At 42.6% G+C, this 125,000-nt stretch overlaps 9 protein-coding genes across 10 annotated transcripts in view; 3 read left to right on the top strand and 6 right to left on the bottom strand.

Annotated features, from left to right (window-relative positions):
• Positions 1-22,569: 22,569 nt before the first annotated feature.
• LOC139931077 (DENN domain-containing protein 2A-like) lies at positions 22,570-35,083 on the bottom strand. The gene is made up of 19 exons (XM_071924479.2): positions 35,025-35,083; positions 33,094-34,224; positions 32,515-32,570; positions 31,738-31,832; positions 31,327-31,536; positions 30,436-30,529; positions 30,255-30,305; positions 29,862-30,085; positions 29,358-29,467; positions 28,609-28,678; positions 27,894-27,971; positions 27,630-27,770; positions 26,716-26,864; positions 24,903-25,080; positions 24,377-24,418; positions 24,095-24,203; positions 23,561-23,830; positions 23,391-23,477; positions 22,570-23,262 (listed from the first exon to the last, which is right to left on the bottom strand). Exons 1-19 carry the CDS (start codon positions 35,081-35,083, stop codon positions 23,231-23,233), a joined length of 3,186 nt encoding a protein of 1,061 aa, XP_071780580.2. The 3' UTR covers positions 22,570-23,230.
• A 3,783-nt stretch (positions 35,084-38,866) lies between these two features.
• Positions 38,867-52,294, top strand: slc37a3 (solute carrier family 37 member 3). Its single transcript, XM_071924465.2, has 14 exons — positions 38,867-38,931; positions 40,233-40,481; positions 42,521-42,635; positions 43,919-44,011; positions 44,480-44,563; positions 44,684-44,829; positions 45,466-45,562; positions 45,662-45,746; positions 46,103-46,302; positions 46,948-47,089; positions 47,828-47,929; positions 48,141-48,340; positions 49,039-49,104; positions 49,688-52,294. Exons 2-14 carry the CDS (start codon positions 40,405-40,407, stop codon positions 49,778-49,780), a joined length of 1,500 nt encoding a protein of 499 aa, XP_071780566.1. The 5' UTR covers positions 38,867-38,931; positions 40,233-40,404; the 3' UTR covers positions 49,781-52,294.
• Positions 52,295-53,634: 1,340 nt separating this feature from the next.
• On the bottom strand, positions 53,635-59,853 carry cdkn1d (cyclin-dependent kinase inhibitor 1D). 2 transcript variants are annotated; one of them, XM_071924463.2, is made up of 3 exons: positions 59,784-59,853; positions 56,348-56,853; positions 53,635-56,111 (listed from the first exon to the last, which is right to left on the bottom strand). In XM_071924463.2, the coding sequence occupies exons 2-3, from the start codon at positions 56,847-56,849 to the stop codon at positions 56,053-56,055; spliced, it is 561 nt and encodes a 186-aa protein (XP_071780564.1). In that variant the 5' UTR covers positions 56,850-56,853; positions 59,784-59,853; the 3' UTR covers positions 53,635-56,052. The 2 variants fall into 2 exon arrangements, with proteins under 2 accessions (XP_071780564.1, XP_071780563.1); XM_071924462.2 differs by lacking the exon at positions 59,784-59,853 and adding an exon at positions 59,283-59,481.
• Positions 59,854-71,192: 11,339 nt separating this feature from the next.
• Positions 71,193-75,551, top strand: LOC139931081 (suppressor APC domain-containing protein 1). The gene is made up of 4 exons (XM_071924481.2): positions 71,193-71,528; positions 73,355-73,525; positions 74,650-74,799; positions 75,313-75,551. Exons 1-4 carry the CDS (start codon positions 71,433-71,435, stop codon positions 75,400-75,402), a joined length of 507 nt encoding a protein of 168 aa, XP_071780582.2. The 5' UTR covers positions 71,193-71,432; the 3' UTR covers positions 75,403-75,551.
• Positions 75,552-79,017: 3,466 nt separating this feature from the next.
• Positions 79,018-80,836, bottom strand: LOC139931083 (achaete-scute homolog 4-like). Its single transcript, XM_071924485.2, has 2 exons — positions 80,696-80,836; positions 79,018-80,604 (listed from the first exon to the last, which is right to left on the bottom strand). The coding sequence occupies exon 2, from the start codon at positions 80,598-80,600 to the stop codon at positions 80,055-80,057; it is 546 nt and encodes a 181-aa protein (XP_071780586.1). The 5' UTR covers positions 80,601-80,604; positions 80,696-80,836; the 3' UTR covers positions 79,018-80,054.
• Positions 80,837-82,635: 1,799 nt separating this feature from the next.
• Positions 82,636-83,122, bottom strand: smkr1 (small lysine rich protein 1). Its single transcript, XM_078282115.1, has 2 exons — positions 83,080-83,122; positions 82,636-82,910 (listed from the first exon to the last, which is right to left on the bottom strand). Exons 1-2 carry the CDS (start codon positions 83,080-83,082, stop codon positions 82,650-82,652), a joined length of 264 nt encoding a protein of 87 aa, XP_078138241.1. The 5' UTR covers positions 83,083-83,122; the 3' UTR covers positions 82,636-82,649.
• Positions 83,123-83,660: 538 nt separating this feature from the next.
• On the bottom strand, positions 83,661-97,700 carry dhx57 (DEAH (Asp-Glu-Ala-Asp/His) box polypeptide 57). The gene is made up of 22 exons (XM_071924453.2): positions 97,517-97,700; positions 97,082-97,300; positions 95,883-96,808; positions 95,506-95,696; positions 95,260-95,381; positions 94,712-94,907; positions 94,330-94,454; positions 93,680-93,813; positions 93,527-93,581; positions 93,156-93,370; positions 92,643-92,759; positions 92,248-92,344; positions 90,322-90,495; positions 89,706-89,906; positions 89,066-89,342; positions 88,653-88,748; positions 88,422-88,505; positions 87,854-87,991; positions 86,663-86,737; positions 86,389-86,523; positions 86,099-86,299; positions 83,661-85,427 (listed from the first exon to the last, which is right to left on the bottom strand). Exons 1-22 carry the CDS (start codon positions 97,621-97,623, stop codon positions 85,284-85,286), a joined length of 4,029 nt encoding a protein of 1,342 aa, XP_071780554.1. The 5' UTR covers positions 97,624-97,700; the 3' UTR covers positions 83,661-85,283.
• Positions 97,701-99,512: 1,812 nt separating this feature from the next.
• morn2 (MORN repeat containing 2) lies at positions 99,513-100,868 on the top strand. The gene is made up of 5 exons (XM_071924435.2): positions 99,513-99,550; positions 99,716-99,778; positions 99,901-100,007; positions 100,246-100,382; positions 100,766-100,868. Exons 1-5 carry the CDS (start codon positions 99,544-99,546, stop codon positions 100,866-100,868), a joined length of 417 nt encoding a protein of 138 aa, XP_071780536.1. The 5' UTR covers positions 99,513-99,543.
• Positions 100,869-104,570: 3,702 nt separating this feature from the next.
• Positions 104,571-125,000, bottom strand: part of strip2 (striatin interacting protein 2) — a 32,451-nt gene continuing 12,021 nt past the window's right edge. Inside the window, exons 5-22 of the mRNA XM_071924464.2 lie at positions 124,722-124,842; positions 122,566-122,634; positions 120,811-120,917; positions 119,958-120,085; positions 119,338-119,526; positions 118,294-118,344; positions 114,843-115,075; positions 113,287-113,352; positions 113,022-113,085; positions 112,255-112,326; positions 111,950-112,024; positions 111,391-111,488; positions 110,181-110,307; positions 108,406-108,506; positions 107,652-107,718; positions 107,399-107,503; positions 106,648-106,852; positions 104,571-104,821 (exon numbers count right to left, since the gene is read on the bottom strand). Of these exons, the coding sequence (XP_071780565.1) occupies positions 104,571-104,821; positions 106,648-106,852; positions 107,399-107,503; positions 107,652-107,718; positions 108,406-108,506; positions 110,181-110,307; positions 111,391-111,488; positions 111,950-112,024; positions 112,255-112,326; positions 113,022-113,085; positions 113,287-113,352; positions 114,843-115,075; positions 118,294-118,344; positions 119,338-119,526; positions 119,958-120,085; positions 120,811-120,917; positions 122,566-122,634; positions 124,722-124,842 (2,129 nt within the window). The remainder of the gene's footprint in view (positions 104,822-106,647; positions 106,853-107,398; positions 107,504-107,651; positions 107,719-108,405; positions 108,507-110,180; positions 110,308-111,390; positions 111,489-111,949; positions 112,025-112,254; positions 112,327-113,021; positions 113,086-113,286; positions 113,353-114,842; positions 115,076-118,293; positions 118,345-119,337; positions 119,527-119,957; positions 120,086-120,810; positions 120,918-122,565; positions 122,635-124,721; positions 124,843-125,000) is intronic.

The following is a 125,000-nucleotide window of genomic DNA, read 5'->3' as shown; positions in this document are numbered from 1 at the left end:
ACCGCTGCCATCACAGCAAAGCTCAACCACAACTAGAAGTACAGACTCTCTCTCTCTCTTTCTCTCTCTCTAACTCTCCCTCTCTTCTTCCTCTCTTCCAATCTTTGATCAAAATATCAAAACAATATACAAACCAGTTTCAGCTGAAACTTTGATCCCCACACTAGTTTTATATTATGCAAAATATATATGCAATTATGCACATACACATTTGCAATTATTTAAATAGTATGCAAAAAAACCCGATCCATTATACACTTCCAAGGTCTGCTTTACCCGTGTGGGTTTACTGTACCCTAACCCATTAAACCCACAAAACGGTCCGAGTTCAGGTAAGCTCTCCCAGCACCCTCGGGTGATCGGGAGCCCAGCTCCCCTTGAATCACAAGAAATACTGAAAAAATGAATGTGACTAATGGTCCTGGGAGCTGCGTGGTCTTTGGCAAACCCTCCACCCTCCTCCCTCTCCCCATGAAACCACTTCCCCCGCTTGAATAAGAGTGAGTTTATTATTATGCATCTCTTTTTAGAGATGTTGTCAGGATTGGCAGGCAGAGGAGTGATGTGCTTCTCCGTTCTGACAGGTTTATAGACTCAAGGGCACTGAGGATCGTTGGATAACAAGCACCACCCAGCCCCATCAAAACAACACGCAGCCCCACTGAGCACATACACAGCCACTTTTTGTCTAGGGAGGAAAAGCAAGAAAACAAGGATCTTCTACCGCTGTCTCGCGCCCAGTAATTTTCCTTCAGGGCACCCGTGGGAGCCATACATTTTCGCATATGGCAAGCTGAGTCTGACTTTTATGAGGTGAATTGTTTTGGGATTCTGTGAGAAGAGAATGAGTAAAATTTTCAGATGTCTGTGGCGAGAGAGAGAAGAAGAAGAAAGAGAGGGAGAGAGAGAAAGAGATGTTTTGATCCTACAGCTTTTCTGCTGTGACATGAAAAATGGTTCCAAGCTCAAAGTGACGGCGAGTCTATTTTATCTATTTTATACACATTGAGATATTTGCTTGTGAGAGTGGGGACTGAAGACTTTGCTGTTGATGCGAGTTTCCTGGAGATTCTCAGAGTGATTCTACCTTTTGCAGAGAGCATATTAACCAAACATAACACCACCTCTGCACACACACACACACACATACACACATAAGGTTAAGCTCAGGTCAGGGCTGCTGTTTGCAGAGGCAATGACACAATGTCTCTTCATTACTGAGACTCCAGCTGAAGAATTTGATTCCAAAATTATAAAATTAAAATTAAAAAAGACAAAAATAGTTGATCAATAGTCCAAGGATATATATGAGTCCAACCTTAACATTTTTAATATTGGACAAGCAAAAGTCCTAAATTGACAGATAACATTTTTCCTGAATGAGTTTTCTTTTCTTGGAGGTAGTACGTTTCTGAGAGTAGGTGTCACTTCATTTCTCCTTAACTAGTTAGTTCAAGGCTTTAGAAATGTGGCTTTAGCAACTTAGCTGTGAGACAAGCAGACAGGCTTGAACGCACTGCCCCCTGCTGGACCTTCAAACAGAGGCTAAACCATTTGTCTGAGATCTCTACAAATGTTAGAAATATCTTAATTGCTCACACTTTCTCCTATTAGCTCATTCTCAATGTGCATTTGAAGAAAAATATTTTCCTTTTTTTTTGCGTGTTGAGAAAGACATCTACAACATATCATGGTGGAATATCGATAAAGTTGACACTGGAAGATTGGAAATGTCCATTTGTGTGTATTCATCTTTGGTAATCAATAACTGCAGAGTAAACACCACATCCAAGCACACACACTTTCATGCACAAAAATGATCTCTCTCTCTCTCTCTCTCACACACACACACACACACACACACACAGAGAGAGAGAGAGAGAGAGAGAGAGAGAGAGAGAGAGAGAGAAAGAGGTTATGTAAGTTTGTTTGTCTTCACCTAGTATGACCTCACCTACTTTAGGTGATGAAACCCTACATGCATACTGTAGGGCAATTTGGGTAATGGCATATTCAAAGTGTGTGTGTGTGTGTGTGTGTGTGTGTGAGAGAGAGAGAGAGAGAGAGAGAGAGAGAGAGAGAGAGAGAGAGAGAGAGAGAGAGAGAGGAATCTCACCTCTTACTAAACCATAAGAGGCATGAAGAAATAGAGTGACTTACTTTAGTAAACAATCTCCCAGCCTTGGTGCCCAAAAAGTTCCCTATTTCTGTGGCAGGAAGAGTCAATATTCAATTTTAGCTACAAATTCTTGATGTCACACATAATGACTCTGCAGATAGCTAATCTGTTCTCAATGTGGTTGTTATTGTTTTATGGTGAATGTTAAGTCATGTCACCTTCTGCTTTGGCAATGGGATGTGACCCCATGTCAAGCCAATAAAGCACCAGCTGACTTGAACTGAATCGAATTGAGTGTGTGTGTGTGTGTGTGTGTGTGTGTGTGTGTGTGTGTGTGAGAGAGAGAGAGAGAGAGAGAGAGAGAGAGAGAGAGGAATGGGCGTAGACCTTTCTTCCCATGGCGGTCATTTTGAGCTTATGTTGCACTTGGGGTGGGAAACTCTACCGGGAAAAGCAAGTCCAGCCCAGCTAAACAATTGGTATTGGTATTATTTCATAGATTCCCCACTGAAAAACATATTAGAAAGGAATGGATCTGAAGAACCTTGAGGGATATAGTTTCACATTTGAAGGTAATATATTTGATTCACTATAGCTAGCTGAACTAGAATAAAGTCAATAGGCTCCATAGGTCATGCAGGTCATTAAAGGGGCATTACGTAATGTATGACCTTATTCGACCTCTCTTGGTGAACGGTAGGAATTTCAACATAATATTGTCATTTGCTTTTTTGGCTTGAGAATGAGGCTTTTTAGTCCTTGTAGCTGAAATGTCTTGCGAGGACAGTCGTTCACCGTCCTCCACTGTTGAGCAATTGAAAATGCGAGTAGCTGGGCTGGGCTGGGATTGGGGGAGACAACTGAAGTGGAGCTTTTGTTCCCGAACGGGCTGGAGAGTGTTGAAAGCCATAAATCTCAGCACTTGGCGAGGTAATCGTTAAGTCATTGGTACTGATCAACAACCTTATCAACAGCAGGTCATATTCTGGTCATTTTGTGCTATGGGGCAGTAAAAATCTTACTCAGTGGCCCTTTAAAGTTCCTCCAGGGTAAAGTACTATGAAGTGTGTCATTCTTCTCCAATAAAAATCCACCCGAGTCTGGGAGGAAAAGACACCCCCCCCCCCCCACACACACACACACACACACACACACACACACACAGTTGCCCATCTCTGTCTCTGCCCCTTCCTTCAGCTGTATTTTTGCTTAGGCACATTGTTATAGGCTGTTTGTCTGCAACTTTTATGTTCGTCTTTAACTGCACTCTTTTCTCATGTGCATTGTTGTGTGTCTACAGCTTTCATGTTTGTTTTTAGGCTGTTTTCTTAGCCAGGTCTCTTGAAAAGGAGACTCCTAATCTCAGCGGCACCCGGTGAAATGAAGGTTAAATAATATAAAATTCCTCTCCCTCCTTCCTTCCATCCCTACCTCCTTCCCCTCCGCCCTAAACAACCTGTAAACCTCTGATTTATTGTTATTACAGCTGAGTTGAATCACAAAGTGGCAGGGGCAGAGGCAGGAAAGGCGGTGAGGAGGGAGGGACGCGGCCCGGGGCGACGGACCGTAGACACTACAAGTGCTTTTTAATGGGAAAGGTTGATGTGTCGCTTTAACGCGTCTGTCGCACTGACCCCCGCTTCCTGGCGTAAGCCTGTTGTCGCCTGGTAGGAAATCAAAGTCATTTCAGAGGTTCGAGGACCAAGCTTGGTGTGAGCTGTGATAGGGATCACTCCATGGGTTTGATGAAGAAAAAATACGAGTAATGACTAGAAAATAATTCCTGTGCCGGAATCATTTGAGGAAGAACTATCATGTTTGTATCCAAAGTACATTCTTGACCCATGATAGACCTCTGGACTTGCCCCCCCTTTTTTTTCAAAGCTCCTCTTATATTTTCAATTTCAGTCCACCTGTCTCCAACCTTCTGCCTCCCTGCCTTGCTCTGCTTCTTGTCTGCCTCAGTCAAAAAATACCAGAAAGCTTCAACATTTTGGACAATTTATGATTGGTTTTGTCAGAAAGTCAAGAGTACTGAAGCCAAGACAAAAGCATCTTGAACTTATTACATATTCATGAGCATTATGTGCATATAACCATGCATTTTTGTCAATGCCAGCTTGCTGGAACCTTGGAGTAAGACAAGTCAGATGGCACAGTGGTGTAGTTCAAAAGCCTGCAGCAATAATTGTCCAGATGTTTCATAGTTTCCCCCTCCTTTCAACATGATACAGCCATACACAGCCTTGCTGATTGACTGACTAATTCACTTAACAAAAACCTGCTGACAATATGTTTGCAATCAAAATGCAAAATCTCTTCAATATGGTTAATAGCACTTCTCAGTTCTCGGTTCAGTGGTGTTCTGGCTATCCGGGAAATTTGTATTTTGTTCGCTGATGTGAAAGTCCATCAGTCAAGAGCCGTTAAGAATTTACGGAGTCCATGTGCGAAAGGCTCATGTTTTAGTCTCAGTGTGTGTGTGTGTGTGTGTGTGTGTGTTTGCACATGCCTTTTACAAAAAGCATATAATATATACATATTCAATGCATTTATGACATTATCTGATGGGTTTTGAAAGGGTTTCATAAGGCCAAGAGGTCAGAGAATTTTCTCAACCCATAGAGGGCCTGAAGGAATTGAAGTGAAAATATAAGAACCACCAAAATTTGAGTTATAAGGTTTTCACACGACAACAGCAATATAAAAGCATCTATGGCAAATATCATGATGCCATTCTGTAGCGAACATCTTCATCCGATTTCCGTAAGAATGGTGTTTGCCCCAGCATCCATCTGCTTGCCCCAGCAGTGCCACTCACAGGGGGGCAGGGTGGAGGCGCTTCTTTGGGGCCAAATTTCAGCAGAGTGGGGAAACACATAGCAATGCAAATCTCATGCCAGTAAAAGCACAAATGAATGAATCACCTCAGTTTATTTTGAAAATTCAGTTATTACATGTAGATTTGATCCTATTTGAGGTTTTCCGTTTCCATTTCATAGCTTCAATTAAATAATGCAATTGTTAAACATCATGCAGTGGCCCATAATTCACGGCTGTTCCACCATCTTGGACTGAGCCAGCTGAGCCATGCAGGATTGACCCTGTTGTTAATATAATACTTCTGGAGCTGACTACAGGCTCTTGGCTCACAAAACCAATATGGCTCAGGCTTATTCCTGAGCCACAACACAATGCCCGTTCCAAAAAAAAAGGAAGGGAGATTTTAACAGGTGAAAACCTCTATTTCACATGTGGAACAGGGACTGGTTGGGATTGGAATGGGGAAGTTGATGAATTGTCTGATGAAAACTCTGCATCTCTCTAAGAAGTACGCTTTTGATGCACTGAGAAAGTTAGAATTTTTTCATCTGACATTTGCATTTTGGACATTACAGCCTGTGTTTTAAATGGATTTCAAGAGTTATAACATTTACTCAGCACACAGAGGACCGTGTAATCTTTCAATTCAAATGAGAGAATGAAAATCAGAGCAAACAGAGTCGTGAGGTTTTCTTCAACATCATGCCGGCTATAACCAGAACACATGGTTAGTGAGCGTAACACTGTTGCACTGTGTCCCCTCGACCTGCTGTTTCCTGCTCTCCTAACGCCCGGAGTTTCACACGCTACGTTCCCACCATCCGCCCCTCCATCTCCTTTACTACTTTTCCTCTCCTCCATGCAACTGTCTCCTCTTGCCCTATCCACTTACTGCCTCCTTACACACCTAAATCCCTCCTTTCCGTCTCACCACCTCAACCTATCCCCCCTCTCGCTTCCTCAGCTCTCTGCCCCGTCCATCATTCCTGCCTTTACCTCTCCTTCCCTCCTCTCCGCTTCCTTTCCCCCCTTCCTTCCTTCCTCTCGCCTCTCTCCCTTCCTCAGGCGTTTCCCACCATGCATACTGTACACCAGATTCCCCTCCATGACTTCTCCCCTCTCTCCCACCATATCTACCTTCCGCCCTCCTCCTCAACCGTGAAATCCAAGTCCAGCTGAGTCCTGCTTAAAGCCAGAGCTACCAGATGGCACCAGGCGGGACCCGAACATCTGCGGCGACACGCTCGACCCAAAACGGGCTCCGAAGGATACGCAGCTGTACAAACAGCTTGTGTGTAAAAATGCAAGCTATGCAGCCGAGCACAAGGGTCCTCGCCGGTCGCTATGAAAAGAAATATTATTAATAATGATAATAATAACAAAGTGAATACCTTAGCTGGATACGTGATTGTGTGGCTGTGTGTTTGTGTGGCTGTGTGACAGTAGGGCCTGGGAAAAGATGACAGTGCCCTTGGGCTAAGATTATAGAGTTATACTGCATTGGAAGCATGCACGTACACATACGCACACACACACACACACACACACACACACACACAAACAACCACGCTAGTGTGCAGGGTTGGGTAGGTTACATTAAAAATGTATTCCATTACAGTTACTTTTTAACATAATCCCAACTCAGTGATATACTAGTTACTTTCAGACTACTTTGCCATATTTCAGGTATAAAGGTATAGCTAAGTGAAAAAGTTCAGGAAATTTAATTCACATTTTCTTATGTGCCACATTTTATAAAGATGTAGAACATGTGCTACTATTTAAATAGCATTCTGAGTGTCTTGCTTTCACTTCACACTTGGTCCATTTCAGCCTCTCAATTGGACTCAGTCCAATGACTCAGCAATTTTTTGTGCATATGTGAACTCGCCAAATGAACTCAGACCCCTCTAAAACAAATCAAACTCAGACCACCCCAGGAGGTGGTCTGAGTTCAGTTCGGTTGTGGTCCGTTTTGTGGTCCGATTAATTCGTGCAATGTGAAAACAAAGCGGCCCCGGGTCCGCTTTGAGGAAGAAAACTACCCATAATGCAATGTTACACAGGTGGGGTCTAAGTTCTAAAGGAGTTGTGGTGTGAAGAAAAAGTGGTCTGAGATCTCATCAATGCTTGTGGACCAGAAAAGAGAGCTGAGTCCTTTTGTAAGTCCACTTACAAAAGAGTTCATATGCAGCTGGTTCACTTTTTGGTTCAAACAAAAAGGTAAACTATATGTGAAAACACCCTTTAAGTATTCCCACAAGTAATCCTGTAATAAGATAAGATAAGATAAGATAAGATAAGATATAGACAGTTAGATTTTTTTGTATTTAGAATACATAACTCTGTTGCAAGCATCTTTTACTATTACTACTCAACCCATCTAATATGTATAACTATGTATGAGTACTGACCAACACAGATAAGGATCCATACAGTCAACGTGCACAAACACAAACATTCACACAGACACACACAAACACACCAAGACCCCAAAAAGTCCCTTCGGGTCAAACTCATAGAGCACACAAATTCCAGGATATAGCGCAACAATGGGACGGCATATAGTACAACAATGACTAAACTAAGCTTGGCTAAGCTCAGGCTAAACTAGGATTTAGTTACATGTAGACCGTAACATAGTAAACTATTGACATATGCCCTATCAAAATTCAATAAACGCCCCATCAGTCTTGTGACCGTCCAGTCTGAGTTTTAACTTTTGAGGACAAGCAGCTTCAGCGTTTGTGTGTGTTGAGTGGATTATAATAGCTTATCTCACAGGGAGCCATTGGCCTATTCTCTCTCGCTTCAGACTCCAAAACAACACTCAGGCCCACTTGAGAGTACTCCGGTCTTGGACGAGCTCTGCCTTTGGCACGGAGTCACCGGCACAAGAACCTGGCCGCCTTCCAAAGACAATATTTGTCAGAGTAGCCTCGTTTCAAACCTTTACTGTTTATTAGATTCTGCAGCCCCCTTTCTTTGTTTTTTGTTTTTTTTTTAATCGGTGATGGGGTTTCAGATTCAAACTCAAGATTCCAGTGAAAAGCCCTTTCATGTTTTTAATCACTCTAAAACGTTCAAAGGGTAAGTGTTTTTAATCAGTCTGCGCAGCTGCAGAGAGACTGAAAAAATCTATTAATTTTTCATTCGCATCATATGGTTCAAATCATTTTCATTCGGTGCTGCTCATAGCTTTGAAACCTTGACTTGAAGACTTACCCCTTCGCATGACAGCCCAGCGGAGAGTAAAGATGTAAGTAATCTGGACTTCAGTGCAATTATGGCTCACGCTGCAAAAAAAAAAATGAGCATCTCAGCCAGTCAGTAAATGTCATTTTGAGTCTTGCGTTCTTATTTTTCTACAAAATCTGCCAGCTGGATGGGAGAATTTCACTCGATTCCAATGCAACTCAATTTATCTCAATCAGTTTCTAAAGTGATATTATCTTGAAACAATTGGAGCAATCTAGCTTATTTTAAGTTATTGCCACTTGCTTTTATCAAGAAAATTCTTGAGGCAAGTGAAACTGCACTGGCAAGCGGAATTAGACTATAAGGTAGACTATATTAACGACTAAGATCTGTTGAGAAGAAGTTAGACATTTTTTGTTGTGCAGCCATGGTCATTTTGGCCTGCAAAAATCAAAAGGAAACGGTCTAAACGCTCTGACCCTTGCCTCTGTTTTGCTACAGAGAGAGCAGGCTTTCAAGTGGAAACCCCAGAGACATTTGGCTGGTGGAAGTAGTTGGCTCCCGTTCAATAGAATGCTTAACTGAATGCTCAAAAACATCACAGACAATGCAACAGGCCTTTTAAGTCAACACATTGGGTTGAGTATCAAAAAGCAGCATGTGAGTAGCGTTTAGCGCTGTCAGTTTCCTGCACCTGCAGGCTCAGCTGCATGGCAGAAGTCTGGACCTCCCATGATATCTAGGTCACAATACTGCACCAACCAAGCTCACTCACTCCCCCCAAAATCTGTATGTGCATGTGTGTGTGTGTGTGTGTGTATTTGCGTGTACGTGCATGTGTGTGTGTGTGTGTGTGTGTGTGTGTGTGTAGGTGTGTGTGTGTGTGTCCTCAGAAGTCATGTTCTCTGGTTAGACTTATTCATTTCACTGCTCTTTGAGCTGCACTCATGAAACCACTTGACTGGAATCAACACGTCATCTCAAGAATCTCACCGCAAATTTCAAGAGAAATTTCAGCAAAATGGTTCACCTACTGTATATAGTAGCACCATGCTACTAAGATGCCAAAGCTCCTCTTGAAAATAAACCTTAGTGAATGAACACTATTTTTTCCCCCATGTTTTTTTTGTGCTTTTTTAGCCTTCTTCGCTATATGGAAGTCGACTCACTGGCATTGTCCCTAATGGATAAAACACACCACAGGACCAGATTATTGTGTCTTTTCAGCAAAAACATCAAACTGCTTTGAAGATCAAAGCGGTGTGCGTGCCTTCGCGTCTGACTGTGTGCCCGCACATTCATGCGTTTCGTGTTGTTCCAGGTCCTTCCTCATGACTGTGTGCCTATACACTGTGGATGGCAGGCGGCCACGGCTCAGGTGCTCGATCATAAAGCAACGGAAACCCCTCTGTCCATTGTTTGAAAGCATTCCCGATGGCACGCCGACCGCAGCTCTCAACAGCGCGGCCTCGCAAATGTTCTGTGTAACGTTAATAGAAAACGAGTGCCGAGTTCTCCCTTGAATGACTTTCCAGCACATTAGCGCCAGGAAGCCGTTCATTTTAATGTCAGAGGTGTATTAGCGCTGCTATATAGTGTTTTGACTGTAACTATCCCAGCATTTACTCTAAATATACACACGGCATTCTTCTTCTGCGGAGCGTATCTTTAAGGCATAGTTAAGTAATTACTGCAGATCTTAAAATAAACACATCCGGTGCACAGACCCGGTTCTGTTAACAGGACGACGGTTACTAGCCTTTCATGGTGTAGATCCAGCACTGTATAACACTTGAGTCCGTGCCCAGAGATGGTGCAGCGGTCGGGACCCCGGAGGTGCATCAGCGCTCGCCAGTTTTGAGGTGGTTTCTTTCCTGCATCTCAGCTATATAGCATATCCTTCATAATTCCTACTGTCTCAGTTAAAGAACTTTTCATTTTTATTGTCCTGGTGACTCTGGCATGCATGCTACACGTGTGCTCGCAATGTTGCGGGTTCAAATGCGGCCCATGTCACCCTCCTTGCACTGTCTGTCTCTATGCATGGTAAAACAGAAATGTCTTAAAAATAATCCTTAAAGAAGATGAGCAGAGATGACTACCCAAATATAATGAAAAACAGGCCATAGAGTCAGAAAAGGCCAATGCATGGGAAGTCTTTGTAAATCTGTATTAAGATCCAGATCCAGTCAAAACCAGTAGTTCCCAGCAAAAAAGACTGTCCAAGGCACTCTGTCTCTTTGAAAAATGAAAACATCTTTATTTCACATGACATGAATAGGTCAGAAACATTGCACCAATGCAGCCTAGTCTGGTCTTCATCAGGGACAATGCATAGCAAAGGACAAAGGCATATAGGCCTATAGGAAGCACTATAGGAGTCAGACCTGCTGTCAGGTCACATGGCCTTTTTTTTTTATTGCTGGGAACTACTGGATCTTAATGCATATTTACAAAGACTTCCCATGCATTGTCCTATTCTGACAAAGAAAAAAATGATTGACCCCCAGTTAAGAAAAGTTTACCTAATTAAAGTTGAATTACAGTTAGTCCTAACAGTATGAGTTGGTGGATACCCTCCATTGAGAAACAACTTTTTAAGGCCTCATTGGTATCTGTTAAAAGCACTGCCTCCTCAGTCAGCATCATCTGTAAATTCATTGTCTTGGTATTCGGCCTGGCATCCACCACACACAGCTATCACAGACCGATCCCCCCAGCTTGGCACCAGTCAAAGGTATTAACATCCTGTCCTTTTTTCACAAGGAATGCTTGTTTTGGCATGACATTGGCTGTGCTCTCTGTAAGAACATATTAGAGGCTTTAACACAATCAGTCATTGTACTATCTGCCCTCATTAATGACTGTCAAAACAAGGGAGGAGAGTTACACTGCCAGATATAGAGCAACATACTTGCCATCCCTTCTCAGCTTCCCTTGCTTGAAGCGCCCAACAGAAGTAGACAAACAGGAGTACTTACACACACACACACACACAGACACATATACTGTAGACACACACACGCACTCGTTGATCCACAAGTGTTGCTGTCCCCCACGATGAAATGAGGGACTATGGATCAGCCTCCGTCCATCTGTCACAAACAATATCTTGGACACCACTGATCGGATTTTGATGAAACTTAAGGGAATGACGTGTCTCATTACTCCGTTCTGGCATTTTCAAAATTACACTGATGCATAATATCTTGGACGGCAATGAATGGCTCCTCCTTTTCCCCTTTCCCTACTGCATACAATCAAGAAACATGAGGGAACATATTTTCTACTTATTGCACCACTGGGGACGACGTTTACTGTTTACTTGTTATTATTGTTTAGTAGTTACAAACCAATACGAAAAGGTGATGCGTTTTCTGAAGTCCCTGTTCTTACAGAATTACCTTAATAGACTGGAGGGCCAGGGAGTGTAATTATTGCCTAGAAGTGGTGAAGTACCATGATTAAAAGACTCAAGGAAATGTGAGGACTAGACCTCCCAGGCATTTCCTCTCAAGCACCTGCGTTTGAAAACAGTTCTTTATCGGGTCAGGTTAATTTGACCCGACACCCCCCGCACATGTGGTGCAGGTCCCACCAGCTCCCCTAACTGCCTGTGACGGCGGAGGGGTGGAGCACGCCATTAGCTCGGAAGTGGGGCGGTGGGGGGGTGTGGGGTGGGCCAACCACTAATTCTGCTGGTAATAGGTAGCCTATAGGTCCATAAATCATGCATGGGGCCGTACTTAAATGTGGCTTCTCTTTAATTATTGTCCTTTGTTCTTTGATTGCAGATTTCATTCCTACTTTTCTCTCAAAAGACGCTTTTAGACTGAAATTTTCCAATCGGAAAATGAATAACCCTTATATAATGATGAAATAAGGATCTTCAACTGCGATGTGCTCACATGTAATTATTTAGCTATTTTGTCATTCAGTGCTCTCATACCACGCCCTAAGACTGTAGCACCCTATGGCAGATTCTACCATAAAACTGCATTATAAGTTTCAATTTTTTAGCTAAAACCTTGGCTTCCCACTGCAAAGCTCACAAGAGATTCTTAAAAGAAAATCCGTGAAGCTCATTGTTTTAAGACATAAACTACCAGATAATATTGATTCAAGATACACCACATTTGTGCAATTCATTCTCTCAGCTCTGTTTTCTATTGCCATTATAATGAGCTGGTCCAGGGCCCAAACCCTTGGGAGCGGTATAATCAATGTTTAATGAGCTGTATCAGGACCAGCGCTAAGAGCTGGGGGACTTGGAGAGTTCCTTATGAGGCTGCAGGCCTTACCTGTTACCCCAAATGCTCCCTTAACCAACATCTGGATTTAATGGCAATAAAACAGAGTTTGTGTGACTGTTACTTAAGCCTGTATTACCTTTGGCCAAGTCAGCTCCTATTTATCAGCAAATTGATTCCAAAATAAAAAGGACCACAGTGTTCAATTGCTTAATTTACTTAACGATGAGTGTATATTACCAGAGTTTTGTTTCTAGTTGAGTCATACTATATTGAAAGAGTTTTGTTTAAAAAATATGACATCTTCTCTGGCAAAATGATCGCTAGCATTCAAGTAAAACTATTCATTATCACTCAAATCATTACCTATCTTGAGCCAGGAGCAATGAAAAACAGGTGGCATTTTTATTTCTAAACTAGATATATAGTATTTTGGAATGAAACCCTTAATTTTTACCCTCTAAAAGGATACACAGTTCACCTGAATTCACATTAAATTCTCTCCAGGTCTTTGTGCATCTCTCTCTCTGTTACGTACACAGAGTCTGAAATGGGTCAGGATGTTATATGGTTCCTCCTGACTGGAAACTGACTGGAAGGAGACCCTTCCCTGGAGGCAACTCTCCGAGAGACGGACGGCCGAGACGTATTTAAAGGACAGTCTGTGTTTGTACAAGTGTTTCACATAGGGCCTGTCCCAGACATATTTCTGAATGAGTGTAAGTGACGGACGGTTTTCGGAATCGCCACTTTTTCCTCCCTCAGGGTTCCAGGCTCCGGTCAGATTCCAAGGTCTAGAAACGCCTGCCTCACTTCCCAGGAATTCCCCTGCAGGCCCTGCTGTGCTACACCTGTTTCTTTGCAATACAGCTACTTTCTGTGTTTACATTTGAGGCATTTATTTGATGCTCTTATCCTCGCAAAGAGTGAGCAGGTAGGGTTCAGTATCAGGCTCAAGGACACTTTGACAGGACACATGTCTGCTGATGGACACATATAGAGGGCTTCAGGTGAGGAAATACACTCTCTGGCGGCCATATTGGAGATCCTCAACTCTTGGGCAACAGTAGCTAAGAACAGCTAAACTTTCATCTTGGCCGACTCAACAGACTTCGATATACCTCCGCCAACAAAATTGCAAGGAGAGTATCGTTTTTTTTTCCTGTCAGTTTCTCTGTTGCTTAGCAAGATATCTGAAAACGTTACTAACGGATTTGGCTGAAATTTGGATGAGAGATAACCCTCGGCCCAAGGATTAGTTCGATTTTGGTAGTGATCTGGATCTGAGATTGCTGTCATTAAACATTTTTTGTTTTGTAGCCTTTATGCTTGTCGGTGGTGGGAAAGTCCCACATCTGGGACTTCCAAGTTGGCTGCTAAACAGCATTGCATTCAGGTGCTATCTTGTCAAATCAAACCCAGAAGACATACGGAAGAAACATAAACCGCTATGGAGCCTGCAGCTTAGCAAGTTGGATATTTGTTTAGCGTTGGTGGAGGTTTGCGATCTAACGAGTGCCTTCGACTTTCTGTGCCGGTTTTGACTGGAGACTGATCATTTCGCCACTGATACACATCTTGTCAATGTTGTGTTTAGATAATCTCAGCTTGTTAGCTAGTTAACCACTAGCAAACACCTGTAGTAGAAGTTAGTGTAGTAGTTTATGGTATTGCTTTGCTAAATTAGCCTGCTGGCTAGTTAGGTAGCTGACAAAGCAAAAAAAACAACTGTTTGTTTAGTTTAACTGAGCTGATGCTTGTCAAGCTACATCTTGTAGTGCTTTGAACTAATGACTATAGGACCAATTGGGGAAATGGCTAAAGACAAGACAGTTTACTTTGTCACAATAACCTAAATTTGGAAACATCTACCTCAGACTATTCACTTTTCTGAATACACCCACACCACAATTTTTTTTTTCCAGTATCTCTCTTTTTCAGGCCTGGTTGTTATGTATTTAGACATTATTTATGCACAGCTAATTCACCAATGGACCTCCATGTGCCAACCATGGTTGCTAGGAGATTTATGACGCAACCGCTCCAACCACTAGGCCACCCACTCACAGGTCTACATCGCAAACTGCGATAGCTAATTGATTATAAAAGTTGTTGACATGTAAACTACATTTTTGCAGGTCCATTCTGTTGTTTACTACTGTTGCTCTCTGTTCACATGTCTTTGGGTTTCACTTGTCATGGAAGAGAGAAGACAGGACGGAGCAGAAGGGAGAGAAAAATGATGAGCAGTCGGCTCCACCACATTGCAGATCTATACTAATTGATAGCATGTGTATGAGAGGTAACTTGATACCAGGCTAGCTTATGACCCAAACACAGGCCACCTGCTGCGGTTTTGGAGAGAGCACAGCGTATCTCCCGCCACAGCGGAGGCCTATCTGAGTCAGAGGGTTCACATGAGGACACGCTGGCAAGAGTCCATGAGTCAATCAATCAGTTGGTTCAGTCTAGAGTCCGAAATTGAAGGGGTTCGGCCAGAGTTGGAATGCTGCCTTCCCAGCAATAGAAAATGCAGAGTACACTTCCAAAATGCTATGTATTTATTTTCGGGGAAAAAAGGCCTTTTGGGAAAGTCATCACTCAATATTTCTAAAATATAGAGGATCTGTAAAAGTGTTTTGTCAACCAAAGATTTAAGTGCATTCCAACTATCCTTTAAAAAGTACCATTATTTGTTTTAATTGTGTGCTGTCAACCATTTGGTAAGATGAGGTTTCACCTTTTTAATGATGGATATTTCATTTTGGAATATAACTCCTCAAATGCTCGAGGGTCAGTGCAGCCAAGTTGACCCATACATCACCATAATTATTTCATTAAATGCCTCTGGCCTCTAGTCATTAAATGTCTCTGGTTTGCTCTCTGGCCAAATATGATCTTATGAGCAAAATTAAATTACGCTACAGCATTTTTTTCTCTCTCCGGCCAGTTTTGTACACATCAACACGTAGCGCAGTGGAACATCCTGGGGAGAATTAGCTAAGACCTCTGTGCTGTCTCTCAGACTCCCTGTTTCGCACTGAGAGTCGGGCCTGAGAGCGCTGCCAGCTACCACACACACAACTGTTCTTGTCACTCCCAGGACATAGCACAGTCGGTGGCTTGGACGGTACACAGATAAGATAAAACAGAGCCCAGCCACTTCCCCTTTTCCCACATTTATCAAAACGACGTCCAGCTACCTCATGTGAACCGTGCATACATCTTCCATGATGTCTGTCATAGGACAAAAATGATGGTGTCTTTTTTTTTCTTTTTCTTTTTTTGAAGAGTTTCATGCCAAAATTAGATTAGAGCCACCATTTGAAATGCAGTTTGTGACAGCAACTATTGTAAAATCATAGCAAAAAGTTAAAGCAATTTCTGAAACTTTTTGCATGGTAGGAAACTTGAGTCGACAAAATCCTAACAATTTTAGACACTGGATTCTCTCTATTTTAAAGATATTGAATGATGATCGTCCAAAATGGATATATAACACTTTGGAAGGGAACTCTTCATTTCCAAGTGGTGACCCTTTCCTCCGCTGTCCATCATCTCTTGTGGTCTGGCAGAACACAGCTAGCTGGAGAGCACACAGACAAACTGCCAGATGCTTGTTATTCTATATATGAAGTGGATAGTCTACTTTTTCCACCGCATAAGATTATGTTCCAAAAATGTTTTACAACAGGAAAGAAAACAAATATGTCCTCTACAATGGTATTTGTTCCAGGCCCACTGCGCCTGTTAAAGTCTTATTGCTGCAGCTGAGTTTTATGAAAGCTTGCTAACATTTTTTGCACTTTCAGACGGATCCTGATGCTGCGTAGTGTCTCCCTTCTCTGGAATAACTTGAATTTTTCCATTCACGCCGAGACTAAAACCTTGGAATTTGGACATGCAAAATCAAGTATAAACTCAATTCCTTTATGGAAGTTGTTTGAATCTCATTACAATAAGGACTCAAATATGTTCAAATATCTGTGATGGTATTATTGGTTGTAATTTTCAATGTGCACCTAGTGGTACACCATGAAGTAACCACTAAAAATACAGCTTTCCAGGAAGTAAAAGTAATGTGATTTTGATATAAAAACACAAGAAAGTAAAAATTGCCATTATTTTTTGGCATGTATTGTTAAATAGGTGTACGTTTTGATATTGAGAATTAACTAATGAGGTGAAATTCTACTGCTGCACAAATTGTAAGTCGCTCTGGATAAGAGTTTCAGCTAAATGCCTAAAATGTAACATGAATGGGTGTCATGGGGAGGCAGAGGGGCAGCAGGGTGGGGAGTGGAGAGCAGGAAGGATGGCAGGTTTAACAAGTGACTGATGTCTGCCAGGATTTTATTGTATAACGCTTAACTGAGCACAGACAGTACTGTCAGCACATCCACTATGGGTGTGTGTGTGTGTGTGTGTGTGTGTCGTCGTATGATTATGTCTACTACAACAAACTCAAAAGTTCACCAGTAGATGAAACCTGATATTTTAGCAGAACTGCACTCAGAAGGGGTCCAATTACAATCCTCTCTCTCCACAGACACACACACACACACACACACACACACCTCCCCTTTATTACTGTACTCTGAAATCTATTTGCCATGTGCTCAGGAACCCTCCGTGCCAAAGTTTTACTGTTCCTCCCTCTCTCTTTCTCTAACTTGTCAAATCATATAAGTGAAAACACGTCGCATATATTTAAGTCCTTCGTTTTTACAATAATGGATTTTCAATGCTTAAAGCATTGGTCCGAATGACATCACGGTGGGGTATTAAAAATCTATTCTTTCACCAGATCCAACAGACAATAACTGATTCAATACCATTCATAATCTGCACCGGTGGAAAATGTTCCCCCATAACTTCTCCAGAACTTTCCAGACGTGTGCTGGTTAAAAACATATAGGAGCACAAATCACTGCTGAGATGGAAAATGAAGAGGACCAGAATATAGCAGAACCATGCTTTTTTTTTTTTTTTTTTTTTTTGGAGCAGCATGTTTTCAATTACTGTCATCTTAAGTGGAGAGCAACAAGAGCCAAAGTATTACAGTAAAGATACAATGTTTGGAGCAAAGCAATATACTGCATATCTTCAGTGGTTTGATAGTATCTTGGCAGGATGTGCAAGGAAACCTGTGGAAAGTCTCAAGGTCCCTTGGACAAAATGTACAGGAGTTATCTCAAATTCATTTTCTGAGTTTGTGCTATTGTTCTACATAGGCTGTTTACTTTTGGGATTGTCAGGTTTGCCCAAAAAATGCAAGTCAAATACAGTACAAAAGGAGCCTTTTTACACGTCTCTCATTTATACAATCTGAAATCAGAGAAGAAGACAGATGTTGAAAGCTGAGTTTCGTTGAGACAGAGGACCAGTGCAGGCTAATGATGGAAATCCTCCACCTAAGTAGAAGTGTAGATCACCCTGTATGCACACAGAGACGGGGGCTAAAAGCCCTCATGTGACAGCTCTAGAGGAAAATAAACACGGCCACTAAGAGATAAGCATTTCTAATGCCGGGGAATAAATACGCAGGGTGATGAATGACTGAGTGACAGCTTAAAGACAGAGCGTATTTGTATGGGCGTACTTCCTCACGGCAACATTACTCACACACAGCGTACAGTTGTCAGGCAATTTTCTCTCTCTCTCTGCAAATAGCGCTACTCTCTCAACACGCTCAGTACGCTCTGCATGCCCGCACGCCGGTCATGCTTTTTAAAACGCCCTCAATTACTGCAGTTGACATCAGCTCAAAAGCTCAAGTTACACTCAGTGTAAAAGTGGTGAAAATGAATGAATGGCATCATATTTATTCGATGCCCAGCAATGGCTGAAGATATAGTCTGCCAATTTAGGGTGCAATACTACAAGTAGCAATCTAATCACCACTTTCCCCTGTCGCATACACATGTACACACACACAGACACACATAAACACACACACTCAAACATATGCCTGATGCTAATGTGAAAACCACATGTTTCTGTATATTCTCCGTCTTTATAGCGAGAAGTAATTGTCAGTCAAGCTGTTTTATGTCACACTGGCCACTGTAAAACTAGCAGAGCGCTGCAGTGAGCACCTTCACAGGTATGAGAAGATTGGGTTTCATATCAATATCATCTTAGCAGATGGTAGACTTTACAGGAAATGGTATTATGATTGCTGTGGATCCTGATTGGCAGCCACTGTGTTGATACTGGCAAGTGTGCAGAATGCTGAGAGTAAAGGTGAAAGGTGAAAAAGGGAGAGTGCTCACAATGAAACTTGCACAACCATGTAGGCACGTGAACATGCCTGTGTGCACGCATGCATTCACATACAGTATGCATGCACACATGCAGGCACCTACAAATGTTAATATGTATGCCAGTTTTTTGTAATTTTTTCAAGAGTTGCTCCGACAAAACATCAGGTCCCATCCTAGTAATAAACTTTTGAATGTGCTCGCTTCCTTCAAAGTGGATAATAATAGTAGGATGATACATTAGTAGGACACACACAGACTTGCTTATGTCCACAGACCCCCCAACACACACACACACACACACACACAAACCACACGGAGAGATATGAGTGTACATGCTGACACTTACAGACCAGACCACCCTGGAACTATTCTGACAAAGAATCCCCTGCGACTGGCGTATAAGTGCAGGTCTGTGTGTGTGTGTGTGTGTGTGTGTGTGTGTGTGTGTGTGTGTGTGTGTGTGCGTCCATTCCTCAGGCTCCAGACAGACTCCTACCCTCCTCACCCTCCACACAGACAAAAAGTGAGACAAAGTAAGGTGAGACAGGAAAATGTTGAAAATTGGGGGTATGACCCTTTAAAAGGCCCTTTGAGCCGAGAGAGAGAGAGAGAGAGAGAGAGAGAAACAAAGAGAGACACAGAGAGAGAAAGAGAGAGAGAGAGAGGGATTTGAACCCTTGTCATCAAGTCCCATGACTAATGCTGGTATAATAGTGGTGTGGATAAACTTGGACACATACAGTAGACCACATACAGACAGAGGCCTGACTGACGCACCCTCAGGCCTGGAAATCTATGTGTGTGGCCTGATCTTCTCTCTCTTTCTGCCCCTCACCCCCTCTCCCTCTCTCTCTCTCTCTCTCTCTCTCTCTCTCTCTCCCGCCCTTTCTCTCCCTCTCAAACTATGTGACTAAAAGGCAGAGAACACAGGAACACAGGCAGTACAGTAAGGGTTAAACTCACGAGCCACAGTGGTTTTGCTCTCCTCAAACCACCCTCACTTTGCATTCGCAACACCCGCCTCTGTCCCCCTCTCTCCCTCTCTCCCTCCCTCTCTCTCTCTCTTTCCCCTCCCTCCCCCCTCTCCCCGTCTCTTTCCCGCCCTCCCTCCTTCTTTTTCCTCCACGCTTCTGGTCTGTGTCTGCCTTTTTTCAGGCTTTCCGTAACACGGTTTGGCAGCGGGGGAGATGGGAAGCCTGCAGATTTAAAAAAAAAAAAAAAGAAAAAAGTAAACCCCTTCCTCCTCCCTTTTTTTTCCCTCCTCTCCCTTCCCACCCCTCCGTCGCCCCCCTCTCCTGTCCTTCTCACCCCTCTGCTCCTCGTCCGTCCCCTGTTCACCTCTCTCCTCCCCTCTTATCTAACCCCCCCACCCTCCACCCGTCCCCTCTTCTCCCCTTCTCCACCGCTCTCCTCTCCCACCCCCTCCTGCATAGCTGTTATGTTCTCCATATGCTTTGATGGCTCCTCCACTGAAAGGGGGAAATGATTCAGGCCGCTGGCATGCATGGCAGGGTTGCAGCTGGACACTGCACCTGCAGCTCCCAAAAACAAGCTGACGGGTGCATGTCAGGGAACGTTTGTGTGTGTGTGTGTGTGTGTGTGTGTGTGTGTGTGTCTCTATGTATGTGCATGCATGTTTGCGTGTGCACAGACAAGCATTCATCGCCCAACCGCACACCCCTCCCCCCCCCACCCACCCACCCACCCACCACCCCAGCGCTTTTTTCTCACCATCCGTCCAGCTCCCTCCCTTTCTGGCACTCTTCCTCTCCATTTCCCTCCCTCTTCCAACTCCTTTTCTACTTCTCTTTCCTTTGTTAGTCCCACACTCTTTTCTTTACCGCTCTCAGAAGGGGAGCGCCGGCCTAATTGATTTCTGTAGACGGTTCTGAGACTGTATATAGGAAATCAAGCTCACAGCAGCCAGGCGGAGAAGGTCTCTACGGGAGCCTTTAGGGACCGTACTCTTTATATGTGTATGTGTGTGTGTGTGTGATGGGAAAAGTACCCAAGGCACACAACAATAAGTTATATGAAATCACATAGGGCACCCGGGAGCCGTAAACTCCATGACCCCAAAGCTTGTTAGCAGATTCAAATCAGTCTAGAACCTGACACCTTTGACGGAGGGATGTGAGAGAGAAGGTGAGAAAGTCATAAAGACATTACACTTTTCATTTTGATTGATGGCGGTTGCTGCTCAGCTGCCGCACCTCCCTGCCTCCATAAATTACTCCATAAATCATGTAATTAGCAGCAGCATCCCCCAGAGAGTTTCGAATGCGGTTCGCACGACTTGAAATTGGGTCAGTAAATCTCTGGCGAGATATTCAGATAATTAAATTGGTGTTTTATTTTAATGGGCTGTGATGTTGGTATGATTTTACTTCTACACAGGATACCAAGTGGAACTGTATGCATACGTTGGACTCTTTAAATTCACTATATAGTGTCTCTAAAGGTGGTTCCAATCAGCCAATAGACCTTTGAAGGGGACTTTGCAGGGAAGATTAGAGTTTAAACAAGCTATTGTTGTCTCTAAGTGGCAGATAAGTACTGTATGCTCTCTGTCTGACTGAAAACACTGACATTTGTGTTCCCAGAGAGATGTTCCATCAGCAGGTTTTCCATGAAAATACACCCATGCAGGATGCAAGGCATTAGGGTCAACCCTGCTGACTGGAATTTATCAAAACCACACTGTAATTAGCTCCACACTAACAAGCCAGTTGTGTTGAGCTGCAGCCAGGATTATTTAGGAGGAAATAGTATGTGACAATTTGGGTTTGGTGTACAACCATCTACGCACACATATACACACACACACACACACACAGCACCAAGAAGCTGAGTAAGTAAGTAAACATTTCAGCAGCCGTCAGTGCTCTTCTCTCACCACATCCATTCATCTTCCTGGGACGCCTCCTGTCCCGCAGCACAGCAGCTCTCCCACCTTGGGAGCGAGACAAGAAGCTGAGGTGGAATTTTCACATTTGTTACCCTTTTGACAGCTTTACTGTGCATGTGTGTTTGCGTGTGTGTATGTGTATACATGTTAATCTATATCTGTTTATGTATATATGTGTACAAACTGAATATGTATGTGTGCATGCATGTAGTATATATGCATGTGTGTATGTGCGTGCATATGTGTCTACTATGTGCTGTGTGTGTGTATGTGCAGCCACATCTGTGTTGGCGTGCATGTGGGTGTGTGAACTTGCCACTAACTGGGTGACAGGTTGGGTGCTGCGTGACGCCCTGGGGCCCTCAGGCTTGCTCAGCAGGCACAAGCCGAACACACTATTCCTAACACAATACACTACTATGCTCTGCTCTGCACCTGTGTTATGTTTTCATGCTGACAAAGATGTGCTTTCCTTTTTCGGGGTGAAGATCTGTGTTTTGTTTCCGTGACTCAGAGACTAAAATAGTAAGCTCTAAACCAACGTTCTTTGTAGTGAAGAGGGCAAATAACTTATGACACACAAACACAGTGGTGCATGGTTAGCAAATGGGTGGAATGGGTATTACTCACATGATGAGGATGCTTAATTCCCGTTCATTCCCATTTGATTTGCCAATAAAAACACAGGCTTTCAAAGAAGTGAATCTCTAGTGTGTAATAAAAACCACACTGTAAAATATACACCGCATTACTGGACAGTGTGATACGAATTATGTGTTCTCAACAATCATAATCTGCAGTGTAATTATGTGTAATTTCACAAAACAAAGTGTTAAGAAAATTTAAATTAAATAAAGTTTAAGGTGGAATCCAAAGATTATATGAGACCAGAGATACACAAGATAAGGCCGTTCTCTCCCATGAACACTACACAAGATAATAACACTCAGTCACAAAACAGAGAGAGAATATTTATTTATTCATTCAACACTCAAAGCACTCGTGACATTCTGACTGTTATGAGTAAAATACAGTTGAAGCGTGGAAAACAGTCCTATATCAGTTTTGGTCAATCATTGTCAGTACCAGGATTGTCCAACCTGTTAAAATATACTACTGCCCTCTAGTGGATTGAGGAATTACTACAACCAAGAGGTTTTGAGGTCACTTGTACTCAGAACTGCTGGTTAGAAAAAAAAATAGAATTGATTTGTAATACTACTACTTACGCACAACAAAATACCTAAGATCATCATCAGCTGGTGTTGTTGTACTTGTGACCAGTGTTCTCTGTAGAATATTGTTTGAAGAGCAATGCTGCAACCAGCATCTCAGTCTCTTGAACATTTCCTACATGAATTAAGTCTGATGTGTCTCCACAGTCCCAAGGCTCTTTTGAGATGTGGGATACAGTAACATCTCTCTCTGGTAGGGACACTAAGTGGTTAGAGAACTTAACTCTCATAACTGAAAGATCGCAAGTTTGACCCCCACAACAGCCACAAGTCCTCGCAAAGTGTCCTTGAGCAAGACATTGCTCATTGTCAGTCGCTCTGGATAAGAGTGTCAGCAAAATGCCTAAAATGTTGATATTCTTTAGTCCTATTTCTTCAGTCCCTGGAGTCTTATTCCTTTTCTTGTCTCTTCTTGTGCTGTTGTAGTGACATCACTTCTTCGAGAGAAATTTCATTTTGTTTCCTAGAGATAATGGAAAAGGAACAAAAGTGGCTTAACGTGAGACTGAGCCTAGGCCATCTGCAGAAAGCTTGTCTCACGAAAATGAAGATATTCTGATAGAGAACAGTTGAGAAACAGCAGTTCCTTACCCAAGCCTTTGAGGAACCTGTTGACCCTCCGGTGTTCATTGTCGTGGATGGAGTCTAGATACTCCTGCACCCTCACTTCAAAGAGTCCTGGGGAGAGAGAAAGAATCATGAACCATCGAATCAACTCCCTCCCAACAGCTCACCCTCGGCTTACTGCTGCACCTCTGTACCTCGCAGAGCCTGCCTGTGGAGCTCTCGTTCCTGGATGAACCAGCCAAACATCTGGGTCTCCATGAACACCTCCAGGAAGCGACGCACGCTCTTCGACGGGACCGCTTTACGGAAACCCTCCCGCTGGAAGGAGCAGGGGACCGGGGAGGAGGATGAGGAGGAGTAGCCGTCCTCCCGTTCGCTGCTGATGAAGAGCGGATAGTGGCCTACCAGCTCCACGAAGAAACGAACAAAGGCCTCGGACACAACGGTGCTGAGATGGCCAGAGTCTGGAGAGAAGTTGGACGGACATTGTAACATACAGTATGTACAACAAAACACTATTCCAATGTACTACTGATCAAATGGCTCAATTGCATGACTAAATGCATGTTACTACCAATTTTCACAGAGCATTTCAAAGAGCTGAAATGAGAGTCCTAGATCTTTGTGGCTCTAAAAAATGTGGATGGTTTAGACTTCTGTTCTTGATAGGAACATTTTCCTCTCATCCCCCATAGTATACTATTGTCAAACACCTTGTCATGTCTCACCATTAGCTGTGTCTCCTCCTCTCTCGCTAGCTAGCTCTCTTCTCCTCTCCAGAACATTCTCCAGGGCTGATTGGAGCTTAGAGGGCAGGATGGAGTCCTCATCATCCAACTGCAAGGGACGGGACAGGAGAGAATAAGCCTATATAAATTATGTACATGTGTGTGTTGAAATAAATCCTTGCACACCTGCACATGTGCGCATGTGTGTGGTTACACATGCAGAAGGACACACACAAACAAACATAGAAAAGATACACACACACACATCTATGAAGGGCCCACCTGTCTGAGGAAACGACTGTTTCCAAGATCCACAACCAGAACCTGTGTAAGGGAAAATTAAGGTAAGTTACTGTGATGTACATTGTTTTTGGATTTATGTTCTTTGATCTCTGTGAAGCACTTTGTGATGAAGCCCACTGAGCATTTGTACGTTGGTTAGCTAAATGGTTATAGATGTCTAGGCTAAAAATAGGCTATATGGGTAAGTAAAAGTTTAACATACGTCTATGTCTTAGACTACGTCTTCTGGGGTATATGACAAAAAAATAAAGCATTATGTTGTGCATAATGTATTAAAGTAACTGGTCTAAAACTGGGCTATAACCAAAAAGATCCATGGCTATATGAGAGGTAAAGCATAGACACAACATTGAAATCACATCTAGTGGGATCTGTTAAAAGCACTTTATGAGTAAATCTGCACTGACTTGACCTAACTGTAGGTAGGTAAAGCAAGTCGCTGGATCCAGTTACACCCCAACACTAAGTATTAGCGTCTAACCCCCCTGTCTATGTCCTGCCTGACCTCCTCCAGGGGCAGCTCAGTGAGCTGGGGCAGGGAGCTGGACAGCAGGCCGACGATGAAGGGGGTCGGGGTGCAGACGATGTCCAGCATGGCCGAGGGCAGCACAGGGATGTAGGTGTGCTGCCATACAAACGGGTAGAGCAACGCCACCACCGCATGGCAGCACTGGGACAGGGTGCTGCAAGGAGGGACGCAGGGAGAGTGATGTAATGAGAGGAGGAAATAGAAGGAGTGGTGAATAAAGGAGTGGTGAAAGACTAGTCATTGGTTACACAGGAGTCAGATGTGTTTTTATGATGAACAAACAAGCACAAAGTGTGTATGTTTTGTACACGGAATGAAATAGGGAGAGACAGAGATGGAAAGAAAGGAGAAGAGAGAGATGGAAAGAAAATAAAAGAGACAGAGATTGAAAGAAGGAGAGAGAGAGACAGAAGGGAAGAAAGAAGAAGAGACAGACATGGAAAGAAAGAGTGAGAGACATGGAAAGAAATAGAAAGAGACAGAGATGGAAAGAAGGAGAGAGAGACAGAAGGAAACAAAGAAGAAGAGACAGACATAGAAAGAAAGAGGGAGAGACAGATATGGAAAGAAATAGAAAGAGACAGAGATGGAAAGAAGGAGAGAGAGACAGGTGGAAATACAGAAGAGACAGAGATGGAAAGAAAGGACAAGAGAAATGGAAAGAAAGAGAAAGAGATGGAAAGAAAAGAGACAGAGATGGGGAAAAAAGAGAAAGATACAGATATGGGAAAAAAGAGGGAGACAGAGATGGAAAGAAAGAGAAAGAGACAGAGATGGAAAAGAGAGAAAGAGATAGATGGAAAGAAAGGGGAAGAGACAGAGATGGAACGAAGGAGAGAAAGAGACAGATTGAAAGAAAGTGGAAGAGACAGAGATGGAAAGGAGAGAAAGAGACAGATTGAAAGAAAGTACAAGAGACAGAGATGGAAAGAAGGAGAGAAAGACAGATGGAAAGAAAGAGGAACAGATGGAAAAATGAGAAAGAGAGAGAGATGGAAAGAAAGCCGAAAAGACAGAGATGGAAAGAAAGAGGAAGAGACAGAGATGGGAAGAAAGGGGAAAAGACAGAGATGGGAAGAAAGAAGAAGGCAGTCCAACAAAGGTGTATCAACTGTGCTGCAAAATAACCAACCGGCAATATAATACGACAATATAGGAATTGTTCTATGACACTATATTTGAAAATGAAGATCGGCTTGGCTTATTAGTAGTCTAATTTGATTGATGAGAATATCCAATGGGGACAAAAGCTTCAACACAACCAATTGCTTATCCTCACCACATGAGGGCGCTACGGTCTCAAATATGTGTTAATACCATGGTTAATACACGGCGGGTGACTAATTCCCCACAGTACCAATATTTCCCAGAGAGGAACACAGCGCTACATAATTCCTTCACACACGTCACTCGACTTTGCATTCCGGTCCTCTACTACTGCGACCTCTCTATCTGGCTCCCACTGGCTTTTCCCTGAAGAAAAAACAAACTGGCCTCTCAGCACAACAGCTCAACAGCAGGCCGCCCTCAAAATATCTCTCAGGCATGTTCCCTGCTTGGACAAAACTGGGACGGCCTTCAAGTCTATTTCAGCAAGTAGATAAAAGAATGCACCCGCGTCTGGACCACCCACATTCATAATAACTTCATAATAAAAACATTCCTGACATTTTCATCTAACATCTGATTTCTCCATATCTAAATAGACAGGAAAAAAAAGTGTTTTCCGATTTATTTTTTCCAATTTTTTTTAGTGCAATTTCACATTTTAAGAGCAATGACCGCCGACCTGAGTTTGTCGGCGGTGAAGATGACCCTGCGCTCCAGCAGCAGAGATCCGAGCACCCTAAGGAGCAGCCGCAGGCTCAGACAGGAGAACAGACACTCAAAGTCCACATGCTCCAGGCGCGAGTCAGAGGGCCGGCAGAGCTCCATCACCTGGGAACGGAGAGGGCAGACAGAGGGAAAATATGTTAAAAATCTATGACCTTAAAGGGGCATTAAGTAATCTATGATCTTTATCGACCTCTATTGGCGACTAGTAGGAATTGCAGCAACCTCAATAGAACTCATCTCCTCCTACACAAGTCTCTGGCACAGCCCCAACCCCTCTCATCCCCTTATAGCTGCCTGTAATTGACACAAACAATAAAGTCACATTTTCACAATAGAGACGAGTAAGCTAGCTAATTAGAGCACAGATCCAACAGAAATGTCTCGTGATGAGGTGATATATCACGATGCAAAATACTGTAATAATAATATTTCTTTGTTATTTGCTATTTTTGGTTTGAGATTGAAGCTTTTGTGAATGGGTGAAGAGACTTTTTTCCAAAACAGAGTACAGGCCAGTAAGTGAGTTTTGAAAGCCAGAAATCTCAGCACCTGCGGAAGTAATCGTTGAGTCATTGCTATTGATCAACAACCGATATATAATGATATATAATGACAGATATATAATGATAATCTAAATAAGTAAATAAGCAGAAAAAGATCATACTTATTGCCCCTTAAAATGTATTTTGATAGAGCAGGCAGAAGTTCACAAATCAGTCAAAAATTAATTGCAGCTGTGGAACAAAAAATATTTTTCTCCTTCCAGTAATGTTTTTGTTTTTAACATTTTTTAAAAACTGGTCACAATTTCGTTCAGATCATGGTCTCCATCACCATAAACTACAGATCGCCTCCAGTGTCACTCACTTCGGTGCCTGAACCAGGGAGGAAGGTTTTGATGGTGATGGTTCTGCCTGGAGCTGGAAACTGGGCCTCCATGATGGCTCTCATAAAGGGCTGGACCAGGGCTGGAGACAGAGCCCTCCGCCTCTCCACCTCGTCCAGCACCTACAGTACACACACACACACACATTAAGTGAATGGGTGTATGTGTCTGGCTCCGTCTGGCATCCCTATGGATTTGCTTTCATGTGAATAACATGTATCATCAAGAAGAAGAGAGTGGTTTACCTTGGAGAACAGGTTGAAACAGCCAAGGTGACTAACGATGCAGTAGACTTCTGGGAGATGTTTGCCTTTTCCACTAGGCTGAGAAGAAAAGGAGGAGGAGGAGGTTTATACATCACTCCTTTTGGGGTAAAAACCTTGTATCTCCAAATCGTCAACTTTTCAGAAACTACGAAAATCAGCTTTGGTTTTAGCTTGTCGGCCATAAATGTTTTTGAGTTTATGTAATCGGTTTCGAAAGGATTTCATAAGTCTGAGGGCTGTTGAATGTTTGTGCAGTCTTTCAGTGAAAAACGTGAAAATGCCCAAAATTGGAGTTACAAAGTTTTCACATGGCAGCAGCAATATACAGTAATTCTTTGCTCAACAAAATAGGTCTTGCCGTGTGAAACTTTGAAATATGAGACTATGAAACATTCATCTACACACCAACAGAATTAAACACACACACAGAAACACATACTACATAGAAACACATGCAGACACACACACACACACACACACACACACACACACACACACACACACTTTCTCAGTCTCACACACTTCCTCCCAGACTCTGAGATTGACTGTTTTCCCACAGGCACGCTGACTATTTTGGCACAGTTATTTACTCAGCTGACATCATGGTATTTAGCCACTTCCTGTTCAGTAGCTCTACCGAATGTCACTAAATAAATGTACAGCACATGTATTTATTCTGCTGGTTTCTATTTACCAGTAAACGCCGGCAGTATCCAAACCTCCTGCTGCCATCCTCGCCAGTCAAAACAAAGGAGAACATCTCACTGTGAGGGATGAGCCAAAACAAACACACAAATAAACATCTGATGGGCAGATTGTCATACTGTTATTAATTATTATGAACTATTATGGACTGTACATAATACATATGAACAGTGAGACCCTCATGGATATTTATACCCATACACACATTCACACACCTATAATACTCATGATATTTATTTTTATTCAACTGTCCAGCCCACATGGATTTACAAGATGCATCTATACATCACACTGCAGTCATGTATAACATAAACAGGGCAAAATTTCCAGTGTTAATGAGTTGAATTTTGATATTGATATTTGATTTGGATATTGCGGCTGTTATAAACACTAATGTTGATTTTTACATTCTTAGAGTTAAATTAGTACTGACTATTATGCTGTGAAGATACACTGAATGTACAAAATATTGTCTCAAAGTTTAAAAATCCTTCTTTAACTCGTCTGCTTCTCTTAATCTACATCTCCTCCTTTGTGATTGGTATAGATTTAATAAGGGAAATCAATAAGGGATAATGGCTTTTACCTGGATTCACCTCATCAGAGTAGCCTACTTCATGAAAAGAGTAAGTGTCACTAATATTTTGTACATTCAGTGTATTTTGAAACATGTAGTCACACATATTCAAACACACACACCTTCACACAGTGGATCCTAGTGTGTGATGTGGGTCTCACCTTGGGTAGTTCTCTACTGGCTCCCAGTCTTTAGCATCAGGGAAACAGAACTGAGGAATGATCCTCAGCTGATCCTCCGTCTCCCTCATGAACTTGAAGCTCCGCTCCAGCTGCACCACAGGTAAAGCAGGGACACTAGCTTACCAACCTCTAAAACCTTTGCCTCTTACATGCGTTCTCATTAACTTTGTTTTTATTCCAGTTATTAATCGATGTTTAGCAAATAAAATCTTAATTAGCTGGCAGAAGTTTGCACATCAATAAGTCTGTTTATGAATAAATATTATCAGGTTGCAGTTATGAATTAGGTAGAGTTAAATTCCTGCTGCATAGAGCCAAAATCAGATTTCCCTGGTTTAAAGCATCTCCCTTGCTATTTCAGCTCCTTGGACAGGATATTGTATGGAACAGACTTGGGATCAGTTGCTAAATTACATTCTTTGAATTGTTTTGAATGTTTACTTTTGTCTGCCTGGGGTTTTTAACTGCTCCTCTGCTCCTTACCTTGGGAGGGAACTGCTGTGTGACCTCCGGCAGATAGGCGGCGCCGGCCTTGGCCTTCTGCAGTGACACAACTAGGAAGTACTCAAACAGCTGGCGCTGGTGCAGCTCCTGCCTCGCTCCCTGGTCCAGAGAGCTGGTTCTGGTGTTGGTACCGTTGTAGTGGACCTGAGTCTGGCTTGGCTGGCTCAGTATGGACTGGACCGACACGAGGCGCTGACGGTGAGCTGGGAGAGAAGAAGAAAGATGCAATGCTGGTAGAAATTGGAGGTGCTCAGTTAAAAAGCTAAAGAAAGACAAAGTGAGGGGCACACAGATCAAGAACTTGCAAAAACTAGAAGAATATCCAGCACTCTCAAAATTTAGTAAGGCCATTGTTCCATTGTGATACTCTACCTTTGGCTCTGTCTTCAACTTCACTTTCCGAGTCACTGTTTTCATCTGTAACTGCAGACAGAAGTAGGGTTTATTAAGTCAAAAGATCCACCAAAGGTTTATTTAGATAGTTTGCATGATGAAGTGTTCTACAGCAGAATAAGCTTTCCTTATAAGATCACCAACATCACAGCAACCTCACCTCTCCCTGAGCTGGTCTCAGCATAATGATAGACCCTTCTCAGGTGTTTCTTCCCAATCCGAGCCTCAAAGATGCTGTTGATCTTCAGTACAACCTGTTGATAAAACGTAATGCATGTGACTCATCAACTCATGATGAATATCTGTTCTGATTTGTGCATATCTGTTGTTTTGAATTGGAATATCACTGTTTATACACACACACACAAACTAATATACAAAGCCTGGGTACAGAAATACTACAACCTGATATTTTTCCCTTCAGGTGAAACAAAACTCCCAATAATGATGTTTTGGTCGCTACAGTGGAACTCGGCAGCCATAATGGATTCAGGTTAAAGTTGAATGAGACTGAATAAATGTTCCCTCTGCAAGTGATTAAATAATCATTAAACAATGTTTTGGCAGTCATAAAGCGATGTGGCAGGCATTGTGGGTGTAGGATGAAATCCAGCATGACTCAATTGTTTGCAAATACACCAAAAAACCATGACTATATAAAGTACCAGTTCTTCTGTAATTGAGGCCTGTTAACATACACAACTGCACGCAAACACACTACAGCTGCACAATATCAACAAATAAATCAGACCCTCCCTAAAAAACTTATTTTTTCTGAATATTGCAATTGCGATACAACACAGCTTTGTTTTTGTTTTGTTTTTTACACTATTTCTCTTTTAGAAATTCAGTTTGAATAAAATTAAAGATTTTCTCCAACATGCAACATGATGTCTTGGACAGGGATTCTGCACAACACCAGAAAACACCTTTCCTTCTAAAAAAAAAAAAGAAAGAAATTGCAGCCTCCTTGCAATTTTGATATGTTGTTGGATTAAATATCCAGCCCTAACACATACACATGCACATGCACAGTCACACACACACACACCGTTGGTATCCTGCGGCAGGCGCGGCTGTAGGGATCCCCAGGCAGCCAGGCGGTCTGTTCGGGCCCGGTGGGGGTGGAGGGAGGGCTCAGCTGGGGTGGAGATGAAACCCCCCCGCTGCCGGTGCTGTGGGTCTGCTGGTTGGATCTCCGCAGGTCCAGCAGCTTAAAACTCCTGGCTGAATTCTGCCTGAAGAAGCCCGGCCTCGACGCCTATTAGTGAACATCCAAAAAACATCCAGATCTCAAGCAGGATGGAAGTGTGCCACACAGAATCCACATTTCTGAAATAGCACAAGCCTTTCATAGTCTTCTAAAGTAACAGAAATAGAAGTGTTTTCACTATAAAGCACACATCTCAGAGCAGGATAATACAGTGGTGATTGCATTATGTGTAGCATGTACTGCAGGAACCTTGGTGGTGTCTGCACCAGGAGAGGAGGGCAGAGACTGCTGGGAACACTGACTGTCCACCTCAATGTCCTCATATGGGTTCTCCTTTGACGAGTCTGCAGGAAGAACAAAGATGGCAACATTCAACTCATGGTTATTAGTGTTTTTCCAATTACTGTTTTTATGCATTAAAAAGTATATAGTAGGGTTCAACCGAAATGGGTTTGCGAAGGCCGATACTTCCACCATTTCTTTTGCTTTTTTGCATTAGCCTTTAGATCATGTGACACTACACTGAATGTACAAAATATTGGGGACATCTTCCTGATATGGAGTTGTACAATCCACATCTCAGTTGTCTCAAAGCTTAAAAATCCTTCTCTAACTCGTCTGCTTCTCTTTATCTACAGCTCCTCCTTTGTGATTGCTATAGTTTTAATAAGGGAAATCAATAAGGGGTAATGGCTTTAACCTGGATTCACCTCATTAGTGTACTTCATGAAGAGAGTAAGTGTCCCTAATATTTTGTACTTAGTGTAAAAGTCTCCTTTGAAACCCATGCTATTGAAATTCTAACCCAACCCACCTATTCAATGCTAGGGGACGCTCTGGAATAGATTACTATGTTTAAGTGAAAAATGAATTTACAATGGTAAAAAGTTAGAAAACTCCTTAGAAAAAAATCCCTGTTTATTAGAGATATGGGCACATGAGTAGAATAGAATACAATACAATAGAATAGAATAGAATACAATAGAATACAATAGAATACAATAGAATAGAATAGAGGTTTCTAACCCAGGATGTCTTCATAGTGATGTTCCTGAGACAGCGTGCGAGAGAAGAGGGAACTAGTCGACTGACTGTGAGACTCTCTGTAGAAAAGTACAAGTTAATATGTACAGTATAATTAATTTGTATACATATAGAGTTGTATACATATAACCATAATACAAAAAAAAAATACAATATTTTTGCTACATTTGCTATTATTAGAGTTCGACTGATAAAGGATTTTGAAGGACAATACTGATATCAATGTTTTTGTATTGAATCTGCCTCTATTCAATATCTTTATATTTTGCCATTTTCATGACAAAAAGAGAGTCAAGTATTCAGTGTTTTCGTTTTGATATTCGTTTAGGGTTAGCAGCTATTTAAGGCAGGGTGACTGACCTCCCATATGCAATGGTAGGGGAAACTGGGATACCTTACTACCCATCAAGGAAGAACTTATTCACAAAAAACATTATTGGCCAATTAAATGAACAAATAAAATGTCCTTGAAGGTTTTTATGTGGCAGTAGTCAAGGAGGAATCATCATATCCATCATATCGCCAGTGGATCACATGACAGGCCAATATCCGATATTTAATAAAAGGCCAGTATCGGCAAATGGATATCCATACCTGTTGATGTTGTCTCGGAGCCTGTCACCCCTGGGTCTCCTGTAGGTGCCGGGGGTCAGCTGAGGGGAGGCGGAGGGCAGCGGGGGGAGGTTCCTGCGCCCTCTCCCCTGCCTCTGGCTCTTCCCTGCGGGGGCGGTGTTGGTTGGGTGCTGGAAGGTGCGCTGGGGCTTGGGGACTGGGTTGATGGGTGGCGCCCCCGGCTCTGTGTACACGTTCTCTTGGGGTTCTTTCCCTTCTCCGGTCCCAAAGGACTTGGCAGCACCCATCACCGCGTCGGACTCCACCTGCCTGTCCTTGCTGGGCGGGCTGAAGTAGTTTCCGAGCTCTGCGGGGGTTTTAACGTGGTTTTCTCCCATCGCCTGCTCCAGCTTTCGAAACAGAGTGAATACGGCTCTCTTTTCCTGCGTAGTTTGTTCCGCTGTTTTCCTGTCTTTGCTTTTCCTCAGCGTCCCTACCTGCTGCTTCACAGCCTCCATGGGTGAACAAGGCCTTGAATCCCCAAGCTCTCCTGCATTCTCCTTCCCATTGCTCTGCTTCTCCTTGTGGGCTGCTCTCCTACACTCCTCCCCTCTTTGGATCTCACTTTTACCATCACTGCTCTTGAGTGTCCCTCTTTGCTGTTTCGCAGGCTCAACCGGTGAACAAGGCCTCGAATCCCCAAGCTTTCCTACATTCTCTTTCCCAAGGTCCTGCTTCTCCTTGTGGGCTGCTCTCCTGCAACCCTCCACGTTCTGCTCATCAGTAGGTTTACCGTTGTTTTTAGTTAGGGATTCTGTCCTTTTTACACCGGCGCATGGGCCTGGAGAGGAGGAGGTCGGCGGCGTCTGAGTGGACTCCTTCCCCTCCCACTGTGAGATCTTCTCCTTGATGTTTCCTCCGTGGGTCCTGGGGAGCTTGCCGCCCACCAGCGGGGCGTTTTCGTTACCGTGAGGGTCGAAGGTCGGCCTCCTGTGAGCCATCATGGGTGATCCTCGGTTGCTCAGGTTGTCCAGAGGGGTGAAGGGGAGTTTCAGCGTCCCCTCTCGTCCCTGCTCAGCTCCCTTGTTTTGCACAGAGGCAAAGTCACCACTCGTCCCACCAAGATAGCTCTTCTTGAACCTAAAACACAAAAAAATGAGCATCATTTTTACAAAAGGGTGATGTGAACATTGATATGGACACAAAGTCAACACATGAAATAGCACAAAGTGATAACAGACTGCTAATAAACATGACCCAAATGAAATAAAAACTAAAAAATTATCCAAATAAAATAGATAAGAATAAAATGGTGACACCTTGTGATACCTTACTCATTGAAGGTCATATTTTGACCATATTTTACAAAATTCCTCAGTAATACACATCATCATCTTACCCAATGATATGAACATGCACTAACCTTTATAGTCATAGCTCATTCATTACCTGCATTTGACTAGGGAAACCACTGACTACGTTAACACCAGGCTAAGGAACTGACCGCTACCAGATCTTCCTGAACTCCCAGTGCGCTCTTTGTGACTGCCAGTGAGGGGACAGTCAGTCTTTTTCTGGCGACAGTGGGAAAATCCAGCCCTGGTCTCCAGTCTGGGAGTAAATGCCAGAGGACAAGCCTATGACCGAGCATCTTCTTCTCATCAGCCTCGCTAAATAAACACATACTTGGACCAGGGCCCACTTCATCAAACATTATGTTTTAATAAATAAACCGGAGGAAATGGGAACCCTAAGTTGAAAGACCTTTTGTGACTTTTCCTTAATGGACACAATGAGTAAAGGCTTTTTGGGACCAACCTATAAATCTTGTTACTTATTTCTCAAGCTCAGAGGGAATTTGAGAGATACGATGGCTGATTTCACAAGCAAAAAAAAAAAAAGTTCAGTTATCCCACAGAAAAGCCCACTCTGATGCAAACCTGTTGACAGTGGAGTAGATGCAGTCTGGCCCTGCAGTCATTCTCTTAGCAGCCGCCATGATCACTGTACACCTGAGAGAGAGAGAGAGAGAGAGAGAGAGAGAGAGACAGAGAGACAGAGAGACAGAGAAAGAGTAAAGCATCTTTAGCCAATTCTTCCATCAGTTCTGGCATTCAGAGCTTGGATTTGAACTTCACATAACTTTTATTGACATCCTGTCTGGCTCGGTTTCAATGGAGGGCTTAAGTGTCAAGTGACTCTGAATGCTTTTTCATTGGCTTCTCGCCCCACCAAGAAACAATTCTGGAGAAAATGCTGGTGTGAAGGAATCTAATGACAGCAAGACTGGATGAGACTTTGAGTGGTTTCGTTCTTACTTGCCAAGTCTACACTGTCAAAATGCCCATTTTAAGTCATTTCATCTTGAATTGAGAATCATGATTTGGTAACATTTTCCAATACGATACACACAATCTTAGTAGTTATCAAGGAACGAGTAAGGAACGGATAGCAATGCATCATTACTTCATGATTACCTTCCCATGATTACCTTTAAGTTGAAAAAATGGTAACTAATGGAAAGGTAATCACGAAGCAATGATGCATTACCAGTAACCACTCAGTATGGTGCTCTACTTTACTTGAGGGGACACAAAAATAGTAACTAATATGGAGTTAATGAGGAAGTAATGATTTGTTATTGTTTACGTGCCATTTAGCACCTTATTCAGAGCTAATCAGGAACGATTCATTAAGAAAGTGTTCATTATGCGGATTCACAGATATCCAGGAACTAATCATGAGATACTGGTTCATTAACATGGTATCTAACAGTCTGATCTTAAGTAACTTATCATTATCTACTACTAGTACTTGATTCAGAGTTATTCAGGAACTACTATTTGTTAACTAGCAGTTTGTTCCTGATTTGTTCCTTACTCTAGATTTTACTAGATTTTGTGTACCGTATTGTAAAGTGTTACCCAGGATTTTCTTAATACAACTGAGGAAATCTGCTAATTGATGAGATAATTTCCGTAAACGTAGATTCCAATGCAAATCAACTTGTTTTAAACATTTTCTTGAGTCAGGTGACATCTTGAAACAGGTGTAAGCAGTCAGACTCTGAAAATATCGTCACTTGTTTTAAGAATTTGTTTGAAACTATAGTGGGACTGCATTAGAAAAAAAAGGGAAGCTATCTCACCACACTGGCAGATTTTTTCACACAAGAATCAATCTGAGATTAAGTGATTTATTAAGATTGACGTTTAATGCAGCGTGACTTCTGTTTACTCACAGCGGAGCCAGCTGGGCAGACTCAAGGAAAAAGCATGACAGCCAGGGGATTCAGTGTGACTCCCAAGAGGAGTTCATCACACAAATCAACATTTCAAGTCCACAGTCATCACTCTTCTCTCCCTATCATTTCCTTTCATATATTCTCTCCTGTTTCCTCCTCTCTTCTCCTCTCCTCTCCTCTCCTCTCCTCTCCTCTCACTCTTCCACATCGCTCAGGCCAATGTTTCAAAGTTCAGTGGCCTCTCAGATAATCCTTTGTATTTTCCAGCTCTGGGACTGTTGTCATCATTTGTTTAGTTGATACGAAGCCCAAGTGGCAGTGTGAATAAGCAGAGGGACAGCGTTTGTCTCCTAAAGCAGCAGAGTAGCTGATAAGCTGGGAAACAGACATTCAGATACACAATTATGTATGATAAGGAAGGAGAACATACCATCCAGAGCTGCGCGATTAATCAAAAACTAAAAGGCTGTTGCAGTTTACATTTTTTCTCAAAGGGAAAGATGTTCAAGACGGCTTCCTAAACAAGACACTGGTGTTGTGTAGAATTTCTATTTTATCTTCTATTTTATCTTATTTTCTCCCCTGTAGACATTTCATTACAATTATTTAAGTGCTGAAAAAGAAACTGTGTCGTAGTAAATGCTCTGCCCTCATGTAGTGTAATTCATATTCAGCAACAAAATCTCAGTATGATTTTTTTATCAGTGTCATCCAGTCTTATCAGCATCCATATCTTAATGGACCGACCCAAAGCGACTAGAGATGTTTGTTCATCCACAGGCAAAGACAAATGTAGAGAAAGTGAGCAGATTAATACAGCCGACTAAAATCCCACTGCAAGTACACACAATTTTATATATCAAATGCCATATCATTAAATCTCTATGCCTTACCTCCCTCTGTTGTACAGGTTCCATGCATTCACTAGTGGAACAGGAGCATACTGCCACAGATGCTATCTCAGCTAAAACAGTATCCATTGGTATGACTTCCAAACCGCCTTGATGTACCGTTTATCCAGGATAGCTAAAGTCGGCAATCGCAGTTTTCTAACTTACTGATTTAATATAAAGTGTGCTGCCTGGAAGTGATGCATCAGACAATTGAATGAGAGTAGAGAAGGGACATAAAAGTCCCACCTCAAAGTACTGTACATCCCTTTCCCTGCCCCCTTTTCTCAATCTGCAACTCTCACTCACTCTGAATTGACCCCCCCCCCCCCCCCTCTCTCTCTCTGCTGTCTCTCTCTCTCTCTCTCTCTTTCTGCTCATCTCTCTGTCTGCTGTCTCTTTCTCTCTCTCACGATCTGATGGATTTTATGAACATGCTATATTTTCTAATAGGAATGAATGAAACTTATAATAGATCTAAAAAGATTGTAATAATCTAGTCCAGTAGCTGCAGGGGAATGAGTGGTACATTCAGAGGTCATCGTGTTACATCATTTCCCTCCAAATCCCAAGTTCGTTGGAATCCACATTGCAGCAACTGCCTCTGGACCACAGTTGCAATGACAGCTGTAGCAAAATGTCCCATCCCCTTTGCCCCTAGTGTATTTTCACATCATTAAAAAAAGCATTTAAGAAAGCCCAAATAAAAAAATAAAAACTGTGGGTGAAACAAAGAAACACCAGGGGGATTATAAAAAATGTCTCACCCAAAAGAGAATAAAAAAATAAATAAATCAAGATGTTAAACAAAAACACATGTGAATTGCCTTACAATTCACATGTGTAGACCTCGGCTAATTACAAACACTATTTTGTCTACATTATGCATAAAAGCATCCTTTAACTGACATGTAAGGAAATCACATGAGCATCAAGTAATAGCCTGAAATTTCTAAAGTGTGTAAATGAGTATGTATTTAAAGGAATACTTTTTTCTGAAATGTCTTAGGTTAATTCTAGATGTAGGTAATCTATGTCCATATAACTACTCTAAACGCTGAATGGAAAAATATGCATATGAAAATTATAAAATCAGGTAATGTTTTGTGATAGTTTGTAATATTATTCATAAATTAAACCAGAAAGTAAACCAGACGAATCTCTCTAATGGTTGCTATTACTTTTTTGTCAGCATGGCAAATTCAGATCAGTTTCAAATCATTTGTAACAGTAGTCTATCCTAACATATACAACACTTTATAACTGTACACCCAGTTTACTTCACACAAAACACACCAACAGTATTTTTATGTTAACATGCCCTACCTGAGTTCAAATCCTGGCCAAGTTCAATGCTGGATCTCTTTCGAAGTGTCAGACAGTAGACTGAATGCAAGTATTGGCGGTGCAGTTTTTTAAAGGCACGTAAAAATCAGCCTGCAGCCAATAGTAGGGTGACTATAACCCACAGTGGCACGGTGACAGGTGAGAGTTGAACAGCTGCCCCCTCTAGTAAACTGCTGTCGCTCTCAGCTGTTGCTTTGCGCCTGTCATTCCACTTCTCGCCTGTAATTCCACTCCTGTCCTGTTGGTGGCAGTAGAGCAGCGCCGTATTCTGCGAGCAGTGACGTAAAACAAGAATCCGCATAGCGCCACAGTAAACAGAGATGGTCGCCTCTCACAGAACAAGCTAACGTTTACCTGAACAGAAAGGTAAGACTGCTGGTTTGGGTGTTTTTAATTTATTCTCCGTTTGAAACTGTAACTGCCGGCAGTTTGTTCGCGGTGTTATACATTGACTTTTAGGTGTAATAGACGCGGAATTGGGTAATTTGCTACTCGATGTGTCCCCTTGTTATGTGCCTTGTCACTTCTTGGTTGCAAGCAATCAGAGATGGGCAAAAATAACATATGTCTTCTTACATGTCCCTCCTTTGAGGAAAGCGTCGAGATGAACCACACAACGCTGGTCAGAAGGACTGTAGCGTTAAGTCACTAATTACGTATTACGTATTCTTAAAATATGTAACATTTATAAATAAAACATAAGTCGTTCCCATCCGTTAACAAACAAAACCCTGCGCTTGGAAACAGACATTTCTAAACATCTACAAACAAACTAACTAGCATCTTAACCCATTGCTTCGTGCTGTGTTAAAAAGAAGAAATTTCCAAAAGATAAAGATTAAAAGTTATGTAAGACTTAGAAGTTATGTAAAATGTTAAGTATCTTATTACCAGTCAGGTTGTTTGTCTGTATGGGATATGCTGTTTGACCTCATTTTCTAGGTTGATACTCCAGGATTTGAATGGGTTTCACTCCTGGGCAAACTGTAACAGCATGTTTGTCCTGTAGTCTAACGTTACAAATACAGTTGATATCTTTTGAACAGGACATCATTCTGCCATTTGCACTTTGAGTGTGATGTGGCATACAGTGTATAACACATGAGGTGAAACCCTATTTGCATTTGATTCAAGGGAGTGATTGAAGTTGATTTAGAGCTTCTTTTATCCTTTACTTGGGTGGACAGTGTGCACCACCAGATAAATGGTGCTGGGCTAGTATCCAAGACATACGCCTAATGGGTGGGACCACACTCATTGAAATATTATCAGTTATGATTATGAAGTGATTTGTCAACCTTACACTCTAAACAGATGAACTAAGTAGACTGATTGATATTTGATATTATGTGTTCGATTCAAAAACACTATATATTCATATTCGTTCAATTTTCACTCATATATGAAGCATCCAGTCTGTAAAAATGTGCTCATTTAGTCAGCCAAGGACTTAGGTTACTGACTATCCTTTAAAATATGCCATAATTTGTTTTATTTTTGCACTATCAATCATTTCGTATGAGTAGGTGTCACTGTCAAATTGTGAATATCTCACTTTGAAACAAAAATCTTCATATTGGCCTAAATATAGAATATAGTAATCTAGTAAACTAGACTTATAATATTAGTACAGCTCAGCATTTTGATATCCCGTTCCTTCTTTTCAGAGCTTTGCTGTTGCTGTAGGCCAGTGTTTGTCCCATCTGGTGTAGTGGATGACATTAGCTGAGCCCCCTACCTGTCCCGTGGCCGTCCCCTGAAGACCTCCACCAACACCAACACCAACACCACCTCCTCCTCGTCCTCCACCTCCTCTTCCTCCCTCCGGCCGCCCCTGTGATGCCTCCCTCGTGCTGTGGCTGCCTGTCACAGTACACCCATCATCATCTGGTTGCCTTCCTCCTCACCTTCTTTAGGTAAACTAGACCCGCCCCGCCTTAATAGTTTTCATCACGCTGGAGTTGTTCACCAAACCTGCTAGAGCTGTTTTTGGAAATGTTCTCCTGGTTTAGTTTCTAGACAAAGCAGCATAGCGGGCCTGCCTGCGATACTAGACTTGTCCACTGGGTAACTGGAAAACTAATGAGGTATAGATTGTTCACTGTTATGGTTGGGAAACAATGCTTTTGTTTTGATTTTGCTTTGTTTCTAAGATTATTTTATGAGCTTTTTGCTTTATTAGATATTTACAGTGGAGAGAGATAAGAAAGATGGAAGAAAGACAGGGGATGAGACTCTGCAAACTAAGGCCACGAGCTGAATTCAAACCCATAGCATTGTTGCAACATTGTTTGTTCCTTAGCCGTTGAGCTATAAGGGTGCTTGAAACACTGCTTTTGTATACAAAACAGAATTTTAACATATAAAGCCACACCTGCTTCACTGGATAGCGTACAGTTGAAAGTGACAGGAAAGTGGTGGAGAGGTGGGATGATGTACAACAAAGTTTGTGCACTTTTGAACCCAAAATGCCACAAGAACCTGTTATGCACCTTCGCCTGCTGAGCCACAAAAACAGCCCACATACAAAATTATCGGAGTTATGTAACTTGAGACATGGCAAAGTGAAAAGGAAAGGTCAGTGTAGCTAGAGTATAAAAGCACAATTAAATGGCTTGGGTTATCAAATTCCAGAGTAGGTCAGAGATCTATGGTGCAAGGTTAAGACAGGTCAAACACTGTTAAGATAGCATGTGTGTATAATGATTTCCAATAGGCAGGGTTCCTGGATGTGAAAAGTACAGGAAATGAATTATTTTCAGGTCTCAGAAACTTTTGGAATGACACAAAAAGTGCAAAAATATGGAAAATATTCTTAAGTCCTGATGCATAAGACTAAATATTTGTGTAATTGTACATTGTCTTCTCATATATTGTGATATTTGTGGTGAAGATTAGTCTTCAGCTATATTGTAGCGGTCTAGTTGGCAGTCATATAGGCCGCCCACAGTCAGCATACATCATATTTAACATTGACTAAAATCTTAATATCCTGTCAAGAAATGAAGGTCTTGAAAAAAATGAATGTTGAAATGGAGAGTGTGCAGCGATAGTAAACAGAGCAGGGCTTCAATCATTTTTTAAAGCCAGTTGGTAAATCCCATGCCATATGTTTCTTTAATTCAGGCCCAGTCAGTAGTCAGCGTAGTTAATCTTTGACTAGCTGCGGTATCACAAGTCTGCGTCCATTTCAGACACTCTTATCAGAAAGGTAAAACAAAATGCCGTCTGCAGCAGTTAGTAGCAGACAATGGATACCGCAGTTCAGCACAATCACTAAAACAGTTGGGTTTGGCTTTTTGTCCATTTCCCATTTCTCAGATAATGACGTTGCATTCCAGTGTTTCCCCTAACTGTGTTCAGCAGCGGTGGACTCCCTGCTACTGGGAAACTGACCCTTCTGCTAGAAAAAAAATGAGCATTCATCATCCGGTGTTATTGTTTAGCCCAAAACAAACAAATAAGGGACAATTATGGTCCAATTAGTTAATAGATTATGAAGAGGTACTGTTACTGATACTGGTAATAGGATCGGAAACAAACCCGGTTCCGACAACAAAAATGATCCCCTTTGCATTTTTCTATGATCCTTGTTTGGCTTGTCAGGCCTACTGCTTCAGAAGAAGAAAGATGAAAAAATGGACAGTCAAGCAAGACTGAAAACCAGTTTAAGAAGCTGTTTATTAAGGTCAAACAAGACAGTTGTAAACCTCCTATACCTCTTACATTCCCTTTCCATTTACTAGCCAATAGCCAAAAAGTGATACTTTGTTTTGATGTAATGTGCAAAGTTGTTTCGAAAAGTTGCCAAGTAATCAGTACTTAAACAGTTATGTCCCTTTACAGCTTAAGGATGAACTTTGGCCTGGTTATTCCACGTGGGTGTTTTGAATAAGTCTCTACCAAATTCTTGTCACTTTGCTTGCTGAGTTGCCCCCTCTTCTTCTGTCTCCAGCTATGTGCTGCTGCATGCGTCCAGGAAGACGTTCAGCAATGTGAAAGTGAGCATCTCTGCTCAGTGGACGCCGTCCGTCCAGAATGACAGCGCGTCGGCCTTCACCCCTGCCGAGGTACTGAGCGCCGCAATCACAAGTAGAGTAGAGCAGAGCAGAACAGTAGAGAATCCAGCTGGAGAGGAACTCTATTAGCTCAATCACAATAGAATAGAATATAACTGAGCTCAATACAATACAATATAATCCTTCCCTCCTTTTATATTCATTTTTTGTACAGTTCTGAATCTGTCCATGAAGTATCTTGTGAAACTGTATATGCATATTTGTATGTTTTTATGAGTGTGTCTATTTGTATGTTTTGTTTGTGTGTTATCTGCACGTTTTATTGGTGTCTTTTTGATTTTTTTTTAAATTTAAAATATGTTTTTTTTATGTAAGACTCTTGGAAGAGTAGCCTATTTGGGCTAAAAGAGATCCTAATAAACAATCTTCCCCTGCAGCGGTATTGTTTATGGCTCAATCACAGTAGAATAGAGTAGAAAGGAATAGGATGAAATGAATGCCTTCTGTACAGGTTGGGGTTTGCGCTCAATCAGTAGGTATGCTGAGCTGAATAGAACAGAGTAGAATGGAATAGACATCCTCTGTCTAGGGAAGGTACTGTATGTGCTCAATGAGCAGAGACACACTGGGTTGAAAGAAGAAGAAGAGAATGCAGGTTTCTCCTGTTTCTTTTTTTTTTTTTGTTCCATTGCTCAGCCTCCAAGCCCCCCAGCTCCCCTCCTGTTTTTTGCTGACCTCTTGCCACAGCGACTCATAGAATACTTCCCCTAAACAGGATGTTAGCCCTTTGGCCTCGGACTTCTAATTATGTGGTATTGAATTTCCTTCGGCCTCAGTGTGTGAGAGAGTCACAGTGCGTGGAGAGGCTTATCAAGTGACCAGTGATGTAATGATTTTGGCTACCCTTGCCTCTGAGATCAATTGTAAAGGCTAGATTCCATTCACTCAAGTGTTAGCTTATAGTGTAACATAACCATATAATATCATGCAGGATGGGCCACTTTTTTGCTATGTATTTTATTAATAGTGGTTGTCAAAGTGAGATCTGGGGACACTCAAAATGAGAAATATTTTAATTTCACTATCATTTAATTCAATGGTAATTCAAAGTTATTTCAATCAGAGAATGTGTAAAAATGACTTCTGTAATCATAGCTTTCACTCTCACCACTATAATCTCCCAATGTACAGTTACACAATTCAGTACAAAATCAACAAATTGTTTCCCATAAGGGGGGTTCTGGGACAAAATCCTATCATGTGTGTCTATTTGGACATGAAAAGGAGAACCCCTGATGTAGTTAATTAAACTGCGTATAATTAATTTTGCTCAGACATGGGAGGACAATCGTCTGTTTGCAAATGAAGAGGAGGCCACGCTGTTCCTGGGAGTGCTGGACACCATCTTCCTCTTCTCCTACGCTGTGGTGAGTAGCGAACACGGTTTCCTGTGTTTAACAAGCTTCTGAGAGTAGCGGGGTCTGCCACAAGTATCGGCCGAATTGGCAGCAGCTGCGGGTGCCACGTATTCACAGTGTGCCAAGTAGGACTGGGGAGAAAAGTTGATTCATGTCTTTCACTTGCATTCCTTCAGCAACGTTGGCCTCCAACAGCAGGAAAATTGCTCATGCTGCTAGAAAAATGCATCATCCCTCCAGGTTTTTGTCAAAATCAGACGTGTAGGAGCTGATGTAAGAGTTATGGTCTTTCAAAGTCTGAAATTTTGACTTTTGTTTATAGTATCCCCATTAGGCCAATCAGTGTAATTTTTAAACACTGGGACACAGTGTCAGACTGGTGGTTTCTAGGACAGTCATATTCCCCCTATAGTGAAATGTAGCGACGACATAGTCTTCTGTGTCATTTCTGTTGTTTTTCTTGTCCTGCTCACACAGGGTCTGTATGTGAGCGGTGTGATTGGGGACAGACTGAACCTACGCTATGTTCTCTGCTTCGGCCTGTGTGGCTCCGCTGCAGTGGTGAGTATTCACACATTACGGTGTGTTGTGTGTCTAATCCTAAGGATTTTATCTTTTGTGGGGGGTTTTAAACTCTGAGAAATGTTGATACAACTCTTGCAACTCTCTATGTGTTTGCAGGAGTTTGTGTTTGGCACTCTGACCGAATGGCTCCACTTCTACAACATCTACCTGTACTGTGGCCTGTGGGTGCTGAACGGCCTGCTGCAGTCGGCCGTCTGGCCCTGCGTGGTGGCCGTCATGGGCAACTGGTTCGGCAAGTCAGGGTGTGTGATACTTTCTCTCTGTCTGACCGTTTAGAGCAATGTTGGATAAATACAGCTTTTGTGTATGAATGCATTGCAAGTGAATATGTTTAGGACTTGGTTGCAACTGGTAGATCTATCCAGCATATAAACATAAGTGTCATTTACACAAACTTGAGTCTGTCAAGTCGAGCTTTATGATATACACCCACACAAGGACACACACACTCTCGCACACGCTCACACACGCTCACACTCACACAATGACATCCATTCACGCAGGGCTCCTGTCAAAACATAGACACCATTCAGACCGAAAGTTTTCCGCAGCTGCAGAACTTGTAAATATAATTCGCTGAATATAAAAATAGCAAGTCAGCTAGCTCTCTGTGAAGTTGCATTTAAGAAAGCATATGAAGAGTTTTGTTCTAAAATGAGATATCCGCCATTTGAAAAAAGTGGCGCATAATCTTAAAAAAAGGACTGATGGCACGAAATTAAAACAAATTATTGTGGTTGACAAATTGGGAAAAAACTTTTATAGATTGCATCTGCCATATTTGAGAGATATTGAAAGATGAACCTGAGATAATTCGGTTTTTTTTAATGAATTCATAGTATTTTGGAGATTAACTCCTCATAATTGTGCTCCTCCAGGCGAGGCTTTGTGTTCGGCCTCTGGAGTGCCTGTGCCTCTGTAGGCAACATCCTGGGTGCCTTCCTGGCTTCTAGCGTGCTCAAGTACGGCTACGAGGTGAGACACACACCAAACACACACACACACACATAATTGATGCCTTTTACTGTAGCGTTCTCAGCCTCTAAATGCTAATATGTGTTGTGGTGGGTGCAGTATGCCTTCCTGGTGACTTCTGTGGTGCAGTTTGCTGGTGGGGTGGTGGTGTTCTTTGGCCTGCTCACTTCCCCAAAAGAAGTCGGTAAGCATTACACTAAACATCTTGGAAAAAATGTGTATTCTTTGTTTACTTTGAATGTATTTAGGTACATCCCGACATTATCTAAAATGCTGCGAGGATGCCAGTATTCTACATCTACAATATTGTTCCTTGAGACTGTATTTAATGTGTGTGTGAGTGTGTGTGTGTGTGTGTGTGTGTGCATGACTACATGGGACATATCACTGGTTTTTCAGTTGCACCACCCAACTCAGTGTATACTTTAAATTGACCTTATTCCCAGTAAAGTAAATCTCGATATTATGTAAAAAGCTGATTGAATGTAAGTGTCCTACATAGCTTTGGTGTGTGTGGTTCTGTGTGTGTGTGTGTGTCAGGTCTGAGTTTGGATCTCGGGCCGGTGGAGACGGAAACCGACAGCCACAGGCCTCTGATGAGCGATGAGGAGGATGAGGAGGTGGAAGTGGAGGTGTGTGACGGAGGATACTACTCCGTCCAGGAGCAGGACGAACCGCAGGCCGAGTCTCCTCGAGCCATCGGCTTCTTCCAGGCTTTCTGTCTGCCCGGTGTGCTACCTGTGAGTCTGTCTCCCAACAAGTCCAGTCAAATTTACTTAGAAAGCGCTTTTAACAAACCAGTTTGCCGCAAAGTGCTTCACAGAGATCAAAGGGCACGAATGCAGTTAAAAACAAGAGATAAAAATGAGGAGTATGTGCATGTATTCTCTGTCTCGCTCTTTTTTTTCTCTCAATCTGTCCTTTGTTGTTGTTTTTCTTATCTTAGTTTCTCTCTGTCTTTAACTTCTACCATGTGGCTGTCTCCCTTCTTTGTCTATGCAGTGTCTATTGTCTGATTTTGCTACCCATTTTCACATTATCTCTCTCTGTTCATTTGAAAATCACTGGAATATAATCTCCCTTTTCCTCTGTATGTTTTATCCTATCTTCTGCGCTGTATTTCCTTGTGTTGTGTTTTAAGTTGCAACATTGCAGTACTTATGTGGTTATTTCTTTATTTCTTTCTACAGTTGGAGATCTAGGATTGCCTGTTGGCTCCTTTATTTACCATGTAATTTCTTATGATCTAAAAAGGCTAGAACACCACTTACACACTTGAGACATTTGATAAATATCTTTCCTATTTGTTTAGTTGGACTTAATCCCAAGACAAATTCCTTTTTTTTCTCCACACCATCTTGACTCTGTCCCTGTTTATATTGCAGTACTCCCTGGCTTATGCGTGTCTGAAGTTGGTCAACTACTCTTTCTTCTTCTGGCTTCCTTTCTACCTGAGCAACAACTACGGCTGGAAGGAGGCCCAGGCCGACCGCCTGTCTGTCTGGTACGATGTGGGAGGAATCATCGGTGAGTGGCAGCGTGGTCCCATGAAATAATGTCAGATTTATTAATCTTTTTTTCATCCTTTATTTAATCAGGTAGTCGCATTAAGATTTAGATCATTTTTTCAAGAAGACAAAAAACAAACAAAACAAAAAAAAACACTTCTAACTAAAAAGTACAGACAGGTAAAAACAAGAGAGAACAAAAACATTACAATTGCTTTTGATTTGAGGCCACAGTTCAGATATGAGTGCCAGGCTAGCAAGGCTCAGCCTGGCACTCAAATACTACACAAATACTCATAAATCATTGCAGTCATTCTCATGCAGAGTTACTATTCACAATCTTGCCCGAGAGAATTGGAATAAATTACTAAGAATGCATAATTTTAAGTAATTCTTTACAATTTGTTTGGGTTGAATTATAGAAAGAAGTAATGTTAATTTTAATTCTCTTTTCTCATTCTCTCTTTATCCCCCCCTGTAGGAAACTAATCTACTACAGTCACTACTACAGTGGCTGTTACAGTCCAAAGTTCACTAGCCACATTCACAATTCATTTTTAGAATAAAATAAAACATCCAAATGAGGTGTGTTTACCAGCACTTGGCTGGTGGCTGGTGTCCCTTGCTGCCCTTGTCTCTCTCATAAATCAGTAAACATCCTTGCAGTTACTGTGATAAACTGTTATCGTCCACAAAACTGCCGGAAAGAACAGAAATAAGTGTGGGTTAACTCTCTTCATCCTACTCTCTCTGTCAGGTGGAACAGTTCAGGGTCTGATCTCTGACTTCATGGGGAAGAGAGCCCCGGTGTTGGCGATCAGTCTGCTGCTGGCCATGGGAGCGCTGGTGGGCTACAGCCGTGAGTACACACACATTATCAAACACCTTGTTGTCTCGTCATGTTGGGGCTCACAAGAATGCCCGTGACCCATTTTATGTTCCAACTCAGAGTGTCAGAAACCGGACCAAGAGCTCGATATGTCAGATTGATGCCGCTCTTGTCTACAATCCCAGTCTTAGTGTTTTTTTTTCTCTCTCTCTCTCTCCTCCTTCCCTCCCTCCTCCCTCAGACTCGCCCAACGACCAGGTGGTGAACTCGGTGCTGCTGGCCACTACCGGCTTCTTCATCGGCGGTCCATCCAATATGATCAGCTCGGCCATTTCCGCCGACCTGGGGAGACAGGAGGCTCTCCAGGGCAGTCAGGAGGCTCTGGCTACAGTCACCGGCATAGTGGACGGCACTGGGAGTATAGGGGCCGCCGGGGGACAGGTAGAGTATAGATGATAATATACACATATACCGCACAATGTCTTAAACGCACACAGAATCAGTCAGTCCCTCAAAATCAAAGAGCAAGGGCTTGTTTCTAGACTCAACATTTTGCACCGATGTTCAACAATCAAACAGGGAGAAATCCATTGTAGAAGCGGCAGAAAGACTAATTTCTTCACTGACAGTTGCCTCAATAGACCAGAATGCCATGCAACCACAAGCCATGTTGCATTTTGAGTAAGGGGGCGAGACTCTTGCTTTTTCTCAACTGGAAAAACTCCCCCTCTCTTTGCTATCGCTCTCTGTGCACCTTCATGTGTAACCCAAAGCTGAATGCAACAAGTTCAGGCCGGTTCTGTGGGGGTTGTTGTCGAAAGTCATTTTGGGAAATGTAGGAAGTCACTAACTGAAGCAGAAGTAGACAAGGCAGGTGGAGGGGAAAGTGGGTACACCAAAAAGGTAAATTACGTCACAAAATAACTCCTAGAATGCGTTGAACATCACAGTTTGCTGATCTCTAACAGTGTCAGAGTATCCATGGGTGGAGTTTTCCTTGAAGACTTTTGGAAATCACAACTATGGTTATACCTGCCAACAGAGAGACGGACAGTCACACACACACACACACACACAAAGTACTTTCATATCTCTATCATCCTCTTAACATGTGCTTTCATTTCTCTATCATCCTGTAGTACCTGGTGTCCCTGATTGAGAGCAAGCTGGGATGGATGTGTGTTTTCTACTTCTTCATAGTCATGGTAAGATGACTCCACATAAGATCTGTATTCAGTCTTATAGATGTGTGTTTCCACAACTACAGATGCACTAATACCACTTTTTAACTGCCTTTACTGACATGTGTATCCAAAGCTCCTTACTGTACCATGCTCTACCCAATGTCTACCCACCAAGCTATACAAGAACTCAAGTACTAAATTTTAAGTATCAGCTGATACCGAGTCCCAATTCAATCCAACAGAATAGGAAGCCATTTTGCTTCTGACATGTTACACAAGGCAGTTTAGCATTCTGATATTGTAGACTGCCACACACATAGACATACACACACTTGCCTTTTGTAGCATGTTTTTATCTATATAAATGTCCTTTTTTTCCACTGTTAATTGGCCTGTTTATTAAAATCACTTTATGAATTGATTCAAGTTCACTGTTGCAGAGATTTCCAGTCACTGATACTATAATTCGGCCCAATAACTGCAGTGGAATTTTTGCATCCTTACCCACTGCAACACCTGTATTCCATGAAAATGTAGCATTAAATTAGCAGCGCATTAATCATTACACTATTGTAACTTTGTTTCTCATGTGTGTGTGTTCCAGACAGGGGGCAGCATTGTGTTCATCACCCCCCTGATCTTCAAGGAGTTGCGCGCCATGTGGAGAGACAGACAAGCACTCAGCCACCAGCTGTGAAAGCCTTAACATCTGTCGGCCGTATTGTTTCTACTCTCATAAAGGGGATGATACCCAGAAACAACTCCTTAGGTGAGTTTAGGGATGTGGAAAGATGAGCTGGATCCTGTTTCTCACAGTCAGGACAGTTAGGGTGGTTAGAGACCCCGTCCTGTAGCCAGAGGGCCGCAGGTTTCATCCCCACACCAGCCAACGTGTTTCTATTAACCCGACAAAGTGTTCCTGAGCAAGACGCTGAAGCCCTATCTGCTCACTAAAAGCCTAAAATGTAAATGTAGACTTCCACTCGTGCGAAGGGTTTTAGATGGTGCTGAGATGGAGTTGAAGTGCCTGATTGAAAGAAGCGAGGGGTCGGTTTTTAAAAATCAGACCAGTCTGTAGATTCAGTCCTTACAGGACCATCACAGAATGTACTATTGTGTATATTTTACAGATGTAATGGATGTAAATATTTAACTTTTTAGATGTGGATGTACTTGAGTAGAGTTGAGTGAAGTTGACCTTCTAAATCAGCGGTTCTCAACCTAAGGGTCAGGGCCCCCAGGGGAGGTCACAGGGGAAGTTTTGGGGGTCATGTTGACCTAAGGAATGTGAAAAATAATAATTGTACTATACAAATATATTATCAGCTTTTATACATATATGTAGTCTTTTTTTGTTGAAATAATGAATATTGCACTCTCTATGCTTCCTGCAGTAATTAGGTCTAAAATGAGGAAATCACAATCTACCACTTTGAATGTGGGAACCTGCATCGATGAGTAGCCGTTTATTTGTTTTTAGGGTTCATCTGCAGGGAAGTGATGACAAAACACAAACAAATCAGGAAAACTACAATCTCAAATTAGGAATGGATGGATCTTTTAGCCTCAAAAAATGAAATCCTTAAAACAAAACTGAAAAATCACATCCATGCTAAAGGTTGAGAACCACTGTTGTGGAGGGGCTTAGATCCGAACTGGGTTTCCCAAGGAGTTAATGCAATGATTTTAACAATAAAGAGATGGTTCAGGTTTTAAAGTAGCCTCATTTATCTGATTTATTTATTTATGATCACTTTGTTGAAGACAAGGAAGGATTGTGGGAGTTTAACAGAAACTCCAGTAAGGTTGTGTGAAAATTCATGATCGTTTTCAATGTTCACAAAAAAATGAACCGTTACTTACTTTTATCTTGATTGGATACTACTCAATAAACCAAAGAAAACTGAAAAATAATTACAATTATTTTCATAAATACTGCAAATCAGTGCTGCCCAAATTGATGCCCAAAAGCACCAAGACACCGAGTGTTTTTTTGGCTGGAATGAAGGGACTCAGAGTTCATGATCAGTCAGATAAGCCTCTTAAAAACTGAACCATCCTTTAAAGATGCTTTTGGGAAACCTTCGCCTAGGAGCCACTTGAGAGCTTTTGTCTTACAGTTGTGAATAGTGTGCTGTAATCCGGGTGAGAGACGGCACTATACAGTCTTTTCATTGGGTGGGGCGGGGGGGGGCGGGGGGGGCGGGGTCCTCTCTGCACTGTGTATGTGTCCGTCACCGACTTAATGTTTGTTAGTCATTCCAATTCCACTTCTTGTTGACTGGAATGTTTACAACGACCGAAGCTCTTTTAGTCACAAGAGATCCTTATGAACACACTAACACACGCTCACAGACACACACACACACACACACACACAGTTAAAACTCCGCCTCATCTTGATTTCTCACTCGTCCGTCTGCGCTTTTGGTTTACACCGAAGCGCACACACAGTACATCTCATCATATAAACTGTACAGTTGCATTTCACGTCTTATAAAAGTTTTGCCAGTCTGTAGCAGAAACTGCACACCTGTTTACTTGTTCCTTCAGGGGAGGTGCAGTATGTCTGAGAAGAACACTTCACTGTAAATCTGTGTCAAAACACCTGTGTCAATCATTCAATTGGGTTAGATAAAGGCTATTAAGGGAAATGCTGGTCTTTTCATGTTACTGACATAGACAGGGTGGGAAATTACCGCTAACCACCTGCCATATTCTTGTATATTTTTTGCCTAGTTTTGTCTACTTTACCAGCCACTTTGGTAGGTAAGCAACCATCATTCAGAGTTCCTATCCTATTCTTAAAATCGAGTTTTCTGCTAAAATAGTGAAAGTGACCGGTGGATTTGGGGATTTTCCAGCCTCCGTGGCCGGTGGAAACAAGAAGTAATTTCCTGCCCTGGATTTAGATACACTAATCATCATGTCAAGTGCTTTCAACATCTGGGAAAGGTGATATAAGTGCATTTCATCATGATCGTTGGTATGAGACAAGTTCCTCATGCTAAACGGCATGTTTTAAAACTGGAGTGATGGGACTTGTACCTCAGCTGTCTCTGGACTTGCCAAGCTAATGGTTAACAGATTGTATATTGAAATGTATGTTGAATGTATAACTCAATCTGTGGTGTATATATTTAAATTCCGTTTTTATTTAAGTGCACTCTTCAAGTTTTAACTAATGTAAATGTAATTAATGTTTTGAATAAAAGCAAATTACCTTTTTGCAAATTCCCGGTTGTTGTTATCTGTCTTTTAACGCTCCCATAAACTGTTTTATTAGACAGATAAGAGATTGTTATTGTATGGGTGGAAACCTTGTGTTCGTTTTGTGCTTGGCAACATATCCTCACTCTTTCATTTCCTTATAGCTCAAGAACTGCATATGAAAAGGACAACTTATTATTGTGGTGATTTAAGATGTGCAATGTTAATTCAAAACCACCAGGGGGGGCTCTTGACTTTCAGCCTTTCTGGTTTTGCCTCTCCTGACAGTTTTAAGCACAGTGGAAACATTGACATCAAACCAGTATTGTGTAGTTTATATCAATATCATTTATTAACATTTTAATATTTTCAGCACACTATACGAAATTAACAATGTGAAAGGCAACAGTGCACCAACAAACCAGTAATGGAATCTCTTACATTTTCTATACAAATATGACCAAATCAAAAGGATATGATTCTGTTCCCATACAATTACACTTCTTACATGTTGCAAAGATACATTATCGCAAACTGTATACAAAGATTAGCATCCATTCATGCATATACAAAATATAGAACACTACACTTTGATACAGCTGCGACAGTTGTTTCGGGGCGGTGAGACACAGACTGTAGGCTAGTTTTGAAACTAACAGATTTTAATCAAGGGATACATCTTGACATTTATCATTTTAGTCTTTACTTTCTCATAATTTCCCCTCATCAGGGACGTGTCACATTGTGGTGGAATCTTTCTTCTTTAATGAGGAATGCTACAAGTAATCCTAAGGACGAATGTATGAACTGTTTCCCATAATGTGACTTTGGTGTCTCTGGTGAAAAAAACAACCAAGTAAAATGAATTAAAAATGTCAAGATATGCCTTTGATGGCTTTGAGATTGATGGATTTTGATGGGATCAGATCTATTCTGTTTACAACAGATGCTAAGATATGGATTAATGTATTAACTTGGTAATGTTTTGCTATGAAGCATAAAAACCAAAATGTATTGACTATTTTTACCCATCAAAACAGTAGCCCAGTCTATGCCTCAGCCTATTGGGGTTTGTATGTTTTCTTTAAGAACATTTTAAAAAATTATAGAATTCTCTTGTCAATAATGTTCAAAGTAGTGCAAAGATATAGTTTCAGAATTAACACAATCAGTTAGTTATAGCAAAAAAAAAAAGGGCATTTATAATTATTTCCCTACAAACAAATGAGATACAAACTCAAAATAAGTTAATATAGACTTTGAAAGACTTTCTCAAACACGCTGAGAAGACAGACACACACGCAAAGGCTGACACACACACACACACACACGGATAAAACGTTTCACGTTTTAAATTAGTGAAGAGTGTAACCTTGTAGAACCATGAAAAAATCCAGCATTGTGTTAACATGATCATGAACAAATGAGTTTCATGCCAGTTTTTATTTTTTTTGCACAGACTGAGGCGGTTGTTTTGCGAGAGAGAGCTGGAGAGACTTTTGAGGGGTTTTTAGGGAGCAGACAAAAGGCGTCTGGATCACGGGCCACTTGTCTGGCCGCTGAAATCCTTTGATTCAAGAGGTCTGAGATGGTTCTCTATTAAAATACGTCCCTTTTTCTCCACATTCCCCTTCTGTGTATTTCTGGGAAAGCTGCGAGTCGGAGAGAGCTGGAGACAACAAAGCCCTTTGGCTCCCCCGAGGGACCGGAGTTTCCTCCTCCGCACGGCGCTGCCTGGGCCCCCGCTCTGACACACTGACTCCTTTACCTGACGTGAAACCCTAAACGCTTTTAACCACAACAGAATAATAACCCCTCTTGTTTCTGTCTCTCCGTCTCTCCCTCCTGCCTGTAGACACTAACAACAACTGCTGAGCCCGACTGAGTTTGTTTGATTTTTCTGTTTTTTTCTGCTTTTTTTTATTTTCTGAACTTCTTTTTGCTTCTTTAATCACTTAATGAGGTAGAGGTAGTAGATTAATCCTGACTATGGCTATTTATCCAAATAAGAAATAGAATTACTGTAGGTAAAAAAAAGTAGATGCTTCCTTATTTGAGTCACCTAAGCTGCTGGTTGAGCAGGTATGGGTCACTTCAAACTGGAAAACTAGTCCTTAAAAATACTGTCACATCTCCAATGTCTTTCCGGTGTAGGTGTTAATCTTTTTAGTGTATTTGCATCAGATAAACTTGAAGATCCTGGTGGGTTTGAGACCCTCTGTGGTCCATAACTGATCACTCAAGCAGCAGCCAGTGACTCAATTAGCAATGATGTCTTTTCTATTTGAATGGCGTAGTTATTTCCTCTTTGGTTCAACTGCCTCAGCTGCCACAACAGTTCATTTACAACTTGTGAAAAACCTCAAAATACACACAAACCGACGCACCCGCACACAAACACATGCACACCAACTCTATATACACAATGCAAATGTGCACTAATACAACTGCACCGCGGTAGAACTGACGCAGCTCAACTCTTCATATAAAATCACCAAAAATGCCGCAGCACAGTGATAATAGCCACTCCTTAAAAAATCCAACGCTACATTCCCTTCATAGAGAAAATAGGCGTGTCCAAAAGTTTGACATCATATAAAGACAAGAGTGGAAAATGCTACATTGTTAAAAGCATTAAGCTGACAATAACATAAAACTACATAAGGTACGTTCTGGTCTGTTACCCAAAAAAAAACCTAGATCGATTTTTTTTTACAACCCCATTATGCAAATAATACAAGCAAAAAGGGAATAAAGGATAGTTTGGGCGCAATGCAGAATTTGCACTTTCTAAATTACTTTGCTTCATTGTAATGGTGGAATGGACAGAGAAGCCAATATTTTATCTTATTAAAGAGATAAAGTGTCAATGGTGGAGTGTATATGAGCCACAATGACTCAAGTTTTTTAGTCCATAATTTTGGGGCAATGGCACAGGTTTCCAAACACCTTATCTTACCTCGTTTTACACATTGCTTATCTATTTTTTTATTTTATTCTGACGATGACCTAGCATCGTGAAAAATAAATAAATAGCCATATAGCCACATTTGAAACATATTATTATTATTATTACTCAGAATTTAGGTCCCTGTTGTACAGGCACGGCCACATTACCTCATCGTTGAACCTCCACCGTTGACCTTTAACCTGGAACTAATCACAGTCGCGCTGCCAAATTTGACCCTGGGTGATGTTTTGACCCCGGCCTCCACTCACGCAGCTGAAAAGCTCTTGGAGCCATGGGGTGAGACTAAAGGCTGTGTGTGGTGCGAGGCCAGGAATAGCAATCTAATCAAAACCTCTTATGAGTTTGGCGAGAGAGAGAAGAAGGGCGAGGACTGAGGTCGGGACTTAGAAAAATACTAACCGCGGCCCTGCCAGAAGAAAATTAACCTCTTACAGCTAGAGCCCGTTTCTGTTTTTTTCCTGAAAGAGTGCATTAAAATCATTTCACAGTATAATCAAAAAGCTGAGAAAACAATACAAGCTCAGAAAGACAGTATATAAAATGTAGAATTACACATATAGAAACCGTTTCAAAGGTTTCTCGGCTGGGATAATGGTAGCTTCCTTGTGCTGAAATAATCAGGTATGAGGTGTCAGAGGAGTTTTTAAGCCCATGCTGTATGAGCTTTTGGACAGTCAGTTACAAATTGCTACATATATACATGATATGAGAAGTATTTGTTTTGTGAGGTGACTTGTACAGGGATATCGACCACTAAGTGATCCTCCACTGGGTGTGTGTGTGCTTCTCTACTGCCGAGAAGATCCTTTATAATGCAGAAGCCTCCTCTTCTTCACTCTGAAGAAATCTGCAGACAAGGAGGACAGGAGTTACAACATATATATAACAAGTCAGTATACAATTAATCAGGAAAATTGCTGGCACACTAATAATTTACAACTTTATATTAGAACTTCACATCTCCAAAACATGTTTCGACAATACAGCGTATCGTAATATAATCAGGATTGAGCTCAACACATCAGCTACAGTCTAACTGATTTGTGCAGCAGTTTTAACGGAGAGGTTCGGCGGCTGACTGACCTGTGATGGAGGGCTGTCTGCGTTTGCCCAGCCGCTGCAGCTGGTAGCACCCCCTGGTGGTCACCTCCAGGTACTCGTCCCCAGACCCGGACGACGAGCTTTCGGACGCCAGGGAGCTCTCGCCCGACGAGGGCGACGGCCGCCTGGGGGCCTTCGTCTTCATCGTCCCGCCCGCGGGCCGGACCGCGCGCCTCACCGTGCAGCTGCGGTAGAACGCCGGCACGTCCTGGCACCTCAGCTCCTCCCACTCCACGGCGGAGCCCTGCGCCGGCCGGTCACTCTGGAAGTCGAAGTTCCAGCGCTTGTTGGCGACCTCCACGTTCATGCAGAGCAGCCGCTCGAAGTCCCGCTGCAGCTGGCGGTGGTCGACGGGCCCGAACAGGTTCCTCCGCACCGGCCCCACCTTCAGCTTCAGGGCCTCGATGCCTCCCAGACGGCGGGGCTCCGATTCAGATGCTGCCGCCGTAACTGCTGTCGATGTGGATGGTGAAGCCATCGCCATGTCCCTGTTACACACACACACACACACACACAAAGAGAGAGAAAAGGCCGAGGTTTAGTGGGTCTGCTGGGCCTGCAGAGTTTCAATGAGGTGTGATCCGGGGGTTTATTGGCATAGATTACACGCACACATACAAGCCATTAAGGTGCTCAAACACACACGCTCACACCTACGAACACACACATCAGTATTTGCCCTATTGGGCGCCTTTGTGTTTTATGTGATCAAACACACGTGTGCCCTCGCCCGCTGAGTAATTAACTTCAGGAACAGGTAACTGAACGAACACCAAATAAATCTCCGACGACACTCGCTGCACTGCCGTGTCAGAGTGAACCTGAGTCTCCACCTGCTCTGGTGTCCAGCAGGCAGAGGTCAACAGTAAGGGTCAAGTGGAGAAAAAGACTGTGTACTTGTGAGGAATGTTTCCCCTCAGCTGGGAAAACTCCTATCTGCTGCGCTCTGACACATTCAATTAGAGGGACACTGCTTGAATTCTGACAATGTTCCCTGTACTGTTTATTTCAACTGCAATTATTCCATCCTAATTGATATTATTCTACATTAACTAGGTCTTGTTTCAAAGTGGTAAGGTTTCTCCTTCAATGGCTCAGCTTCACTATATCACAAACCTCTAGTAGCTCCACCATGAGTCACAAAATCATTTTACCTTGCAGTGGATAATAAGCTGATCCCTTGCTGACGCTCTACAGTCTCCCAGCCTCTTCCCTTTTCTCGCCCGTTTATGAAACGTCTAGATTTCCCCCCCTCCCCCTCATATTTTGCCTCCTAGAAATAGCAGTTTCTCCGCCAGACTAACTGTTAGGCTCTGCAGTAAAACAAGGTGTGCCCAACTGCTGATCGCCGTTACAGAATACATTCTTTCACAGAATAAAACTCCTCATTAAACAGTTTCTGGTCTAGAGTCACTTTCCAATTCGCTGTAAAATACCCATAAACACCTCTGACCACGTATCGGTAATTACTAATAATTATTAAAAATATTAATCGAACAACCAAAAACTGTAGCCTAGTTCGCTTAGCAACCAATTCATTTGACTGCTATTCAAGAACGGCATTTCTGATCGAAAAAAAATTTTATAATTGATTCAAAAGTAAAAGTTTATTGAACATTTGTGTTCTTCTGTATTAGCTACAATGGTATTTTAGCAGTAAACCACTTATTGCTTAATTCGTTTTATTAATTTAACTTAATTTTGTACTTGTGAGAAGTCTCATGTAAATGTTCTTATAGGTTAAGCTTCATGGCCTTTTACTGATCCCTGGTGATTGCAGGTCTCAGAAATGTGGAGAATGGCTTGTGAGATGCCAGCACATCTTCCCCAGGTTACAGACAGAATGAAGCTCTACAGGCCGAGCTGAAAAACAGCGCAGAGGGGGGCAGAGGGGGGCTGGTGGGGGCTGCAGCTCCGGGAAGAGCGTTGCGCAACTGCTTGACTTGTACAGAATATAGTCCAGCGCTGCTGGGAACTCAACTTTCACCAGCCAGTTACAATTTTATGTCGTCTGACTATTCGTGTATTCAAGATGATGTCATTAGACTGATGTTGGAAACCACCGCAAGCGACACAAGTCAGAACAAATTTCACTTTCACAATTTCTCACTCCAGATAATTAGAGTCGAATCAGCTGTTCACTTTAGATTTAATCAAAACGACTTCAATTTTCTCGTTCCATTTTCTATAAAAAAAAAAAAAAGCAGGATAAAAAAACCTTATTAGGGCAACAACAACCCTGACCTATATTCTTCCCCGCCAGCAGGACTACCGACGTCTCTGAGTGAAAGTTGTTTGCGTCGAAAATAAAGTGGGCGCGGTATGCAGATCCGATCAGGTTTCCACTGCGGTGTCCCCGCACCAGAAAACACCCCCCCCCCCCCCCCCCCCCCCCCCGCCCCAGTTCTCCCAAATCAACTTCAATTAAACAAAAACCACTGAGTAAACTATCAGCAGCAACATCTCAGAGCAGCATGTAGCGTTAAGCATCAGAAAGTTGACCAATCTGCAATATAGTTCAAGTGTATGAAGAAAAAAGCCTCATATGACGCAGTTACATGACTGGAGTCACTGCCTGGGATGTGGGTCAATGAGATGCGACACAGAAACAGCGCACATCTTGTCAAAGTACAGTAACCTTCAAATTACACACTTAACGACAGCCAAATCATATTCATTTAGGCTACCCCAACTCTCCCAAATGTGCAATCGTTAATTAACGAATGGCAAGACGATGCACTCTGCATCTTTTTAATGTGCATTAACATGACTTTTCACCAAATAAATAAGCAGACTAAATGCAAAAAAAAAAGAAAATCAACACAAAACAAATAAAACTGCATTAAAAAAAATAAAACGTTATAAAAAATACTAACTTCAAGCCAGGAAAGGAAAAAGTACTAGATTTGCCTCTTACCATCAGCGTCCGTAACTCAAAGAACAGCGTTGGAAAAGTAAAGTTTAAGTTTCACAGCTCTGCTTTTGGTGGAAAACTAATGCGCACCTATAGGCTACCAAAGAGAGTGAACGGTGTTCCTGACAGCCGAGAGGAGAAAAACAAAGTCGCGTTGAAAACTCCTAGCCTAGTAGAGACCCGACCCACAGGAGCACCTTCTAGTCCCTTATCTGCGGCTTGTTTGTTATGGCCCTACAAGACGGGCAGGGGGACGTCCTATAGAGCCAGTCACGTGGTTCCATCAAAACAGTCAGTCAGTGTTGGAGCGCAGCAGGGAGGCAAACAACATTATCATCATTATCATTTCACATGAAACGCAGTTGGAGTTGCATTGCTGCAGCCAAAAGTGCGTGGAAAAAAATCCAAAATGCAAAAAAGAAGAAAAAAGTAAACTGAATTGCAAATATGTGTTTTTAAGGCATTATTAAATGTTTTATTAATGATGATAAAAAGTTTTCTTACCCTGTTATGATGCTACAAATCTCCAGTGAAACTTCCTGCAGACTCTGCTCTCCACTTGTTGCTGCTGTGCTCACTGCGCCCTTGTGCCGCCTCTCCTCCACTGCAGCTAGAAGTAGGTCAAATATGTTGGCCGCGGCGGCCATTTCCCTTCTCTCTCAAATGTGACACACATTCTCGTGTAGTGCTTGCGTCACGTTTTCCTCTGGCACCGCGCCCACCGCCCCAGTCACGTTGAGCTGCAACGTGAGCGGCAAAACCTCAACTCCATTTTGACTTCTTCTCCCGCAATTTTCTCACATCACCTGAAAAAAAAAAAAAACTTTTCCTGAGCATGAACTTTTACTTAGACTCAAAAGTAGGTCATTTTTTGAACAGGAGACCAGCTATTTCTCCATGACAACATAAACCAGTTTATGACTTATTGACCATGTAAATTATTTATCTCCTTATAATTTCAGTAGGTGACAATTTAGAATCAAATAGAGCAACCTGGATAAATAAAATAGCATCTACTGGCCAAAGGAGCAGTCTGATAGGCTACTTCTATCCAAAGTTATGGGACAAGAATGGATTTGTCTAGTTTTTTCTTGAACAGTATAAATATGACACAATTATGAAAAATAGAACATTGGCACACACCGTTTCTGACTTTTTGACCTACTGAAACTATTTAACAGTTAAATTAGAAGATAAATCTTGGCTTATGATTTAACTTTGTGGTCATTTAGAATCAAATAAACCATCTATTGGCTTTCATCCAAAGTTAGAGGGACAAGAGAGGATTTGTCTGAGGCCTAATTTTATCTTGAATAGTATAATCATGACAGCAACGATTAAGAAAAGTAATACGTTGACCTTTTAACATTCACACATCCTCCCTTTATTGCATCTTTTTGCTTCATTTCTCCAAACTCTATTGTAACATCATTTTTTTCCCTTTTTTTGAATGACTGCTCACCGGCCTTTGCTTGTTACATCGCTCTTACTTCCCTTTCTCTTCCTATTCCTATTGCGACACAGACTCCATCTCTCTATTTCAATATGACATTGCTTCTCTCTTTTCCTATTATTACACAGAGTCTCAGTGTTACAGGTTATTCCTCATATATTACATGGGCAGCAGCCTGTTGCACAGTTTTCCAGTGACATCATGTAGGAGTCATCTGAGAGGCCTGTAGGCCGGCCAACGCCCCTCACTAAGAAAGGTTATTCCAGGTTTCACACACACACACACACACACATACACATTTGCTATTTATATACACTTGTCAGCGGCTGGACTGTCTCATACGAATAATGTTTTCCCTGCCCAGACACTGCAGATGAAGGCAACATTGCTGCTCAGGTTTATGAGATGCTTTGCTTGATTCTACAGAAGCGACTGCTGTCAAAGCAGGTAGCAATGTGGACCGGCCAATGTGTGTGTGTGTGTGTGTGTGTGTGTGTGTGACAGTAATTACATCACCACTATGGAATGTTTCTTGGAAAATGCTATTTTCACATGGGGCTTAGCAAAGTTCAAGGCAATTCAGCTGAAGGTTCAAACAGATCAAAACTCTTTCCCCAGATGGACTGACATGTCCGCTTGTGCTTTCTCTATTGAAAAATAAAGTTGAGTTTTTAAGCTTTTCAGTGATCAAAGTGGACTTCTGAGTTTCAACGGAATCCATCCAAGTTAAAGCTCAGTCTCTGATTTTTTTTTGGATGGAAAATAAGCGTTTTTCGAATATCTCTGTCTGATTTACTTGTCTTTCCAAACATTCAAACCATTTAAATTATGTTCATATCTTAAAAAATTCACGTGACTAAAAATCAACACACTGGAGCAAAGTAATTGTTCCTCTAAAGAAATATTAAAGACATGAAAACAACGAAAGTGGTGTGACGCCTCTCAGTGTGTTGCAGAATACTTTCATTGCCGCATGGAAAATGTTTCCCGCTCTTTACCAGCCCTTGGAAAAAACATTAGCTACAGCAAATATTCAGTTGTCTCAGACTGTTTGCATTTGGATCAAGAGCTTTGATGATCAATTTGAGAATGAAAAAACATCTCCTATCTCTATATTTGGGTTTTGGAAGCAGGTCTACCCATTCATTCAAAGTCCTATAGTCCCAAACGGTTGCATGTTCTCATCCACTGACACCAGATCTTTTGCATCCTCTGCTAAACAGAAACACAGCAAGCTCTCTGATTGTTATTCTATATACTGGGTATACGGTAATTGTTTGTCTCTCCCACCGTGATTCATAATAGTTTTGGATTCCCTCAATTAGCATGGTGCCCCAGATCCCTAATCCGCTCCTAATCTGTGTGTCAAGTGGCCTGTTTACATTGTCATATTTGAAGGGTCGTCAGCAGACAATGAGGCCTCTGCAGCATGATCCCTCGTTGTTTTGTCACCACCCTTCGCCTGTATTTACAGTCCGCCTATTGTTCTACAGTAAATTCCTAATCCTCATCTTGTTGTCTACTCTGTGTGTGTGTGTGTGTGTGTGGGTGTGTGTTTGCTCCAGCCCCCCTAACCTTAATCCCAATGGTTCTCCTGTTTTCAGCGCAGCCCTGTTAATAAGCATGTTACAATTGGCTATGCAGTCATTGGCCCCATTGTCTCCAGTTCACAGTCCATGCCCTTTGAATACATTAACACCCATTTAAAACAACGGTCACACAGTGCAGTGTGACTCGGGTCAGAAGACAGTGAGCTGGTCATGAAGGGGTCTTGTGCTCCTGAAAAAATCAGTTCACCTCTTTCCATTCTAATTTATGACTCCAACCATGTTACTAATTAAACCCCAAATGATCCACTGTGGAATAAGGCCAAAAGAAGCACAATAGAGACTTGTTCATGGCATCATCTTACATATATCCTAAAAAGGTGGCAGTCTTGTACAACGTCATTTACTTTTAGTGTTAATGAGTTTGAATTTATCTTTAAAGCGGCGACATTAGGGGGACATGTATCTCATGTATCCCAGCTCAGTGAAAGGATGTACATTAAAGAAAAATAGACTGGCCTAAAGCCTGAAACTGAGGGACGCTGCTGGGAAAATAAAGTTTTCTACTCAGTAATATGTTTCATGTAATCCGGGGAAAAGAGCTTATTAGGAATTCACATCGAAATAACAAGCATCCACTCTGCTGAAGTGTCCTAGAGCAAGACAGTGAACACCTACCACCACTAGGGGGCCCTGACCTCTGACCTCTGACCTCCATGTGGAGGGGGGCAAGTGAAAAGACAAATTTCTCCTGTGGGAGATCAGTAGAAAATCATAAATGTATGGAACAAAATGGATTTCTAGATGTATTATGGCTTTGCTTTAATGAAGATTATGACATTGTATTACAGCTTCTATCAACATAGATTGTATTTTCCTTTTTGTTAGGCTAATTACAGCATCACAACACAGCTTGGAAAGTAAAATCATGTTAGGTTTCACACAGGATGAGGCAGAGATTGCAGAAAGGAACCGGACGGAGGGTAAAGACTAGACCAGAATCTTGAAAGCGGGATTGCGGTGGTGCTGAGGATGCTCTGCAACAAAACACCTGTGAGACTCTGAGACTAGAAACTGGAAACTGGAAACTGAAAAGATGGTGGTGCTGATTGGCTGTAGTTTCAGTTCCACAGGAAATCTCTCTGGTAAAAAGGAAGTTGTGATACAGAGAGAGAGAGAGAGAGATAGAGAGAGAGATAGAGAGAGGAAGTTCTTGGTGTACAGGTGCAGTACGGGGTTTTCCATGGCCTTCTTCTGCCCTTCAGTTGCGGAAACAACCACCGAGAAGAGGCTTACCACAGACAGTAGATTGTTTATGCTGACGATAAATTACTGACATGCCACAACCAATTATGGGTGAGGCGGCGGAGGAGGAGGAGGAGGAGGAGAGAGATTTAGAAACGCGGGATAGGAAATGGCAAAATGACAGAGAATGAAAGCGAGATAGAGACACCACTAAAGGAAGTAAGAGAGAGAGAGAGAGAGAGAGAGAGAGTGAATACAGAAACAAAGGAAACACAGAGGTACAGTCTTGTAGAAGTAGAGTTTTTTTCTTTTTTCCTCTTTTCTTCTCTTCTTCTTCTCTTTTCGGTTTTCTCCCAAATGCCGGAAAGATGATATATCACATTCAAGCACCTCACACACATATGTTTACACACACACACACACACACACACACACACACACACACACACACACAAACATGTTAGAGTCAAAGATAGAGATCTAACACAGTTTATCTCCAAATGGTTTGCGATGGAATTTGCGTGTGAAGTGTAAACAAAATTTGGATCTGTGTGTTTTTTTGGGAGGGACATGGAGAATACACAGAGGAATACAAAAAAGCAGTGAACCCAAAAATGAAGGCCCCAGGGACACACACACACACACACACACACACACACACATACACACACACACACACACACACACACAAACACTCCATATCGAAGTGGGAGGAGTTTCCATGGGAGTATTCGCCCAGCTGTGGAAGCCACAAGTGGGGGTGTGGGAAGGATTGTGGAGGGAGGAGTGGGGTGTGCTGTGATTTTGGGGGTTGGTGGGTGTGGGTGGGGAGGAGTTGGGGTGCAGCGTGGGGGCGGAGGGGCGGAGGGGTGCAGGGACAGCCAGGCAGCTCGTTGGCAGCTGGATATTGTCAGGGCTTCACCGGGGGGAGCTTGCGTGTCGGGGTGAACAGGTTTAAGATGAAATGTGCCTGAGGAAACCCTGGCTCCCTGTTTGTTTTGGGGGTCCTGAGGGGCTGCGGTGCGGGGTGCTGGGCTAGTGTACAGAATGGCGTCTCAAATTTATTTTCTTTGAGCGGTGGGCTGTGTGTGTGTGTGTGTGCGTGCGTATGTTCACCTATTTACCTGTGAATTCAAAGCGCTGCCTGTTCTTTTTAGAGCATGGCCCGTGCTTCGAGGTGATAACATCACGCTCTTTGAAATATTGTTTTTACAGAGTGTGTTTTGGGGGCGTGGAGAGAGAGAGGGGGGGGGGGGCGGCACCCAGGGTGGGGCGAGGTGGGTGTAAATTGATCCTTTGTTTTCGTCCCAACATATGTGTCTGAGAGGGGCTTGTTTTGGTCTCGCTGAGCAGCGCAGAGCGGTGACTTTGAGGCTCGCTCCATGTCAACACTAGAGGAGAAAGCCACCGCCAAACCAAGAAACATCTGAGAAATCATTCATTATGCAATTCAATGAAACCAATGCATCTGTAAGCTTATGTTAAACAAGTTTTCGCTCCATTTTATGGTAAACAAAAGGGAAAATATCATCTTTATGTGAAGTTGAAGAGTAAAATTCCTGGAAAAAAGTTACACCTACTCTTGCAAATTGATTGCTGGCTTGAAAGTAAAAAGTTGTTTTTTTTAAGGGAACAGGTAACATTTTATTCCCCAAAATGGATATACACAGTGTTTTAGAATGAAACCCCTCAGTTGGTTTTAGGCAACCAGTCCCTGGCCAATGTCTCAGCCCTGATAACATACATACTTGCGTTCAATATGGACAGCCAAGTAACTGCTCAAATAATACTAATAAACTTAACTCTCTGGAAAATATACTGTATCTGCCATTCATGACTGCAGGAGGGTTTGTGCACCACGTCTGGTTCTGCTCTGCGGAGCTGAGGTGAAAAGGTGGTGTGCTTCAGCTGATGTGTTTTTGCCCTTATCTCCATCTGGGAAACATCTGGTTTGCATCTGGCCCTGGACCCGGTTCTGTAGTATGAGGCTGTGTGTGAGCGTGACAATATGTGTGTTTGAGAGAGAGAGAGAGAGAGTGTGGAATATATTTGCGAGCATGGATATGAGTGCGTGACTGGTTGACTGACTGGATGAATGAATGAGGGAGTGAGTGAACGAGCAAGCAAATGATTGTGCTATTGAGAGAGGGATTAAGTGTGCGTATGTGTGTGTGTGTTTGTGTTATAGTCGTGTGACCTGGCCAGTGATGCTAAATCAATAATCCAATGAGTTTTGAAAAGATTTCATAGGACAAAGAGTCGTAGAATTTCCTCAACCCATAGAGGAGCAAAACATGAAAATCACCAGGATTGGAGTTACGAGGTTTCCATATGACAACAGGGATATCCACTTTACTAAAACTCCGGCCAGCGGTGAGGCCTGATGGTGCGGGGCAGACCGCCAGATGTGGAAACATCTCCTTGAAAAGGGGGGAGAGTGAGTGAGGGAGGGAGGGAGGAGAGAGGGGAGAGATGGAACAGGAGAGGAGGAATGGTGAGGCCTCCAGGTTTCGCGGGGTTCGATGTTTGGAGCCCCTGCGTTTGGGGCCCATGGTATTGATGGTAACTGGGGCAGCTGGACTTAGCCACGTTAGCCATGGTATGCAGGACTGAGCTTCGGCTGACTGTATCAACCTGTCTAAGAGGAGCGGTCTCTGGGAGGATAGAAAGATAAAGAACAATTGGTGACAGACAGAGACAGGGAGGGAGAGATAGAGTGAAGTAAAAGATAAGAGAAGGAAAGCCAAGGGAGAGATCACGTGTCTCACTGATAGTAATGCTCTATGACTTTATGCTGTGCATTATGAAGGCAGGTTCACACGTTGGCAGCTCCGAACAGCAGGTAACCGAAAAACGTTGAACTTCAGTGCCCAGAAATCATCTAACATAACATCAGTAAACTGCACACAGCAGCACGCTCATGTTTACCAACCTGTCCAGTCTGCGATCACTCAGGACACCAAAAGGACCAGAGAGGCCAAAGATCTAATGTTGGTGAGCCCAGCTTTCTCTGGACGCAGCTGCTTAGAAACAGTTTTGCTCTTCAGTTTTGATGCGTCACCTCCTGTGAGCAGAGACATGTACATACTCCGGAATTTGATTTGAGCAAATTTGGCGAATCCACTGCATCTAAATTAGTGGAGGTGGGATGCTCTTCTCTGTTGCAGCCTCACTGTGTGATTTAGCCTGATTAGACGGGTGTGTTTTTACATTTTGCCATAGTGTAGCTTTAAAAAAAACAAACGAAAATCTGTGGCATTCATACCTCGGAAAATGATTCGGCATTAGTTTTAACTTAAAATCACAGATAATTGGAGAAAATAAACGTAACCGCTTATTTTGGCTTTAAGATCGGCCTTTCCTAAATCCATCGCTTGGATTTGATCCTAAGGACAAAAGTATCTTCTATAAATGAGGCGCCATGAGAGACCAGGGAGAGGCGCAGCTCTTTCGTTCCTGATGGAAGTGTGTGTGTGTGTGTGTATTTGTGTGTGCGTGTGTGTTGAGGGGGTGATAGGTCTGGATGAGATTCCTTGGAGCTATGATCTGGAACAGTGAGCCCTGAGTGGCCGGTGCTGGCGTGGGCTGGAGAGGCGAAGGCAGCGCCCGGCTTCTCTGGCCCAGAATAAAGTCTCAGTCCTGCCTGGCTCCGACTCCGCCGCTCTGCTGCACAGCGCTCAATAGAGAGAGCTGCGATCAGAGAGGCTCCGCTGTTTACTTACATGGCTTTGGGGTTTTGAAGAAATGTATGTGTTGATGTGTGTGCATGCCACTCCAGCTGCTTGTGTGTGTGTGTGTGTGTGTGTGTGCGTTTGTGTGTTATTTTCATTCTAAGTGGTTTTAAAAGTATGTATGAAAGCAGTGGTGATAGAGAGCGAGCGAGTGAGCAAGTGTGTGTGTGTGTGTGTGTATGTGTGTTGGTGTGTGTGTGTGTGTGTGTGTGTGTGTGTGTGTGTGTGTGAGGGAGTGAGGCAGGAAGCAACTAGGGGCCCACTTTCAGCCACAAAGTAGTAGTAGTGACTAAAAGAAGTCAAGAAAGGGGGAAACTAGGTTAGCGCAGTGTGTGTGTGTGTGTGTGTGTGTGTGTGTTATAAACTTAGAGTAAACATTAACGGCTCACCAACATGATCAAATGTGTGAAATACTTTCCCCCATGTAGCTTTCATGGGTGCATTTACAACTGTGATGCATTTAGACTCCACTTCCTCTTAGGTGGGCCTCAATCGAAACTTTCATCATGATGTTGTATCGCTATGGTGACAGTGACAAGGCTGCTGACATGAAGTGAGGTTACTATACCTTCAAGTCAATAGGCCGCTGTGTAGCACATATCAATAATACAATTAAATCGACAAACAAATGGGATCACAAACAAATAAAAGTAATGCTAGTTTTACTATATATGCCCTATCTTCTGGGTAGTTTCCCAACTTGAGTGTTCAAAATGGCCGCTGTGTGAATAAGGCCAGTGGACTTGATGAAAAAGGATTATTTTAAGATCATAATGAGCAACATGTTTCACTCCGCGTCTGTTCAAAATGGCCGTTGTGTGGATATGTGTCATTTTCCCCCCTCTGATGTTGTTTTTCTCGCTGTTTCCAGCACTTCTCGACTGATTCAGCGCGCACAAGGTTTTTCCTCATTTTTTTGTCACCGCAACTTCTCCCTCTACCTCTTCTCTTTACCTTGTTTGAATGGAGCCCTATGGGGGTTGTGATCCGCACTCAATAAGGAACCAAAGTTGAAAACACATCATCTGTTGCTCTTCACGATCTCATGTGCTCATGCCGAGCGGCTCCATTCGGGCGAGAACCACGCGACTCATGATATAACGGAAGGTCATGGGTTCCCTTCGGTCTCGCGTCTCAGAGGTGCTGGAGCGCCGTGGCAGCTCGGTCCCATGTTCTGCTGTTTTTGAAACCTCAAGGTTGACTGGCTTCAGCTTGTGACCTGTGCCCAGTGAGATGTAAACACCCTGCGTCGCTCTCTGTGGCGGTCTGAAGCCTTGTTGTTGCTGCTGCAGGTCTCTTCTGTACCTCAGGCTTTACTGCTTTAAGACTATTGTGGCTTTTATGTATGTATATGTGTAAGTAAAAATAAAAATAAAACAGAATATATTTGTAACATATTGCTGTCGAAGTGTGAAAACTTCATAACTCCAATTTAGTGATTTTCATGTTTTCACTTTAATTGAAGGATTACTTGATCCTCTATCGGTTGAGAAAATCCTACAAACCCTCCGTCTTATGAAACCCTCTCAAAAGACATTGGATAAACTCAAAAATACATGGTGGTCAGTCTGAAAATAAGGCTGTTTTTCTTCGTTCCTGAAAAGATACAAGGTTTTCACCGGTGTAGGCCTATGTATGTAATTAATCAAGCTTGTATCGTTTCTCTGTGTATTGTAAGCTGTATAAATGTCTGAGGAATAAATGTAGGCTAAACAAATCATTATAATTGGAACATATATAGTTTCCTTTTTCTAGGAAAAACAACAAAAGCAGCATTCATGGCCCAGCCACATGAAGTTGATAAGGCGCAGGGGGCTGAAAATAGTTGACATACTTTTGAGGAACTCTTAGAGGTCTGGATCTTCATTGTATTACGCCATCTGGTGTTTTGGAAGCGCTACAGCATCTTGCTCCGACCGAGGCATGAGGATACGAGAGTGACAAAATGTCAGCTCTGAATATGATCCACAGCTGCAGCAGGCGGTGCATAGTTACAGCTCTCTCTGCTGGCGATCAGGCAGGACTGCATATAGCACAGGTGTTTTACAGACAAAAAACAGAGACTTAATAAGATAAGATAAGATAGCACTTTATTAATCCCCTCGGGGAAATTCAGGTGCCACAGCAGCAACTGGCAGACAGTACCAAGGAAAACAAGTACAGTAAGTTAGATAGAAAATTAGAAAAAGTAGCGAAAAAGTAGAAAAAGTGGGAGCTGTTGTGACTGGCTGCCACTCTCAACGACGGCACCACTACCTAATAATTAAAAGCATGAAAGTACACATGCATGATATATACAGTACATGCACATACAAAGGTATAAACCAGAGACAGTGATAGAGGGAGAAATGCAGTGAGGGGCATGGACAGTTACTCCTGATGTTGTTGTCAAATAAACACCACACATAGCATATTGTATTTTTATTTTCAGGACTGATGAAAATAATGCCTGTTTTCTCATTTGCCAATGTATTTTAGAACTTTCACAGTGGTGTTTCAACAGGTTTCAAGGGCCCAGTGGTCATGAGATTATCTCATAACATGAATGACCATGTTAGTAGTAAGTAACACTGCTTGGTGTTTGGTGGTTTTTACAGTACAGCAGATCTACACTCCAATGGGAGGGACCTATGGGAGGGCCCCATATTGACAGTGTCAAGCAGGGAGGGTCTGTTAAGCTGTCTGTTGTCAGGACAGACAGGCTCAACCACTCCCTCTGAATAATCAAACCACAGGAATTATATGTATCCTCCGCCACATCGTCATATGGAGGGTTTCAATCCAAAATACTGTCGGCTTAAATCGTTTCTCAGGCGGGGAAATTTATTTATATTAGGTGTTTGTTACTCAATATTTGACAAATACAGATGATCCTCTAAAATGTTACCATATTGTAACTTTGATAATATTCAGCAATGTGAACTTTTACTTCAGTCATTTCTCCAGAGAAGGTGCCACATGTTTCAACCTTTTGCAAATTATGGAAATCTCATTTGTGGGGTGAAACTCCTCATATTCTCCCCTTCACAATACACTAAAATACTAAAATCTGAGAGTTGCCTTTTCACCAGTGTTACCATGGATCTCCATCCATCTTGTGTGACCCCGTCCATTGACTGGGCCTGCCATGCTAACAGCTAGTTTGGCCAGAGGCTTTAATCTGTGCTGGGATTGACCAACCGAGCAGCTGAGCGGTGATGGTAACGATGTTCAAGTCAATACACTACGCTTAGGCTGTAATCCATGTGCGCTCCACCCTGTATTCATGCTAACATAACCCCGCTTTCAAAAGCAAAGGGGCACTGAGAAGCAGTAAAACTTTATTCTCTGTTTCTCCTAACAGCCACAGCCAATGAAACGTCCACAGGCACGCAACGCAACACACACCTCTGTGTGTTTGTGGCAATTGCATTCCAGTGGACATGTTGGGACAGAGCGCCGCTTCACCTGAAACTAGGGAGGGAAACATCACACGCTCTCTCATTCAGCTGCTCCATCAGAGGAATGTCAAAGGAAGATATTGCTGCTGTCTGTGTGAAAACCTTGTAACTGTCATTTTGGTTATTTTCATGTTTTAACTTCCCTTTCCAAACCCCACTGGATGAGCTCAAAAATGCATGGTGCTCAATCGGTTCGTTCTATTCGTTCCTGACAAGTTGACATTTGGGATATACAAATATCCGCCCCCCCCCCCGAACAAATAAGAAGTGGTTACTGTCTTATCACACCTGTATCCTCCCCTCAAATCTCCCAATCCCAGCCTCACTTTCCCATTTCCTGGTTCATGTCAGTCAGTTTGTTTTCTGTTCAGTTCTGTTTTGTCAGGTTCACCCCTCCTTTCCCACCTCTCCCTCTCTCTCTCTCTCTCTCTCTCTCTCTCTCTCTCACTGTATGTCGATTAACCAGTCATGGCAGTGACATGTGGAATTTTTCATTCCCTCGCCCCAGGGGCAACATGCTGCCTGTGTGCCTTAGCGCACAGCTTTTTTTTTTTTTCCACTATACTGCTCTCTCTCTCTCTCTCTCTCTCTCTCTCTCTCTCTCTCTCTCCCTCATTCTCTCTGTGGTATTATTCTGACTCAGCCAGTAGCGAGCGGTGTGCTGCCAGCTGTCTGTTTGTTGTTTGTTGTTGAGCCAGCTGTATGGGGCAGTAGCAGCTGTCAGTGTGTCTCCTCCCATGGCCTGCCGTCCTCCCTCCACCTCCTACACCGTGGTCATCATCCCCCTCAGGACGGGCCTCTACAGCCTGGACGCCCTGCGCTTCTACCTATGGGTGAGGACAGATGGATGAGGTCCACTTGAATGTATAGGGGCGGTGTGTGTGTGTGTGTGTGTGTGTAGGGCGGTGAAGAGGGGTGATATGAGCGTGTGTTTTGAAAGATAAAGTGGTTAGAGTTCTTATCAGTTACAGCTTATCGGGCCTTTATGGCGTGTGAATGTGTGTGTGTGTGTGTGTGTGTGTGTGTGTGTGTGTGTGCGTGTGTGTGTTTGTTTATGTTTCTCCTGAGTAGATGATTCTTTTCAGCTGTACATATAGTATGTACACAGTTATGCTTTGTTTTCCTATTGTGAGAGCCCAGTTTGGATGTACAGTAAGCAAATGACTAACGTACAGCAACGAACGAGTGTTTCACGTCATATTACTTCAGAACTAGCTGTACATATTCTGTTGAAGAAATGAAGAGTTCTATTCCAAAATGCGATGTATCCATTTTGTACATGACAAAGTTTAGCATCTGTAAAATAAAGATGATCACTTTGTCAGCCAAGGATTTACATTATCTACTCTCTTTAAAAAGTGCAATGATTGGTTTAATTTTTTGATTTTTAATAATTTCCTAAGAGTAGATGTCACATATTTCAAATTTTTGATATCTCATTTTGAAAGAAAATTCTTAAATATTATTGTAAATGTTTAAAAGATAAACAAAAGGGAGTTACTGAGAGGTTTTTGTCATGGTGATGCTAATTAAGACCTTGGTTGACACAACACTGGATATTTTAGAGATATTGAGTAATTAATGTCAGGTAATGATATTGAATAATTAAAATGGAAATGAACTCTTTGACTAAAATGCTCGTAGATTCATTCGTAGAGTCAGTCAGTTTTTCCATCTTTGATGCAGATGCACATGTTATTTTGGCTGGACGGCTACAGTCATCCCGGTGACACATTCCCACATGTCAGGTCCGCCCCTCACAGCTCCCTGTCACAGGCCCAATATAACTGCATATAACCGGTATTCCAATAACTGCCACTGTAAATCTATGATCACATAAACAATTATCTGTTGTAAACATGGATGGCCTCAACAAATAGCAACTTATGAACAATAAATCCTAAATGACTTTTGCTGATTATCTCTACTACGTCCGACATACCTCTGTAACATATATATTAAAAAAGCAGTTTTGCATTTCTTGTTTTGATTAATCAAATCCAACTAAAATGAATATTTTGCCAGGTCTTTGGGTTACATGATGTAATTGTATGGTGTGTCACGAGTCTCAAATGTTCTCCTGTCCACCTTAGCTAATGTAGCTCATTATTGATTGTCTGTTGAGTGACGCTGTAGACAATGTGACCGCGATGTCCTGAACTCATGATACCAGCAGCGGATCATCACCGCCGTATGATTCCCTGGTCGTTGTACATGTGTTGCCCCTGTTTGAGCCCGTTTGAAATGCTTGTTATCCAACCGAGAGTTGACAATGGCACTAAAATGGCCTCCCGCTGCTCTGCAGATTGGCTCTGCTGATAGACAAAGCCTTGGGGCCGCTGGAAGACAACAGACAGTGCTGCGCTGCTCACGCTCCTGTACAGCAGGCTGCAGGCCGGTGGTCAGGCTTGTTAGTCAAGCCTGACCCTCCTGCCCAACACAACACACATTTACACACACACAAATAAACACACCCACACCCAATAAATAGGCTTTATTATGTAACTTAGCAAGTGTCGATATCCAAAATGTGTTGCAAGCCTGTTCCTGGTCCTTTCCATTAAACTCGGTTGCAAGGCAAATTTATAATTCTAATCTTTTGGGTCATAGTGTGAAACAAGTTGAAGGACCAGATCTAACTGTGTCCCTCTTGTTTCAGATTAAGCGTCTGAAGGATCTGGAGAGGGAGAAGGACTCTCTGTGGTCCGGTCTGGAAGTTCTGGAGAAGGCCCGTCTCTGGTACCACCAGCGGCTGGAGGAGAACCGGGTCCAGCAGGCCGGCATCGAGGCCCAGACTGGGGCTGGGTCCAGGCAGGAAGGAGCAGCAGAGGTATGGAGCTGAGGAACCAGGCTGGGGTTGGGTATTGGGGTGATAACTAATAATAATCCTATATTTGTATACTAATTTTCTTGACAAAGTTACAAAGTGCTGAAAAATAAAAAGAACAAAACAAATATAGCAACCAAAAATCAGACCTGATAAAGAGAAGAGGGAGAAATCCATCGTGGAAGAGGCAGAGAGACCAATTTCTCAACTGTCAGTAGCCTCAATAGACCAGAATGCAACACAGCCACAAAACATGTTGCGTTTCGAGTAAAGGGTGTGGCTGCAATAATAGGCATGCCCCAATATTCAAAAACTTTGCTAGCTAGCTATATTCATATACCCAACTTTGAAAGCAACAAGTTCCCGCCTGTTCTGTGGGAGTTGTTGAAAGTCATCCTGGGAAATGTAGAAAATCATTAACTGAAGCAGAAGTAAACGAGGCAGGTTGAGGGAAAGTGGGTACAACAAAAGAGTAAATTACAACACTTCTTCACAAAATAACTCCTGGAATGCATTGAACATCACAGATTGACGATATGTAACAGTGTGAGAATACAGAGTGGAGTTTTCCTGTAAGGCTATATTGAAATTTCAACCACCAGAATAATAATACTACTGCAGCACAATCAGAGCAAAAACAAGTTAAATGCAAGTTAATAAAACAAAGTTAGAAAACAAATAAAGTTGAGGCTGGAATAGTGGTATGGAAGAGATCTGGGTCACAGTTGGTCGGTTTAGGACCTGGAGCTGGAGGCAGAGGTGTGGAGTCTGGGAACCAAGGTATAACTGGGGCTGGAAGCTGGGTTGGCCCTTAGGTAAGGAGTCTGGGACAGAGGTTAAAATTTAGTTGGAGCAGGCTACAGGTATGGGACTTGGAGGGACATTTGGGACACTTGGGATTGGGTCTGGAAATGGAGGTGGAGCGGAGGAATTCAGCCATAGAGAGAACAGGAGCCTAAACAATGGCTATATTCCCAGAAGAGTTTCAATAACAATATTTATATTAGGACTCGTGGCTGCTGGAGTTATATATCAGAAGATCAAACTTGTGACCCGTCAGTTACGGGACGGTCCCTCTGACCACTCCTCCACCCTGCCTCTCTTCTTGTCTTCTTCTCTGTCTCTAGGCGTGGTCTTGCCTCCTGAGGTCCCGTATCCAGCGGGTGAACGGCTCCCTGGGCAGCGTGATGAGCGAGCCCAACGTCAGCAGCACCCCCTCTCTGCCTGACGCGGTGGCAGACAGCGACCTCCGCTGGCACAACACAGTACTGACTCAGGTGAGAAGAGCAGGACATGGGGTTTCCAATAGCAAGTCCAGAGCATTTTTGTGAATCAATGTACTGTAAGCATAATGTAGTTATAGAACTTTCTAATGATTGATATACCAGTAATCCCAATAAAATGGATCATCTTGGACTTTTAAATCTTTTGGAGGATCACTCCGTTAATAAATAAATAAAGTCTCTTAGTGTTGAGATCACCATTAATTTAATTGATAATTCCAGGACTAAGATGCTTTTGAGAAACCCGTCCTAGTTTTTTTCCTCTTCCTCACACTGTATGTGAACTCATCACAAGGTAAAAGGCTTCAAACTCAATCCTTTACACTCCTATCTTTCATTCATTTCTTTTGAGATAAACACACTGGAGTGAACAATGTGTTTTGCCCTCTCTCATTCAGAGGAGGCTTTTGCTTTTGCTTCAGTTTTATTCCATTACTTCCTAATCAATTAGTCTGTTACATCCAGATGAGATATGATCACGGTTTGTTTTTGTTTTCTCTTTCTCAGGAAGTGAGCGACAAGAATCGACAGATCTCCATGTTAGAGTTGGAAAGAGACGCTCTCCTGCAACAGCTTGGTGAACTACAGGCCTGCTGACTGCCGACACACATGTGCACATTCACACACACATACACAGAAACACACGTGCGCTGTACGGCAAATTTACATTTCACTGAATGTTGTGGTTTTGTTGATTTTCTAACCAATTGTAAATATGTATTTAAATAAAGGAATTATATAACGTATGCAACATCTGTGGCTGTGTTTTCTTTCCATTACTGTGAACCAGTTTTGTTGAATGGCTGTTGAATCACCTGACTGACTTGTTGCCTTTGCAGTAATGAGTGACTGAACAAATTAGGCCTGTTACAACTGGTAATGTAATAACTTTATTAAACTAATAAAGCATTAGCATAATAAAAATTTGCAATGAGTAGTGTAATAATCCTGTTAATGTAATAAATTCCCCATTTATGTGTTAATGGTTGCCTACCATTAATGTAATAACTTTTTTCCTCTTAATGTAATAATTATTACATTACTGGGATTTATTACATTACCCAGAAGACTGAAATTGTCAGTTTTCAGATATATAATAGCTGGACTGATTATCTAATAATTGTCAAAGTTCAGTACACAACTGTCACCCATTCACACATTTGGTTATTAACTTGTGCTACATCTGAAAAAGGTATGAATATGTACGAGGGGGTCTGGTTATTATTGTAAATGGCTTAAATTTAAAAAATTTCAGCCGTCCTCTTAATGTAATATAACCCAATAGTGTAATAATTCTAATGTTAACAGGAAAGTTATTACATTAATTGGAAATGTATCATGTTAACAGAATTATGTATTAATTAATGAATAATATTTGTACAAATTGCCTGCAGTAGCAACCCCACAAACATAAATCTACCTGTAAAAGCTGTCTTGAAGACTCATTACCTGGATTCTTCAACAAAATCTATAAGGAGATTTCTGATGCTTCTTGGTTTCCCTAAAGCAGTATCTCTGTGGTTCCTTTTACATCTTTTTGCAAACAAAGATGTCAGCTGGGATATGATAACACACTAAAAGAATAATGCATCCCTCTTAGTTGTGTCATGGAAAAGTGACTACTGGTTAGGGTTTGCACTTTCCTGGCCAGACTGTAGTGCTTTTAGGCCCAAGTCCTGGTTAGTGGCTGACTGCAGGACGACCCAGCAGCTTCCTGAATCCTGTAACCTGTCATCCATCCTTCCATTTCCATCCCTGCATGTGGGCCGTGTGTCTCAACACGTCGCTCCCTCCCCGGTGGTCCCGCACCTCAACTGATAAACTTTATCTAGCCTGCCCATCATACATGCTTTCAGGCTTGCTCTCTCCTTTTCTTACACACACACACACACGACATTGCACACATTTGTAGCCTTGCACACATGCGAACACATCAGTAGGCTTGAAAATACAACTTAGCTCCCTTGCACATACATGTGCGCTTACACACACACACACACACACACACATAGAATACCATCTCTGATTATATTTTTAGCTTTTCTCTCACCAAAAAAGCAAAATTCATCAAGATCCTCTATTTCCATATTGACCTCAAAACCAATATTTTCTTTACCCTCCTTCATTATTCTACTTTTTCCTTTGTCTTGTTTTCATTTTTCATGCTTTACATATCTTTATGTGGAATCTGGTGGTGCGTGACCGTCCTCACATGAGGTGAATGGTGCAGTCTTTGTCCCCAAGTGTGTGTTTACTCCGGGGCCCATGGTGGCCCTCTGTGTCTGCCTGCCTGTTTGGCTCATAGAGGAGGGGATGTTGTTGTTGTTGGTCTGTGTTTGCCCAGCCAAGGACTTACAGCAACATGGGAGAAGAAACGTGGGACTGATAAAACAGAATAGACAGTAAGAGGGCATTTTGTCATGCTTGTTGGGTTAAGACAACATGGTTTTGCACAGTTTAGTGTGGTATGTTTTTGTGAAAGGTTCACAGCATTGCTTAATGAACCTATCTAGTCTCAAAATGTCTCTAGAGCGGACAGATATTCAAGTGGTATAATGTGGTAATTGGTCTTGTGCTTGCACTGTAAACTCAGATAGTGGCTGGGATTGAATTCTGGTGCAGAAAATCCCCCCAAAACGATAAAAAGCTGTTTTGTTTTTGCTTTCCCAAGTTTAAAATTCCTGCGTTAGCAACAACTTTTCCGGTATAAACTAGCACAGCACCACATGCCTGCACGGAATCTGTGCAGGAGTCTGATTAGGATCAGCGTGTGTGCATCAGGAAAGAAAACATCCATTATGGCAGAGGCTTTCATTTAAGTAGCTCCATGTTCCCTATCTTCAGAGTGCCACTGAACCATCAAGCCCAGGGTACCAGCACTTGTCTAATTATTGGGTCTAATTCACACACACAGCCAAGCACCTTTTTGTCGAGGGCACGTCATGCTTATGTGGCAGTGAACGCCATTCTTCCATACTGGCACGGTTCACTTGCACTCAACTCTGCTGGTCTCTCCAACTCCCGTCTACTAGTATACAATATCATGTTTTTCTTTTCAATCTGTGGTTTTGGTAGGAAATTAGGAAATGTGTGCAGTTTCCGTGCAGGTCTGCGGAGGTGGGAAGCATAAACAGATAAATAGATGGACAGAAGGTGTTTTCGGAGGTTCACCGCAGAGTTTCCTCTTGCGGGGCTGAGGGCTCCCTGATGAATGCATTCCTCAAGCTATTAAGACAGAAAACTTCCTGATGCCCTGAGATGGTACAGTAAGTAGGTGGGCTTTGAAGAGCACTCAGGTAGCTAAAAACACTGAGAAAGACTTGATTCGGAACTGAAATTTGAGTTTTTAGATGCTGTTTCTCTGCCCTGGGGATCAGTTCAATCTGTATTAGTGTAAAGTTCACTTCTATTTCCCATAGTCAGAAACAAGAGGCAAGAGTTTGTCATGATCTCTTAATCTGTGATGCCACACCAATGTACAGCTCCATAAAGAATGAATTGGTACAGATGTAAAAGGTAACTGTGACAATATCCAATTGTTTTTCTAGTGATCATGGTGGATTTTCTGGTTTTACATTGAAAACCCTATTACACTATAAACCTGGTTTGGATTGAAGAGTTAAAACACTGTATGAGTTCACAAAAGTCATTCTCCCATTAAATGTCACTGAAGCAATGCCATGGTTCATCAATATATCACAGATAAACTCTAGAAAAACCAAGAGATTTTGAGCCTCTATAAGGCCAAAAGTCGTCAGTTGAAAGGGGTAAATGCAATTATAAACATTATTTCCTTGCATGGTTTTGAAAATCTAACAACACTAGTTGGTTTGAAAGCTGAGATATTTCAATTCTAAAACTCAAAACAGCTGCACCTTTCCAGTGTTAAAGTCTTGGTTCTGTAATTTATAGCTTTGGGAGAGTCATTCAGGTTGAAAACTACTAATTAGATTGTCCCATAACCCATAAGAATAAAATATTTAAATTCTTAAATGTTGGTATTGGCCCTTAAAATTAGTTTTCTTATTGACTTCTTACAGACAGAGGAACAGGGCATCGTAATGCACAAACAATAGCTATTTTTTCCTCTGTAGGTTGAGATCATTTCTGGGATTTCACACCACTTGCTGTGATTAATTCTCAAAAACCCACCCCTTCTTCAACAGCCAAACGTGTCTGTCTCAGCGAAAATGATGTTGCAGCAAACTATACTGAGAAAGCCAGCACAACTTTATTGACAAAAATACAGTGAAACATTTCACAACCTCTTGCAGTAAAATAGCACATGAACAATGACTTGTTTTATCCCTGACAAATATCAAAGGATATGTTGACCTGCAGACTAGATTCACTTTTAAGACAAAAATAGACTTGTGCCAGGTACACAGACATGAAACAGACAGCTTGGATTCTTTCAGAAAATTTTGTGATGAATCCTCTGATAAAATAGATGAGATCAATCAATTGTATCAAAGAACAGGATTATCCATAATCCTTCTTTTGACATTAATCTGTCAAACAGCATGACCAGTTCTCCAGTGTTATACTCAGACAAACAAAATGAAAGTCTATATCAGGTAGTCAGTGGTTTATATGGAAAACAATTGACTTTGGTCATTGAATTGTTCACTTATAGTGTTTTAAACATCAAATCCAGTGATGTAGTGGTAAATAAAAATGTGGGTACCTGCATCACCTCCAGTTGATCATCACCTCCAGTTGGTGATGATCATAAGGGAAAACATAAATGAATGTGTTCTGAAAATATATTTTTTGTTCATATTGGTGTAATCACCACCAATATGAACAAAAATCAATTCTATTTTCAGAACACATTCATTTATGTTTTCCCTTAAAGACGCTATCCTCAAATAACTTGCATCCACTTGATACTATAACTACTTACTATGATGTCTAGGTTTAGGTGCGTTTACCCTCCACTATCCCTGATCATGTCAAAGGTGAACAAGCCTAACACACTATTGATGACTGATGCTCCATTTACTTGTTGTATTAAATAACATCTGTCTCTGGAAAATTGTATAAATATGGCACTTTGACAGTTTTCATTTTCTATGCATATCCATAGTGTAAAAAGTCATTTTTACAAGCGTTTTCACCTCAAGTTGTAGGTTTGTTTAAGTTGCCTTTGCATTATTCATTCAGATGTTCTTCTTAATTACAGTTTAACGAATACGCAACCGGTTAGAGAGAGAGCAGAGAGTCTTTTGCTACAGTTTTGTGAAGTTCTAGTAAACAATCTCCCCACTGTCGCTGAGGCTGGTTTTGGATTCTCCATCACTGTTGCAGTCTGTCCTCTGTGGCACTGGCGCACGGTTGCGCGCATCTTCAAGTGACATCTCCATCCCGGACACGTTGAACTCCAACAGGCTCTGCAGGTGTTTGATATAGTCAATGGCCGCGCGCAGAGTCTCCACCTTGCTGAGCCTCTTGTCCTCCAACTCCTGCGGCAGATGCTCTCTGAGCCGCGCGTAACCTTCGTTTACGCAGCGCACCCGATGCCGCTCCCTCTCGTTCCTTTTCCGGATGAACGCAGGCTCGAAGGCGTAATCGTACACACCGAGGTGTCCGTGAAAGGGGAAATATGATAAGCGTCTGTAGGATAGCCTCTGGCCGTGCACAGGGTCCAGGTATGCCGCATCTAGATGGAAGGGCAGTCCAAGTCCAAGCGCATCCTTGTAGCGCGCTCCTGTGTTTTCCATGGAGATCCCGTGGAGAGCCAGTGGAGGGACATATGAAACGTGCTCCATTAACTCCTTACTGTGATGAGACATCTTCCTAAAAATGAAATGGAGACATTTGAAATGGTTAGGAAGCAGCAAAATGTATCAAACAACTTGCAAATGCTGTAAAAATCACTGAAACTCACCCTCTCACAGTCTCCTCATAATCATCTCGTACTTTGTGCAAGAGTTTACTCTGGAATTAAAAGTCTTGATTGTGATGATGTTGTTGAGTTGATCAGCCTTGATCAGGACTTCGCCATGCTCCAGACTCTATGACAACCCAAGCTGAAGTTCGTTGTGGTTATGAGACTAGTGGGTGTGATCTGGGGCGGAGATGTAACCATAGACTATGGCCCGATCTCGTTTCAAGAAAAAACTGTTTACAGGCTTTGTCTACTGCATGCAACTTGCATTGATAAGACGGATCTGGCAGTAACATAAAACAAGTTTCAACGATAACTGAACTAATTTTACCAATGTGTTTATGACATGAAGAGTATATTAATATTATCATCAATATGTTAATCGGGTGTGTCTAAAGCAGTGGTTCCAAAAGTGTAGTCCGGGGACCTCCAGGAGTCCTGCGGGTGGCTCCAGGGCGTCCTGCAGCAACATGAGGAATACTTCAGTTACACTGTTATTTTTCTCCCCTGACATTTGCACAAGGACAGAATGTATGGCTGATTTGCTATTAGGTTTCACTCTCCCCACTGGTATCAACACTCTGTCGGTCGGTCGCTCTGTTCACCAAGTATTTTGGTGTATTTTTTCTATTAACACTAGACAGGGCATGGGCTGGCTGTTTCTGAAACATTGGAAATACTATGGTCTCATTCCTCCATGACTTTTTCCAAATATTTGGGCTTTAAATGCCCGCGTTTTCAGAATAAAAAAGTAGTATTGTAAATACATTTTTTGCAATTTTCTTCCTGCAACATACCTCCAGCTTACAGCAGTACAACGTGTTACAGTGCGTTGATAGACAGGTGAAAGTCTCTCCCTCTTCTTCTCCTCCTTTTTGATCAAGTCAGCGCCATCAAAACTCCACGTAAAGTAATTTCACACATATCATATGATTACTGGCATAGATCAACAGTATGAGGGATAAACTGTGGATCAAACTGAAAGCATTAATTGCGCAATATTGCGCTCCTGTGTTTCCATGTAATATCCAAACATGAATATCGACAGCTAGTCGTCAGAAACACTTTTTTCAGACAAACCAGCCAAGGAGCCGCTTCAGAGAAATCCAGTGAGTGTGGAGGAATAGAGGAGAAAAAGTGCGTCCATAAAACGTTCCCAAACGGATTTAATGGACAGAGCTCATTATACATGTAGGCTATAAATATTTGACATTTAACGAATGTTATCCATGCTGGTTATTTCCTAATATTTGATACTATAGGCCTATAACGCTGTAAGGTAGGCTATAGGGGCCTGTCATGTTTTTTTAAATACTTTATATTAAATACTTTTATCATTTAATCGCACAGTTATTTTTGCCGTTTGCGTACTCCAGTGCATTTGGCGGCGTGCCCGTAATATTTTATATAATAAAGTAATGGCTACGCCTCAGTTCCCCCTGTATATATTGTATTTTAGAAATAAATAGACAGACACTTATTTGGTTGCGTTGCTTTTATTACAAAGATGAGGTTTTGAATTATGGTGTTTTCTACATTATTAGATTTGCTGTGGATGCAGACAAGCTGTTGCTGATGCGGTCTGTTGGCGTGTTAGGTGGCAAAGCCTATAGTCTAGACAATAACTGAGAATGATGGTCCTTATTCCTTTTGGTTTCAATTATAAGTATTAATCATGGACTGATGCACTGATGCTGCATTCTGGAGAAATTTAAATTAAGTATTCAATGCCTTTTGTGTTGACATAGCCTACATATAGGCTTATTTACCCATATCAATGATGTATTTCAGTTCCTGCTAGTGTATTTTGAGGCTTTGTTCTTGTTTTCACGCTTTTGAATGCGCGGCTAAAACGGAACTAAAACGGAACCAGTGTAGACACAAACGCAGGACTCACGCGTGCTGCTTACGTGACGCTGACGTGACGCTGAAGCGACGCGTCCAGTATAGACTCTTAAGTCTTCTTATTCTTCCGTTTCGTGCCCTTCTTCCTTTTCTTCTTGTTTGAATTTGGCCACCCAAAGCCTCTGAACTCCAGACAGTCTACTGCATTGTGGGAAATGTAGTAAGCATTCTCCATGGCTGCTGGGCTGAGGATGTCCACGTCTGTCTTGGTGGATTTGGCACTGGAGGACCTCTTCTTGGAAGACCTGCGCCTCTCAGTCTTCTTGGCAGGTCTAGCACTGTGGGACCTGGATCTCCTGGGTTTTGTGGGCTTTGAATGAAAAATTGGTAATAATTAAAATTTAAATAATTGGTTTACTCAGTCTTTGTGCGATTCCTGAACTTTATCACATATTAAATCTTGTGCAACCGTATTCTAGAGGCTTCATAGTCTACAGTGGAACAAAGTTCAGTGTTAATAAGTCTATAAATTACTTTACCATTATGAGAGGTCACTTCCTATATGCGATGAGAGAGATCATCTTTCCACATCTGTAAAATGAATCACATATAGAACAGTATAAAATGAATAGATCAGTATAGAGCAATAGGGATTCTTTCAGATGAACATGTTCAGCTGTCAGTCCAAATTCCTCACATGGCAGACCTCCCTCAGACTGACCAACCATAGGAGTTAACTTTCTTTAAAGGCTAATTACAGAATGTAGCATTTGAAATAAGGATATATGCCACCAATATTAAAAAAAAATCTTTAAACTTACCAGCCCTGGACTTGGCACTCTTAACTGGCAGGAGATTGGCTTCGACTGGGACAGTGATACCCCATTTGTTTATGTCCTGTTGTCGTAGAGACCGAGCTGGCTCTCATTGTGTGAATGAATGGGGCAGCCTGTCCCACAGCAAGCCTGTAAATTCTCACTGCCTTTTGTTGCATCTGAGACGCAACTAGGCTACCACTAATTACATTTAATGCAAAGCTTAAAAAGAAATGTGAGTACAAAGAGAAGTAAGAGCTTCACGGGGAAAGGAACTCAAGCCAAAAGCCAGCCATCATTTTTTTTATTGGAAGTGCAGTGTGTCAGAGGCATTAATCACTTGTTAAGACAATGGTTTTCAAATTCTTTGGCAACTCCCACCAAACTGTCTACATTTAAAAAGCCCTTGCATTCACATTGTGAAAGTGTGATTTTGACATCATTGTAACATCTAAATACATTCTATAAATGTAAAGCAACTGAATACCATGCAGAAGCTCTTGGAGCTCTCAATCATGCATTAGTTAAATACAAATATTCACAACCATAACAAGTGTGCAGTCACTTTCAGTATAGGAAATCCAATATGGACTCAAAAACACTCCTCAGTTGTGAGCAGGGACACACAACTCATAACAATAAAAACGCAACGTGGAGTTTCCCAGACTAAAGGAAATGTGTCAAAAGGTGTACAAGTTACAATTTCAACATCTTGTCCAAATTAAACAATCAACCTTGTGCCCATTTAGTGCACGTAATATGAGATCAAAAGAGGAAACTTTCTCTGTTGTAGCATTACAGAGGTACCGAAATTAAGTCCTAAGAAAATAGTGGATCACCTGCATAGAGCCATAAGATTCTTTCTTTCAAGGGGAAATTTGCTTTAAGAGCCTCTGGGGCAGCAAGGCAATAACAGCTTGGTTTATGTGTGGACTGATTCTTATGGTTAAAGGATAAGGCTGGTGTTTTTTAATGCATTTCTTATCATCAACAAATCCTATGAAAATAACAAAACCAGCAATGAATTTGTTTTGCTAACAAGTCTCGTCCATGTAGCCGATGCCCAATAAAGCCATGTCTCAGTAGCCATAGAACTCCATTGCATTAAAAAAAAACTACTAAAAACACGTCAAAGAGCCATGCCGTTGCTCTGGGCAACAAATTTCATCATTGCGATGCACCGACTTTTTCCTCAAACAACTTAATAAGCCGACCGTAAACACGTTTTCCCTCTCAGGAAAGTAGTTCCGTAGCACTGAAAATAGTCCCCATCGTAATGAACAATTTGTTCACATTTGAATTTGATTTGGTAATACAACAGCCTGACTTTTCATGGAAACTATGTCTTTGTCAGCTGTATTTAAAGGTTTTTAGCTTACAATTGGAGCCAATGACTTCCGGTTTGAAGGCTAAAAACGGTACGTGGGAAGTCGGAAAGTAACGGGAGTAGAGCAAACGCATTGTTACCTCCGCCAAGGAGGTTATGTTTTCGGTGCCGTTGGTTTGTTTGTCTGTTAGCAGGATTACGGAAAAACTACTGGCCTGATTTTCATGAAACTTCGTGGAAGGGTGCAGCATGGGCCAAGGAAGAACCCATTAAATTCTGGAGCGGAGCCGGATCCAACTCACGAACAAGCAATAATAGCACGAACCTTGGCGGAGGTCTGCGCTCTCCGAGTGCCCTTCTAGTTTTCATAGGATTTGTTGACGATACCAAATGTAATTGAAAACACCAGCCGTATCCTTTAAGTATTATGGGGTGGCAGGGTGGAGTGACCTCTGACCTCATGGGAAAGGGGAGCAAGTAAAGGAGATTTTTAATGAAGTATCACATTACTATTAGTATAATTACTGTGGCAGTGATGCAAGAGCAGAAAGACGTTTTGACTGCGGAGCTCCATGCAGCTGTGGCTGTGTGACTAGCAGTGTTACTGCGTGGAAATGAGCCGGACGATCATGTGGATGATGCGGGAGCCGCGCGGGCAGCTGCACAGGTCCATGCTCGGGTTCCTGATCTTGTCCTCCAGCAGCTCGTCCAGCTCCCAGCGCAGCTCCTTCACCAGCTCAGCCACCTGAAGAACACACACACACACACACACACACACACACACACACACACACACAAGCAGGTTAGCAGAGCTTCCCACACACGCACTTCCCCCAAAATTTTATTTTCTATATCAGGGTATTTTCTACATTTTCTTCATCTTACTTTTCATTTTGTCCATTTTGTAGTTACAGTAATTACAACAGTTTCCCCCTGTGGTCATTTTTTTCCTCATTCTGAAGCGAGATTTTTCCCCACTAGTTTTTTTTCTTTTTTTTTTTTCTTCTTTTAAATCTAACCTGCACAAATTGGTTTTATTATTGTGAAAACACACTAATAGCAGCACATGTATAATGTAGCCTATATCACACACATTTTACCTTATGTACAAATGCATTCCACATCTGACCAATTAAAAAAAACAGGAGAATTTCACCAATATTTGACCTAAATGCCATTTTGTCTCACTTTGATTGCAATTAATTTGCCCATAATGAATTTCTGTAGGATTTTTACCTCATTAGATATCTGGCTGTAATGCTATATTTTCATTTGAATCCATACAAAACCCTATTCACTCTGAAACCCTCATTCAACCTTATTCAAGTATATAAAACAACAGCTTCCTAAAATATATCAGCTTTGCTTTAAGTGCTCCATAAGTCACTAAACGCCCCATTCATTTATCCCGCTGACCTGGTGTGAGGCGGCAGCAAATCGGATCCACCCATCGTCGAGGGAGATGATGAACTCTCCCTTGTGCAGCTCCACGTTGACCTGGCCGCCTCCGAACAGCACCAGGGGGTAGATGGACACCATGCTGCAGTCCCTGATGAAGACGCGGCTGGTCTTCACCTTCTCGTGGTACACCAGGTAGGGGCTGTCGTAGTGGCGAACCTGCGGCACAGAAGAGAGAGTCGCAGGGTTCTGTCTCTCTCTTACCGACTGTTGAATAGAGGCTACATCTAGATATTTCATCGTCTCACCGTGTAGTTGACAGAGGACGGGTGCACGTGGACGCAGCCGTCGTTCTTGGTCATGAAGCGGAGCTCGTCTGCTTTGGGCTGCATCTTCATCGCTCCCTTGCTGGTCTGCTTGTATTTCCCCTGAGGAGCGCGCACCTGGCACACCCAATCACACACAGGACACACAGTGTACAGGGAAAAGCCAAGTAGACCGATAAACAGCATGAGACAGTTTTATCTTTAGCACTGGCCCTTTGAGTTTCCTGTTCTCACTAAGGAATGCATGAATGCGCACCTGGACCACGTTGGGATAGAGGGCAGCACACAGCATGGCAGACATCAGCCGGATGTTGTCCGAGTTCAGGTTGGCCTGGGAAGGAAGGGAGGTGGTTATCTGTCTGCCTGTGCCCATGCTAGTATGCAAATTGTGTGTGTGTAGGGCTGGATATAAAAAAAATGCCCATCAGTACCATACCAGTTTTTGGAACCAGTATTGATTTTAAGAACTGAGAGGTATCAAAAACCTTGAAAATACCAGATTCTTAGATTTCAATGTTAGGTAGGTCTTCAAGACCAAAAGTTAAAGTTTGAGTAAATAATAACAAACTTTATTTATACAGCACTTATCTAACAGCAGAATTTCTTTAGTGCTTTAAAAAAAAAAAAGGTGTTAAAACAGGAATAGCAAAATATGTAAAGTGAGAAAAAATGGTTAAAATACTACTACTACTAAGTGTGGTCTGATTCTATTTAAAAAAACAAATATGTACGGAAGCCGAGAACGGCCGTGCTTGCAATTATTTTTTTAATGCCGTTATCTCGAGATCACAAGTTAATTATTGTTTGTGCTTTTTTATCTCGAGATAACAAAGCTTGTTTTCTCGAGATAACGGGTTAATTTATCTCGTTATCTCGAGAAAACAAGACACAATGCAATTTCTGCCTGTGTTAGACCTTGATTGAAGTACAGTCTGATGCGTTGATCAGTAATGGGTACTCCTTGATCTGACATTTTCAGCTTAAATCAGTTGCTACAGTTGTCAAGACGCCATTTATGCATGCTGGCATGGCACTCCTGATCTCTGATAAATATTATAAGTAATAAGAGGAAACGACATTTGTTTTCTTGTGATAACGGGTTGATTATCTCGTTATCTCGAGATAACAAAGCTCGTTTTCTCGAGATAACGAGATAATTAACTTGTGATCTCGAGATAATGGCATTAAAAAAAAATAATTGCAAGCACGGCCGTTTTCGGCTTCCGTAGATATGTACAAAATCTACACAGAAAATAATTCTCTCTCTATCACATAACTATCACACACGGAATTGTGATTTCATAAGCCAAAGAAAGGTATTGAAAAAAGTTATGGTATAGAGCTGATATAAAAATTTTACATATCTTTACCAGTAATGGTATAGAAAAATTCCAACGGTACCCAGTGCTATAGTGTGTGTATGTGTATGTGTGTGTGTGTCTCTCACCTCAGGGCCGGTAGCCTCCAGAACGCCGTCAGTGCCTTTAGAGCACATCCGCTCTATGATCCTGGCCCTCAGCCCCTCCTTGACAAAGCCAATGTCAGACAGCAGCTCAGCAAACTGCCTCTTCAGACTGGCGATCTCCTGCATGGGCCACAACACAAAGGTAAAACTACTGTCTGTATACTGAATAAGGTCAAAGCCGTGACATAAAGATCAAGTGTCGTTTCAACTTCCAGTGTGGAAGTTGTGCAGAGACAGGACCGACACTGGAGTTTAAAAAAAAATAAAAAATTCTGCTGAGACCAGTTGAACCATTTCAGACATCAAAGCAGTAAAACAGAAAGAAAACGCAATGCAAGTGAATTGAACTGGACTCATATCAGCTGTTTACAAGTGAAACTAAACTGAACCTTGTATCCTCAACCTAGGTCACATGCTACTAAACTATGCTACTGTATGTAGGTTACCCTTTAAGCAGTACATAAGTAGTTTCATGCACTATAAAAAGAAGACACGTAAACTTGAAACTGCCATGCTGCCCAGGAACTGCACTAAAACTGTATTGCATTACCTGTAAGCCACGTCCAGACAGGAAGTTCTCCCTGCAGTACTGGAAGCCGGCCTGGTTGCCATTCTTAGCCGCATTGCACCATCCCTGCAACCCATCACATGAAAATGCGCTATCATTTCAATATTCATCGAGTTCAGCATATACTAGACACACAGGCTACTTCCAACATTGTTACATGTAGTAATTATTGTTTGTGAATTAATGTTCCGCAAACATACGCCCAGCCAGTACCTTGTAAGCCTGTAACAGAGCTAGATGGTCACTATTGGCCAGCGCATAGCTCAGCTTCTTCTCATTGGCTTCCTCCCTCTTATCCCATGGAGAGACCTGGAGAAAGAAGAGGGTGGAGAAGGAGAAGGGAGAGAGGGGAGGAAGCAGGTTTGTCTATTGTACCGGCCACTTTGTTAGGTAACCAACCATCACATGCAGGTGCTTTTCTATTTCTATGACTTTCTATGGTTAAACAAGAGTGAATTTAGAAGCACCAGCCACTGTGGCCAGTGAACAAAAAAGGCATTTTCCTGCCTGACTGTGATGTATATACTGAATGTACATATGGGTATGATGCGAGTGATCCTAAAATCAGCACTGTTATTCAGGATTGATGCATGTGATCTCTCAGTGGTGGCAAGCAGTTGCCTTACAAATGGCGATTTGAAGGCCAGGCTGGCGGCGATGGTGAGGGCCGGGTCGAGGCAGCGGAAGATGGCGCCGAACAGCATGAGTTTTCCTATGCGCACGTCGACGGGCAGACAGGCCAGGTGGTAGCCCAGCGGGGTCAGCTTCTCATCTGCAGTCAGAGCGCCCAGGTCCTGCAGGCGCTGCTTGGCCGCTTCCAAGCTCCCCATGGCCGGGGGTTCAATGAGCCGAGAGAAGACCGACTCCAGCATCCGCTCGGAAAACACGTCCAGGATCTTGATTCTGAGGTGAGAGATGAGAAAAAGTGAATACTAAATAGCCTAGGAAATAATTGTTTTGCATTTTTTTAATGCCACAGAAAAAGAAAAAGCTTGGTAGTCCATTCGGCACATGAGTGTCTACTAAAAGCTGGCCTTGTTAGAGCACATATATTATAAACATAAAATGAGCTACAGGCAAGGCTTGGCCAGAGATGGAGCCTTGAATGACCCAGGCAATTTCTCTCAGGTGGCAAACCAGTTAACTCTACACTCAAGCACAAACCCCAACAGCAACACAACACATGAACTTCCATAATTCTCATTTACAGAGACAAATAAGCTAGTCACAATTCTACAGAGACAAAGAGAATACAGATGGATGTACCGGAGACAGAGCTGCTCCAGGGGAACTCTCTGGATCTCTGGCAGCTGCTGCTCAGCCAGCTGGTGTTGGAAGCAGTGGCTGGTGAAGAGGTGGAAGCAGACACCCGAGGCCACGCGACCCGCTCGGCCCCTCCTCTGCAGCGCGTTGGCCCGAGACACCCACGAGTCCTCCAGGCTCTCCATGCTTTTAGACGCATCGTACCTGAAAATGCAACAGAGAAAAATTGACATGGATTTCGGCATAACAAGTACTGCCGCACTCAATCTATGGTTAGCCCAAGTCAAGTCTGCATTTAAACGGCATTTAATGATGTGCTTGTTGGGTCATGTGCGGCAAGCTAAATAAAATTCTCTCTTTCGTTGTAGTATTATTTCCATTCATTGTATGCAAAGGCATACATTTACACACATTTACATATATTTAAAGAAGCAGCACACTGCACACAGCCTGTTTTATTTGGGGAAAATAATAAATTAGGCAGACAGACTAGTTTTGAACAAGGGTGTTCCACATGAGAATTGTTCCAGTCAGCAAAAGGCAAAATTCCCCCTGGCTAATGAAGCTATTTAGGCATACAAACTAATGACCATTGTTTGTCAGTTACGTGTAAGATTACCTCTTCTCCTTCATCTTGCCAGAGTCGATGACATAGACCACATCGTCGATGGTTACCGAGGTCTCAGCGATGTTGGTGGAGATGATGATCTTTGTGACACCCTCCGGCGGCCGGTTAAAAACTGCCTGCTGCTCCTCGTTGGACAGAGACGAGTGGAGCGGGTACACCACACACCTGATGTGGGGGACGCACAGAGAGAGAGAGAGAGAGGGAGAATGTCAAAAATCCTGTAGCCAGCCGCTTTAAAGATCCTAAGCATCCTATGGCTACTTTTTTCTTTTACAGTTTTTCACAATTGCTTACACACATTTTCTGAAACTAGGGCTCATTTTCTCAAAACTCTTAACACAAAACCACTAACACAAAATGCAAAACTCCACAAATCACTGGCAAAATGAAACACGGCATTCAAAACCATTTTATCTCTTTTCAAAATGCTATTTTGCAGTAAAATGACACACACAACCATCAAATGAATACATCTTTCTAACAACCGACTACACACTGATGTGCTTAACGGAAAACACTATTATGAATATCTCATCAGTAGACTTATGCCTTTTGCATGTTCAGAGGTACATTCATGCACAGTAGCATGTTGTAAAAGACTGTTACAGTATACAGTAATATAAAATACTTTATTTCAATCACAAATACTTTATTTCAACACTTGAATGTGTTGGATATGTGAAGTGTTCTACATACAAAACAATGCAGTAGAAAAAAAACAGAAAAAAAAGGTTTTCTGTAAAAAAAAAAAAAAAGTTCACACAGACTGGTCATCTCTCAGTTCTGCAGAAGATCTAAAAACATGATGTGATTGGCTAGGGTACAAGAATATTTCTATTTTTCAATATGAAATGACACATTACTGTAACATTGGCCAACCATCATTGAGTAGCACAGGCCTACTGATATGTAGGATGACTACTACTACTACTACTACTACTACTACTACCACTACCACCACCACTACTACCACTACTACTACTACTACTACAGTATAAAGAACAGTAGCATGGTGTAGACAGGAGGCTACTTGCCAGTTCTCATTTCTGAATGTCTGGATGATGGAAGCAGCAGTGAAGCTCAGGTTGGTCTGGACTCTCTGCCCAGCTTCCCTCATGCTCAACCCATGTGGACCACATGGTGAACCAAAGTGACCCGGATCTCATCTGAGATAACTGTTCTCCTTGTCCTCTTTGTCCCTGTCCTCCTCTTCCTGTCACTCCTCTTCCTCTAGCTCTCACTGCAACATTGTTCTCAAAAACAAGACAGCTCACCTGTGGCCTTTTTTATAGTGCTAAAGCTCTGATTTCTGAGTGAATAATTCAGATATTAGTGTTTATATGTGTGATGAGTGGATGTTGCCAATTGGTAAATGAATTTAAGCATTTGGGATGGCAGTGCTTCCAAATGAACACATGTGATTTTAGTTTTTGAATGTTGTGCCTAATGTAGATAATGCAAGAAAACTACACATTATTGTGTGTAGTGTTTTGCAAAAAGTGTGATAGAGAATTGCAAACTGAGTGAAAAGCTGAAAATGTGCTTGTAGTTTTGCAGACTTGGTTTAGGGATTTGATACATGAGTTTCAGGTGTCAGTGATTGTGTCCGAAGTTCCAATTTTAGTGTGTAAACAATTGTGAAAAACTGTAAAAGGCATCCAGAAAGTCTCTCTTGGCCCAAGAGGAAGCAATTTAAATTTTCTTAGAGGACAACTTTTGGATCTTTCATTCAAGTCTTTACCCAAATGGAATGAATGAGGGATTTAATTTCCTCTAGGTGTTTGAATGTGTTGTAATGTTCTTGACTGTAAGACTGGTCTATGGGTCCTGAGGTGGCCAGCTTGGATGTCATTGAATCTATTGTCAACTGACAGGAGCCGGGGTTGGTGCGAACACACACACATTTAAAACACAGACCTGGTTCTGTTCCTGTTGTTGAACATTCTGTTGGACTGCAGCTGTTCGTAGAGCATCTTGATCTCAGCGAGGCCCGGCATGAACACCAGCACTGCACCTGGACACAGAAAACAGAAGGTTAAATCCAGCACTGAAACTCTCCAAGTGTCCAGGATTATCCCAAAAGCCTCTGATGAGACCACACACGCACACACACACACACACACACACACACACACACAGCCTAATTTACCATGCTTGTAAACCTTCTTGTTCAAATAAATTATTAATCACAAACACACTCTATTCACCTGATATGCTATTATACACATGCTTTTAAACCCCCCGTTAAATAAACTTAATCCACTTTGCTGATAATGTGCCCATGGGAATCAGTATGCTTGAGTGTTTCTAACCTGGCGGATAGTTGTGGCCTCCATCTACGATCCACTCCAGCAGGCTCTCCACCAGGTCCATGTTGATCTTGTCCAGGTCCATTGCAGCCATGGTCTTCAGCACAGACTTCTTAGTGTCTGCACCAACATAAACAAAACAAAAAGTGTCATTTGTGCATTGACAGGCACCGACACTAAAAGCTAAAGACAAACCAACAGGATGTTGTAGATGATGTTGCCTTGGAAACAAGCCCCGAGCATAGCACATCAAGCTTACTGAGAGATTTCATTTAAAATTTTACAACCACAAGTGAACTCAGAAATAAATATTTTAGTTTTTAGGCTGTTATCTCCTTGCACTACCTTATAGAGATAACCCCATTTCATAGGGTCTTTAAGGGTCATGAGATGGCTAGTGAATAATTAATATTGACATAACATTTATTGATACTTTTTAATACATTGATTGAATATTTACATCCTACCATGGGGCATCTCGTCCACCAGGCTGAAACAAACTTGCTCACAACTCACCTTTGTATCGGACCGTGAGGTCCTGCAGGCTGAGCTGCTGGTCTGGAATGGAGTCTTTGACAAAGTCCTTCTTACAGAAAGACATGAAGTTCCACATGTCGTCACCCAAGTTGTCCACCATGTCCTTTGGCCCTCCTTTGCCTCCTCGTCCACTTGTGGAAGAAAAATTCTGTTTTCCTGAGCGCATGTAAGGGCTGCCATCCTCAATCACATAGCTGGGAAAGTGAGTGAAAAGAGTGCAAGGGGACAGTGTAAGACACACAACAGACAGTATACTATGTTATTTGGCATATGTAGAGACACAGAATTGAAGAAGAACAGTGGAGGGAGTTTGGTTAAATGTGTGTGGGAGTGGAGCTTGATGTTCTTACCGAGTTTTGGCGATGGCATCTTCGAGAAAAAACTGGTCAACAGGAAAAGTACGGCCTGGAACGAGAGAGATTCATTGAGAGGGGGAAAAAAAAAATCAAGTTGAGTGTGTAATATCCATATTGTGTGTACAGCGGATATATGTGGCTGATTACCTGGTATGTGGATGGTGTGACAGTTGTAGAAGTATTCAGAGAAGAGGTTGGCGTTAAGTGTGGCGCTCATTAGAATGATCTTCAGGTCTGGCCTCTGCACCATCAGGTCCTTCAGCACCAACAGCAAGAAATCACTGACAAAAATAATTTGCAATATAATTAATATATACCAACTATTATTAGTAGTAGTAATAGCAGTAGTAGTAGGAGTAGCAGTAGTATTGCACATTTCAAAATAGAGTCACAAAGTATTTTACAGTTTAACAAAGCCAAAGAAAACAAATTAAGGCACAGAGAGACAAACAAACATTTTATACTAATTGAAAACAAAGTCAGAAAGTAATAAAACAGGCAAAGACAACTGTAATAAAAAGGGAAAAAAGAAACCAACATGTCAATAAAAATGTGCATCAATACCAACTCTTATGAAACACTATAGGTAGAACATGATAGGTCAACAATAAGATCCATAAAAATAAATGAAGATACATGGCTGCCATCACCTGACAGAGTGAAGTATTTGCCAGTTTGAGAAGTCCACATCTGGGACTAAGTAACACATGAGCTTAAGTAAAAGCTCAATAATGATGAAGAGCATTGAATGCACGCTTTCTGTGCTGTGTCTGGTGATCTGACAGGCACAATCTCACCTCTCCTCCGTGCGCTCGTGCACCTCGTCCACGATGACATGTGTGACACCTTTGAGGTCTGTCTCACCCTCCAGTCTCCTCAGTAACACGCCTGTGGTGCAGTACAGCAGTCTGGTGGCTGACGACTGACAGAGGAGAGACACAAGAAATGGAGAGAGAGAATGGGAGTTAGTCCAAGATGGTTCAAGACAGAGAGAGTTTTTTTCTAAAAAAGGTCAAAGCTTGGCTACACATGCTGCAAGATTACTTTAACTGTGCAAGTCAAGTTTTCAAGTTTAGGATGCTCTGAAATAGTCACTGAGAATAATCAGGACATAGGATTCAGAGCCGTTTTCAAAATTTGTGGGTGACAACTAAATGGACCAGGTGGATGTGCCCATACCCTGACAGTCTCCAGGCGGATCTGGTAGCCCACAGAGTTGCCCAGGTGCTCTGCCCGCTCCTGTGCCACCCTCTGGGCCACGGAGATGGCGGAGATGCGGCGTGGCTGGGTACAGATGATGTTGGCTACCTGCTCCGCCGGACCGGTTAATGACGCATCCAGAATGAACTGAGGGATCTGGGTGGTCTTACCACACCTTCAGAGAAGTCAACAGAAAAAAAAAAGACATGAAGCAGCACGGGATAGAAAGTCATAGAGGTAGTGAGAGGCTGAGCAAAGAAATGTATACACATAAAAACTTAATCAATGTCATCTTAAGTTGTGGCCGAAGTGTCTCTTTTAAAATATTCCCCCATTTTCTGCACCCCCAGAAAATGAACAAAACTATAAAACATCATACTGCTGAACAATTGTTAACCCAGTTTCTCCATGAGGATCATTGTTTCAATCAAATTAAATATATGGCACATTTCTCCCCATACGGCACTTCTGAATGACTTGATCTCACTGCAGTACAATGTACTGCACTGTACTGTGCTGTGACCCACCCAGTCATTCCGCTGACCACCAGCACCTGACACTGGTCTAGCAGGTCCAGGACGTTGTCTCTCTCTTGCCAGGCCGGCAGCTTCTGTCTCTGCTGCAGCATGGAGCCGAAACGCCTGGATGACTGGGTTGATGAAAAGATGGAAAAACAACATTAGGTTAAATACATTAGGTTCAATACATATACCCTGATGAAGTAGCATGAAATAGCATGTTTTTGCAGGTCAATCACAGCAGTCCTCTCTCACCTTTTTCCTCCGAAACTCTTGGCACAGTTTGCCGTTTTCTTGCAGTAGGTTGTCCATCTTCAGCTCATGCCTTTTCACCATCCTCTTCCTCAGATTGACGTAACTCTCGCTCTCGACTGGGACAGCTTCATCGTCATCTTCCTCATCCTCGTCCCTCTCATCCAGCTCCTCTGCATCTCCCGTCTCTTTCACTACACAAACAGAGATACCGCCATGTGAACACAGATACACATACATACAGTTCTCAGCTCTATTTAAAGAAACATCTGCCACAGAGAGGCTTTTATAATCTACACAATTAAACATTTACGTTTACATTAACACAATAATATAATATAAAGTCAATTTTCTAAACAAGAGACAAGTTGTTCCCTCACCATCAATCCGTCTCTGGTTGTTTATGCTGCTGTTAGGTGGAGTAATCCTTGTGCTGCTGGTATGATTACTACTACTGGTACTACTACTCCTGCTCTCCTGGGACGACACGTTGCTCCTCGCACTCCTACTCTTTGCTATGGTAAGAGAGGGTGGAGCTGCCACTATCACAGGAGGAGGGGTGCTGTATTTGTGATGACTGACAGCCAGCAGTTCCCTCATGGTGGCTTCATCCTCACAGCAGGTGATCAGGGTGTAAACAACAGGTTCTCCGCTCTTAGCTGCGGCTAAGGCCTCTTTGAACAATTTCTCAGTCACACTGAGTCTCCCCGCAGCTCCCATAGCCTCATCATTGGTGCTGAAGGCTACTACTGGGGCCTGAAACGGGTAGCGGTTACCCTTGGGGAAACGGATCTCTAGTTCGTACTCAGGAGGGGAATAGCTGCTGAACCCGGGCTGGCTGGGGCCCGCCAGGTCTAGGGAACCAGCCCCGGACCTCCCTTCGGTGGGAAGTTGGTGTTTGAACTTGCACTTATTCCCGAACCTGCAGCCTTGCCCTTTCAGGTAGAATCGGCAGACATCACGGATGTTAACGGATTCGGTCCCGGGTCCATTTCGACTCCCGGCTTTCCCGCCATTCTTGACAGCCATGTCTGACAGGAACAAGAGGTCCAGGGTCACCGTCCACACGGAATTGGCAATGCGCTCATTGAAGCGCTCGCCGTAAATGGCAGTGAGGGCCAGGGCTTCTTCCTGCCTCTGGGTCAGGCACTCATCCATGGGCACCGCCTGGAGGTCATCAGGGGAAACTGCTTTCTGGCCGTAGCGCTCAGAGAAAACCTGGTGGAGGAGCTGTTCTAATGTTGCCCCAAATTCCCCTCCACCTGACTCCAGTGCCTGCTTGCTGCGCTCCCTGTCAAACCCAAACCTACAGTGAACCAAGGGAAAGGAACAGACAAGAAAAAGGAAGGGTCAAGACAAGTTAAGCTACACATTCACAAAAGAACAAAATACTGTAAGCATTCCCCAATTAGAAATGTAGTTAACTATTGACTGCGTTCCTACGTCCCTGACTGCCCAGAAATAAAAAACACTGGGTCCAGAGTGTAAAGGTTCTTCAGATGCATGCCAATTGTCAATACCTACAACATCCAAGATGGGCAAAGAAAAGAGAAAGATAGATCACAGCTCAATACATCACCTGCAGAGTTTGCCTATGGCAAATAAGGAGATAACAGGTTCAGGAGTGGGCCGTTCATCCTCAGAGTCCAGCTCACACACAGGGCTGTCTGCTCTCTCCACAGGCTCGTCATGAGTGGCCCAAAACTGGCCTTCATCACGGTGGTCCAACTCATCGTACTCCTCCTCCCCCTCCTCCTCTTCTTCCTCCTCTTCTCCCAAATAATCTGAACCAGATTCACTGAGACAGAGAAGGTGGGATCAGTTCAAGTGGGCTCATTGGAGAGAAAATCGAGTGAAATAAGATCTTTATCAACAAAATCAGCTATTCTCCACTTTAACAAAATGATATTTTATAGTATTTCAACTAGTCTCCTAGAACCACAGATGAAAGGATGTAGCCTATTCCATGCACGGCCCTGTATTCACTTCAAGGTGCTGTACAGAATGTACTCACTCATACGGCTCATCAAAGCCCTGAGCCTGCAGCTCCCTCAGCAGCTCCTTGACTTGTTCCTGGTTCTCATTAGTCATGAAGATCTTCTGCAAGGGCATGGTGCTCATCGTCTCCGGCCTGATCCGAGGTCTGTCGTCATCCGTCCTTGGACGCGGTCTGTCCCCCACCAGGGACCTGGGGAGACCCCTGCCACTGCTTCTCCCACCTCCCCTGCCATCCCTGTCTCGATCCCTACCTCCCCCTCCTCTACTGCCACCCCTTCCTCCGCGACTTGCACCCCTGCCGCTGCCACGGCTGCCCCCATGGCCGCCCCCACGGCCGCCCCCACGGCTGCCCCCACCTCGTCCTTTGCCCGAGGCAGACCTGGAGACAGAGACAGGGAAAGAGAGACAGAAGGGCACAAGAAAGACAAGAGAGGGAATGAGAAATAAAGAGAGGGGAGCAGGGGGAAGTCAGTACAGTGTGAGAGAAACTTTAAATTAATCTGTCACTGCATCTGATTGATCATTTATTCATTTATCATAAAATGAATACCTATTAGAGCGGCTGGGTCCAAAATCAAGGCTGAAATCATCACCATCATCCCAACCACCACTTGCTCCCTTTTTGCCACCACCTCCTCCTCCGCCTCCGCCTCCACCACCTCCTCTTGGCTTGTTAAATCTCCCTCCTCCTCTGTTAGGCTTCCCACCTCTCCTCCTCGCACTCATTTCTCTATCGACAGCAGCACCTGGACAGTTTGATCACAGACAATAGAAAACAACAAAGCTGCTGAGCTACAGAGAAGCCACCCACAAATCACGGCATGGACGCAATGTTGACAGACCAAGCTACTCACCTTCAATCAGTTTCCATTCATACCAGCAAATAATCTGTGAAGAGAGAAATAAGCGATGTGAATAAATCTTCTCAGCGCTGAAGATAAGCAATAATCCAGGAAACACTAGAGAGAATTGCCGACACGGGCAGAGCAGGCAGCTACTGTACATCCACTGCAGCGCACGGAGTCACATGTAGCTGTGGGGTTTGTTCGTTGTGGCACTTCAGTTCAAGTGCAAGCAATGAGATGGTGGCTGACACACAGCGCTGGTGGCTATAATTATGCAATCAACTGAGCATGAAGACTAACAACCAACCAAAGTTATGACCATTAACTCACTGTCTGGATGACAACACGATTTGTTAGCTACAAAGGAATAGGATATAAACTGTCCCACATAAAATAATGTGGTGTTTTGTCGTATAATCTGGTATGGCAGTCAGCTTCAACTATGTCTAGCTTCAACTGACTAGCTAACAAGGCTAACAGCTAGCAGGCTCACTGCTTGATGCAACAAGCTAGCTAAACTGGTAGGGAAGCTTTCTCACAAGTTAAGTTGAGGAGTTCAAGTGCTTGAGATGTAAATAGATGAATATCTCAGCATATAAACAGAGGAACATATGTAACTGACAAAGTTGAAGTTCTTAACGTACTAAACTTACTGGTAAGTAAGAACAAACCTGAGATAATGCAGCTGTTCAGACCACCGGCAAGCCTGCGTCTCTTTCATTGGTTGAAAATCAGAGGTCAAAGTTTCTTTTCCGGTAACGTTTCAGAAATAATAAATAGCATATTTTGTATATATATTTTGTTAACAATATCTTGAGGTTATTAGACTAAGTTAAAAGTGAATAAGCGCATGCTGAGCTAAAACCTATAATTTTGTAAAAAGTGTTGAGAATACCACTTTTCTCATGTCTGTACCGGTACCAGTCCAGTCACCATGGTAACGGCTGTTGGCGTGGAGCTGCTAGCAAACACTCAGAAGGCTGCTGTCAGTAGTTATTTTGGGGGTGATTACATGAACAAAGATAATAGATGTCCTTGCGACTTTCCAGCTTGTTTCATTGTCCACAACTTTTCATTAGTTTACGTTTTATCGTTGGTCTCACTCAGAGAAATTGGCCGGTGTGCAGCTCATCCTGTCAGATTTGACAGCTAGGCCTATCTGCTAGCTGAGAGAAGCTGTCACAAACACATTTCAAAGATGTCTGGTGAGGTGTGATGGTGAAGATCTGATAACTCTCTTTCTCTCTCTCTCTCTCTCTCTCACACACACACACACACACACACACACACACACACACACATACACACACAATTCCTTCTGCCCCCTCTCCCTTTTCCCACATTTACATTTACATTTTTTTCATTTTCAGACAAGAAAGAAGGGGAAGGACCTTTGAAAGTATCCTACATTTTCCCAAATGGGGACAGATATGGTGAGTGATAGTAATTAATGAGGATACACCTTTCCATTTTTACAACACAAATGAATAGGCCTGTGCCACCTTCTTCTCTTCTCTTCTCTTCTCTTCTCTTCTCTTCTCTCCTTCACTCACAGAGGGGGAGTGCAGCAGGTCTGCATCAGGAGTGGTGATGAGGAGTGGTACTGGTAAACAGATCACAGCCAGTGGCATCATATACACTGGAGAGTGGCATGAGGACAAAGTATGTATTTGAGTGTGTGTGTGTGAGAGAGAGAGAGAGAGAGAGAGAGAGAGAGAGAGAGAGAGAGAGAGAGAGAGAGGAAAGTGATTAGATGGTCCATGTTGTACTAACAGCGTAGGTTGCTTTGACTTAAATAAGAACTACTAAAGACTGGATGTTTTTCTTGTGGCTGTTCACATCCTTAGTTTTCTCTCTCTCTCTCTCTCTCTCTCTCTCTCTCTCTCTCTCTCTCTCCCAGATGAATGGCAGAGGGACCCTGCAGCATCCCTCTGGAGCGGTATACGAAGGAGATTTCAAAGACAACATGTACCACGGCACGGGGACGTACACCTTCGCTGACGCCTCCAAGTACACAGGCAACTTCTGCAAGAACAGGTGAGAACAACACACAAAGATTCAAAATGACTGTCTGCTGTTTTCATTGGTAAGAGATACTGTAGATGGTGGTAAGCCTATTAGGAGTTTCCATATGATTATACTGTAGTGCTGTCACCCACTATTGGTGTGCATAAGAGCTTTTATGGGCATAATAGTAGGCCTCTTTTTGTACTTGTATTTCCAATTTTGTTCACTTTCAAATTACACATTCCACTTAAATGTGCTGTGGCAGAAAATGGCACAAAAGAGACATGGCTATATGGTACTGTACTAGCCACATTTCTGATAATAGACATATACTACCAGCTATACAGTATTCTATATATATATTAATATGTAGTGTGTGTTGCTGCCTGACTGCTTCTGATCATGTGTTGTAGGTTGGAAGGAGATGGGGCGTTCACTGACACACAGGGACTGGTTTGGACCGGAGATTTCCACGGCAAAGCGGCTCTAGGCCTAAAACTGCAGCACAACATTTAGATCAATGCAAGTGTGATTGTAGCCTATATTGTAATATATAAAGCATGTGATGCTAAATTGAACATTAAGATTACATTAATAGATAAGAGCCATCATCTGAAAACGGACATACTGTACTTTGTATCGTCTCATCTTTACACATCTTACGGCGTTCCTTCTGTGCGTATGATAGTGACTCTTAGACCTGTATTTCCGCCTGCAGCCCAAACAACTCATTGCGTGTATTTCAGTGTACTGCTGGTGGTAAAACGACTGTGTAACTGTGCAGTGAGTCACTCTTTCAGCAGCGTCTCCGAAGTGCCTCTTTGCGTTAAGCCTCATTTCACTCATGAAACATCACACTGGAGGTTCCTTTTCTGGCCCGATTGCATGTCACTCTCCTTTTGTGTAGTTTTGTATAGAATGCCACAATGATTTTCTCGTGTCATTAATGTCACAGTGTGTGTGTGTTGCACTGCATGTACTGGAGAGGTATATTACATGCTACACTTGGTTTAAAATAAATCTTTGAATCGTATTGTCATGTCTGCCCCAGTAATTTCCCCTTACACTTTTAGGTATATATTTTTATTTTATATTTATATTTTACAAACCTGTGAATGTGTATTCTATCTTTGAAAAGTGATGTTTATTTACGACTAAAACTGACTTTATGACGATAGCTGAAGGTGGGTTGGGATTACGAACAAAACCCCAAACATTGTCCATACCTCCCTGGATGTGCGTCCGCCCTGTCAGTGCTAAGGACAAGTACAGAACATTTTTACATCATTACCCCGCTAGCCAATCAGAGGAGAGGAACTTATGCCCACGTCTCCATTCACAACAGCTGGACCCTAACTGTTGGTACATTGGCCTGAGGTGCGTGATGTGAGATGTGATGTGAGTGTGTAGTCAGTTTGACCTTCACTGCATGTGTGTGTGTGTGTGCACAGGTTTGTGTACGAACCAGCTTTTCACCTTCTGTATCCCTGTCATTGCCTAAACTGATAAAAGTTACAACTTCTAACATAATTCATAACAGAATCAACCAACAAACAAGCACAAATGTTCTAACATTGTTTAATAAGCAACTCTGATATTGTAATTTGTCATTCTATTGAATAATGCCTCTATGGATCAGTAATTGCACATACCCCTGAACAAATTCAATGAGTATTTATCTAGACTGTACAGATGTGGAAACATGTATAACAAAAACACGCATATAGTAACATCCATACAATGCTAAACACTTCTGGTAAAATACTGTACCAGAATACAACAGACAGTATTTCCAATGATTGTACAATTTTCAGATAGAAAATAATAATTTGTATTGCAAAACTTCAATGGTGGTTTGAATGTGAAGCCTTGAATAAGGCATACAACGATAACCATGACTCGATGGAGGCAACAGTAAAGAAATTTAAAAAATGGCACTCAACTTTGGCACAAGATGCAAAAAAATATATATATCTGAACTTGAAATGTAACTTACATAAATACAAACTCACACTGAGTTATTGTGTTCAGTGACTGTATGAATATGTGCCAGTAATCCGACAACAGCCTACGCAGTAAAATGTGCTGCAGTATAAGAATGTGACAACAATATGTGTATTCATTACCACAGGTAGTCAGCTAGAGGGTGGCGAAGAAGCCTTTAAAACTCTCACAATATATTATCTCCATAAACCTGAGAATCTAGAAAGTATACAGTATTATTTTCAAAGATTTCGCCTTCCAGAAAAACAGAGCTACCGGCAAAAAACCCTTGTAATGAACAACACTATGACAACGCCGACAGGGGGAGAGAGAAAAGCGTACATCTCTAATTGTGCTAGAAACATCATTAGACAAAAAAAAAAAAAAAAAAAACATTTCCAAATATAAAAGTGTGAGCACAGGTATTCCAAAACAGAACAGACTGCCGCCATGCACATTTCCACAGAGAAGCACAATTCAAGATCTGAATGTCAAAATCATCATTCTATACAAAGATAACAGATGACACCTCTTGATAATAATTTGAGCGAAGCGGTGATATGAAAATAAGTGAGCGTGCTGTCTGTCTTCTGTGCTTATTTGTGTGCTTCAGTAGAGAAATTTCCAGAAAACACCCAAGAGTTCCCAAGAGCAAACTCTGGCGCCGTGTTTAGGTAGTAGAGGGTGGAAGGAACGATAAGGTTACAGTGAAGACATCCTAGAAAAACAGCACCGTTTTTGTGACAACTGTGTTCTTCCTAGCAAGGGTGGCAAAGTGCTCACCAAGGCCACATGGAGCTCAGTGTTTATTGTGCTGTGTGGGTATAAAGACGGTGGGGTCAAAGCAGGGAGCCACCTTCAAGTGAAAATTAACCGTCAAACAGAATTCCTCTATGTTATCCTTATCATTGCTTAGGTGGGATTTGTGTACACAGACAAGTCTCGCGTGAAAGTATCTCGGATGACATCAATGATTACAGTTTTGGTTTTGTGGATTCTGGCTTTTATGTTCAGAGATACGAAGTGAAATCTTCCAAGATCTTTGTTGGAATAACGAGAATTCTGCTGCAGGGTAAATTTTCTTCATAAAGAAAACAACTAAGGTAATTTCAGACTCCTAAAACCGGCCTCTCCAGGTCTGCTCAGTTTCAGATAACCATTTTGTTCTTTCTCCGATTGGGTTCCATACGTTTTACAGCCATGAACAAACCATACACTTACAGCTGGAATATATATCTTTTTTTTTTTTTTTTGGTGACATACGTGACGCCGCTGAGCTCCCACTTCCACATTTGGATTATCAAACAACCCTGGTAATGCTCAGCGGTTTGTTTCCAAAAGGCCATTTTTTTTTTCTTCTTCTAGAAAATACATAAGAAAAACTTCCAAATCCATCACCGGCAAACTAAAACCCAGTAGCTTCAATAAAATAAATAGACCCGTAACATATATTCAAAGATAAACTGATAAACAAACAAAAAAGATTTCAATTTTACAGCTTTATAAATCATTTCTCATAAAACATTTGACCACATACATCGACACAAGTAAATAAATTATTCATCGAGAGGAAGTATGTGAACATTGTTGAGTCAAACCAGCCCCAACATTTTGAAAAGAGGGACGTATAAATGGACAAAATGGTTACTACAGGTTAGCTGTGTAACAAGGGGGGCAGTATTAACCAGCGCTGGCCACAGTAGTCTCCTGCTACAGTACTGCCAGACTTTTCAGATTTGCTGCTACCTCTGCCTGTCATGTTCATGTGTGTTCACAGTTGTCATAGGCACATGTTAGTGTCATGTGTGTGTGTGTGTGTGTGTGTGGCATCTGTGTTTGTGCGTCTGCGTTTGCGAGCTAAAGCCGAGCTCACAGTAGGATCGCCCCTTTTTCTTGTCAACCTCACCCCACTTCTCTCTCTCTCTCTCATCTCCCTCCATCTCTCCCACTACTGGACAGACTGGGAGACGACCCCTCTTCTTCCACCCCGCTGACACCCCTTTTCTTTCCTTCCGCTCCCTTCCTCCCACCCTCCTTTCCCTCCATCGCCGATCTGCAGCAGAACCCCTGCTACGCTCCGACTCTTCCCCCTCCGTTCCTCCGTCCCTCTGTCGCCGCTTCTGCCGCAGAAACGCCCCCCCCGACCGCTACAACGGACTGGTACATGACCTCTTTAACTGCCGTTCCCCTCCCATCCTCCATTCCCTCCCTCTTTCCCCTCCCTCCTCCCCCAAATCACGGCTTCTGCAGCAGTCCCTCCCACTGGATGGGCTGGGAGAAGACCTCTCTCTCCAGCCACATCTCGTAGCTGTAGTGGAAGTCCTCGGGCAGCTCGACGCGCTGTCCCAGCACGCTCTGCAGGCAGTTGTCCACGGGGGCAAACTCCCCGTTCTGGTTCTTGTCGTAGCGGCGGCTGTTGAACTTCTCGATGCTCTCCCGCAGGGCGCACTCCTCCGCCTGGAAGTCCCACGGCCGCGCGTCGATGTCTGGGAGGAGAGGAGGGAGGAGAGAGGGGGAGAATCAAACTCACTGACGCTTCTCTTGAGGAACGCTTTAATATTCATGCATTGTGCATTATATATATATTAACATAAGGGTGCAGTGTCCCTCAGCTAGGTGACCTATCAGTGTCCTTGAGCTGAAGTCTGCATTGGAGCGTCAGCAAAATGCCTAAAATGTAAATGTAAAATTCTAACTTTTTCATACTGATGGCACAAAATGCAAAACACATTCAGGAAACATATCCCCGAGGAATGCTAAAGTAAAACTGTTGCATTAATTATATGGATATCTAATTGGTTCTCTGCAGTGAATAGCTGTTGCTTCAGTGGGGAATGTGTATGGAGGAGGAAACACTTAACAAAAATGGGTTGTGATCATTGATTAAATAGATATTACCATTATCCAGCTACATCCTCATTTTCTTCGATATCCAAACATTTTTTCCCCCTCTCTCTCTCTCTCTCTCTCTTTCTGCCTCTATCCATCTCTCTCTCCAACACTCGTGGTGACAGATCGCTTGCTCTCCCGCGAGGGACCGTGACCCTGAGTGTCCCTTTTCTCTGTTGCTATGGCAACACATTCCAGACTGTTCACCAGTGACTGCACGGGCATTTCATTTCACACACACACATATGCACATAATCCCACACAGACAGATACATAAACCTACACGCACACACACGCGCACACACACACTATTAGCTATAAAACATCCTGTAAATCAGGCAATTAGCATTTATTAACCTGACATGTCATGTTCACGCAGTCACCTTGGGTAAATGTATTCTTTTTTCCACCTTCAATAATAGAGTCAGTGGCTTCTATTTATCAACCCTGTGTGAGTGCAGAGTGGGACTGCTGGGACCAGTGAACTTCATGATGATTTCATCTATTAAGATCTGAAAAGCCAAACTAAGTTACGGCTCCAGGAGGATAACAAATAAGGGCCGGTGTGTATTCTGGGCATTACTGTACTCACTGTTTCCCAGATCTAGGCTGAGCTCCAAAGCTTCTGAAGACATTAGGCTGGCAGACGCTGTACAAGCCTTTGAGACTCTTTTTTAAAGCTATTTTTCATTAAGGCTGCGCTAGGCAAGAGATTTATGTAACAATGCCCCTGTCTCATCACCCTAAATCACAGCAATAGAGAAGAGCGTCCCATCCCTACTAATTGAGACGTCATAAATTTGCTCTATTTGCCCTAATGAAATTCTGCTGTCAGGTCTGGACACTGGCAAATGTTCTTTGTGCACAGAAAGTGCCGAATCAAATCTTAAGATCAAAATCCTAAACTTTATCCTAAACAGCAACTCACCAGCGATGGCTGAACTGCAGCCAAATAACATTTTTCACCGTCTCCACCAGCAACAAAGAAGAAAAAAATCTAGGTCCCTGGAATGTGCAGCTTACTGATGTCATGTTATATGATTTCTGGGTAAAGAAGTCCTTCAAACCTTCAAAAATTCAAACAATTATCTCTCGCTGAGACTTTGGGTCGCCAAAGTGTGCAGTTGCCTAGTGCGGCTTTAAGTTGGAGCTTTATTATATAACATGTTTGCATTGTATTTGCACTGATTTTGAGTTGCTGCCTGAGATTTGAATTGTCCTCCTTTATTGGATTATTATTTAAGTTTTCAATACCCTTCATTTTAATAGGTATTCTGTAGATATGTAGCTTATTGCTGTTACTTCTTAGTGTTTTATCAATGTTGATGTAATCGATTTCAAATGTTGTTAGATTTCTTTATTTCTTAATGACACAGTGTAACTTGTGTTCTTCATGAATCCGGTTCCTCTGGCTGATTCTCACCATTTCCGTACGCCCAGTCGTCATTGAGCCTGTGGCGGACCTTCTGGTAGATGGCTGACATGGTCTTCATGTTGCTCTTCCTCCACTGGCGGCCCAGGTACTTGGTCTGGATCTTGAGCAGCTTCAGGACATAGAGCTGCATCATGGCCTGCTTCACCTTCAGGGCTCTCTTCAGGATGGGGGCAGACTTGAACACCACCAGCATCTGATGGGGAACAGGGAAGAGGAGCATGTTTGACTGGATGTGATATTAACTGGAAAGACTGATGGGGGGAAAAAGGAAGGGCAGGAGTGAGGGATTGAGGAAGACTGGGGGAAGCTGTGGACAAAACAGAGGCACAACGCAAAAAATGTCCATCTTAACAAGACATTTAATCGAGTAGTGAGTCTTAAAATTTTGATTTCCTTAAAACAAATGCAAAAATTCTGCCAGTGGGGTGAGATAATTTCACTTGTTTCCAATGCAGTTTAATCTGTTGTGAGATTTTTCTTGAAATAAGTACCAATATCTTGAAATAAGGCAGATCCATCCACTAGTATCAAGAGAAAGATTGAATCCTGATTCCTGACACCTGATTCAATTGGATTTTAATCAAATTATCTGATTATCTGGCAGATTTTATTTCACTTGTTTTAAGAAAAAGACTCAACACTTGACAAAATGACCTATAAGATGTATTATTATTTTTTTGCAGTGGATGAAAATGTGTTTCCCAAGGCTCTACTGCTGTGTGAGAGCAGATTTACTCACCATGGTCCTGGAGTGTTTCCACTTGGTCAGCTTGTTAAGGATCCTCAGCAGGTTGATGCAGGAGAACAGATTCCTCCAGCAGAATTGGTTGCTGTCTCCCGCTTCCTAGAGACACACACACACACACACACACACACACGCACACACACACACATACATACAGGTCAAAATGACACTGGGAAGGGAACATTCCAAGTTGACCTTCATCCAGTGCAGACCAAGCGGATGTCAAGCCAGCAGCGTTTTGACTCACCAGGCTTTCAGCTGTGAGCTCAGGCATCTCATGGACCACACAGTGGGGGAAGTCCAGCACACATATACTGCAATGAGAACACACACACACACACACACACACACACACACACGCACATATAAGAAGCAGTAGCCTCACATACCAACATACTGCTGTATATAAATCAGTTAAAAGTATCACTCTCCTTGACTTTCTGTACATTATTTTGTGCCACAAAAGGATTCAAATGCAGACACAGGCCCAGTTTTTTCATCAGCAGGGGAAGATTTCTGCCATCTAGAGTGTGGCATAAGGATTTTTTTTCCCCATTAACAACTGAACCCCCCTATCTTGGGATTGCCACGGCGATGCCATCTGTGCCACCTTCTACAGCCTGCTGATACACATTGATGTGGCCTAGCAGTCACGCCCATATTTAGTTATCTTGTACTGTAATTCCTGCAGGTCGTGCAAGACAAAGCCTCCGCTACTGTTGCTATGAGAATATTGAAATTGGAAGGACTGTGCTGTTTTGCCACAATTTGACATATTTTTAACTTTTTGCTCTCGATGCTCTGAGTGCTCTCAGTGCTGATGGGAACATGCGGCGCTCTTTCCTGTTGGAAATACTGGCAGAAAGTGTCAGTACTGTGCGGAGAGGTTCCTGATGTACACACAGTCCTGAGTCGTGAGTGTTGGAGCTTAGTTTGTCTCCAAACAACTGACAGCAGTGCAAGGAGCTGGATGTGTTATTGAGAGAAAATGAGGATCCTACCTGTTTTTGGCACTGATATAGGACATGATGTTCTGGTTGAAGAACTTGAGGATGAGTGGGATGCAGTTGGCAAACACCAGGTGCTGGGAGACGATCTCAAACTGCAGGAAAAGAGGAGGTAGCAGGGAGGAACAGTGGTTAGGGAGACTGTCCTGTAACCGGAAGATCACAGGTTTGATCCCCGCAACAGCCAAAGTGTCCACCAACTGCCAAGTGTCCCGGAGCAAGACACTCAACCCCTCACTCATTGTAAGTCAGTGTGGATAGGAGCATCAGCTAACTGTCTGAAAATGTACATGTACTTTCCTCGCAAAGCTCCAAGCACGACTCTGTCTCTTCCTGTGTCTCTCTCTCTCCTACTAACTATCAAATGAAGAAGAAATACCATAAAAATAACTGTTATCCTTGCTTTTCGTGATTATAATTCTTCTCTGGCCATAAAGCAATTGCTTATTTTTTCAGCCGCATTAAGGACATTTCTCATAGATGATGATGTTACTGAGATATCATCTTAAAAACCCTGGCAGGGGGAAATCTATAGCTTTCAAAAGAATAGAAGAAAAGAATAATCCTCTAGCCTATTAGACTCCTGTATTATTGATGAGCTTTCTGTGTGGGGCAAAGGTCAAGGGAAGGGGGATTTCTATTCTGATGTGGCAGCAATGCAAATCCTTCCCCTCGTCCAAGAAACACGACCGAGATTTAAAAACGAGAGCGATTACACTGCTGAATCTGTCATCAGTTCAAATTTCAGTATTTTAATTGACTGCGGTAGTTAAAAATGTATTATAGATGCCAGTGTATGTACTGTCCTGTTGTCTGCATGTAAAGATTCCTTGATGGGCTCAGGAGGTTTATAAAGGAGGATTCATCCAATGTATTCACCCTTCGAAGCGAACAACACAATGCCTGTGTGGCAGTCAATCAATTCAAGGGATTGACTGACATGACTGACCTTTTTGGCTGCATTCTGCCTCTGTATTTGATGCTATATGCTAATGCGCCTGTCTGTTCTTCTGTGTGTATTCTCCTTTTCTGGCAGCAGAGGGCGCTACCACTATAACTGTACAGTACAGCCGGTTCAGAGAGTGTGAAAGCATCTACCTTCCTAGCAACAGAAAACACCCTGTCCCCATCCTACTGTACTGAAGCCATTCCACAACATGGTGGGTTATTTGATTTGGGCATATAGCCAATATTGACTAAAACACTCCATACTAAATAATGTTTGTTTTGTGAGAGGGAGAGAGACTGAGAGAGAGGGGGGGGGAGAGATGATTTTCTTACAGCTGAGGACAAGTACTGCTGATAGGGGAAATATAACAGGATATTAACTCCTTGAAATAGGACCCAAATCCTCTTTAAATTTGATATATCTATATAAGGTGATGCTCTCTCTCTCTCTCTCTCTCTCTCTCTCTCTCTCTTTTACTGTCTGTATGGAGATAAATAGAGCATAAACTGTGTCTATCAGTCTAGCGCAGGAAGATTCAATGTAATGGGGGTCTGAAGGTGGGGGGTGGGGGGTGGGGAGGAGGATGAAAGAGGAGGAAAGTAATGGAACGGTTGACCTGGTAATCGCAGAGGTGGAGGATGGCGGAGGTAGCATGGGGGGAGGTGAACGGCTTATAGAGGGGGAGGGGGCGGGGCAAGATGGAGAAGGAGGAGAAAAGGGGGATAAATGGAAGAGAGGCTGAGGCAGAATAAAGATGCTGATGTGAAGTGCCTGTTGCAGGTGGAGATGGAGATGTGTGTGTATGTGTGTGTGTGCTAACCTGATAGATGTGGTTGAGTTTGAAGTGTTTGAGCAGCAGCAGCAGCAGAGCAGAGATGGCCTTGACGATGATTTCCTTGTGACGGTTCACATCGATGCCCAGCTTCATGCTCTGCAGGACGGTGATGCTGCAGAGACACACAGACATTCATTTTCGGCTGTATTTTATCAAAGGGAAAATTCAAATGTCTGTAAAAAGACAGCCTTGCTACAAATGAGGAAATAGTATAGCTGGTGTCAGTTATAGTATATTAATCATACATTTGTTGTCAATATAAGAATATTTAATTCGATTTCTAGAGTACTAGTGTTCAGAGATTGTATAGTGCTTAATTAAGACCTCCACTTTTGGAATGACATGTACTCTGCTGGCCTAGGATCAAATCCCAACAAATCACACCTTTTCTCCGGTGTCTTCCCTACTTTGTCTCTCTCTCAGCCTTGCTACTGTGTCAATAAGTGGAAATAAATAAATATAGCAATACAAAAATACCAAAAGGAGAGGACTGTCCACTCTTCTTTTAAAAACAAGCAGATTTAGTCCCCTAGTGCATATTGATCATTTTGCTAGCTAGAGCTAGCTAGCTAAAAATGATTTCAAAACATGATGAAAAAGTCAAAATTTCAGCCACAAACCATGTTAGACAGGGTTGTGACTTGTGACCAAATATAATTTATTCATCTAGCGGGAAATTCTCTTTTCACCCTCTGGTTGAGACAGAGGGGGAGCTAGCTAATCTAGCACCCCAGGAGCAAGTAGGGGTTAAGTCTCAAACTATTACACCATTCCATTGCCCCAAAATAAGATAGGATATGTATTTCCAATTGTATTCCAATAGTAAAAAAAAAAAAAAGTCTATTTTTCCTCAGATGCCGACTAGTTGAATAGTCAGAGGAAAGAATATTTCTCTCTGAATACAAGAGGAGTGAAGGAGTTGTGTGAAAACTTGCAGCCAAAGGTGTGAAAATTCATAGAAGGTTAAATTACAAAACTATTACTTCCTTTTATAGACTAAATACTGCCCAATAAACACCAGACATGATTTGTAGAGAATGATGTTTTAAGTGCAGTAAACGGTGATGAAGTTTGATAGCGTACAGGTGTCTCAGCCCCTGAATTTGGCTCTTGATGTCAGCTGCACCATATAACAGCAGCGCCATGGGAAAAAGATTTATGGAGTACTCTAGACTACAGCAGTCTTTCTACTTACGGCATCTCCTCAGGCAGTACATCAGCCAAGATGTTAATAGAGTCGGTTTTGGCTTTGGAGGTTGGGGCCGCGGCCAGCAGCAGCTTCAGAAGGGCAATCTGAGACAGGATACAATACGGTAAAGCAAAATAATGACACTTCACTATCTGTTTGGCTAGAGTTGTTTAGCCCAGAGAGATATATCGTGTCGAGTAAACTGTGGGATCTGCTTCAACAACTTTTCAAGACCTGAGACTATCCAAATTCTTTTTCCACACTTTTTTTTTCCAGACCTGCATAAGAAACCTGTTTCCAATCTAATTTCATTCCACTGCCTTTGAAGATATTGCACCAAAAGCTACATTTGAAGCCAGATTCAAAGTCATATTTGGCGAGAGCTCTCTTTGAAGCAGGATGAAAACACACATTTTATATTGTATAATGTGTTTACAGGGCTGAAAAATGCTGGGAAGGATTCTGGAAAATGCCAGATGGTGGTTTGATTGGTGACCATATCAAACAAAGAGCAATATTGCCAATCATGAGATGATAAATAGTATCGATCAGTTGAGCCACTCACCACATACTGGGAGAGGTTAGGAAGCATGCCCAGGTACAGCATCTCCGCCGGCGTCTCCTCCACCTCCTCCTCACCCTACACAACACAACACAACACACACAAACCGTCACACACACACAAACACACACACACACACACAGATACACACATGAATTCAACACTTAATGGAAAATTCAAGCTTTGCAAGGATACAGTTTACAGCTTGTTGGTATGTATTTTTATGGCTTGTCATGCATGAGAAGCCATATTTTCAAAGAGGGAAGTCATACAAGTAAAAAAAATCTATGCATGGTGGCATTACTGACCAGAGTCATTGGACACTGTTGTAGATCCTCCTCTCTCTTGATCTGGACCTCAGCAATGGAGACATATTTGTGCTGGAGGAAGAGAGAGAAACAAGTCTGTAACGAGCGGATAGGGAGCGTTACAAAAGGTACTCTTAAAAAAGTATGTGTCACTTTCAGAACATCCGTATGTGTTGTTTGGGATGACACAGATTTGTGTAAATTTTCAACTTTCTCACATATGTTAATAACACATTATGTTATGTTATGTAGTCTTGAAAAATATCACAAATGTGTTTTACAAAACTAGACACATAGATATGTTGAAGCTGATACACATTTAAGAGTGTATAATGTACTGTATGGTTTTGAATAAAAATCTGCATATGAAGGGTTAATTCCAAAATGCTCTTTATCTATTTATCTATACATATACAGTATATATATATAAAAGATGCATCTTGCAAGACGTTAATTAGAATTGTTGATTGACGACCAGAAGGGTATTTCTCGGTGTAACTATACTTCTCAGTCTGTTAAAAAGAGAGGTATGGATTTCTAAGTGGGATGTCAATGTCTGGGGTTTCAGCAGTGAGAGAGTATTGATTAAGAAAATGGAGAGGGAGAAGGACAGAAGGAATTGTGTGTGTGTGTGTGTGTGTGTGTGTGTGTGTGTGCCCACATGTATGCGCGTGAATGATTGAACAAGCCAGAGAGTGAGAAATATAGAGTGAGAATAAGAAAGTGAGAAAGGAGAGGCAACAGGAGGTATTGATTTCCCTCCTCACCTGTTTAAGAGTCTTGACGCTCTCATGGATGGGTCTAGGCAAGCCCACCAGTGTCTCAGTGTCACTAGAAAACAATGAACCCTTGTTTAAAAAATAAATTAGAAACGACATGAAACGTACTGAAAGTAAATCTGAAATTCCTCAGCTTAAAAAAATCTAATTGCTCCAAATAAGAACATCTATTTTTTCCTGTGAATGATTTCTTTGTTTTATTATAATGAATGATGTGAGGATAACGCCTTCTCGTCTCCAGTGAAATACCTACTTTCCCAGAGTAAAGCCGATGAACTTGTTTCTACTGGTCTCTAGGAAGTGCTCGATGTCTTTCTCCCTGTGGACAGGCAGACAGCGTTGTGAGGCTACGGTCGCTTTCGACTCGACCGAGGACAGCTGCTGCCAGAGGTCTGTATTTCAACACGCATCCAACCGGCCGCTTTTTGTAACTGGAGCGTTCTCATGCATACACACACCCACACAAACCCACACACCAGCACACAGCGTACTGCATTAGCTTTCTCAAATCTCATCAGTCACACTGTGTGCTGCCGCTCTGTGTGAAGGGTTCAGAGCCTCCTACTGATCAGCACTTAATCAACCCAGCGTGTTTCTGCGCTCTGCTTCAAGGGTACACACACACACACACACACACACACACACACATAGCAACAAACACACAACCTTAACAGTAGGGTTTGCTGAGGTAAATACACAATACAAGTTTGCTGATAATAAGAAATGGATGATAAATGCTGTGCTATAATTCGTTCACTAGTGGCCCTCGCTTCTCCCCGCTCTCCATCTCAGATGAATTATTCATGTCCCCAAAGCAGCAGCACCCTGCAGAGACACACGGGCTACCTTCTCTAATATACAGATGGAGAACATACTGCTGGAGGAAAAGTGGGGAGGGATAACAGAGAGAGGGTTTTTAGATTTTCTTTTAACTTCTCATATGGTGTATCAGGGTGGGAAATTGACACCAGCTGCCAGCCAAATGGTGGTAAGTTGTGGCTGTGGGTGGTAAGTTTGTGTGCTATAGTGTAGGTTCTGTTCTAAAAACTGTATCGGCTAGAAGAATAGTGAAAGTGTTTTGGGATGCCATTGTGGCTGCTGCACTGGATGCATAGTAGGGCATATTGCAGCATACAGTGATTTGGATTCAAGTCACTGAAGGAGGAAATAAGTGTAAATAATGCACATTATTCATAGAAATATCTCACCCTATCTGCTTTCATTGCTATTTTGTGTATAGGATCAGTGACTATGCATTAATTTAACAATTCAAATTACATGAGAGCATTTTGAAGCCTTGTTTCAAAGTTTGAGGACAGGCAAAGACTGTATATAATTGAGATATTCAAATGTTATCGTCTCAAAAGGTCACCAGTCAGTGTGACAGGTGACCCCTTATTGATTTATCCACCAAAGACAAATTTCACCGGCATTTGGCACTAGGCGGGTATTAATTTCGGAACCTGAGTGCTGCCATTTGAAACTAAGTTAGAAATTCAAACTAAGCAGTCACATTGACAAATTATAAGCTAATAAATGCCAAATTCTCCCTGTAAGGTTGAAGAGTCAGTGTTTAATTTGAGCCCCGGATCCAATTCCAAATAGTCCCAGAACTGAGAGGAGTAACTTTTACCCTGGCAGATGTAGACAAAGTTACTGACCGGATGTGTTCCTGTGAAGCTTAATAGCTAAAACATTTATACACTCATGGCAGGTTTTAGACATACAGATTGCATGATGCTCATGTTATGTCTCTACGGTGAGGGAAGCGAGTGCCCTGCAGTAGATGATAAACCGTCGCTGCCTCACCTGACTTTAGGGGCCCAGGGAAGGCCCTTGGGGAAGTTGACCCTCTCCGTGGGGGGTCTGAGGGGGGGCGGAGGCGGAGGGGGCTGGATGATGACATCACGGTCCAGGGGGTCCACCTCGCCCTCGATGCCGCTGTCCGCGTCCTCTGGGTCCTCCTCCTCGTCGCGGGCGTCGTCGTTCTTGAAGGGGTCCCGCTCGTTGTACGTGTCCAGGCTGTCCTGCTTGACCAGGGGCTGGGAGAGAGGACAGGGAGTCAGCCGCACCGGGAGGCTAACACACACACACACACACACACATACACACACACAGAGGCTGTTCATGTCAACATCTGAACCAGGGTGACGTTACCCATGAGCACACACCGAGGAATTACTTACCCATCCCATTTCCTAAATTTAAAGTGGGAAAATGGCAAAACTGAGCTCAGATTAGCATCTATAAACAACTAGACCCAAGTCCCCCACATCAACTGGGACCTTTGTCTGACAGTGTATAGAAGCCTTTAACTTGCTGGAAAAAATCACTAATTGCAATACTCTAGGACTGGAATAATTTTTAGTTTTTTATTTGGAAGAGGTCAAGTTAAAGGAGACTACCGGTGTTATTTAGAGTTACAGCCCATTTACTACTATCTACATCTAATTTATATTTCCCCCAATCATATTGTTTTGCAGGGCAATACATCATTTTATTTTTTTAACATTTACTTTAAAATACAAATTACAGTGTCAAACCTATCTTGTAATTAACTGCTGTCCCGCCTAACAAAGATGCCCCAAAGAAGAAGAAATGGGTGTGACAATAAAGTTTGTAAGGCAACATGTTTTGAGGGATTATTTCCTGAAGGAGTCTTCCATCTCTTCCTGTGTGTGTCTGGTGACTGACAGAAAGCAGAGCGCAACGATATGAACACTGATATGAAAACTTGGGCACAATGAAATAACGATAAAACAGAAACTTTGACAAAACTGTATTAAGGCTTCATGTTTACTGTGATAAATTATCTAACTCGGGCAATTTTCAAGTCTGTGCAAGTTGCTTTTTATGCTGTACAAGAAGGAATTGCAGCAAATGGCTTCTTCTTCTGAAGGAAAGTGATTCCCGATATCTCCCACTGTGTGCTGACACGACTAGGAATAATGTAAAGTACAGGGGCAAACCAGACGACTGGCACAAACTTAAAAAGCACCGGTATTATCCTTTAACTCACTTCTTGGACCGTATATCGAAAAGAACACTGCCATGTTGGAAACTGGAGAATTATCAAAAGCCTGGAAGAGCTACTCATCACTCAGTTACTGTTCGGCCGATTCTTCCTCCAGGTGGGAGAAAATGTCACTTTCCACAGCAACCGCAAGCAACATTTCTGATTCAACTTACCACACATCTGCATTCCAAAAGATACAGGCATAAAAAGTGCAAGCAAGGCCCAACAATACTACGACTTTACACTGAATTGTTATCTACAAGCATCCCCATTTCAGTTCAACTGCAAAACACACACACACACATGGTAACTAAGTTCAAACAGATTCTCCAAGCTAAATGAATGACCGTGGCAAGCATCAGGCATGAGGCAGCGTTACTGACATTAGTCGAGCCAGTGCAGTCAATGTATGGTGCGCCGGTGGTAGTAGTAGTAGTCGTCCAAGTGAGGAATATAGTGAGTGTAGGGTGGGAAGGAGGTGGGGGGGGGGAGGGAGGGAGGGAGGAGGAGGAGGTGAAACCGTGTTGTGAGCCATTCTCTATGGAGAAGCCATTCTCTGCTAAGTGGGAGGTAAGCTGGTGTTTTTCTATCGGGGTTAAGGGACAATCGCTTTCAACCACATCCATTAAAGAGGTCAACCTGAACTCGAATACAACGATAACAACAACAGAAAAAACATGTTCCTGGCATAGCGATCATGCTGATCTCAGTTCACCTCCTCAATGAGTGTAATTCAATGAGATCGACCCTTTACTCCAGAGTCTAGAGTGAGTGAGTGAGTGGAGGCCAAACCTGGTAGCGATGTGATGAAGACTAAAGGGGAGAGGCTACTGTTGATGTCTGCAGTGACTGGTGAGATTACTGTCTCTATGGGACAGTGGATAGTGACCGCTCCAGCCCCAATGACAACAGCCAGCAAGTCAGCCCTGTCTCTCAATCCCCACCTCATATTGAGCAGGCCGCAGTGGAGGAGGAGGAGGAGGAGAGAGGAGGAAGAGGAGGAAGAGATAAGGTGGGGAAGAAGAAGAAGTGGGAGAGGAGGGAAGAGGAGGAAGGGAAGAGATAGGATGGGGAAGAAGGAGAGGGAGAGGAGAGAAGAGACATGATGGGGAAGAAGTGGGAGAGGAGAGAAGAAGAAGAGGATGAAGAGAAGAAATATGATGAGGAAGAAGGAGTGGGTGAGGCGAGAAGAGGAAGAAGAGGGAGAGGAGAAATAGGATGGGGAAGAATAATTGAGAGAGGAGAGAAGAGGAAGAGGAGAAATAGGATGAGGAAGAAGAAGTGGGAGAGGAGAGAGGAAGAAGAGGAGGAAGAGAAGAGATAGGATGGGGAAGAAGACGTGGAAGAGGAGAGAGGAGGAAGAAAATGATGTGAATATGAAGAAGAGGTGGAGAGGGAAATGGGGGAACATAAAGAGGAAGAGAAAGGTGAAGAGGGAGAGGGGGAAGGAGGAGGAAAAGAAAGTGGAATGGGAGAAGGACAGGGAGGGATTAGGGCAAGAAGACAGAGAGGATGAGGATGAGGAGAGAGATAGATGAGTAGCTATAAAAGGAGGAGGAAGAAGAGGAAGAGCTAGAAGTGGAGAATTAGGAGGAGGAAAAGAGAGTAGAGGAAGGAGAAAATGGGGTTTGGAAAAAGGTGGAAGAGAGGATGGAAAAGAAAAAAAATGGCAAATGGGAGAAGTAAGGAGAGGAAGGGGATGAGTATAAAGCAAAGATGGGTGGGAGTGAATGGAAGAGAGACTGTGAACAGAGGAAAAAGGTAAAAGATCAAAAAAAGGAAAGGAAGACAATGGAGAACAAATATGGAGTGGGGGAGAATTAGATGAAGGATCAGAAGTGAAGTGGAGTTAGAAGGGCTGCACCACCGCAGATACTGATTCTGAGTACTTAACTTTGAGTTTCCGATCCATTACTTTCACAGAACAACACAGATTTTGAATTTGAGGTCTTGATGGAGATATAATTACATTTTCTGTGCAAGAATATTTTTAAAATCCTTATGTGTGTGAAAAAGGTAAAAAGGGCTACGGTTGCTCAAGTATCGGTACCGGTGCATCCCTAAAGGATATGATAAGGTTAGGTGACAGAAGAAGGAAAGGAGAAGAGGAAGAAAGAAAGGAAGACAGGTAGAAAGGAAAGAGAAAAGAAGGTGGCGGGGTCGTAGGAGAGGAGTGCAAAAAGACTAGCTCGATGCAGAGGGAAAATGCAGAGGAAAAAAAAGAGGGAATTTGTGGGTAAAGACCTGCTTCTTGGGAAAGGGACTGTCTCCTTCCAAGCTATCAACAAAGGCACTCTGTGGGGACACAAGGAAGAGCGGCAATGAGAAACCAGAGGGCAATCAGAGAGAGAGAGAGCCTGCTGTACGCAGTCCAGTCAAAGCTCCACAAACAAAGAGTTAGGATTCCCAAAGTCGTCCGAGCACCAAGATCACCTCTGCCTCCGCTGACTTACAACGGAGAAGCGATGAAGTTGGCACTAAAACACTGTTGGAAAACCCAACCTGGCACTGTTACAAAGCGTTAGAGGATGAGTTAAGGAAGGAATTAATGGAGCCTAGATTTTTTTTTTTTTTTTTTTTTTTTAATCGGACCACTTTCCTAGAAACGGATAAAACCTGCAAGACTGAGCGAAAAAATCAGTCTTGAGGGTGAATCCATAGCCAGATAATAGATATTAAAGGGATATGTGACGATATAAATTAAGACTGTTATTTTTGTTCACCAGGTACTTTTCCTACATGGACACTTCAATAAGCATTCAAGTGGACTACCAGCTGAATGTTAGAGCACAACACACACAGTGGGTGAGCTCACACAGCTACATACAACGGGCCGGGAGTGTGTGCAAGACTGTATTGGTAGCTGTGTGTGCTTGAAATGTTACATTTCTTTTCCTAGCAATCGCTCTTACATGATCGTTCTGTCATTTGCATCATTTGCACTTCTGATTTTTGGTCGAATATCATTTTTGGTGATATAGGAAATGAAGCTTATTCTACTGTTGCATTTATTGTAAGGCGTCCGGATGAGAGCGCTAGCTAAATGGCTTACATTTAAATGTTCTTTGTATGTATGTTTGAAATGAAATATTTGTGTGTGCATGTCTGTGAATTTGAAGTGAACTGCTTGTGTGTACAATGTGTTTGCGTGTGAGGAAGCAAATAGTAAAGTAAATAGTAAAGTAAGTGCTTGTGTGCATGCAAAAACTATCCATGTCTATATATCTATAAACTCTGTAAGCGTGTGTGTGTTTGTGTGTGTGTGCGTGTGTGTATGTTTGTGTGTACCCTGCGGCTGCGGCGGCCTCTCTTCTGCTGCTGCTGCTGTTCGATGAGCTCCATGGCGGAGGCCGGGGGCGAGGCGGCTCTCATGGCCCGGACCACCTTGATGCTGTCCTCAGGCAGGGGAGGCAGGTTCAGACGCTCCCGGCCCCGAACCTTCAGCTCCTGCAGCTCCTCGAACCCCCCCAGGGTGAACTGGAGGAGAATGACGGACACAGACGACACAGCGCTTTACAGGCCCATGTACAGTGAAACATGGGGGAAAAAAAGAGTCAGGAGGAGCAGAATGCAGCTGGTTGTATCTTTATCAGTCAACAATTCAGTTTGTAGACTGAATCAGTCAAGACATTCAAGATACTATATGGTTATGTAATGGTAATGCAAGAAGTACAAAAGTAAACTGCACACAGAAGAGCATCTACCAACAAATGCAAATACATTATATACACAAAGACACAGAAACACACAGGCACACACACATGACTTTTAGGATTAGTGTGCATGTGTCGATGTTTGAATGTATTTATGCGTACCTTGAAGCCAGGCAGGTCGTCCCGAATGAGCAAGGTGCGTGTGTGTGTGTGTGTGTGTGTGTGTTTGTGTGTGTGTGTGTGTGTTACACTAACCAGTATGGTCTTCCAGAGCAGCAGGAGTACTTTCTTCATGGGGAAGTGCGGGGCATTCATGCTGCAGAACTTGGTCACCATGGTGAAGAGCAGCAGGGCGAAGGGCTCTCCGCTGCACAGAGGAGAACCTGAGGGGTGACAGGTTAAAGACATTTCATTTATTTTTATTTTTTTTGTTCACTTTAAAACATACTGTATGTTCTGTACTGTACTTAATAACTGGAAGTAAGAATAAAAGGCTTAGAGGAAGATTTTAGCAATACTTATTTAGCAATAAAGAGCACATTATCCAAAGGTCTGAGTGAACAGATTGAAACAGATCATAAAACAAAATAAAAAAATAGATCTTTAAGTATGGTACTTAATTTAAGCATTTGGTTGAAAAAATTATAACACTTTTACTGACAGAACCCCCTATACTTTGGAGATACTGAATGATGAGCTTCGAGAAACATTTTTTTCCCATCTATGAAGAAAATCATGGCAATCTGTCAAAGCAGAAGTACAAATGGCACACAAGTGCATAAAACGCAAGAAATAACACAAATATAAGATATAATATCAGAGGTGTTTCACTTGTTAATTTTTACACATAAAAGAGTGACTTTACTTTCTTTTCTTTAAACAGATTCCACCCTTGATTCTTGAGCTTTAATAACACACCATGGTATGGAAAGTTAATACTCAAGTCATTAAATAGAAAGCCTTTTTCAATAACAACACATTTACTATGATCAATCAGTGAGCAGTGCGTAAAAATGTACGACTGATGGCATAGCAAAGTCATTACTATGCACATACAAACTTCCACTAAATGCTTACCACACACACACACAAACACACACACACACACCTAGCTCAGTCTTGAAGGCCTCCCTGGCTGTTCTCCACTCTGGTCTGTCGTCTTCTGTTTGAACACGAATGGTCTCCACCATCAGGTACATGATGCTCAGTAACACCCTGCATGGAAGAGGAGCAACACGACTCAGCTTGACCCTGTGTGTGTGTGTGTGGGCGTGTGTGTGTGGGCGTGCGCTCTGCAATTAGTGGATGCCCTACACCAGAGTGCCTTAGAGTAAACGCAACAGTAGAAAAGGTCAGTGGGTCTAAAACGTTTAAAGGAGTGCAAGGAGCAATAATATTGTGCTAAAAACTATAAGGGATGTTTTAAGTAAATCGGTAGTGCAAAAACAAGTGCAAAATACAACAAAGCAGTAATATTATCAGGGCCAGAATCCAAGTTTTTCATCCTCTGGCCACAGCTGAATCCAAAATTCACCACTTTTGTTATTTAACCAAGAAATTCTGCTTCAATGACTCCTAAATAGTGTTTGAGTAGCTGCCAGACGGACTGGCAGAGTAGACAAGCCTACAGGCAACAGGCAGAGAATTAGCTGGGGATAATCTCCCAACCTGGAAACAATGCTAGAGTTTTTAATATTCAAAGGAAAACGAAGAGCAACAGTGCAAGCTAAATGCAAGTACTGGAGGAGGTTTGGTGCATGCGAACTGCATTATGTACACATGTATTCCTACTATGCAAGTGGAAGGTCACCGGTTCAATCCCTGCAACAGCTCATGTGTCCTGAACTGAACGGACACTGAACTGCTAATGTGAGGGAAAATGCAAAATGTGGTGATCTGCTGGGCTCCGCCAGCGTAACGCAGCATCAGCCATTTGTAATTATGTGATGCAAGTCAGGCAGTGGTTTGTGCATTAAGCGCTTTTGTTCACAATCGAAATAACTACAGTGGTTTTCAATTTTATACCGGCAATTAGGTGCAAATCTCCTCTCCTAGTCTGTAATTATTTGTAAGCATTCATCTGGGGGATGCAGACGGAGCTCTGTGTGTGTGTGTGTGTGTGTGTGTGTGTGCGTGCGTGCGTGTGTGTGTGTGTGGAGAGGCATTTACTTTATTTTCCACGAAAATCAATTCCATTAGGCAGAAGCAGAGAGGAGATTGAAAAATGAATGTGAGGGAAAGGGACAAAGAGTGTAATTAGGTTTTTGCAGATTAGGTGTGAGTGCATCAGTGTGTGTGTGTGTGTGTGTGTGTGTGTGTGTGTGTGTGTGTGTGTGTGTGTGTGTGTGTGTGTGTGTGTGTGTGTGTGCATGTGCGTGTGTGTGTGTGTCTGGCAGAACGACACAGAGAGGTGAGCATGAGAAATGTGGAGGTGAATTTCAAAAATGGTGAGAAAAAAAGGCAAGACAGGAGAGAGAAGAAAAAGGAGAAACTGGAAAATAGATTCCTTTTTTAAAAAAATCCTTTCGTACATTACTTATTGTCTGCCTTTTTATAGTTAAAATTAGCTGTTTCAAGCATTCATCAATGACCCTAGAAAAAAAGATTTAAAAAAAGGGGAAAATGAGAAATTAAGTGGCACAGTGGTTAGAGAGCCTCACTGCGATACCCTCTATGTGTCCTAATTGTAATTCGCTCTGTATCAGCCCATCAGCTAAATCCGTACAGTAAAATGTAAATGGAAGTGAGGAAGAGAGGGAGAGAGACCAATATGGAGGATGCAGAGAGAGAGAAGCTATAAATTCGGCGTGTAGCGGAGAGAAAGGGGAAGCAAACTGTGTGTAATGTGGTCGTTTTTCCTCACCTGAGTTCTGTGCTGTCTGCAAGGGAGATGGCAGGCTTCCTCACCGCACTGCTGCACGCCTGGCTGTTACTGCACACACACACACACACACACACACGCACACACACAGTACACTACATTATTGGTGTATTTGAAAGAGACAAGCACAGATAACGCTGATACAATATCGATTCCAGCATCTGTACGTGTGCGTTTTGCTTTTTTTCCAATGCTACTCCACACACGCAAACAAATAAATACAACACAGCTAAGAATATACTGTGGATATCTATATAACGAGCAAAAAGGATAATATTGACGACCAATCAATGCAGGAAATAATGATAAAGGGTTTTTAAAAACACAACCAATCTTCCATTCCTGATGCAAGTTCACCATTTCCCTGCCTTGTTCCTGCTTGTTTGTATTCCCAGTCACATTCCCTACAACTCCATGTGTGTTTGCCTCATTGGCTTGCTCACACTGCTTTGCTCTGTAGCGTGGCGACAGGGAAGGCTGTGCCATGATGACAGAGAGCAGCTTATGTAACAGCATAGGAAGCAGCGGATCCAAGGCGAGGCTGACACCAGCGGCAACAAAGCTGACTTGAGGGAGCTGCTGCCGCGCCGCGTCCTCCACGGGCCGTTTGAAGTGCGGATCACAGACGCGGCGTCTCCCGTATTCCTGCATTTCTATCTCTCTCTTTATCCCCCCCCCACTCTCTCTCTCTCTCTCTTTCTGTCTGTATCTCTCACTCTAGTGGGAGCCTCGTACCCTAAAGAGGAGATGGCGGATTGGGGGATTGGGGAGGGGATTTCTGAAGCAAATTGAGCTCAAAAGATCAGAGGATTTTGAAAAGAGGCCAATGAGAGCAAGAGCAGAGTGGCATATTCAAGACTTAACATCCATCCCTGTGTGTGTGACTGTGTGTGTGTGTGTGTGTTTGTGTGTGTGTAATCTCAAGCTACCCACGGGCTCGGCTCCCATTGCCCTCATTAGAAATCCTTTTTATGAATTTTAAAGCGCTTCAACCGGCACATTAAATTGCCGCACGACGTAATTAAAAACTTGTTTCTTTTCACATCCCTTTGAGGCACAAATGCTTTTCCGCAGAGGGGGTAAAGCTTGCTCAAAGACACACTGGCTCTCGCAGGGGTCGAACCTGCGACCTTTCAGTCACATGACAGGCTCCCCAAACCCGCCGGTGAGTGTTGCCACAGAGCTGGACGTCCGGAAATAACAAGCAAGAAACAAGGAAGACATTCCTTCATGTCAGAGTCATGATCGTGTTTTTACCCTCTGTTACAGACCCCTCCCCTCTTCTTCCTTTATACCCGCAGGCCCTCGCTCGCCCAAGGAGAGACCAAGTAAAAATAGATATGAAGTGTTGTTTTATATCTCTCTGAGGGAGGGGAAGGTCTGTCTGTCTGCCCCTTCCTCTTACCCTCTACTGTAAATACAGCTGCAGGTCTGTAGTCTTATCCACTAAATCCAAGGTGAAGGTGACACTGTGCCACTGCTGCTGGCTGTGGTGGAATTAAAGAAGAGGTATTTTTCACTTTCTCAGCAATTTTATGGCATTGCCTGACGTCAATGAAAGTTTTTTTTTAAGTAGAAACTGTTTAGAAATACTTTTAAATAATTTATACTGCGGCGGTTGGTCCCTTGCCCAGGAATGTACAGGTCGTTTCGGGGACTTGGCACACAGGCAAAATGTGAAATGCTCTGATTGGCTGGCAGTGCTGGCGCTCCACCCCCTTCTGTAGCAACCGATTGGTTGATTTCTAAAGTTCAGTGTTTCTGTGGACGCCAGAGTAAAATCTAAATGGCGAGTAGAAAGGTGATTTTCCCGGTTTGGAACTATGGAGAAATGGCAATGACTGCACATTTCAGTTTTTCATTGTTATTTCTATACTATAAATTCATCTTAAATACTTAAATATGCCAAATACTGTAAAAATGCCACTGTCTGGGATTATTTAATATCGCTAGACACTCTGTTTTTGTTGAGAAAACTGAATTTGACCTCCAAGAACATTTGTGCTGAAACAGAAATAAGTCTGAGTTACCTAGCATTTAATTTCAGGAGAGAAGGTGCCACTTTTTTTGGATATCTAATGTTAGAATCGAACTCTTGCTGTGTTTGGACGTCGGCGTGTTGAGTGTGTCCTACTCACTCGATCTCCATGCTGAGCAGCTCCAGCAGGGCCGTGAAGATGCCCATGTCGTAGAGCAGGAAGACGTTGTGTCTGGACCAGTGGAGCACGTCCACGTCTGTGTCACACTCATCAAACACTCCTTAGGGGACACAACGGGACACACACACACACATAACCAGACTTGATTTATGACTGTTGAATAAAAACACAAGTCACTCATTTTATTTATTTGTTTGAGATTGTTGGCTATTTTTCCGTTTTTTGAAAGTTTTTGAGGCCTTTGCACGTCACTTTGTC

The sequence above is a fragment of the Centroberyx gerrardi genome, chromosome 24 (assembly GCF_048128805.1).
Source record: "Centroberyx gerrardi isolate f3 chromosome 24, fCenGer3.hap1.cur.20231027, whole genome shotgun sequence".
NCBI lineage: Eukaryota > Metazoa > Chordata > Actinopteri > Beryciformes > Berycidae > Centroberyx > Centroberyx gerrardi.
Note: the sequence above shows the minus strand (reverse complement) of the source record. Positions and strands in the feature narration are given on the sequence as shown.

Bases quoted from the DNA above. Each gene is read 5' to 3' on its own strand.
- LOC139931077 (XM_071924479.2), bottom strand. From the start codon at position 35,083: ATGGCGGCTGCTAAGAGAATGACTGCAGGGCCAGACTGCATCTACTCC. The intron at 29,468-29,861 runs GTAAGGAGCAGA...CCTGTGGTGCAG, and splicing joins CACAGCAGTTCCCTCCCAAG to CTGGAGCGGAGCTTCAAGTT. The intron at 24,204-24,376 runs GTGGGCCCTTCA...CGTCCCTTGCAG, and splicing joins ACAGTCGTTTCCTCAGACAG to TTGGATGATGAGGACTCCAT.
- slc37a3 (XM_071924465.2), top strand. From the start codon at position 40,405: ATGCCTCCCTCGTGCTGTGGCTGCCTGTCACAGTACACCCATCATCAT. The intron at 40,482-42,520 runs GTAAACTAGACC...TTCTGTCTCCAG, and splicing joins TTCCTCCTCACCTTCTTTAG to CTATGTGCTGCTGCATGCGT. The intron at 47,930-48,140 runs GTGAGTACACAC...CTCCTCCCTCAG, and splicing joins AGCGCTGGTGGGCTACAGCC to ACTCGCCCAACGACCAGGTG.
- cdkn1d (XM_071924463.2), bottom strand. From the start codon at position 56,849: ATGGCGATGGCTTCACCATCCACATCGACAGCAGTTACGGCGGCAGCA. The intron at 56,112-56,347 runs GTCAGTCAGCCG...CCTTGTCTGCAG, and splicing joins CAGACAGCCCTCCATCACAG to ATTTCTTCAGAGTGAAGAAG.
- LOC139931081 (XM_071924481.2), top strand. From the start codon at position 71,433: ATGGCCTGCCGTCCTCCCTCCACCTCCTACACCGTGGTCATCATCCCC. The intron at 71,529-73,354 runs GTGAGGACAGAT...CTCTTGTTTCAG, and splicing joins CCCTGCGCTTCTACCTATGG to ATTAAGCGTCTGAAGGATCT. The intron at 74,800-75,312 runs GTGAGAAGAGCA...TCTCTTTCTCAG, and splicing joins ACAACACAGTACTGACTCAG to GAAGTGAGCGACAAGAATCG.
- LOC139931083 (XM_071924485.2), bottom strand. From the start codon at position 80,600: ATGTCTCATCACAGTAAGGAGTTAATGGAGCACGTTTCATATGTCCCT.
- dhx57 (XM_071924453.2), bottom strand. From the start codon at position 97,623: ATGAGCACCATGCCCTTGCAGAAGATCTTCATGACTAATGAGAACCAG. The intron at 94,908-95,259 runs GTGGGTCACAGC...ACTTCTCTGAAG, and splicing joins GTGGTCAGCGGAATGACTGG to GTGTGGTAAGACCACCCAGA. The intron at 89,343-89,705 runs GTACATCCATCT...CTCTCACCTCAG, and splicing joins CTGGAGCAGCTCTGTCTCCG to AATCAAGATCCTGGACGTGT.
- morn2 (XM_071924435.2), top strand. The intron at 100,008-100,245 runs GTATGTATTTGA...TCTCTCTCCCAG, and splicing joins GAGAGTGGCATGAGGACAAA to ATGAATGGCAGAGGGACCCT. The intron at 100,383-100,765 runs GTGAGAACAACA...CATGTGTTGTAG, and splicing joins GGCAACTTCTGCAAGAACAG to GTTGGAAGGAGATGGGGCGT.